Here is a 143,793-nt window from a genome sequence, read left to right as displayed (position 1 = left end):
CCCAGCCAGCATGACTGGAGTCCAGTAGCATCTGGATGGCAACAACTTCTCTATGCCAACCTTAGAAGCATCTTCGGTTCATGTGTTCATCTTTCAAAAGCTTATGGAAGATGGTGCTACAGAGGAAAGAAATGAGCAAAGTGGGTGGTTGAAAAGAAATGTGAAGAGTTTGTGTCTCTTATTCACAATCATAAACACACTTACTTGAAAGTCAAGCCCCTCCCCAGAACCTCCTCCTGCACTTTGGGCTCCCACCTGCAGCCAAGACAGGAGACTGTATATCATGCAGGGCAACCAAGATGATCAAGGATCTGGAAACCAAGCCTTATGAGGAATGATTGAAGGAGCTGGGTATGTTTAGCTTGGAAAAGAGGAGACTGAGGGGAGATGTGATAGCCATCTTCAAATATCTCAAGGACTGTCATACGGAAGATGGAGCAAGCTTGTTTTCTTCTGCTCAAATCCAAACCAATGGATTCAAGTTACAAGGAGGGAGATTTCAACTAAACATCAGGAGAACTTCCTGACAGTAAGAACTCTTCAACAGCGGAACAGACTCCCTTGGGGGGTTGTGGACTCTTCTTCCTTGAATGTTTTTAAGCAGAGGTTAGATGACTGTATGTCATGGATGCTTTAGCTGAGATCCCTGCATTGCAGCAGTTTGGACTAGATGATGTTTGGGGTCCCTTCCATCTCTATGATTCTATGACCCCACAAGTCTATATAAGAAAGTGCTTAGATAAAATATAGGACCTTTGGTGTCTAGATGAAAATGGTTAACATCATTTTCCACAGAATGGTGGGTCCCTGAGATACAGATTACCCTGTCCTGATTTCAAGAGGGAGCCCACAGCACAAGAGGTTTTGGGGAGTGCACTGACTCAGCTGGAGCCGGTGCATCAGGGTACCAGGAGTGGTCAGGCTACAGGACCTTGGATAGGTCCTACAAAGACATCCTCCCCTTGGCTCTGACTTGGAACTTTGAGACTAATTTCTACTTGCCTGCCTCTGACTTATCTCACTTCCTAACCTGTTCTCCTAGGACCTCATCTCCTAGTATAACCAACTCCTTGATTCTACCTGGAAATGCCACCCACAGAAAACAGATCTTTCCAAGCTCAACGAAGATTGTGGTGTTTCAGAGTGTTCAAAGCCCCTGGAAGCTCCACCATCTAAGAGTTGCTCATGTCATATTTGACTATGCGACCATTATCAATACTGTCTGATTATCAAAACTTTTCTTGGCAATGCTGTTTGCCTTCTAGATGCCCCATCAGACGTTTCTAATTTTCTTTTTCTTAAAGAACTGTGCGTAAAAGTGGTCAGTGTGCCATGCTTTTCCTTAGAATAGCTTCCCAACAATTAGGCACTGTTTTATTGGCTAGTTTGCTGACCATGTCAACAGAGCTTGCCAATGACTTAGTTTTTAATTTAGGAAACATATGCTTAATGGTTGTAGTGTTCAAAGTTTCATCGTAATCAAATTTTGTAGAACTGCTTTAATTTCATTTCATTTAGAATTTGGCAGGGAAAATGTCTGGAAGGTGGAAAACAAACATTCTTGTTTATGTACTTTCTCCTGCCCACAGTGGAGACAGAGCATGAATTAATTACGATCCTGTGTGAAGGCAACACCTGGATGACTAGGTTTTGATATATTTTATTACAGCTTTTTCTGATTACATCTTTGCCTGTCGTTTTTCTCTATTCACAGTTCCAAAGATGATTTCTTTTATTGGTAAACATTATTGCTTTGGGAAAAAACAGGAGCATTTTCTGAAAGTAGGCTGGGGTTTATTTATTTATTTTTGTTGTTGCTTAAGTTTTTATTTGAGTCTATGTTTTCAGAGTGCTTACAAAAAACGAGAGTTAAAAATGGCTGTCTATACAGTATTGTTCTTTGTTTTAAATGCTGGTCTTAAATGTACTCCCAGTTAAGTATTGTCCTAAGTCTCATTACACAAACATTATGATTGATAAACGAATATGGTATTGATAGCTGATACAATCAATTGAGATATGATGGATGGGGCTGAGTTATACTATATATTTTTATTTAAAATGTATTCTGTTGTCCTCTAAAATGACAAGCCTAACTTCAAATGATGGAGAAGCTGCTATGGTCTTGAGAATATTAGCCATAAATATAAACTAACAAGATAAAATATTGCTGTGTTCTTTCTTGCCTATGAGAACTGTATTGCCCCATTTTCAGATTCATCAGTGTATTTGTTCTTACACTGTCAGTACAAACAAACAAAAATGACTGCATTCAGGGTACGAAAAACAGTAAATTCCCTACTCTACCTTTCTCTGCAACAAACACAACTTATCCCCAAATAACATGCAAAACAAGATAATGGACCCCCAAGGACTACAAAGATCCTGTGAAATGGGTCGGTAAATTGACCAAAGACCCATCTAAGTCTCAACACCTGGACCCAGGAATGTTTTGATTAGGATTCATTGCCATATTCTTTTCCTGCCTTGTTAAAATAACATATGCGACTTCTTTCTTTCCCCAGCAGTTTAAATTAAGATGTCTTTTATCCTGCCGGATCCTGAAAGCGTGCCCTATATAATTCTGTTTAAAATAGTGTGTTCTGACCTGCTGCACCTCTGGGAGGGATGATTGTGTGGCAAGGCGGTCCCCTAGTGGATAAATAAAGCACACAAACAAGCGGATTTTGGTTTATGGGTTCAAATAGGCCACAGATTTATTGGTTACAGAGGTGAGCGTTTTGGCTTAGGCATTCAGTGAAGCCAGACTATATCTCAACTCCTGCCCATTTGCTGGGAGTCCAACTAAGGATAAACCACCAATAAGGCAAGTCCTATGACCAATAAGGCAAGCCCTATTACATAAAAAGGGGCACCCCAAGGGGTCCCCGTTGGAGTAGTGGTATGACCCTAGCCCATGTCTGGGCATCAGACAGAATCCACACACCCGGACCTTTTAACAGGATACCCTTATTGAGGAGGGGCAGGCAGAGGCTACAACCTCCCCTCCATCCCAACAAAGGCTTACCCAGGGCCTAACCTCACATAGTTGTGACAATTGCTACGAGGCAGGCGAAAACCAAATGGTGGAGCTGATTTCCCAAGTGGAAAAATTCCTGCCTGGTTCCAACAACATGACAACCATCCTTAGTCCACAGCAAAGCCATATACATCAAAGCAGAAAAAAGAGAGTGAGGTGGGTAGGAGATCCAGCAAAGGGTGCAATAGGACGGCCTCCTCACCGCGCTGGAGTTTAAATTCCCTGCGGACACATCTGTCAGCACTGATTGGACAGCGAGGCCTGCCCTTTGGGCGGGGCCCTGCCCAGCACCAATGGCATGGGGAAGTGGAGGTGGGGAGAGCGCCAGTCTCTGACCCTTGGCCTGGTCATGCGAAGCCCAGGGCCCAGCCGCAACACCACCTATGAAATAAGGTAAGTATTGCAAGGCTGTTGACAAAGTCAAAGACTCAAGGGGCCATTTTGTGGCTTGAATAGCCACCCTGCTACCTTCCCACCTGCCTTCAATGCACTATGAATCTGACACCAATTTCACAAAATTCTCAATGGGATTCTTTCCTTTTCTCAAGCTTATAACATGGGCCAAACTAGATCTTTGTCACATTGGTCAACCTTTCGAAGTTGGGTTGTGATTTGTTTTTTTAGCAAATAGCCAGTATGGATGAACCCAAACTGTGAATAGCCAACCTGCACCAGTTATTTTTTAAAGAAAAATCAGATATGAAAGACCAAAGTATGTGATAAAACACAGAGACCTCTAGTCTGAGTAGTCCAATGTTCCTCCAGTATCTGGGTTACTGCTGGATCACCCATTGGTGAGACAATAGTTTCTAAAGCATTTGAACAAACAAGGCATAGAAAATAGGGTCTAAATTAAAATTCAAAGCACTCCCAACATAAAAGTCACTGAGGCCTAATGCAGTATAATAATAAGTTAAAAGAAATATTTTTTATTTGCAGCAGGAAAATATTAAAAATGTATTTGAGACTGTTGGGGCTGACTCATTGGGGGAATCAATAATTAATTGGCAGGAAAGTTGTGGCTCACTTATAAATATCAAAGACTTTTAATAATTACTTTACAAATCCAAATTAGCACACACCACACAGGCTTCAAACTGCGTGGGGCACAGAAGCACGTTAAGAAGCTGCGTGATTCAAAATTCATCCAAGTTCTTTCTTTGAATTATTGCTGGCACGCCATGCAAATTCCCATCTGAACATGAAAGAGAAGTTGCTATAGATCACAAATGGCTTTCCAGACATTGCTGGACTGCTGACCAGGACTGGTGAGAGCCTCAACAACAGCTGGAGGAGCACAGCTTCCCCATCTTTGTTAGATCTGGTATATAGGTCACACCTGCACCATATATTTAAAGCACTAATATGGTTTTAAATATATATGTAAAGCACTATCATGGTTTCCCCAAGGAATCCTGGAACTGTCATTTGTTCAGGAGCCCCCTATTCCCTTCACAGAGCTACAGTTCCCAAAGTGGTTTAACAATGAATCCCTCTATTCAGGGAACCTTGGAGATTGTAGTTCTGCAAGAGAATAATTGGTTTCACATCAACTATCCTTTGCAAACTACAGTTCCACAGATACTTTGAAGGAAGCAATGGCTGTTTAAAGTGATATAACAGTGCCTTACACGTTTGTTGCAAATGTGGCCATAGTTTAAGTTCTTGTAATAGTCCAAGTTGAACATAACGGTGGGTGCAAAGTAGGGAAGAAATTTAGTTTGGTTCACCTTTTGATGTAAGCCTACTTAATTTACCCTGTCAACAAAAGAGGTTTAAAGACTCTCTCAAGGCAAATCTTTAAAAAATGTAGTACAGTGCTACCTTGGTTTACGAACTTAATCTGTTCCAGAAGTCCATTCTTAAACCAAGGTGTGCTTTCCCAAAGCAGTGAGGGACTCAGTTTACAAATGGAACACATTCAACAGGAAGCGAAACATGTTCTTATTCCAAGGAAAAGTTCACAAACCAAAACACCTACTTCCGAGTTTGCAGCATTCTTAATCCAAGTTGTTCATAAACCAATGTACCACTGTATTAACAGCGACAATTGGGAAACGCTGCCCTGTGAGCGCTCCAATTGGAGAACAGCCTTTACCAAAGGTGTCATGGACTTTTAAAATGCTGGAACTCAGAACGAAAGGGAGAAACATGATAAGAGAATGGCATGTTTGGCATACCCTCACTGTGATCAACTCATGCCTAGAAACCTATGTCCCCACTGTGGAACGATGTGTGGATCCAGAATTGGCCTCCACACTCACTGTTAAGACCGTGTTCATGGAAGACAATCTTACCTGGCTATGAGTGATCGCCAAAGAAAAAGACTTAATTTACACTTCCCAAATAATATGCTAAGCAAAACACAGCTCTCCTTCAAAAGCCTCACTTCTCCAGATTTCACACAGCAAAAGAGTGCATACATAAATGCATATATTAAGGGAAAGTGTGGATAAAAATGCTTATATTTGCTTATATGCAAAAATGCATTGTATTTGTTAAAATGATGTTTGATATAAAGATAATTTGGCATCAGTGACATAGTAAAAAGAAATATGCAAAAATGTTTTAAGAAAAAAGGGTGAAAAGACCAGAGTAAAATTATGTCGAAACTAAACAAATGATACAAGGGTTTAAGTTATAAAGAACATGTGAAAAATGGATTTAAAAGGAAAGGGAAATCAAAGACATAATAGGTTGAAATGTATAACATTGAATAAGATTGGAAAGAGGGTAAGGAATTGCTGAAATTGATTGTGTAAAGGGGAACACAGAAAAGGGAGATGTGAGGAAGTCAGGAAAGAGGGTTATAAAGACAGTAAGCTAAAACTAGATTTTTATATTTTTTTCTGTTTTTTGCTTTCTCTTATTATTTTTTCCCTTTTTTTGCTTGTGTTTTTTATTGTGCTTTATTGTTCTTGTTGGATTGTGTTGTTTATGATTATTTTTTGATTGTGATTTGTTTTATTATGCAAAATCTTAATAAATATTTTATTTTAAAAAAATGCATTGTATTACGGAAAGTTGTTTGCAAAGAATTTGCACATTAAGAAAAATGCCAAAATGCTGTCAAAATTTCCATGAGGACTTTTAAACCAACCAACCAACCAACCAACCAACCAACCTGTAAACTGATACAGAAAAGTGGCAAAGTAAACTTAAGAGTAGAGACATCACCTTGCCTACAATGGTCCGTATAGTAAAAGCTATGGTTTTCCCAGTAGTGATGTATGGAAGTGAGAGCTGGACCATAAAAAAGGCTGATCGCCAAAGAATTGATGCTTTTGAATTATGGTGCTGGAGGAGACTCTTGAGAGTCCCATGGACTGCAAGAAGATCAAACCTCTCCATTCTGAAGGAAATCAGCCCTGAGTGCTCACTGGAAGGACAGATCCTGAAGCTGAGGCTCCAATACTTTGGCCACCTCATGAGAAGAGAAGACTCCCTGGAAAAGACCCTGATGTTGGGAAAGATGGAGGGCACAAGGAGAAGGGGACGACAGAGGATGAGATGGTTGGATGGTGTTCTTGAAGCTACCAGCATGAGTTTGATCAAACTGCGGGAGGCAGTGGAGGACAGAAGTGCCTGGCGTGCTCTGGTCCATGGGGTCACGAAGAGTCAGACACGACTAAACGACTAAAAAACAACAAACTTAAGAGTGGGTAAAAAGGAGAAAATGAAAGAAATCCAAATAGATAGATTTGTGCATCCATGTCAGCATCACACAAGCTGGTTCCGACATGGAATAAACCCTACTGAAATCACTTCTGGGTAAGCATTTTAAATTGTTCTGGGGGGGTGTAATTATTTATTTTAAGAAATTATTTTTAAATGTATCATTTCAACATTATTACGTTTGCTGTAGGGTTGAAATGCTGGTTGCTGTACAAGTGTAATAAATAAATATTAAACATGAATAGGGTTTTTCTTTAAGCCCCATTTTGACAGGCCCAGGGCTTCGTTCATCTGTGTTTGTCCTTTGCTATCTGTAGGTACAAGTTCATATGAATGAATGATCACCCATGCAGTAACATATACAAATATAGGGGCCTGGGAGACATTCTGGTGGCATTTGTGTGCAACTATTCTCTATTTTCGAAGGGATGTGGGTGGCGCTGTGGGTTAAACCACAGAGCCTAGGACTTGCCGATCAGAAGGTCGGCGGTTCAAATCCCTCCAAGGGGGTGAGCTCCCGTTGCTCGGTCCCTGCTCCTGCCAACCGAGCAGTTCAAAAGCATGTCAAAGTGCAAGTAGATAAATAGGTACCACTCCGGCGGGAAGGTAAACGGCGTTTCCGTGCGCTGCTCTGGTTCGCCAGAAGCGGCTTAGTCATGCTGGCCACATGACCCGGAAGCTGTACGCCGGCTCCCTCGGCCAATAAAGCGAGATGAGCGCTGCAACCCCAGAGTCGGTCACGACTGGACCTAATGGTCAGGGGTCCCTTTTATTCTCTATTTTGCACATGCATGTTGGCTAAAATATATCCCGTATTTCCATAAATCAGCAATAAAGTAGAAACTTGAAGCTGCTGAATATGTAACAGGAATTATTAGGGAAGATTTCTTGTGTTTGTGGATCAAAACACTGCTCTGGACTAATTTTCCAGTACATTTTCAAATTAAAGTTAATGAAACATGCATTTTTCATATCGTTAGGCAGGCAAAGTAGTTCAGCTACATGCCCAGTAGGGGGGGAAAGATGCTTTGCTTTTCCTAATTGCGAGCCACACATTTCTTCTGCAACAAGAAGCTGAGAGATGAAGAGTATTTCAGACAGCTCCTTCCTCTGAGTTCCTTCCTACTTCATCTTGCACTCTACTTTTGTGCAACTTTCTGTGCTCCAATTCCCATGTGCTCTGTGTTGTTTACCCTTTTCTCTCTGCTTTTCATCTCTCTGCAGTGCAGCTCAGAGGGAATTAGTGTCACTAATATGGCAGCGGGGAGTTCTCCCTGCAAGATGTTGTTGAAAAGATGCTTAGAACTTTTGGACTTCAAAGTGCACACACTTCCCTCCGCCCTCCTCAAAGGCACGTTTAAGATAGACCAGGGGAGAAAAATATTTCTTTACCCCTGTGAGCAATTTCACAATTATGTAAGGCAATCAAGAGGCAGCTCTTAATTAAAGGCATACCGCTAAGCAAGATTAATGTTCATTTATTGATCCTTTTTTAAAAAAAATCTCTTGAAGAAATCTTTAGAGGGACTTCTTTTGCTATTGTCATAACTATCCGCCCCCTTGATTATCTCTCTGTGTTCCTTGATTAAAGTTTATGGTTCGATCTTGTCTCTATCCAGCTTTCTGCTCTTTAATCAGAATGTTGCCTGGCTGCTTACTTTGATTTTACAGAAAATTCCAGGTGAGCTTTCATCTGCTGTTTGAACCTAGACAGTTCCTTTTAAAAATATTTAAATAGTTTTTTTTTTCTTTATTGTCCTGGCTTGTGTTGAAATTGCATGCCTTTTTAAGTGCTGCAAAGAGGCAAACAATATAGCTTAAAATTACAGGGCCACAGTTGCCATTATGGTGAGAAATTGGAGGGGCAGGATAATTAAAAATTACTCAATGGACTAGTTTGAAACTTGGCAATATAGGAGAAGTAAACCTAAGCATGGCCCATGCCAGATTTGGCATAAAAAACAATTATTTTAAATTAATTAAATATGTGTTAAGTAACTCAGAGCGGTTGACCTGTGATATGTGCTTTTCTGCCATAGCTTTTGCAGGAGAGGTTTGGAGGGAAATATTTATCCATTTGTATTATGCCTTATGTTTGTTAGTTTAAAAGGGGGGAAATAAGAAGAGTGTCTAGTATGTATCACTTCTTATGAGCTGTTCAACATATTTGTACTGTAGGCATTTTTGTGACTATGATTTCTCCCACCAAAGCCTCTGAACCTGTTACACCTGTCCCCATCATGTAGCCTTCCCTCCCCACTGCCAATGCCTTCCCATATTACTCCCTTGTAGAAATGTGGCTGTGTTGGGTTGTATGGATGTACCCATGTGTGCACAACTGGGTATATAATGTGGGAGGGCAATGTCATCCTATTTGCTTGCATCATTTAGTTGGGATGAAGCAACAGTGGTGAGAGAAAAATGCACTGGTTTGGAGAATGCTGCCTAGGCTACTCCCAGCTATTGCTGGGCAGGTGAATGGGCCTCCTAGATCTTTCTTCAGGCAGGTAGGCAAACTGACAGAGGCAGTCCAGCAACACTGGGAATCCCTGATAGACAAGCTCAAGGAAACAGACAGTCTGCCGGTTCTTTGGGAATGAAGGCATGGGTAGGCTAAAGGGAGCTCTTAGACAGGATTCCTCTTACTCATGGGTAGGCAACCTAAGGCCCTGGGGCCGCATCCAGTCCAATCACCTTCTAAATCCAGCCTGTGGATGGTCCAGGAATCAGCATGTTTTTACATGAGTAGAATGTGTGCTTTTATTTAAAATGCATTTCTGAGTTATTTGTGGGGCATATATATTTGCCGACAAAGGTCCATATAGTTAAAGCTATGGTTTTCCCAGTAGTGATGTATGGAAGTGAAAGCTGGACCATAAAGAAGGCTGATCACCAAAGAATTGATGCTTTTGAATTATGGTGCTGGAGGAGACTCTTGAGAGTCCAAGGCGCAAGGAGAAGGGGACAACAGAGGACGAGATGGTTGGACAGTGTTCTCGAAGCCACCAGCATGAGTCTAACCAAACTGCGGGAGGCAGTGGAAGACAGGAGTGCCTGGCATGCTCTGGTCCACGGGGTTACGAAGAGTCAGACTTGACTAAACAACTAAACAACAACAAGAAATTCATTCATTTCCCCCCCCCAAAATATAGTCCGGGCCCCCACAAGGTCTGAGAGACCTTTTTCTGCTGAAAAAGTTTGCTGACCCCTGCTCTTACTGCTTGTGTAGCCTTCCAGTTTGCATCAGGATCACAGAGCAATTAAAGAACCATCAGCATGTGTCCCTGAGGCAATTACCTATGCCCCTGATAGGTCAACCTGAAAATAGTTGCTTTTGGGTGCAAAAAAAAAGAAGAAAGAAAACGTGGCAAGAAGTTTTCCTTTTTGTAAAAAGGATAAAATGAGCCTGAAAGGAAAATGTCCATGAGGGAAAAGTTACAGATAGGTAGCCGTGTTGGTCTGCCATAGTCAAAACAAAATAAAAAAATTCCTTCCAGTAGCACCTTAAAGACCAACTAAGTTAGTTCTTGGTATGAGCTTTCGTGTGCATACACACTTCTTAGTGTGCATGCACACGAAAGTTCATACCAAGAACTAACTTAGTTGGTCTTTAAGGTGCTACTGGAAGGATTTTTTTTATTTTGTTTTGACATGAGGGAAAAACTACTCTCCCTCTTTCTTATATTATAATGCAAATTCAAAGACTTGCAATACCCCACATTTCACAAATAAGTAAAACTCTCTCCATTTTTTAAACCCCCTTCGAGAACAAAGGATGATGCAGAATATACTAAAAACAATTGCCACAATGTCAGATGGAAAGTGCAATGAGCAAAGGAAAAAAAAAAGGAAAAGAAATGTGGGAGAAATGCTTAGCATTAATCCTCAGGAGCATCTTCTGAATATATTATTAAGTAATAATTCACCTCCAACTGAAAGTAGAAGTGTGTACAACAACCAGGTTCTCCAGGAGTCTTACTGATATTGAAAAATGTAATTTTTATTCTTTTTTGGTGACGATATGCATTATACATAAAAGCAAGAACCATGCATAATGGAAATTAATGTCATCCCTATATGTCCCATATGTATCCCTTTCTATTAATCTCTGGAAAACAAGTAACACATCAGGTGAGAGGCTTTGAAGGTACCTTTTGATCATTCTGAAGTGTCACAGCGTTCCTTCTGCAAGCAGGGTCGGTAACACATATCTATTAGAGGCACACAGGGAGAGCTATTTGAGAATCCTGTTTTATTTACTAGTTCAAAGAATGGGGTACAAGGGATTCCTGCAGAAAACTGTCTAATAAATGGACCAACAACAGCATTTCCTCCAACATCTCATGAGGGTAAATCGGGACACACACACACACACACACATACACCTGCACCACCTCTCTGCCCGGCCACCCATTCACCACCGCCTACACTTCCACCACGTCCTCTGATGTACTTCTAGAAGTGCCGAAATCACAGCACCAGCTTCTGGAAGTACAGAGGAGGAAGAGGAAGCGCCAAATCAGGACATCCAAGATTTGAGAAAGAAGCCAGGTCAGCATCTGATAATTTGGTATGCCTCGCTCAAAACGGGACAGTTGTGTGATATTAAACAGTAGAATGGGATATCAGCATTTTTAGGCTGCTGTTTTGGGCCTGGCTCTGCCTCACCCCAATACAGTATAACATACATAAAAATCACCGAACCAATATTCAAACAGCTCCGAAAATACTGACTTTCAAAACATAGCCAGAAACGTTTTGACAGGTTAGTATAAAATAACTTTAATCAGATTATTATTATTTTTTAAAGCAGCAATTTAACAACAATTTTAAGAAGGGGTAATTCAGAACAGATGAATTTTAAGACATGTTTAAAGGCTTCCATAATGATGGCAGGAACCACTGAGAAATGAGTCTTAATAATATAACAGGGTGGGTAACCTGTGGTCCACCAGATGTTGATGGACCTCAGCTCCAGCAGCCCTGACAATTGGCTATGCTGGCTAGGGCTGAGAGAAACAGGAATACAACATCTGGAGGGTCACAAGTTCCTGATACCTGGAATACAAAAAATTCAACAGTCAGTACAGCTGCACCAAGGATTCCCTGCCCGAGCTGCTTCAGGTCGTGGCGGATATGCTCCTGGAGACACCTAGCTTGGTTGTCCTGGGGGATTTTAACATCCATGCCGACACGACCTTACAAGGGGCCGCTCGGGACTTCGTGGAAAGCATGGCCTCCATGGGGCTGTCCCTGAATAAGTCTGGCCCAACTCATAGCCACGGACATGCCTTAGACTTGGTGTTTACCTCTACGGATGCTGGTGATCTGACATTAACTAAAAGCGAAACAAAAGAAGTGCCATGGGCAGATCACTTCCTGGTGCAACTGGACTTCTCCGCAACCCTTCCCCTCCGCAGGGAGGTGGGACCGATTCGGATGGTCCGCCCCCGCCACTTCATGGATCCAATTGGCTTCCAGAGAGTGGTAGGGGATGCTTTATCCCAAGTTGATGGCCTTTCAGCTGATTCCCTGGTGGCCCGCTGGAATGCGGAGTTAACCAGGGCTATTGACTGTCTGGCTCTGAAGCGCCCTCTCCGATTGCATGGAGCCCGGACAGCCCCGTGGTTTTCCCCGGAGCTGAGGGTGATGAAACAATCGTTGAGACGGCTAGAGCGCCGGTGGCGGAAAACTCATTCTGAATCAGACCGGACACGGGTTAGAGCTCAACGTCGAGCCTACCAAGTGGTAATGGTGACGGCGAAGAGGGCCTTCTTCACCGCCTCCATTGCATCTGCAGAAAACAGCAGCAGGAGACTTCTTCAGGTGGTTCGCAATCTATCAGAACCACCTGTACCACCGGGGCCTGGTAGGGACCCCAAGATCTCCTGCAATGCTTTTGCAAAGTTTTTTGCAGATAAAATCGCTCAGATTCAGAAGGAGGTAGACTCCACCGTGGGAGCAGGGCCAGGGCGGGAGAGTGCTAGAGTTCTGTCTGGTCCTGTTACATGGGATCAATTCCAATCTGTTACCTCCGAGGATGTGGACAGGCTGCTTGGACGAGTGAAACCGACCACCTGTCTCTTTGATCCTTGCCCATCCTGGCTGATAAAAGCGAGCCGGGAAGGGCTGGGCGATGGGATCTGCGGGGTGGTGAATGCTTCCCTCTGTGAGGGAGCCTTCCCAGACCCGCTGAAAGAGGCGGTCATTAAACCGCTTCTTAAAAAAACATCTTTAGACCCGGCCAATTTGGCCAACTATCGCCCAGTCTCAAATCTGCCATTCTTGGGCAAGGTGATTGAGCGGGTGGTTGCTGAACAACTCCAAGCACGCCTGGAGGAAACGGACCATTTGGATCCCTTCCAATCAGGATTCAGGCCTCACCATGGGACTGAAACTGCCTTGGTCGCGCTGGTTGATGATCTCCGGCGGGCTAGGGACAAAGGTGAGAGCTGTTTCCTAGTTCTGCTGGATCTCTCAGCGGCCTTTGACACCATCGACCATAACATCCTTCTGGACCGTCTAGAGGGGCTGGGAGCTGGGGGCACTGTTATACAGTGGTTCCGCTCCTTCCTCCTGGGCCGTGTCCAGAAGGTGGTGGGGGGGTGAGTGTTCAGACCCCTGGGCTCTCACTTGTGGGGTGCCTCAGGGTTCTGTCCTCTCCCCCATGCTTTTTAATATCTATATGAAGCCGCTGGGAGAGATCATCAGGGGGTTTGGACTGGGTGTTCATCAGTATGCAGATGACACCCAGCTCTACCTCTCCTTTAAATCAGAACCAGTGAAGGCGGTGAAGGTCCTGTGTGAGTGCCTGGAGGCGGTTGGAGGTTGGATGGCGGCTAACAGATTGAGGTTGAATCCTGACAAGACAGAAGTACTGTTTTTGGGGGACAGGAGGCGGGCAGGTGTGGAGGATTCCCTGGTCCTGAATGGGGTAACTGTGCCCCTGAAGGACCAGGTGCGCAGCCTGGGAGTCATTTTGGACTCACAGCTGTCCATGGAGGCGCAGATTAACTCTGTGTCCAGGGCAGCTGTCTACCAGCTCCACCTGGTACGCAGGCTAAGACCCTACCTCCCCGCGGACTGTCTCGCCAGAGTGGTGCATGCTCTAGTTATCTCACGCTTGGACTACTGCAATGAGCTCTACGTGGGGCTACCTTTGAAGATGACCCGGAAACTGCAATTAATCCAGAATGCGGCAGCTAGACTGGTGACTGGGAGTGGCCGCCGGGACCACATAACACCGGTTCTGAGAGATCTGCATTGGCCCCCAGTACGTTTCCGAGCACGATTCAAAGTGTTGGTGCTGACCTTTAAAGCCCTAAACGGCCTCGGTCCTGTATACCTGAAGGAGCGTCTCCACCCCCATCGTTCAGCCCAGACACTGAGATCCAGCACCGAGGGCCTTCTGGCAGTTCCCTCATTGCGAGAAGTGAGGCTACAGGGAACCAGACAGAGGGCCTTCTCGGTAGTGGCGCCCGCCCTGTGGAACGCCCTCCCATCAGATGTCAAAGAGATAAAGAATTACCTGACGTTCAGAAGACATCTTAAGGCAGCCCTGTTCAGGGATGTTTTTAATATGTAATGCTGTATTGTTTTTAATACTGATTGGGAACCGCCCAGAGTGGCTGGGGAAACTCAGCCAGATGGGCGGGGTATAAATAATAAATTATTATTATTATTATTTCATCTCACAATCTAGTCTTCTTGGCCTCTGGAACCAGGCCTCGATCTTATGACACTTGTAATCTCAAATGTATAGCTTTCTAGATAATGGTTTCTGGAATCTGGGTAAAAGCTGCAGATTTATCCTAATGCTATAGTCATTGCAAAGGTTAAGAACAATATTGTGTATAACATATCTCACAGCATGACCATTCTCTGAAAGAGAAGTCAGGAGGCCTAAATTCTATAGCAGTGTCTTTTACATCATTTGATCCTGCTTTTGTTGTTCTCCATGAGAAAAAAATGTTCACTGGAAATTGCATTACTTTATCATAACAAGTTTCCCCAGCTCCTGTTCAGGGCTTTAGCCATTGTGGAACTAGGTGTCACAGAGCAGTAATTTGTCATATTAACTGCATCCTACCATCATGACTCCATAAACGTCCACATTGCCTGTAGGTGGTATATCGTAGTAGAGATTTGAGATGATTTGGATGAAGTTGTCATCCAAGTTGTATTTCTATTCAGGTTGATCAGAGGGATTCTCGTGGGTTGTGTGTATCGGCAATGAGATCTCTAGAACATGCAAACGCTTTTTTTATTTCTTTCCCACCCCTAACCCAATAAGGTCATCCCAGGCATAGCCTGTCTGGACCTCCAAAGAGCCCTGATGGAGTGAACTCCATGTCTCAGGCATGAAAACCACCAGCAGACACATTAGCTCCAAAGAGCATGCCTTAAAGTTGGAGCAGCAGATATACACACCCAACAATCTTTTTTGCAAACAGCATGCCTGAACATTCATCACCTGAATTAAATCTGGATAATTTAAATTGCCAGGAAAAAAAAGGCTGTCTTCTATTTTTTTTAAAAAAAATTCTTAAGTTCTATAAGGACACAATCCTAAGGTCTTGTTTTCCAGACCAACACCCCAAAAGCCACAGGATGTTGTGGATCTCCCTCTGGGCAGACAGGGAGGTCAGTGGTGGAGCAGCTCTTGGTGCTCTGACAGTGGAGAAAGCAAAAAAGAAGCATTATGGGGGTGCATTGTGGTGGATCGGTGAAATGTTTGGCTCTGCTAAATCCAAAGCCCTCCTATTCCTCCAATGTGCCCCCATAAAAGTATGCCAGCCTAGGAGTAGAGCACTCATTTTTTTCCCCTCTTGGGACCAATGTGAGGCAAAGTCTTGAACAGAAGATACTAGCTGACAAGCCTGGCAGGGCTTTGGCTATGGGAGTTGTCCACCTGTGATTCTCCCTCTCCTGCCCTCTTTGAATGGCTCTGCCTAGGCTGCAGCCTACAACACACTTGCTTGGATTGAGCCTCATAAAAAGCAAAGAGATTTACTTCCAAATATACATGGATAGCACTGCACTTTAAATGAAACCATACTGCTTTAGCGGCAGCGTGGAGGACAGCAAAATGGGATATATTTTATATACAGTACTTCATATAACTTCTCTAAAATGAAAAAATATATATCTATTTAAATGCACAGAAGTCAAAATTTTAAAAGAAACAAGTCTCATAAGTTTCTGCAATCACCTTTTTTTAAAAAAGCATTGAGTAGCTAACTTTTCAGAATGCAACACAAACTCTGTCTAGCCTTGAGTATTCAGAAGCTGCCACTGTTGAATAATGAGGTCATTTCTGAGGATTTAAATCATAATTTCAATAGCCATTAGACATCAAAAAATTGCATGCATTTAGGGAAATAGTTATTCTGTATTAACATCAGGTCTAAAGTGGATGTACATCAAAATAAAAAGTGATAGTGCCATTAATACAGAATAATGTAGACAGGTTTTTTCCCCCCAAAGTTGATGTCAAAAATTTGAAACCGGCTTATAGAAAGGAAACAGGCTTCCAACAGTCATACATAAAGAGGGCCCTATCAATGGGTGTATATGCTGTCTTAAAGACCAGTTTTAAGGAGTTATTGCAACAGCAAAATTACAACATGGTGGTGTTGCACTGACTATATCAGGTGTAGCCTAGGGAACCTCTTTTAGCCCACAGTCACGTTTCATCTTAGTGTCTTACACCTTATTATATGAATTGTTTCCATTCATCCATTCTGGCTGGGGCTGAGGAGAGTTGTAGTTCAATGTACCTGGAAGGGAATAGGTTGGGGAAAGCTGTTTTAGGGTTTGAAACCCCCAAACAGAATTGCTACATCCCCAAACCCATTTCACATTGTGGTACCTGCTTTTGCCCACCCACTCTCCCCTAAGGTGTTAGCTCTCCATTTTTACAGTTAAGGGTTTCATGTGCAGAAAATGTCAAATCTGTGTATTTGCATTTCAACACTAGCTGTCTCTGAAGTCAGTGATAACGCTGCAGTCGAAATTTGACCTGCAGAGCCTTGTGGTGTTGCCTGATGCTGTGTTTGCTGAAATAGTTGGTGTGGCAGACAGAGGGCACTTTACCTTGTGGGGCAATGCTAGCGTGTGCTAATTCCAGCCAGAAAGCTGTATGCCATTGTTTAAATCTCATAAGGGTCCTGGGATGTCTCCCCTTTTGCTACACTTGGACATGCTTTCATCTAGTGGTAGTTCAGGGAAGGAGATGCCATGCAGCTACAGTGGTACCTCAGGTTAAAAACTTAATTTGTTCTGGAGGTCCGTTCTTAACCTGAAACTGTTCTTAACCTGAGGTAACACTTTAGCTAATGGGGTCTCCTGCTATCACCATGTCGCCGCGGCACGATTTCTGTTCTCATCCTGAAGCAAAGTTCTTAACCCGAGGTACTATTTCTGGGTTAGCAGAGTCTGTAACCTGAAGCGTCTGCAACCCAAGGTACCACTGTATTTCGTTCTAAGCGTGAACACTTAAGTCCAAACATTCCCCTTGTGTAGCAGAGTTGGAAAACATTGGCTTGATTACTCTAAATGCAAGTCAGTCAGTTCTGGTTGTACTGAGCTATATGGATCGCTGGCCTGACTCATTGCCTTAATTAAGGTTACAAACTAGATAATATTGATACAGTATCTTAAATAAGACCAGCTACTGTTAGTTTTTTTGGAGCATTCAGGTTTCCAAGAGATACAGAATTCTCTCTCAGACAGGATGTGGTAACCCTAGCTGGTTACACATTTCCATTTACTCTGCATCTAGTGCTCTCTCACTAGTGGTGTGGGTGACCATATATTCGCAATGTTAACTACACAGTTCCTTGAGAAATACTGTGTTTTGATGCATTTCCCGGACTCCAAATCAGCTTCTATCTAACTTGAAAATGTTAGCGATATGAAGACATCTGTGACCCCCTCTGTGCCCACAGACCACAACTTTGAAACACATACAAATCTCATTTATCTTTGGGTTTTTTTTTTCTCTATAAGAGTTGCAATCTTGGTGGATCAAGGGAATGCTGGGGATGTAGTGTATCTTGAGTTCAGTAAGGTTTTGACAAAGACCCCCAAGATATTGCTGCAGTGAAACATATAAAGTGTGGGCTGGGCAAGGTAACTGTTAGGTGGATTTGTAGCTGGTTGCCTGGTCAAATCCTGGAAAAAAGTAAAAAAAGTGTGGTGTCACAGGGTCCATTGTTGTTCAATGTCTTTATAAACAACTTGGCTGGAGGAACTGTGGGAATGCTCATCAAATTTGCAAATGACACCAAACTAGGCAGGTAGCTAATGTGACAGAAGACAGAATGGATTCAAGATGACCTTAACAGATTGGAGAACATGGCCCAAACTACCAGAATGAAACTCAATAGAGACAAAAGTTAAGTTTTACACTTAGGCAGGACGAACAAGCTGCACAAATGTAAGATAGGGGACACCTGGATTGCCAGTAGTACATGTGAAAAGGATCCTGGGGTCTTAGCAGACCACAAGCCAACATTGTCAATGGTGAGTCAACAGTGTGATGCAGCAGCAAAAAAGCTAATGCTATTCTAGGCTGCATCAACAGAAGTGCCCCAATCAAGGGAAGTCACAGTACCTCTCTATTCTGCCTTGGCCAGACCACACCTGGAATATTGTATACAGTTCTGGGCACCACAATTTAAAATGGATATTGACAAGCTGCAATGTGTGCAAAGGAAGGCAACCACAATGATCAAGGGTCTGGAAACCAAGGGTCTGGAAACCAAGCCTTATGTGGAACAGTTGAGGTAGTTGGTATGTTTAGACTGGAAAAGAGGAGACTGAGAGGAGATGTAATAGCCATCTTCAAATATCTAAAGGGCTGTCACATGGAAGATGGAGCAAGATTGCTTCTGGAGGGTAGGACCCAAACTCCAAGTTACAAGAAAGGAGATTCCAGCTAAAAATCAGGAAGAACTTTGACAGCAAAAGTGGAATGGACTCCCTCAGAAGATGGTGGACTCTCCTTCACTGGAGGTTTTAAGCAAAAGTTGGATGGCCATCTGTCATGGATGCTTTAGTTGAGATTCCTGCATTGATCATCTTCTTCATCATAATCAATTAATTAAATTTCTATACCCAGAGATCCCAAGGCAGTTCACAACAGCATTGGAGGGGGTTGACTAGATGACCCTCATGGTCCCTTCAAAGTCTGTGATTCTATGATGCATACAACAACATGCAAATGGAACTTGAAATGCAGGCTAGCAGGGTTTATCTTGCTGAATTTTAAGCCAATAATGTCTACAGTCTAGTCTAAATTCTAAGTAAGGCACAAACTAGAGGAAATATGAAAAATGTATGTATTTTACATCTCTCTGTATGTGGTTTAACAGCACCTACACAGGGTAGAGCAGAATTGAGACTATAGCATGTACACAGAAGGGGTTTAACCTTTTCCTTCCATGACACAGTCCTAATAAAAAACCACCCACTCTCCAAGCTTTTATTCATCCCAGGAGAGAAGTTGCCATTCGGCTAATGACAATGAGCATGTTTCAGGTTAAAGTTTGTTGTTGGTAAATTAAAAGGGATTTTCCTAGCCTCGCCCCCTCCCCCCAACAATACTGGAAGAAGCCTAGGGAAAGCCTTTGAGATTCATTGAGGAGCAGTGCTTCAAAACCGTGCACTGCGACCAAGGGCAAAGGAGACAAGAGAACAAAGATGAGTTGAACTTTTGAAGATGTATATTCTGCCACAGTTTCAGCTTGGGCCATGCTGAGAGCTTTTCTAACATGCTAAATCAAAACAGCAGGGTAGCTGTGGCCTCGAGGAAAGAAATATTAAACATCTGCTAGCTTTTAGACTTGAAACATTGCCATAACCTTATCGGAGGGGGATTTCTTGCCGTTACTCCTCTGTGGAACACGCTCTTGCTGCAACGTGGAGATAAAGGTGTCAGCACCTTGACACAAACTGCCACTTCCCAATAGTTATTGATCACACCTAGCGCTGAGTTCCATAATTAGCTACCATCACAGCTTTTCCAATACAGATTTGTTGTTTTTAACACTGGTGACAAGTCTTTTGTGAAGGAAGAGTCCTGAATGCATTGCCATTCTCCAGGCAATATGAGATGTAGTAGATGCTATGGGTGCACACCAGCCCCAAAGTTCCTTTTTGTTGTTGTTTAGTCGTTTAGTCGTGTCCGACTCTTCATGACCCCATGGACCAGAGCAGGCACTCCTGTCTTCCACTGCCTCCCGCAGTTTGGTCAAACTCATGCTGGTAGCTTCGAGAACACTATCCAACTATCTCATCCTCTGTCGTCCCCTTCTCCTTGTGCCCTCCATCTTTCCCAACATCAGGGTCTTTCCCAGGGAGTCTTCTCTTCTCATGAGGTGGCCAAAGTACTGGAGCCTCAGCTTCACGATCTGTCCTTCCAGTGAGCACTCAGGGCTGATTTCCTTAAGAATGGAGAGGTTTGATCTTCTTGCAGTCCATGGGACTCTCAAGAGTCTCCTCCAGCACCATAATTCAAAAGCATCAATTCTTCGGCAATCAGCCTTTTTTATGGTCCAGCTCTCACCTCCATACATCACTACTGGGAAAACCATGGCTTTAACTATACGCAGTGGCGTAGCGTGGGTTATCAGCACCCGGGGCAAGGCAAGTAATTTGCGCCCCCTAACCCATGGATTTGCGCCCCCTAACCCGTGGATTTGCGCCCCCTAACCCCCAGATGTTGCGCCCGGTGCGGCCGGCCCCCCCTGCACCCCCCACGCTACGCCACTGTGGCAGACCAAGGTGACTGAATTTATGGGACTGGCAGAGATGACCGGCAGAATTCGTGACCAGAGGAGAGAGACAGTGGAAGAGGACTGGAAAAAATTTAAAATTTATCTTAAGAACTGTTGTAAAATTTCGGAATGCTAAGATGTCAAGGGGTATGATGCAGAGAATTACAGCTGTTAAAATTTAAGTTTAAGAAAATTTTAAAGAAAATTAAACATAAAAATGGATGAAGGATTGCTAAAAAAATTTAAAACAAGGATGCAGTGAAGGGGAGGTATGGGGAAGTCATGCTATGTTTGTTTGTGTTGTGTTTTGTTTATTCTTTTTTCATGTTGTAAAACCAATAAAAATTATTATAAAAAACAACAACAGAGTGCTTAAATGACTCAGGACTGTAATACCTCAGAGTCCATCTTTCCCTTAACCTGGACCTTGCAAGCATCATTTGAGGCCTTCAAGTTCCCCCCTCCACGAGAGGTCCATAGGATGGCAACATGAGAATGGGCCTTTTCCGTGGTGGCTCCCTTTGTGGAATGCTCTTAGGGATTCTCACCTGGCACTTTCGTTACATATCTTTAAAATGTTGCTCTACAGCCAGGCCTTTGGCTGACTGAACCATCCATAGCCTTTTAAATGAGTTTGGGGGTATTGTTTATTAATATCATGTTGGGCAATTTGTGTTTTTATGGGCTTGTTGGGTGAAAGGCAGTATATAAATGTAATTTTTAAAAAGAAATGGGAGTGCAGCTGCATTCAGGACAGTCAACTGTCCAATTCTCAAGCACCAGAACCAGCAACCCCTAGTAGCTCCATCCTGCCAAGATTCAAACTCAGTTTATTTCCCCTCAGCCATCTCACCAGATGGTGAAATAAAGCTGGGTGTCATCAGCCTTCTCATGGCACCTTGTGGCCCCACCACTTTCCTGAGGGCTGCCCCACACCTGGTGTTGGCTCTCTTTAAAGTTGTGCACTCACTTTGGGACCAAACCCCACTGAGGACAGGGGGACCTCCGTTCCAAGCTGTACATCCACAAGGTCAAGCTGTAACCTAAAGAAGTTTCAGACTGATGTGCAAATATTCCTTAAGCCAGTGGTTCTCAACCTGTGGGTCCCCACCCAGATGTTGTTGGACTACAACTCCCACCACCCCTGAGGTCTGGCCTTGCTAGCTAGGGGTGATGGGAGTTGTAGTCTAACAACATCTGGGGACCCACAGGTTGAGAAAGGCTACCTTAAGCTGTTTTAAAACCTAGTAAACGAAACGAAAAATAAAAATTCTAACCCTCCAGCTCCAGATCAATGTAATTCATGGGAAAACATAAATTTAGGCAGTTGGCTATATTATATTCCCGAAGCAATGGTCTCACAGGGACCCATCGTTAATTTATTACAGCTAATCCTTCATTTGCTTCGGCGTGGAGCAAAGCAGAGCACGTTCGCCTGCGCCTGGGGATCCTTCTGCGGCTTATTTGGCAGAGTGGCGTCCTGGACCTCCAAGGCTCCAGAGTCTTGCCCTGTGCCGCTCCATAGCCTCAATTCTGAGGCCGCAGCGCTCTCCGATCTCCGCGAGGTCAGTTCTCCGGCTGCTTTGCAGCCTCGCCGTGCCCGCTCGGAGCCGCGTTCCAAGAGCCTCATCCAGAAAAGTTGAGACTCACCCTCCACTGCTATGCTCATGCGGTGCTTTTTCCTTCTCCGGGAGAACCGCCAAACAAGCCCCTTCGGGCGCGCGGGAGGAGCGAGCCGCCCGCTTTCCCGCCCTCGCCGGCCTCCTGGGGCGCACGCAGCGCTCGCGCCCTCCGCAGCCCGCCCAAACGCGTGCCAATGCCGGGCGACGCGCAGGGCTTCTAGCGGCAAGCGAGTGTGCGCGCAGAAGGCGGCGCCTGAGGCGAGGTGGCGCGGGGCGGCGTCCTGCTCTCCCGCCCCGTTTCTGGGCTGCCTCCTCCGAGCCGGCAGGGCGACTTCCTGCTCTTAGTGCTCGGACAGGATTGGGGAAGCACCTGCAGCGCGCCGCCGAGAGGGTGCAGCTTGCCGGGCTTGAAGCGTCGCAAGGAGCCTGGGCTGGGGAGCGCGCAGCCTCGTCCCTTCCTTCGCAGCCTGGTAGGGGCAGAGAGCTCCGAGTGCGCCCCCAAAAATGTTGCGCCCGGTGCGGCTGGCACCCCTTGCACCCCCCACGCTACGCCACTGACTATATGGCCTTTGTCTCAAATTCAAGGTTATCACATTAGTGTTTCAAGCCCTAAACAATTCAGGTCCCAAATACCTGAAAGACCACCTCCTTTCCTACAGATTCTCTTGGGTGCCAAGATTGGCCCCTAGGTAGTACCTCCACGCTTAGAAGCTTGGAGTGGGGGGCAGAGTAGTGGTCCTGGAGAGGGCCCAGTGGTGGTGGCCCCCAAGTTGTGGAATTCCCCACAGAGGTGTGTCTGGCACCTTCATTATACAGCTTCTCACAATTGCTGATGACACATCTCTTTGCCATGGCTTTTGACACTTGAAGTGGATATTTTTGGGACCCACCTCATTTCTGCAATTTTAAGTTGTTTTAAAACAACTTGTAGTTGTGTCTGTAGCTTTGGAAAGTAGCCTGAGCTGTTTGGGAGCCACTCCCATTTACTATAATGGGCAATCTAAAATGGCTATAATTTCCTCTCCCTTTTCACCAAAATGGATAAAATCTGCATGTATGGCAACCTTTCAAGAGTAGATTAACCTTGCCAAATTGTAGCAGGGCATGATTATGCAGGGCATCTTTAAATTTTGATTTAAAAGAAAGAAACAAAGGGGGAAAGCCTGTAGGTATTCATTTTCTGCCAGCATTGTGCCAATTTGCAGGCCTGGTCAACCTGCTGAGGGAATGGCGCCTGCCATGGTTCTCACCTTGGTTCACATCATAATTCAGGGTACACAAGGCATACTCAGAGCCTGATGCACACCCCTAGCAAATACCATGGACTACTGACACATACAAATGCCTCAGTCTACTGGCATTTTCATGTGCAGTGATACCGGCAATGATTTGTGTGACACGTTTTCTCTCATTGATTTCAGAACTGCCCCATCTATTGAAGTGAAGTGGGGAGCCAGCTTGTGCAAGAATCCCTATGAACGCATCAGGGTCATGGAACTCTAGGCAGGGAGGAAACATTTCACAATTTCAGGTGGAAATGTCTATGGTGTTAATGATTTAAAACCTTAAATGGTATATAGGATTCCTGGCTTATCATGAGCTGTATTATAATTGGTAAGGCTGTTTTGCCTTCTCTGGCTAATAGCAGCTCTTTCACATGCCCCGTTTCCAGGTCCCTTTTAAGAGAATATTAATAAACCTGAGAACTTCCACATACAAGGCATGTACTCCCATCCCATATTAGATTTGTTTTTGTAGGTTCAGGAGGCAAATGCCTCACAATCTTTCTCAATGTGAAACACAGGACAAGTCTAATCAGGTGTTTACCAGTTGCCTTATCCCAATTTAACTGCTTCCTCTTGTCTTCCAGTTTCTCTCTTCTATTCCCCTCTCTGCTAGAATAAAGTCTTTTGAAACATACTTTTAAAAAGGCACCCCAATATAGCAAATGAGATCTCTGTACAAACTTCTTTGTAAATGATAATCGGGTCTACAACTCTTTATTGCCTAAATACCGTGATGGGATAGTTTGATGACAAAGTTCCATGCATGTGCTAATATTGCCCTCTAGTGGTTACTGTTCCATAACCATTTGCATTCCCCCCCCCCACTGTTTTTGAGAACCAAATTCATTCATGTTCCTTTTGTTTTTAATGCACCATTCTTGTAAAATTAAAACTTCCTCTTCACCATCACTATCATTGGGTTTGAGGGGATAATACACTAATATCCACTGTGCTGACTCTCACCAGTGAAACATTGGCATTTACTCTCTCTCTTTTTAAAGTTTTAAGAGTTTTGAAATTTCCTCAGGTTCCTTCATCCATGACAAAATCCCCAAACAGAAATTGTCACATTCTATTCCTGCTATGTAGAAATGTTACCATGTGTGAAGCAGCCGTGAGTCTCAGGGGAAGGCAATTTCACATTTGTGTAGGAGCTTCTTAGAATAGCTCTGGGCACTACAGGAACCATCACCAGTCACTCTCACAAACAGCTGGCACTGTTTCCTCTTAACAGGCAAAAGAAAATTCAAACTGGGGCTGTGCGCACATTTCAGAAGCAGACACAGATTGCACATGTCATCTGAACAGTTTTCCCTATGGACTTGTGAAAAGGCTTATGTATGATGAAAACGAACCCCAAAGAGAGTGCATTCATGCCTAAACTGTGTATGTGCTGATGTATATTCTTGTACACAACCCCAGTCACCGAGTAGTGCGAGATTCCAGGAGTATCAGGTGCTTCCTCAAGGTCCGTGTTTCCTTTTGGAAATGAGGGGTTCACAGACTTAACACCCCAAACGGGTCTTGTTTCTCCAATAGCTGCACAGCCTTGGGTTCAAACAGAACTCAGACATTGCTCTCAAATGTTGCTCTGACTCTGTCTCCAGCTTACTGCTTCGCTTCCGGGTCACATCAATGCCACTTTAACTCTAAACTCAGACTTGTCCTTCTAACTATCTCTGAGTTGAGAGGGGGACAGCTCATTGGCCATCTCACACAGAGCCCCCTTTCCTCTTTTCTCCTAATGGTCCATCACCCAAGTGATCACCTGGGTCACACAGGAAGCTGGCCAGATTTATATTTTAACACTTGCTGGATTCAGGGGTTGGGGGACGCGGGTGGCGCTGTGGGTAAAACCGCAGTGCCTAGGACTTGCTGATCACAAGGTTGGCTGTTCGAATCCCTGCGGCGGGGTGAGCTCCCGTCGTTCGGTCCCAGCTCCTGCCCACCTAGCAGTTCGAAAGCACCCCTAAGTGCAAGTAGATAAATAGGTATCACTTTATAGCGGGAAGGTAAATGGTGTTTCCGTGTGCGGCGCTGGTGCTGGCTCGCCAGATGCCACTTAGTCACGCTGGCCACATGACCTGGAAGTGTCTCCAGGCAGCGCTGGCTCCTGGCCTCTTGAGCGAGATGAGCGCGCAACCCTAGAGTCAGAGACGACTGGCCCGTATGGGCAGGGGTACCTTTACCTTTACCTGGATTCGGGGGTTAGAGAAGGATCTCACATACAGCCTACTTCTTCCTTCCCAAACTCATAACAATAAGCATAAATGATGGCGATGATGATGATGATGATGATGATGACTACCCACCATTCACCAGCAAGTCTCAGGACAGCTTGCAACAATTTAAAACTCAGGATTTAAAGCAGGTTACAGTCTTCTTCTTCCTTCAAAGAAGGATAGAACATTTTTTATGTATGCAACAACAGCAGCAAGAATACACATCGCGAAGTATTGGAAGACACAAGATTTACCCACCCAGGAAGAATGGCAGATGAAGTTGATGGACTATATGGAACTGGCGGAAATGACTGGCAGAATCCGAGACCAGGGAGAAGTCGGTGGAAGAAGACTGGAAAAAGTTTAAAGATTATTTATGGAAATACTGTAAAATTAATGAATGCTAGAAAAATGTTGGAATGAAGTTATATGGCTTTAGTAGAAATGTTATAAGGAATTAAGTATAAATAGATTAATAGAGTATTAAAGGAAAAAATAAGGTTAGAATGTGCTAAGATAATTATAGGATAGAAAACAGAGGAAGATGGAAAGGAATTGCTGAAACAATTAACAGAAGTGGAATACAAAAAGGGAGGTGTGAGGAGGTCGCGGAAATAAGTGAATGAAAGATAAGATACTGAAATTATTTGATGTGTTTTAAACTGTTTTTGTTTTGTTTTCTTAGTTTAATGTGTTAGTGTTATGTAGTGTTTTTGTATTGTATTGTATTGTTCTTCTTTTTTGTAGTGTTTAAATTGTTGAAAAAGTAATAAATATTATTTTAAAAAAAATAAAGCAGGTTACAGTCTCTGGAATAGGGTGGGACCTGAACACACACACACCTCAGGTGTCAACGACCAAGGTAAAGAGGTACCTCTATTTAGAAATAACTACCAAGAGGGCTCCCCCTGCAGATCTTAACACCCAAGAGGGTCTGTGGAGAAGGAAGGGGTCTTGAACCAGTCACTGCAGGTCCGTGTTCAAGCAAAACTTTACCTGCAGATTTCAGCAGGTGACAATGTTGTTTCCATGCTATGAAAGAGTTTTCACCTACTGATTTACCCAGACTGCTGTTGAACATAAAAGCAGGCCGGGCTCTTTCTCAGGGTTATTTTACTATGCTATGCACATACACTTCATAACTCGTTTGTCCTTTGTTTACCAAGGGTCAAAATGTTTGCTTTATTTCCATCAAAAAAAATCCCTAGCTTGAGAACCTCCTGGTTGGTGCTGAATAGTCCTATAGAAAAATAGCCAAGCTGTGAGCAGGCCGGGGTAATACCCTCCCTCTCGCTTTTCATTCCGCAAACTAAACTTCTTTGGCAATGGGAAGGGAACTCATTCTGCTCTTAAGGGTGCTTAACCTTTAGAGTGAATAATATGTCCCAGCTAGCACGCCAACATTTGCAGACATGAAACCTTAATATTGCACATTATCACAACGCAATATTTCTCGCACTGAATTACAAAATTGCTGAGCAGGTAGTAATTGCAAAAATGAACACTTCTGCCTGAAAAAACCCTGTGAGTATCTGCCCCCGTCCAAGCCAGTTAACAAGAATTACGCATGAGGCCTTTTGGAATTAAAAATTTAAATTGCTTTGGGCTGTCAAGATGTGAAACATAGCTATAGGGTTATGTGGCCTAGAAATTCAAATGTACAGCATCCAATTAGGAAGGGGGGGGGAACAGTTTCAACAACATACTGCATCTTTAGAATGTTAAAATATGATCCTTCTCCCCCCCAAAAATAAAAAAAAATTACATTTTTCTATTGGCCTCAAAGCTGACATATATTCTGTGCCTCTTCTGTGCTTGTCTTGCTTCTCTTTCTGATTGGAAGTACAAGGTAAGTTAGAATAGAATTGGAAGTACAAGGTAAGTCTCCTAGAATACAGAAAAACAACAGCTTGTGCATTCATTGATGAATCACAACATTGTTATTTCAGCATTATAGAAAAGGGGAAATCAGATTTGTCTGTCAAATCTACCATATGATCCGTACTACCATCTCTAAAATCCTGCTGGCACTGTATTCTGGAGGGGGAGGGACATGGAAACTTCTATTCTTTAAAGCTGTAAAACTGTCAAACAATATTTAAACTTCAGTTGCAAAATAACTCATTCAGAAAGATGTGCCTTGTTTACATATTTTTAATACGTATGTTTTAGCCTCTCTGTACTTCCTGCTTTTTGAGTGTTAAATTTTGTCACCTTTGCATCTGCAGTTTAATTCCTTGATAACCGTATCATTTGAATTTTCACTTTTGTTTCCCTTATGATGGTAGTAAGAACAGAATTTCACTTCTTTTTTGCCCTTCCCTCTCCTTCAAATCTGCTTCCACTTTATCTGCTTCCATTTCTTCTGGGCTCTGAAATGAAGATGCACACACAATTTGAAAACACAGACACCCAAAATGTGAAGTTTACAGAAGCAAAGTGTTCCACAACAGAGATGCTGTAAACCACTGACTACAATAATATATGGAACTGGGACTATAACTGACATGAGACAGAGCCTCAATAAATTAAAAAATGGAAATAATCTAACTATAGTTGCCAGAGTTTAAAAGTCCATCTATCAGCACCCTGGACAACAGTCTTGGATACACTTCCTCTGCACAATACAAACTGTTGTCCTAGGGCATGCTTTGAAGGCACTTGAGGTTATTACTTTACAAAAGCTAAACATCATCTGGGTCTGGTTGGTGCCTTGATGGGTCAATTACTGGGAACCATGTGTACATCTCCTTGGATTCCTTGACGGAAGGAAGATGGGATATAAATGTAAGAAAATAAGATAAAAACAGATAATACTTGGGAGCAGGCCTATTGAAAAAGAACTTCAGGAACAAGTTCCTCCAAGCAGAATTCATATTTTACTGTGTATGGCTATTTCACATGAAAGTATAATCCATATTAATAAAATTCCTATCTTGCCCTCCCTCCCTCAGGAGCCCAGAGCAGCAACCAACAAAACAATGCAATTAAAAACAAAATAAAACAGTCACATATCCTTACAGCTAATAATTTCAACACTGCCAGGAACAGCATCTTACAGCTGTCAAATGCTTGGGTGAACAGGAATGTTTCTCAGTTCCTTCTGAAAGTTACTAAGAACCCAAAAATTTAGTATAATACAGTAACAGATAATACATTATTATAACAAATAAAAACACACTAAAATCAGGCAGAGACGACTGGAAACTAAACTTCAAACCAAACAAACAAAAAGAAAGCTGGACAAATAAATGGCCTGGCACTGAAATGGCTGTAACATGATTGTAACATTGGCACCAGTCATATTCCTTTCAGAAAGGAATTCCACAGATGGAGACGCCACAAAGAAGGTTTTATTCCTCACTGACACATAGCAAAGTTTACCCAACAAACACAAATGAAGAAGAGCCTCATCTCGAGATGTTAATACATGGGCAGGACTGTTCCATTTTCAGCCCACCTTCTAGATAGATAGGGGATAGCCAGCCTGGTACCATCCAGCTGTTGTTGATTCCAACTCCCATCCACTCCGGTCAGCATGGCCATTGGGGTAAGGGAAGATGAGAGATGTAGTCCACAACATCTGGCACCACATTGGCAACCCTGGGCTGGTTTTGGGCAAAAGTACAGATTGACGCAAGTTATCATTTTGCATATCTGATTGCCACATGTCATCTGTACCCTCTCTTACTCAGGACATTATCACACTTCCCCCTCCCTTTGTGGTTCTGGTATGTTGGGTTCAGCTTATCAGATCCCCTCCCAGCCCAACTTCAATCCCATATATCTCATTATAGTTTCCTAGCAGACTATATGCTAGACTGGGAGCAATGACGATGGCAGTGTCAGTGGAAATGTGTGCAAATGTGAAAGGACAGCAAGGAAACTCAGGATACCATTCTAGAAGGCACAGGTGAAGTTTCCCAGAAGCCCAAAACAGGTGAAGGGGACTATGCTGGGAATGGAGGTCAGTGGGATAAAAAAAAGGGGGGTGGCTGCATAACTACAGTACCAGGAGCTCTGAGGGATCTTTCACATAAAAAACACCATATAATCTTGATATTTCTGAGATCAGTATTATCTAGTAAAGGACAGAAATGGGTGGGATAACCTCCCATGTAGCCAAAACTCAACTGGCATCTGCATCAAATCCCAGTTACTATGTGAGAGTAACAACTGAGAAAACAGTAAGGGGTGTCCTGAGTCAGTTTGTCTAAATAACACAAGTTTAAAGAACAAATCTCAGATGTCAACACTTTTCCTTCTTATCCCAAGTGTCTCTGGGGCACAAGTGCATAGGCTCCAACACTAAACAGGTTTCGTGAGTTCTCCCCTCCTATCCACTAGCAATATACAAAGATAAAGTAATCTACATAATAAGATACCCACTCTTTAGAAATGTTCCCCATTTTCTTTTTCTTTTTTTTCATTTTTAGCAAATACGTTCATATTGGCATTGTAAATACCTGAATGCATTTTTTCTACTTTAGTATATACTTTAGTATGTGGGCTTCTTTTTCGCCAAGCTGGTATATTATATGCTGAAGTGCACCTCTCTGTAAAGAAAAATACAGTTGGATTTACATTTTCAGTGATAATTATAATCATATTCTGCCAATCTAGTTACAGAGAGAGAGTGTTTTAGCCATGATGTTACCTGACATCACATAAATCATAGATCACTTCGAAAAACATATTAACCCCAAGGGAGAATGCATTCCATTTTCAATCTGGGAACATGAACTAGATTTTGGGAGAGGGAAAGCTTAACACATATGGGTGGCAGGACCAGTAAATACTTCCTTAAAAGAAGGTGTGATTCCATTGGCTGTTTGGGACTTTTCAAATCTTTAATTAACCCAACAACTCCTCTGCCAAATTCACTAATCTTACAGAAGTGCTACTGGGACTCCAAGTATTCTTGGATGAAACCAATTATTTAGATCTAATATTCATTTTGGACTGGAACTGCTTTAATTGTCCTGGTGGTTGACTTCCATTAGGAAACAGACAGGAGAAAGATGGCTGTTGATTGTCCAGGTCCTAGCAATAGTGCTTAATAACAATGACCATGATATCTGGATTATCTGCCTGGAAAAGAACTGATAGGACATTGGACTCCAAAGATACTACAAAGTTCCATCTTATTTCCCTCGCTATTTAACATCCATGTGAAAGTTTTGGGTGAGGTAATTCAGATGATACCCAAACCTCTCACTCATCTCTTTTTTATTTATTTCTTACTGAGGTTTAATATAACAAAACAAGAAGAACTACTGCAAAATGACAAAATGTGAAACCACACAGAGAATTAACCAAACATGTTTCTGAGCATAACGTAAGGGTTAGAGCTCGCAATACTTCAAGACAAAATTTAAACTAGAGGAACTCATTGTCTGATTTTTATGACATTGTCATTACAAAATTGGCAGAGTTGGGACAGATTTATAAGGAAAAAAAACAAGCAAACAAACAAAATAAACATTAAGGAGGATAAAGACAAAAGAAGAAGAATTAGACCATCCAAACCATTCTTGCCACATCTGACAACAAATCATCTCTATTTGTATCTGAACTGAATAAAACCCCACCAAATTGCAGCAAAATCTTGTGGCTGTGCTTTTACCTTGTAATAAACATAAATTATAAGTTGTTGTTTTTTCTTCAGAAATAGCTATTGACCAGACAGAGACATTACAAACAGACAGTTTAGAAGGTTAAAAAAATCAAGTTCTTATATAAGGTAAAGGTAAAGGTACCCCTGCCTGTACGGGCCAGTTGTGTCCAACTCTAGGGTTGCACGCCCATCTCGCTTAAGAGGCCGGGGGGCAGCGCTGTCCAGAGACACTTCTGGGTCACGTGGCCAGCGTGACAAAGCTGCTCTGGTGAGCTGGCACCAGTGCAGCACACGGAAACGCCGTTTACCTTCCCGCTATAAAGCGGTAACTATTTATCTACTTGCACTTAAGAGTGCTTTCAAACTGCTAGGTGGGGAGGAGCTGGGACCGAACGACGGGAGTTCACCCCGCCGCGGGGATTCGAACCGCTGACCATACGATCGGCAAGTCCTAGGCGCTGAGGTTTTACCCACAGCGCCACCCGCGTCCCTAGTTCTTATATATAACCTTACAAATAGATGAGACTGATAGGTAAAAGAACAGTCAACAGTAAACAGTATGGTAAGCCCTGAATTTATGTGGGGGTTATGTTCCGGAGATCATGCCTATAACTAGTCAAAACACAACTGGGTGCAAGGGCAGGTGGGACTGCCAAACTCTTATCCCCTGGATGCTGACCCACATTCTGCCTCCTATTTATGCTGAATGCACACAAGTTAAATGTGCTCAAGCTGCGGGCTTATTGTACATAAAGCTACCTTAAAATCTTGAGAAAATGGGAAGGGAAACTTTTCCTTTTTCTAAAAGAAAGCAATGTTGGCCAAGAGGCGAACCTGCTGAGGGAAAGCATTCCATATTCAGGGTGCCACAACGGTAAAAGCTCTCTCTGTAAGACAGTCTTATGTTTAACTCAAATTTGGTATAACAGAACACAAACTCAATAACGCAGGCAAACTTCCATGCCAGAAGGAGGGGTCTAACAGACTATGTGCTCACCTGCAGCCAAATTCATCTTGGATTCTTTGGTTGCACCAACTTTACCATAGGTCAGATTGGGTGACCTTGCAGCTGCTGGAGAACTCAAGGAAATACTTCTCCCGCTGGCTCTCTGAGAAGGAACATAAGAAGCATTCTCAGCATTCTTGCTTTGATCATTTTGTTGGCAATACCCTTTACCTTTAGGGTTTGAAGTATGCATTGCTGCAAGAAATAATACGATAATCAATATTTTCCCCAGACTGAGTGCTGCTCAACATATAGGGCAATGGATGGGGACATGCAATACAAATACAGAGCTTGCCCCTTTTAAGAGATTGCCTCTGATGTTGAACCAGGACCAAATGAGTCAATTGGCCCCATGTGACTTTTTCAACCTACTAAAAATGGTTTCTCAAAATACCTTTTGCTGTCAACGGGAGAGGAAGGTTTTTGGGTTCCTCGGAAATCCATTTCTTTTTCTTCACTCCTTTAAAATGATGCTTCTTTATACTTTCGGAGTGACTTGTAGCTAAAGAGAAGAAAAAAACGACAACAGGATTTTGCCTCTCAGTTCTAGGGCGTTGAGAAAGGAGGAAGATTCCCAGGTTTGTTTCATGCATTCACTGAGGATTCAGTGGGGGCGGGGGGGGGGCGATCATGGTAAAGGCCAGCCTTGCTGTATTCATGACCTGGAATGTGATCCAAAAATGACTGGCAGATAGCCTTACATGCATAAGTATGGTTTTAACAATCCTCCCTTTCTCCTCCCATTTTTTGTGCAGTATAAATTGGCCATGTGTGTGTAGCACACCTAACATCTGAGCTGTTCCCTCATTTACCTGCTACTGAATCTATGTGAGGACGCAGGTGGCGCTGTGGTCTAAACCACAGAGCCTAGGGCTTGCGGATCAGAAGGTTGGTGGTTTGAATCCCTGTGACAGGGTGAGCTCCCGTTGCTTGGTCCCACTCCTGCCAACCTAGCAGTTTGAAAGCACGTCAAGTGCAAGTAGATAAATAGGTACCGCTCCAGCAGGAAGGTAAACGGTGTTTCAGTGCACTGCTCTGGTTCGCTAGAAGCGGCTTAGTCATGCTGGCCACATGACCCGGAAGCTGTATGCCGGCTCCCTCAGCCAGTAAAGCGAGATGAGCGCCGCAACCCCAGAGTCGTTCGCGACTGGACCTAGTGGTCAGGGGTCCCTTTACCTTTATCAATCTATGTGAACCAGTGCACAGATGCAACACAATATAGATTTTCTCCGTCGCCATCCCAGTCCATTTTTACGGGAGGCAGCTGGACTGAAGCAGCTGAAAAGAGCTGTCCACCCATACAGAGAGGGGACACAAAAAATAATTGCATGTATTAAAATGAGGTGGCTGACATTTTACGCAACTATATCCCTGTTGTGGAGGTCAATAATGGATCGTTTATGGTGCTTTTTCAATGGCAGCCAGGGGCACCACGGGGTATCTGTTGAAGCTCCTGCCCTACCAGGTAATGCATCACTGTGCCCTGATTCTGCTGCTGCAACCATTTGGTATTGTTGCCTGTTTTTACCTGTTGCATCCAAGTGAGTGAGAAGTGACTGGCATAATAAGAAGGGACAGCAGTCTCGGCTTACCTAGTGCGCGCGTGCACGCGCACACGCGCGCACACACACACACACACACACACACACTGGGCATTGGTGAACATTGGGCAGGGAGGGACAGGGCAAGTGAATGGACAACACCAATGAAAATGTGAGACTGTTCAATAAAGGGGACCCCCTGATTTTGCCTAGCCACCTCCCTCCCCTCCATAGAAGAACCCCCCAGTGCTTCCCCCACCTACAGAATGTCTGAATTTGAGGAAGTATCATGCTGTCAAACAAGGCTATATCCAGGTTAACACAGAAGCATCTTTGGTGGCTGTGATAATTGGCGTTATGTGAAAAGTCCAGCTGATCATTTCACACATTTAAATGTGTCATGAAACTGAGCCCGCTATCTAATACTTCTCAGCACGGTCCCCTTTTAGACTCTTGGGAAGTTTGCAATGGTTCACTGCATCATAGAACAGTAAAAATGATCACAGTAATTAATTGGATGATCCTGCCAAAGCTAAACTCTGTAACAAGCTTGTGTTGGCACCAAAGAGAATAGACAGAATAAGCTGTAGCTGGGGGTGGGGTGGGGAATGAGCCGAGTGTTAACTCTGATAAGAAAATGAAATTAACCACCAGTACAGTTGAATTCCCTGGCACAAATTATAGAAAAATCACACAGGCAGCTTGTGCAGATGCATTTTCAAACTGCAGAAAGGAAGAATCATATATCTTCCCAATTCCCCCCCTCCCCCAAAAGACGATACATGAGCTCTGAATACCTTTAATGTTCGAACACTTCAGCATGGCAAATTCTTTTTCTCCACTGAATGCTTTACTTTGTATCCCTGCAACAAATATATTTCTTTGTGGCAAATAGCAATCACCTCCTACAAAGAGAGACAAATAAATAAATAAATCACAGAACTTGCATTTGCATTTTAGTTTACACTGTCATTTGATTGTCATGTAAATCATAAGAATTTTAATAGTCAATGTACGTTTGAAGTAATTACCTCCATTTTCAAAGGCACTAAGATCAGATCGAGAGCTATAATCTAATGATGCCGTTATCTCCGTTTGCCTTTCTGCAATATTGAACTTTGATGGAACTGCAACGCCATCACCTAAAAGAGCAAGAGACAGAATCATTGAACTTACTAAACTTATTTTAATAGTGGGAAATGTCCATGGCAGAGGTATTACCATAGCATTAGTCAAACTGCTCTTTTGTTAACTTCAGCTTTCCCATCTGTAAAATGGGGATCATAATATTATAAGAATCTGATAAGGATTGCTGAGATGGCATTAGTAAAGTGTTTTGAGCACTTGGAAGATAAATAAGCCTGGTAAATAAGACACCAAAGTTATCAGCCTGCACATTTAAAACAACAAGCTATTTTATTTTAAAGATCTTCTAGCATATGGGCTGGTGGAAGATGAGCAGGGCAATCCATCTCGCCTTCCAGCAACCCATTCAATTGCCTACACGGAATTCCTAGTCAACTATGGTGACCAAGGTGTTCCAATTCATCTTTTCTGAATAGATGTGTGTGAAAAGACCATTTCTCCTTTTCTGCAGATTCATCCCTTCTCTTCTCATCGTCCTTAGAAGCACATCTTCCACTGCACATCTGTGGACATGTTTAGAGACACGCATGGTAACAAATCTCTCTCTCTCTTCCAGTTCCTTAGAAGCCACAGTTTACTGTGCCACTATACTTAGATCCCTCCTTCTTGGTCTCCCTGCCCTCCCTGTGTGAAGTCACTGAATCGCTACAGTGGTACCTCTGGTTACGAACTTAATTTGTTCTGGAGGTCTGTTCTTAAGCTGTAACCGCTCTTATCTTGAGGTGTGCTTTCGCTAATGGGGTCTGCCTCTGGTGCGCAATTTCTGTTTGCATCCTGGGGAAAAGTTCGCAACAAGGAGCAGCTACTTCCGGGTTAGCGGAGCTCATAACCTGAAGTGTTCGTAACCAGAGGTACCACTGTATTTTGTTATTCCCCAAGTAGTCTGCAGATTAAACACATCTATCCCAAGGAAATATGGCAACAGATAAGGCACAGCAGTTGACAGAAAAACACAGTTTTACAAATCAAAACGGATTATTCCTCAAGCAGCATTTTTGAGAGGGTCACTGTTAAACACCCCTCCAGAGAAAGGATAGTGACTGAAGCAGGCTTTTTAGGTTTACAGTGATTAAAGGCTTGTTCAAAATATAAAGTCACAGTGTGGTACCTCTTTAGATTCAGTGGGGTCCACTCTGATGAATCAGCAAAATAAATCAGTGAAACTAAATTTTGCCTTCCACTAAATATTTTCTGTTTAAATTGACTGGTTTAATTATTTCTTCTTTTTTGTCCAAATTACTGTTTCTCATCAGCACTTCCTAAATATTATTATTCCTGAGTTCTCATATTTTAAACATGGATTACGTGAGATATTACAGGTTCTTTTTTCCTGGCTGCTCCTTTAAAAAACCTACTGGGGTCACTAATGGCAGAATAATTTGCCCATTTACAGTGAGCAATGACTTCCATCTCTATCTAATAAAAAGAAATCATATAAAAATATACATTTTTCTCACTTTGTTAATTTCCTTTACGTGACCAGTATTGTTTGTTTTTATTTATTTTGTTGAAAACATTCCAGGGTGGTTTACAACTCAGTAAAAACAGTCCATTAAATCTGAATAAGTACAGTAAAAATAGTAACAACGAAAGTAGATGGACAGCTCTTGGGGGCATTTGTATCAATGTTCAGAGTTTGTTTGTTTGCTTGCTTTACTTAATTCAGTTGATTTTGAAATTATAGTAGCAGATTCTGATAGTTTACCCTCACATTAATCAAACAGCTTCAAATATTTAAGACAACATCAATGAGCCACTTATATTAGCACCTTACTTTTTAAAAAACAAGAACAAGACTTCAGCACATATATCACCACACCTCCTGGACCTGAAAACTCAGGACAGATAGTACCTCTGTCTTATCTGGATTCAACTCAGTTTACTGGCTCACTTCCAGCTGGCTCCAAGCACCACTTCAGCACCTGAATTGCCTCTTGATGGTATAGGGTGAAAAAGCTGAGTGCCACCCACAGGACTTCTTGGGGCACACACCACTTCCGACAGTCCTTCTTTGGGAGAACTGTCTATTTATTCCTTACTGTCTGCTTCCTGCTACTAAACTAATTTCCGATCCACAAGAGGACCTCTCCTCTTATTCCATGACTGCCAAGCTTCCTCAGGAGGCTTTAGTGAGGTACCTTATCAAAACCTTTTGAAAGTCCAAATATACTATATGTCAACCAGATCAGCACTAGCTATATTTTTGTTGACACTCTCAGAGAACTCATTAGAGTTAGTAAGTTAGTAAGACAGGACTTGTGGGACGTGGGTGGCACTGTGAATTAAACCACAGAGCCTAGGACTTGCCAATCAGAAGGTCGGCGGTTCGAATCCCCGTGACGGGGTGAGCTCCCATTGCTTGGTCCCTGCTCCTGCCAAAGTGCATGTAGATAAATAGGGACTGCTCTGGCGGGAAGGTAAACGGCGTTTCCGTGCGCTGCTCTGGTTTGCCAGAAGTGGCTTAGTCATGCTGGCCACATGACCCGGAAGCTGTACACCTGCTCCCTCGGCCTATAGAGCGAGATGAGCACGCAACCCCAGAGTCGGTCACAACTGGACCTAATGGTCAGGGGTCCCTTTACCTTTACTAAGACAGGACTTGCCCTTGCAGAACCCATGCTGGCTCTGCTTCAGCAAGGCTTGTTCTCCTATATGAAAAATAAAATAGAAGTTATATTGCTCAGGTCCTTGCCTTCTTGTAAATCTCTGCCAGTTTCCATGGTTTTCAAGAGCTCGTTCTCCAGCACCAAAGGTATGTTTTTTGTTAAGTGGTTTTCCTGAGAAGTCTGAATTCTGTAGTATTCTCCTGTTTCACCCCAAGGAAGAGAAAATGGGGGCAGTTACCAGAGTGATATCAGCTGAAAAGTGAGATAAGAGAATCAGAAACAACATTCTTACCAGATTTATAACACATTTCCTTTATTGCCTTTTCTTCTTCTATGTCTTCTGGTGTCTTAGACAGTAAATAAGAGGCATCTGTAGGGACCGAATTTCACAGAGCTTACTAAGCAAAGACCTTGCCAGATATCTTCTTGTACCGTGTAAAGCAAAACTTAACTGCAATTGCATTCACAGTACAAATTGCAATATAATTTTTTACTGGTGGGGTTCTTCAACTGGGCTGTATTCTGGAGAGTTTTTCAATATTCCGGATAAAATAATATTATTGCTTAACATTCTATTTTTTATTAATAAAAGTTTGAATCCTCAATTCAGCTGTAATTTATTTTAGGAATAATATTAAACGCAATAGGCCAACTTCTATTATCAAACAGGGTTGGTCATTTATTAAATATATTAACACTACTTTGGGATAAATATGGGTAAAAGGTAAAGTCTAAAACGTTTTTTCTTTGTATTTGTTAAAAGATTGAAGTCACATTGCTTGGGATGGGAGCTTTTAAACACTATTACAGTTATCACAAAAACGCTAAAAAAAACCCTCTAATATAATGTTATATGAGATCCTATTTTGTAAACTTTTTCTAGGTAGATTCAAATTGCTAGAAACATTGAACAAGCACACAAAAATGTCTGGCAAAGTATTTACATTTCTCCTCCTGTTCTTCTTCGTCATCGTCCTCAAGATTGATGGTAATAATCAGTGGAGGATGGATAGGTCTTAATGTGTTTTCTTGACCTTTTGTGGAATCTTGATTTTGGGCAGGAGGTAAAATCCCTTCCTGAACTTCCCTTTGCAATGTAGAATCTATAGGAAGGAACTTAAATTTCAGTATAAAACTTTGAGTAAAACTTTGAAGTCCTCATCATACTTAACTCACTCATAAAAGCCAAGACAGTGGTTTGGTTTTGGTCTTAGACACATATGCAGTGGATACATATTACAACTTGGGCCATCAACTAACTAAGTCATAGTTGATTAATTGTATGAATCCTACACAGAGCATTGCTTCATATGCCCACTATTCTGTTCTGTTGAGTTCACTCCTATGCAAGTGTGCAGAGGATTGCAGCCTATTAATTGATTAATTAAGGTTGCAACCCTATGCACACTTACTTGGGAACAAGCCCAATCAAATTCAGTGGGGCTCCCTACTTCTGATTAGGTTTTTTATTTATTATTTCAAGACCACCCTTCACCATTCATGTTCCCAGAGCAGGGTGCAACATAAGACCCCAGTACCATCAAAACATCATTGAAAGCATGTATCACAATTGAAACCTCAAATACAAATATGCAACCTTTGCAACACAGTGGGCACAAACCCATAATCTCACAGCTGGCCATATCAATTTACCTCTGTTGACATGAGGTGGGCCTGGGCTTAAGAGTGTGCCTTCAAATGAATACAACAATGGCGCCATCACACTCATGTTAATCACTTCCTTTGCTACCTCTGTAAATCTAGAGCAGGGTTTTCGAAACTTGTGTCTCCAGCTGTTTTTGGACTACAATTCCCATCATCCCTGACCACTGGTCCTGATAGCTAGGGATGATGGGAGTCGTAGTCCAAAAAAGCAGCTGGAGACCCAAGGTTGGGAAACCCTGGTACTGTATAGACAATTCTATGCCCTCTGCCATTATCATAGCTTGGCGGGGGGGGGGGGCATTTATTCCACCCATTTCATCTCCAACCACAGTTAGTTCAGAGAACTTATATTTCTTCTGAGCAGGAAATGCACGTGGAATCCATCAAGAATGGAATGGAAATGCACATGCATTTTTCAAGAAAGATACACAACAGAATTCAATCTGTGGATCTTTCCTGCAATATCCAAGCTGATTCTCCCCACCCCACCCCTGCTCATTATAATACAATACTTTCCACATGTATTCTTCCATATACAAGCATATTAAATTGGAACCATATTCTTGTGTTTGAATGTAAAATGTAACATTCATTCTTCGATGGAACATGTACACTTACACTTTAAAAAAATAAACAAACAGAAGATCCTGAAGTTATGCAGCATGTAAAATATTGCGCTTGAATTCCTCAGTAGCCCAGATACAGACACTGGCAGCACTGCAACTGCCAGCCACCTCTCCCCCTCCTCCCAGGATTATCCGTGCCGCTGCTGTAATGGGCTGGCTGGAAGCAGAGGGGTTGCTTGGCTCCAGTTGGCCCCTGGTGGTCACCATGGTCTCTCCCACTTAATGAAGTGTCTGGTTGTCAGGTCCAGCACCTGTATTACTGTGGGGATGGCAAGGCAGGGCAGTAATGACAGAGGGATGGCATGGGGGGGGGCAGCAGCTCAAGTCCATGTTTGGTGGCGGTATTGGTGACATTATGCTGAGGGTCCACTCAGCCTGGTGCCTGCCCTGTTCTTATCCATATGGATGGGCCATTAATATGTTGTCCCATTTGCCTTGAATTCTAGACATTCTACTAGTGATCTACTAGTGATGCCACCCATCTCTAGTTCAGACAGCTGCTCCAGAAGGATACATGGTCAATGGTATCAAAAGCCACTGAGAGGTTGAGAAGAATTAACAGGGACATGTTTCCCCTTTCTCTCTCTCGACAGAGGTCATCATATAGGGCGACCAAAGCAGTTTCTGTACCAAAACCAGACCTAAACCCCGATTGAAATGGATCTAGAAAATTAGTTTTTTCCAAAAGTGCCTGGATCTGGTCTGCCACCACTCACTCCAGAACCTTGCTCAGGAAAGGGAGATTAGCAACTGGCCAGTAGTTAGTTAGGTATTCCAAATCCAGGGAAGGATTTACCACTGATCAGTTAGGCAACAGCCCAGAGTATTTCAGTGTGTAAAAGACAGTGTCCTTCTACAGTGATGTCCTTAATATTTTAAGACTAGACTCTACTCTATAACATTTATATTTCAGTTTTCAGAATATGGGGAAAAAAACATTTGTACTCACCATTACTAGGTGGCAAAAAAAGTCCATTTATGTTACGAGGTTTCCGGTGATGGAAGACACAACTGATTCTCACACAGCCCAATGGCTGTGTCTCCCAGAAACATGAAATGCTGTTGTATTTTTGCTACGGAAAAAAAGAGAAAAAAAGGTGGTTCCATATTTAATGATTACAAAACTGTAAAGCGGGTCATGACTGGAACACTGGAATCCATAAAACTAGACGGTGAATAGCAATGGCTGAGAAATTGCTGAGAAGTCAAAGAAGGCTCTGTCCCTTATATTTTGCAACGGAAACGTGCAGAGATCTCAATAAAAGATGTGTGAGAATGTGATCTTATTGAAAATGATTTGGCTGATTTCCCTACCCAACCAGCTATCAAAAGAGAATCAGGCTTCTGGTTCTTTATACATTACACATTTTCTTTTTAATCTAAAGGTACCCTTCCAATCACAGGAGTTGTGTGAGGAAAGTAAAACTCAATCCAGACTTATTGTTCTACTTGTGTAGAGTACAAGCACTTGAACATTTGCATTATAACATAGTATTAGTGAGCTCTTCCACTTTTGCAGAGCACTGCTAGTGGCTTTATCTTGTGAACCACCTTGAGATCTTTTGGTGAACATATACATCTAATAAATAAACAATAAAGTGAAATAAATATTTCCCTTCTGCCCATTTCCTTGGGTTCCAACCCATATGTGGTATCTGAGAGAGGAGGAGCTTCCTTTTAATTGACTTGAAGCGCAAAAACATGTTGCCACTAAATTTAAGAAGACTCAAAATTTGACTAAAGGGAGCTCATTTTTCTCCTCTATACTCACTGCAGTATAAAAACATTCTATTCTCACAGTGCAAAGAAGAGCGTTATGGGAACATAAAGCTGTAATAAAGTACAGATGAAGGGATCCTTAAAATTCAGTGAATTCGTTCAGCTTTTCAAGTGGGGTAGAAGGTGTGAACCAGTTCTATCTTTAGGTGATAAAATGATGTTTGACTATTTCCAAAGCTGATATCTGGGCGTCACAGGAACATCATGCATCTTAACTGTGAAACTTAAGATGTCACATCTGCAGCAGCAGAGGCGAGAGACAGCCAATAAATGCTTATAATAGATCTCTTCACAAGAGAACACTTCAAAGCGCTTGCTGTTTCTACCTGTATTTCCATATGTCTAAATTTGCAAAGTTGATGGGAACATCTCCCCTCTCTCCATAATGAGCACACGGTGTCACTGCCAATGGCTTTTTCACAGTGACGGAATCGGCACTTTGATCCCTGAATAGAGAAGAGAGAGAGGTTGGAAAATTCGGCCAGGCAGCATTTCTTTAAGTGTTCTTTAGGCTGCCCTTCAGTTTCCAAAAACTCTAGCGTGGCTCACAAACAAATAATTAAAAATACAATAAAATTCCAGTCAGAGAACCAGCAGAAAGGCAGCAGTGCAATAAAAACCAAGCTGAACTAATAAAATAACAAATAAGATTGGATTATATCAGATTATGTGACATGCTAGAAGGCCTGAACAAATGAAAAGCACTTTTTGCCTGGCACTAGAGATACATCAGATGTGGTGTCAAGCAAGCCTCCCATGGGAGGCCACTAAACAAACAAGGCCGCTGGGGTGTGTGGGTGTGAAGGAGACAATGAATCCAGACCACCAGAAAGATCCAGTTCCACTCCTGCCTTAGGACAAAGACTTGCTGCAAGTTACAGATCAATAGTTTGAACCTAGACATTATGCATGGACAGTATGGGCCGGAAACCAATGTGGAAGCACATTTAACATACTGAAAGGGCTTTGTAGGTGTAGCATATTGAGATGACCATGCCAGTGGAGCGCACTGATATTTGAAAACTGGTGAGGTGTAGGGACTGTCTGTAACTGAAGGAATTTCTCGCTAGTGTTTGCAAGTGATGTGGAAGTAGAATGGTGGGAGCCTGAAAGGATGATTAGCTAACTGTAAATATTGTTTTGCTTTGAGGGACAATGATGGTCCAGCTTGGGAACATGTATATCTATATATACTTAGTCACACAACTCATTCATTGCTAGTGGGAAAAGATCTTTATAACAGATAAACAGCTAACTGCACATAGCCTTGTATGTTCTGGATTTTTTGTTAATCTGTTCAGTTATCTCCTACTGGAGAAGCCTTGTGATCACCACCACTCTTTTAAGCCATATTTGTAAGGGAAGAAAAGTCACTAGGGGAAGGCTGAAGGCCCTCTTTAGTCTTCTAAATGGGACGCCCATTTGAACTTGGAGAAGGTGAACACTCCTGCTGAATGGGGAGAGCAGTGGAACAGCAAAAAGTGGTTTGCACTTTCCATTAATATTGTGGGTTTCAATAGAAAAGACAAATGAACATTCCTTCTGTGGGGGACAAGGGGAGAGAAACAGAAACACAAAGAGGTAGATCAACTGAGACCTGAGAATTTCAAGGTGGAATTAAACAAAATGAAGTATTTGTGCTCTCTAGGGCCTCTCTTGCCCATTGTGGGAATGCATGTTTGCTTTTGCTGTGCAATCATCATCATCCTATTACAAAGACAACTGAAGTCTCCAGTGCTCTTTCTTATTCAAAGGGAACAAGACTCCAGTTTTCTACACGTACCTGGATTAGACTCTGCTGAATGGAGCTTACTGCCACACAAAAACTCACAGAATTGCTCTATGAACCCTTCAGCACCATCCCTGAAACATCTCACTACTTTGGAAAGTGGAGGGCACATAACAACATGATAGATGCAAGCCATTATAAATTGTGCAGTATTTACCTTTATACAGGTTGAATGAAAATAGAAATAGCAGTCATCCCCAACTTCTGCCATTGCCACCTCTTGTGCTTCTACTCCACTGCCTTTAGAAAGGTCTCAATGCAAATGTAAGAACTATCAACGTGTAAGGAAAGAACATTCCCTTTTGTTCTGAATACAGCTGTATTTGGGATCTAAATTCTATTTCCTCTTAAAGGGAGACCTCCAGTTGAGAGCTTTATTCAAAGGGTTACTTATACTAATTGTAAAACAGACGGTACCTTCTCCAGGTTTGTTGAAGTGCTCACAGATTGAGAGTGGTTGCTAGACAGTGCGCAAATTCAAACTTCCAGAATTTCTCTCATTGTTACCTTGGTTCTTATGACATCATCACAAAGGCCACCATACGACCCCTCAAACTGGGAGTCCTCGCTTATTTTCATCGCTCCTATGTTTAAAAAAGAAAGAAAACAGTGGTTTTTGTGTAGCCTTTTCATCTCGTTGTACCTTACTAAGTCAGTAGAATTCAATTAAGAGAAGAACATCTGTAACTTATATAATTAAGAGAAGCACAAGGATGGGAGTGAAAGCAAGTGAAAGCAAGTGAAAACATCAGCTCCTGCCCTCTTCAATAATTGCCTGCCTGCCAAAGCCTTGGTTTTTAAATATATTTTGATCATTGATCGCTGCTGACTGGCATATCTACCCTACAAACTGAAGTTACCTGGGAGTGATTCTGGACATTTCTGGAGGGAGGGATTACTGTTTTGCCTCCTTTAAATTATCCTCTCCAGTCCCACAGAGTTCTGTTTGTCATTAAATGACAAGATTATTGGAGGATTTGGAGTTCAGTGCCATTAGTATTGCAGTTAATACTCAGTTACATCTCTGCTTTTCCTCAAATATTAGTGAAGCAGTGGAATCCCTGAATCATGACACAAAATCAGTAACATGCTGGATGAAGGCCAGTTATCTAGAAAAGATATGGATTAAGGTAGTTAGCAGGACTCTGGATTGTGGAATGAATGAATGAATGAATGAATGGTCTACTCAATATAGAGTCTCACCCCTCCTGAAAGAACAAATTTGCATTCTATGACTTCTGCATCTGGCCTTATTCCTAGACTATCAGGTGGTGGTTCTGATCAGAAGTAACTCCTTCTAGCTTCACCCGGTACACCAGCTGCAATCTCCTTTGATGATGCAGCCTTTGTGAACTATACTTTGCAATATCTAGATTGGATTAATGTCCTGGAAGACCTGGCTGGCCTTTTCCCACCTGGCCTGTGAAGGCGGTGTATTTTTATTTTTATATTTTATTATTATTTTATATGCAAACTGTTCAATTTGGCTGTGCACTTTTTAATGCATTTTGGTTATTGCTTATTACTGCTATTGTTATGTTTGTAATTATGTAAATCTTTTCAAGTTGTAAGCTGCCTTGAGCCTGGCTTTATCTATGGAAAGGCTTTTAGGTTTTTAGGCTTTTTAACTTTTAAAGGGAGTTGCTTTCAAATTGGAGAATGGTTGTTTTAATCCTTGTAAAAAAATATTGTTACTATACATTTAGTTATATTTACAATTAATATTTTTGTGTGGTTTCTTTGATAACTGTTGTTGGAAACCAGTGTACATAAACACAATTTACATTTTATACAGGACTTGTTTTCTGCCTTAAAAACTGAGCTAGTCACACCAAAGAACACACAATGAGTTTAGAAATAAGTTTTAAATAAACAGAACATTAGAAGAAGAAAAAACAATGAGAAAAGGTTAATGTAAAAGACTGGTCCTGAACTTCTTGCTATTAAAGCTTGGGAAAACATAGAACAGTACCAGCTACAGCTATTCAGACTGTGTATGCAACCTTATAAAGCATGTTTACCCTAATGGCTCTTGTAGTTCAGTGGCAACTAGTGTTCCTTCCATAAATGAAACCATGAATAATTCATCTGAATGAAAAAAACAAGCTGATTTGGTATTATTTTAAAATATATTAATATATGTGGCTAGTATCAGTTCTCCATGTGTTTAATAACACCAAAACCCTAGAATTCCACAGTCAGAAGGAAGTTCCATTGTTTGCAGTGGGGCTACCTCCCACTTAATCTGTATGTAATTGAAGCCAAAAGTAACATTGATCTAATTCAGTCTATTGCTTGACATGGAGAAAGGGCACGCTTGTTTTTATGACAGCTCATAGTATAATAATAGAGAAGCAAAACACTTCTGCTGAACAGGCTACATATCTAATAGAATATTTGTAATAGTAACTTGTGAACATACATTTCTCTACAACCCTTACATTTGATTTTAAAGACTAGCCATCATTTCCCCACACAAAGGGAAATCACCTGAAGACTTGTCTATGAAACACAGAAACTTTTTCAGAGTTACGGAAGCTAACCACTGGACACATGCTATAGAAAATGAACTAAATTGCCCATTTAGATGTAACTACATTACCAAACAGCAGCTGCAGGGATAAACATCCAGCGAGTGCACAGATTTAGCCTGTAAAGTGGTATAAACTCTGGAGATGTATATTTTAAACGGTATTTCCTTCCTGAATAACCACACACCACTTTAATAATTAAGCAATATATAAATATCTAAAACGTGTGTGTTCCCAGTGCCCTCAAAAGACTGCGCTCCCTTTGAAACATTGTTCAAGGACAGTCCTCTATCTGAACGCATTGCTGGAGTTGTCCAAATCCATTTTTAAAGTATATATGTGTACAGCTTTAATTCTATCAACTTGGCTTCTTTCTTTCTTTTGAGCGGTTCCTCTTTTTCACTGCCAGCCGCCTTGAGTCCCGTCGGGGGTGAAAGGCGGAGTATAAATACTAACAAACCAAGTGGAAAAAGCTGGCCATCAACAGGGAGCACCTGGGTGCTTGTTGCTTATACTTTTCCCCGCTAGGGGGAGACGTACTGTCTTATTTCCAAGCACAATCATTTCTAACTCTTCAAGTCTGGCATATGCTGCAAAAGCTGTGCTCTCTTTATTGGGGACGAGCGAGCGGCCCGACCAGCCCCTCTGCGCTGACGTCACGCGAGAACGAGTCCCTCAGCTTCCCTCCCGGACTACATTTCCCGGCACCCCTTTCAGCCGGGCCTAGCTACGCCTGCTGCCCCGGTCGCCGCCGGGGGAGGCAGCCTCTAGTCTAGGCCTGCTGCTGCTGCTAATCACCGGCGTCGCGCGCGCGCGGGCCGGCCGGCCGGCCGCTGCTGCTGCTGCCTGCTCCGAGGCCGGAGGGACCAGCATGAGCCGCCTGGGCTCGGTGCAGCAGAAGGTGGCCTGCCTGTTCGTGACGCAGGTGAAGGAGGAGCCCTCGGCCAAGAGGGAGCGCCAGGTATGCGGCGGGGAAGGCAGAGCGAGCCCCGCGCCCGCCGGGGGAAAGCCGGGGGCGGGGAAGAAGAAGCAGCCCGCGCGGGGGCGGCAGGGGGAGGAGGGTCGGCAGCTGGGAAAGGAAGGCGCTGCTTCTTCCCCGACTGCCTCCTTGATCGCCTCGCCTCGTGTTTTCATCCCACGTGAGGCGGCTGCTATTATTATTATTATTATTATTATTATTATTATTATTATTATTATAGCAGCCTGTGCTTCGCATGCAAGGGCACTTTACCTGCGTGCACCTTTCCTTGTAGGAATGTCTGCAGGAACGAAATGGCCCTGAATGTTTTGAGGACGTTTGGGGGCACCCTTCTCTGTTTCCTGGCCCTTGCTAGGGTGGGTCGTTAGTTAGTTGGGCATCATATTTGAGCCAAGACTTAGCTCGGCTTAGCCTCCCCCCCTCCAAAAAAATCCACCCATCCACCTTGCATCTCCCCTTTCAGACATCCCATACAGTATTTCTAGGCCTGCGCACAACATCAGCACCACCACCCCTCCCTTGGAATATGTGAGTCGCATTTAACGCAACAGGTGTCTCTTACTTTATTTTTGCACCCGCTGCTCAAGTAAGCACTCTGTTTGTCATTTACATTGATCTACCTAAGTGCCATCAGTAGCTGGAGTGGGCTGAATACTTGTGAAGGTGAAGATCCCTCCCTGCTTTCCCCTCTTGGGTATATTTTCGCATTCAGTCTGAACCATTATAATGCACTGGGCGAGTTCCTTAATAACTTTTCTGTATTCAGATGCTAAGAAACAGCAGTAACCGCAAGCCATCTGAATACATCTCACTCTTTCTCTGCTTAAGTTTGATGGAAGAAAAGGTTACATTACAAGTTGGATTTTCATAGTGTAGCCATCTTTTAATGAGATTATCCCTGTGATTTCAAAGTAATAAACATAGCTACGTACCATTATTTTGTTGGTGATGCGGCTTCTAATTTCAAACTGAAGCCTTGAGAGCAACTGTTGTTCCCATGATAAATGATGCATGGAATCTTTGTTGCCATGGATATAGTAGCTTTTAAGATTCTATAACCCTAGGCTTGATTCCTTCAAAATGGAGAACCCTCTCAAAATGACTTTGAAATTCAGTAGGAAACAGAGTCTACGTTTCATCCTGTGAATTGATATTGTTATCATTACTTATGAAATTTATATAACGCTCTTCATCTAAATATCATAGGGCGGTTTACAACATAGAAATGATGGCTGTACAGTGTCATGGAATCAATGTTATTAAGAATGAAAGTTGTTGGGTTTGAGGGCAGGAGTGGGGTTGGGGATGGAGAGCCTGCCTTGAAAAAAGTTATACTTCCAAAATACTTTTACACCTATTTTCTCCTTAGCCTTTTAAAGTGCTGGCCACCGAAACTATTAATCCAAAGGCATTAGATGCAGATATATACAGTGCGATCCCAACTGAAAAGGTGGATGGAACTTGCTGCTACATAACTACGCACAAAGGTAATGTGAAAGAGCTCTGTTAAGTAGTCCTTTTTATAGTGAAAATATGCTGTACATAATTCAAAATATGGGCTTTATCCATCCTGAATTCATGGCTAAGGGAAGTGTTGGGCTCCTGTCGATGGTCAGAGGCTGAAAGGTAGGTAGGACAGCCTCCTTCATTTGCCCAGGCTGATGGAGATGAATACATCAGCCCACACTATCTTCACTGATAAGAACAGTGATAGCCTGATGTCACTGTAGCCACCTTGGGCAAGCCAGACCTTGGGCAGTTGGCTTAGTCGCCTCCTTCCATTTCTCTGTAGTATTTCATCCCCCCCCCCTAATTGAGTGAGCAAGGTCTTCCTCACCACATATTGATTGGCAAAAGGGACTGGCTGTTCTCTTCTCCCCCCCTACACATGACTCTCACTTGCAGGCATCTGGGCCCCATGCTTTCTTTTGATGCTTTTGTAAGTTTCCTTCCTCTAGGCCAGTGTGGAAGCACAGGGCTACTATCCCTCTAACAGACCAGCAGAAATTTGTGTAGATCCGTAACTCTTGTGGGTTTACTTCAAAGACTGTTGTAAGAGCTTATACGAGTAGCTGCTCCATGCCAGAGTTAAAAGCAATATTCAGTATTCGTTGAAAGGAGTTGGCTAGATTTTTGTTTGTTTGTTGTAAGGAACTCCATGATAAATTTTGATGCCATTTTGTTCACTATAGGGCAGCCATACCTTTGGGCCCGGTTGGATAGAAAACCAAACAAGCAAGCTGAGAAAAGGTTTAAACGTTTTGTGCACTCAGCAGGCGACTCAAAAGGTTGGTGGCTATTTTTTGGGTAACCAAGAGCTTATTTATTTTAAAGATTTTATTGGTTTACAAAAGTACATGTCCTATCTCTTTTGGTTGTACAGTCTGACAAATCAGTTAATTTGTTGTGAGACATTAGTGTTGAGTACAGTATAATGTTGGGGAAGAAGAGGGGGAAGAGGAGGAGTGGGGTGGTGAGGCTTATATTCTTTTGTATAGTGTACATGTGGAGTTTTGTGTCAGCATCAACTGGGTAGGTTTTCTTTTGTTTATTACATTTCCTTGGTAGCGAGATGTATTGGGGTGGCAGGGTGTGGCTGGTTGACTGTGGTTGGCTGCAGTGGGGTTTGTTTGCATTTGGGGGGGGGGGCTTGTTGGGTTAGGTAAACCAGATTGATGCATATGCTGTCAGTAGATTATTGCCATTGTCTTTTTGGGCCGATAAAGGAGAGCCATACTGGGGTGAAGTCATCCTCTTCTATTTGTCCCTGTGTCAATTTCAATTTATTGGTTAGCTTTTCTAGCAAGGTCGTTTCCCATACAATTTGATACCATTGGTTCATCTTTACTCCTGAAAATTCCCTTCAGTGTCTAACTATGAGGCCTCTGGCTGCTGAGAGTAGGTGGGTTATAAACTATATAATGTGAGTGGTCATTATGATCTTGGAAGATGTTCAGTAGGGCCAATTCTGGGGTGAGTTCTAATACCTGTTCAGCTATTTTGCATATCTCTTGTAGGACTGCTGTCCAGAAGGGTTGGATTTTAGGGCATTCCCACTACATCTGGAGGTATGTGCCTGTGAAGGTGCAGCCTCTCCAACATCTTGGTGAGATTTCTGGGCATATCCGTGCCAGTTTCTGTGGTGTTAAGTACCACCTGTAGATGAGTTTCAGAGTGAGTTCCCTTCTTTTGGCTGATATGGACTTAAAGGGAGGTTAAGACCACATTCTCGACCATTGTGCGGGGTTTATTTCATAGCCTATGTCATGCTCCCATTTTCTTTGATTGCATCAAGGGGGGTTGTGGGATTTTGGAGCAGTATTTTATATATTGTGGATACCATCCCTTTACTGTGTCCCTCTGCTGTCAGGAGGTTTTTGAAGGTGGTCAAGGGCCTAGTGGCTGCTGATTCTACTGTTGGATTGTTTAAGAAGGCATGTAGTTGATGATGTGTTAGCCAAGTTATTTGGGTGTCCTCTAGTTTGTCCTGTATTTCTTGTGTTGGTATGGGTTTGCTGTTGTAGAAGTCTTTTAGACAGTGTTGGCCTTTGGCTAGCCTGGTTTTTATCTGGAGGTTTTGTGCTGCATGTTGGAATAGTGGGTGATAGGCCAGGGGGGCTAGTGGGGATGGGGATAGTTTGCCTACTTTTCCATTCCATGCTTTAAGCATGGACTGTTCAGTGTTGTGGAGATTTTCTTTAGTTTGTTTTGGAGAAATGGGGATGCTGTTGTGGGGATGCTTTTGATGGTTTCTCTCTTCAAGTGGACCCATTGTTTTGTCTCATCTTGTAGAATATACTGGATTATGTGGTGTACTTGGTTGGTGATGTAATATGATTCTATTTTGGGGATTCCCCATCCTCCTTCTGAGGTGGGGAGGCACAGGTATTTGGGGCTTATTTTTGGCTTTTTGTATGAGAAAATAAACGAGTGTAGTTTTTTCTGCCACTTCTGGAGTTGGGCTGGGGGAATCCAGATTTGGAGGGTTTGGAATAAATAGATTAATTTTGGGAGGGTGATCATTTTGATCATGGCTATTTTGTTTGAGAGGGTGAAGTTGGTATTGTTCCATTTCCTCAAGTCTCTTTTGATTTGCCACCATGTGCACGTGCTCCTTGCTTCTTGTTGACTGGAATATCAACATTTTTAGGAGGAATGTAGGAAGGTTCAAAAAGCAAATGCTTCTAAATAGGTGGGGCTGCCTTTAAAAGGTGACTTGGAAGCTGCAATTAATCCAGAATGCAGCAGCTAGACTGGTGACTGGGAGCGGCCACCGGGACCACATAACACTGGTCCTAAATGATCTACATTAGCTCCCAGTACATTTCCAAGCACAATTCAGAGTGTTGGTGTTGACATTTAAAGCCCTACAAGACTTCAGCTCTCTATACCTGAAGGAGCATCTCCATGCTCATCGTTCAGCCCAGACATGGAGGTCAGTTCTGAGGGCCTTCAACAAGGAACCACACAGGTGGTCTTTTTGGTAGTTACACCTGCCATGTACATTGCATGTACCTCCTGCCAGATGTCAAAGAGTTAAACAACTGTATAATTTTTCGTAGACATCTGAAGGCAGCCCCGTTTGGGGAAGCCTTTAATGTTTGATGTTGCTGCTGCTGCTGCTTTTCCTGCATTTTTGCTGGAAGTCATCCAGAGTGATTGGGGTAAGCCAGTCGGATGGGTGGGGTATAAGAAAAATAATTATACAAATGCAGAATCAGCATTTTAATATCCTTGATAATACTCTTAACAGAGCAGTCCATATAACTTAAATTTATAAAATCCATGTAATCAATTGCTATTGCCAGTTTTGTTGGTCTTAGGATGAATTGTGTTAATATTTCTTCAGAAGATAGATAACAAGTGTATTTCATATTCTTGCTTCCAGGATTTACTTGGAATATTGAAGACGACTTCAAGCCTGTTCCTGAATGCTGGATTCCAACAAAGGAAATAGAGTACTGCAATGGAAAACCTTTTCCTGATGAAAATGGACATATTCCAGGTAGAAAAACATAGCTTAACACCAGAAAAATCTGTTCCAAACTTCAGTCATTTAGAGCAGTGTTTCCCAACCTTAGTTCTCCAGCTGTTTTTGGACTACAACTCCCATCATCCCTAGCTAGCAAGACCAGTGGTCAGGGATGATGGGAATTGTAGTCTGAAAACAGCTGGAGACCCAGGGTTGGGAAACACTGATTTAGAGATCGTAAATACTTTATGTAATATTTTATTAATTTACTCATTCAACTGAAAAACAAGCCACCCAGATAAATTTGTTCTAGGGTGGCCTATAAATATTGTAAACAAGTACCGTATTTTTCGTCCTATAGGGCGCACCGGCCCATAGGACGCACCTCGTTTTTTGGGGTGGGGAATGAATAAAAAAAAATTATTCCCCCCCCCCAGCCGCAGCTGCCGCCCTAAGCCTTGCACACGCCTGCCCGAAGCACGGGGCACCCTCCGGAGGGCTCCACGTGCTTCGGGCTGCAGGCTGCCGCCCCAAGCCTCGCACGCCCGGCGGGAGCTCCTGCCGGGCGCGCAAGGCTTGCAGACGCTTGCCGGGGCTGCAGGCTGCTGCCAGCAAGCCTTGTGAGCCCGCAGGAACTCCCGCCGGGCTTACAAGGCTTGCGGATAGCTTCCTGAAGCCTGGAGACCGAGAGGGGTTGGTGCGCACCGATGCCTCTCGCTCTCCAGGCTTCAGCGAAAGCCTGCATTCGCCCCATAGGACGCACACACTTTTCCCCTTCATTTTTGGAGGGGAAAAAGTGTGTCCTATGGGGCGAAAAATACGGTAAGTTGGGAATTACCATGTCAAAAGTCATACTTGCATGGTGAATTAGTCCTTGTATAGCCTATTTCTTGTTAAGGTAGCTTTATATATCTTGTTTACCTTCACTATATTATTGAGGGACTAAGGTTGAAATATCATGACAGGGCTGATCTGAATAACATGGATTCTCCAGATCACACTGAAGTGCAATATTGAGACAGAATTGTTGGAGGCGTTCCCTAGTGAACAATATAAATTTGGATATATGCAAGAACTCAGTGTCGGATTAGAGATTATTTTTTAACCATTGGTTTTTCATATTTGAGCAATATTAATGTTCATATCACCTGTAATATTTTTATAAACAATGGAGCCAACCTAAATGGGGGGAAATATTGTTTTTTTTTTTACAGGCTGGGTGCCAGTGGAACAAAACAGCAAACAATATTGTTGGCATACCTCTGTTGTTGACTATGAATTTGAGCTAGCGCTCATTCTGAAGAATCACACTGAGGAACCTGGTCTTCTGGAAATTAGTCTAGTGCCCTTATCAGATCTCTCAGAACAAACTCTGGAGCTTATTGGAACGAGCATTAATGCAAATCCATATGGTAAGCATATCTTATATTCATCAACAAGATATTTTTCTGAGAGCTTTATATCAGGCACTGGTAATAAACACTGTGTACGATTATTGCAAACACAATCTTTTAAGAATTACAATACACAGCAAAACCTTTGTCAAACAAACATATTAATATGCAGCTTGCTTGAAGTGTTTACAACTAAACAAATAACAAATAAAAGCATCATGTTAATAAAGCCTTGAGCAGTGGTCGGCTGAGCTGCAGCAAACAGAAGGGTTCCTGTCTGTCTTTAGCTGAATTGCTCAGACTCTAGAAACAAAATATTTGGAAAACGTCTACAAGTAGCATGGAGCTATAAAAGCAAAAGCCCAAGAGAGTTGGCTAAGGGAGCATCATTGACGATTAGGAAATAAAGGTGGGACTTGGGAACTTCTGTAACACAATAAAATAGTTGATTGCATTTGTTTAATAATCTTTTAAATAGGCTTAGGAGACAAGAAACATCCTATCCACTTTCTCATACCACATGGAACATTTCAAATAAAAAATGCCCCTCCACTGAATCATGATGACATATTGTCTTGGTTTGATGAAAGCAAAGAAGGGAAAATTGAAGGAATTGTATGGCATTGTGCTGATGGAAACTTAATTAAGGTAATTCTGAAAGATTTATTGAATAACCAACATCTTGATTTTATCTACGAATGAAAGGCCTTTAGTTCAGTAGCTTCAACATGCTGCCAAGTTTATTTTTTAAAAATTGAGCAAAGAAGAAAATGGATTTTCAGCTGCAATTAAAAGCTTAGTAAAAAAACAAACCACCAAATTATGTTATCATTTAATTCCCTAGAAGCACTTTCACATTATACATGAATGCATTTCAACATACCAGTGCTTACAGAAAAAGTTGCATAGAACATGCAAATATACGCATGTGAATCCATATAACATCTTGGTGTTTGCTCATCATTCAATCAATTTGGCTGTTTATTTTAGAAGAAAGCCATGGGAATGAAAAATTAAGCCTCCAGAGTCATTTCCAGATGTCAGTTTTGATTTGGTGCAATTTGCATCTTCTATTTTATGCTTGTAATGTAATTTTGGAGAGAAGAATGGAGTAGCTGTTTCAAACACAAGTAGGAAAGGATGAAGCCTTCAATCATCAAGAATTTAAAAACCTGCCTCAGTGATTGAGTATTAAAATGTGTCCGTGCAATTGTTTCAGACTCTGATCTGGTACTTAGTGCAGTTAGTAATGTAATTGTTTTTCTTTTCTTCATAGCTCCATCGGCATCATCTTGGCTTGTGCTGGCCAATTGCGGACCCTCAATTGATTTCTCAGCCAGTTGTTATCACCTTTAGTGGTGCCAAATACAACTATAATTTTAAGCCAAAGACACTTTTCCATTATTTTTCAAAATTGGAGGGACAAAGATTCAATAGTCTCAGAGATATAGTAAGTAATCTGTGACCAAATAGTCTCAGAGATATAGTAAGTAATCTGTGACCAAATAATTTTTTTTAATAAAAAAGTAGCCATCTGTGTGGTTGTTCATTCCTTAGATAGGGGATGTCAAAAGGTTTCCATTGTTGAAATGCAATGTAAATAGTATTTAGGCAACACATGGCTCAATGTGTACATGTATATATAACAAATACTGCTGCTTATTATGTAGCAGACAAGCCACAAATAAAAATCTATAAACTTTGGAGCGGTTGTTTTTTTAATTGTGTGGGAAACATACCTCTTGAAGTGATGGTTACGTACCTGAAATCTGCTTTTTGTGTTAAATTATTGTATAGTTTGTACATTCAGTTGTGGTAATGACTAGTTTGTATGGATAAATTTCTTCTAGCAATGTATAACTGAAAAGTATATTTAAATTTTGCAACAGATCAAACTATAAAGTGAAAGAAAAATTTCCAAAAGGCTTTTTTTTAACAGAATGCTTTACTGTCAAACTTCTGAGGAGTAGAACATTATTCTTCACTAACAGGGTCAACTGAGTAGCCTCAGGGTAGCTTTCTGTTTATATTTTATACTCTGTTACAAATATTGTAGCAAAAAATACTTGTGTGCATTAAATCAATTCTGAAGAGTTACTGTGTGCAAATTCATTGCTGTTTCCTCAAAAATACATACATGTAGTGATTTTGTTGCTTCCATATATTTTCAAAGGAGCAACATATATTTTATGAGTAATAAAAGTAAGATACATGTGTATATGTCATAGAATACAATGTTTGAGAAGCCACTGGCATTTGTTTTGAAATGTTTAAATTATTAAGATACAACATTTCTTTTGAAATGCATATGTTACAATACTACATTGTTTGCTTAAATAATGTCAGGGCAGCTTTACGTAAAGTCGTTTCTGATAACGAAACTAAAATTCAGTCATACTAATGGAACGCAAAAAATGAGAAGTAAACTTGTTTAGAAAGTTTGTATATACTTTATTAGATAAAACCCATATTTCTGGACTGCCAGTTTTAGGGTAAATAAGCATTAAACTGTTTGAATAATACACTAATGGATAAATGTAGAAAAATAAATAATTTCTAAACTGCATTGTTTTATACCTTCACTGCAAGCACATCAATGTAAGATCTATAAAAAATATAATACTGACTATATAATAAATTAGCACAAAAAACAACAGTATAATAGTACTATACCTTTTTTCCTTACTTTTGCTTCTGTTTGCAGAAGTGAAAACAAGCAGTAGCTCATGGAGATGCTTGCTTTGGCAAGAGCTGAAACACATTTCTGAGAAAGTATAAAAAAAGCTTGTTTGACCCCTGACATAAGAATGTTCTTGTTTCTTTTCTGTGCCAAGTCTCAGGTCTTCTTTAAAAACATTCTGTACTTTTTCATTTAATCAATAGAAACTCTGGCTGGAATATCTACCTGAACACCAAATTGTTCAGAAAGTGTTTTCAATTTCTCTTCCAAGAGAATATTTTTTTTAACTTCTTCATTATAGTTGTATTTTAGATCCTCAATTTCTTCAAAAAAGGATGGATCAAAGTGGTCCAGTTCATTTTTCAGCTTTCTGACTTCTTCCTAATGAGGAACAGCAAAAATTTCACACAATAAATCCTTACACATTAAATCCTAACAATTTCATCTCAGATACATGTGCATTGTTTCATCTTTTACTTGGGGCTTTGATGTAAAATGTAGGCCATAAACATAATGGGCACAATCCAGCCAAAGTTAAGTACTTTTAAATCCCAGAGATTCTAGTGGGGATGTAAGAATGTAGCTCTTTGCTCACTAAAATCAATGGAACCCAGAAGTCTGGCTAGCTCATGCTCCGAGTTTAAGAACATGGATGCAACTTTTCATTGTAGTAGAGGAGTGAATCTTCAGGTGGGTCTTTTTTTCTTCACTTTGCTAGGTAGGACTGTAGAAATACAGAAAGGTATCTGTGGGAGAGAGCCTTGCCTTAGCTCCTATAGACAAGCTCTGAGTTTGCTCTGCCATTTTCTCTGCTTGCTGGAACTTGATAGTTTTTCTTCTTGCTAGATCTACTCTCAAAACCCCAAAGCTTTGCACTTGGGACAGTTTCACTTTTTTCCACAGAATTAGGTTTAAAATCTCTGGCGCTGCTGGTTTGTGCCTATACTGTTTAGTATCTTACCTTTGGGAATCTACAATCCAATATGGGGAAATTTCACCTGTCTTGAAAAGCTTGATAGGAGAGAGGTAACCTGTGAGTGGCAGGTGAAATATCTAGCAAGGAATGACTGTTAATAGCTTGCCTCAAATTGTGGGTAATGATAGCTAAAATGCATTCTGAAAATCTTCTCAATAAACAGATACTTATCTGGAAGAAATTGGAATATTGACAACACTTACATGAAGTCGCTGCTGTTCTAAATCGGAGGTTTTCAACTGTGTCTTGAGGCTTGTTACCTCTGCCAGTAGTTTATAGTTTCCATCTTTCCCTAGGGGTTCAAATGGAAGATTTTCCATATGTATGTGTGTGATGAAGATTCCTCAAAAGTTACAAATGAGCTAGAAGGTCTGTTCTCTACTGCTACAAAGTTAATAATTTACTGCAAACCTTTACAGGCAGCTCCCCATTTACGCACCTTTGATTTGCATGCGGTGCAAGGCACCTGGAAGTGGTACCCAGAAATGGGGAGCATCTGGTTAGCCAAGCTCTGCTGTCCTATACATGTCAGCTGTGCCTGCTATGCCACCCCTGTGACTCCTGTGAGCGTAAGGGACAGCAGGCCTTGGTTGAGGACTCCTCTCCAGGGTGCTTCCATTTTACACGATTTTGTGTGTGCATGCAGGGCCCAGGAGCGGAACCCCCACGTAAATAGGGAGTCACCTTTACATTATTTACATAAGCATATTGTTCAGGCATCTTCAGACAAATAGTCTAACTGCTCATGTGTTTACTAGGCTTGTACCACAGGCAGTTTGGTCTACTTTTTTTCATACATGTAGATAATACTCATAGGTTTTAGATGCCAGTTAACAGCCTTATGTGCAACAGCTGTATAACCTCAGAGTACAGTAAAAACTACCACTACTTTCCAGTGTTCTGTTCTCATTTTCCTGAAACGTAATATTCTAAAGCTAATGTGATTTCCCTCAATAAATGTAAAGTTTCCAATACACGTGGACTAAATGAAGCCGTTTCATTGGTCCTGCCAGGTGAGTAAATAAAGTCCTTACATGACAATTCAAGATGAGTTTTATCATTAAATAAAACCGGGGGGTCCCAGGTTTTGTAGAGCTTCACCTGAGTTGCTTTGTGACAAAAAGTGGATATTCTGGGAGAATGGTTCTACAAAAACTTAGATACTGCTTACTGTAATTTACTTCACATTCAAAAACCTATTAGTCAAAAGTCCTAAACCTTCCCTTGCTTGAGTGGAAGGCACTTTTGCTCACATACGTCTACCATTTCCTCCCTCTTTTAGCCTTCCACACTTCATTCAGCATTGTTCAGATATGTCCCTGATTCAAGGAAGTAGCTTTTCAGAAGGCTAGACAGCCCTGTTGTGTGAGTGAAGCTTCTTTATATTTAAGTCTTTGGTAGGTTTGATCTGTAGTATTTTAAACGTTACCAGCTGCAAAGCCACCATCTTCCTTAACTTCAGTCTGTTTTCGAGAACTCTCCACCTGGTAAGCTAACTCTGCCTTTTCCTTTTCCAAACGATCATTGGTTAATCTGCAACCGCATAAAACAGGACAAAGATCTAAATAGTCCTCAATATTTTCCCATGTAGATCTGTAGAAGAAACAAGCTTTTCATCGCTTTACCTGAGAAGCTGAAGTTCTTTGGCAAGCCCTTGCTCTGTTTTGGCACCCTCAGGAAAGTATTTGAGAAGTTCAACCTTTACATAGAAGAAAAAAAATACTTTTATTTTAACATTAGAAATTTCTAGGTCCTTGCCAGATTGCCTGTAGCAGAGCAAAGAACCCAGAAGACAAAGTGCAGCTCCTGTGCTGTCTGGGGTTGGGGTGGGAGTGTGGTGTGTGGACAAGAACAGGTAGTGCATGCCTGACTCCAAAGGAAAGAAAAAGGTAAAAAGTAATGAATTAAAAAGCCTGCTGAAAATAAAACCATAAGGGACCCTTAAAAAACAACCCTGTTCTTTGTAATGCCAGAAGACGTGACACAAACAGAAGATGGTGCTATTCCAAATGCAAGGCCTTTCCTCTAGATGAGAGGAAAGTACAGCATCCTAAACAAAAGGTAGCTTGTGCATTAAAATTTTGCAAATAAAATATAAATTAAAGATGATTGGCAAATTACACCCAGAATCATGTTTACTTACCTGTTCTTTTAAGATTTCAATATATTTTTCATTTTTTTCTTCACTCTCTGTGAATTTTCGTAATGCCTGTTTAAGATCACTAATGGCTTGAGTTTTTTTGGCAATATCAGCTTCCATTTCTTTCATCTTATTTTCATACATTCTGAAAGAGAAAATTAAGATCTGTTCAAAATATTGTTTCTAGACATTAGAATAAAACCTTAAGCTGCTATATCAAGGGAGTGCAGCAAAGAGTGCATTTTACAAAACAGTATGGGAAAGATGTTTTATATGTCAAGACTTGCTGATCTACAAATTATATTAAGACACCACACTTTGCACAGCATGCATTTATTTTTCCATTAATATACAAAGCAGAAACATCCAACTGATGAAATTCACAAGTGGGAGAAGATATAAATAAGGAGGGTGGGCAATTTTTTAGCCATTTCTCTTCAGTAAATATGAAACCAGTATGATGCTTTAAGATTTGGTGGTGTGGCTTTTTTTTTTAAAAAAAGGATACTTTCCCTCTTTCCAACAATGTTGCTCAAAGTTCAAAGAAAATACCTACAATATGAGAAGAAATCTATGATGGTGAGTATTCATGAGCACACCATTTTCTATGGACCACTTGATGCCTGTTAGTTGCTGGGAATCTTGCAAAGTATCCTGGACTAGGCAGAGCCTGGTTTGATATAGCCAAGGCGTTTATTATATTCCTTAACTGGAGTACAAATTAAGGATAATTTAACTATCAAAAAGTCCCAAAGTATGTCCTCTTTTAACAAATGTGTAACATGTGAATGGACCAGAGACTCTTAATAAAAATAAAACCAGCTTGAAATCAACTCACACCTATTGCACACTATATTATCCACAGTAGTCTAACAACAGTCAGCAACTGTCCCAAACAGCATTTTATATACTTTCCTAACTCAATTATGTATGACTGACTAAATAGGTATACTGTATACATGACTCAGCATCATATACTGGATATGTTCAATTTTTTTTTATTACTTCTGAAAATAAGTCTCGTTTATTGGCAATAATGAGGAAAATAGACAAGCAAAGCTATCCAATTAATCTTCAAGTTCTTACCTTGTTATCACAATGGATTTCCCACCCTTGCCATCAGCTCCCTCAAGCTGCAGGTTTCTGCTTTCTGCGAAGCTTAACTTCCTTATGGTCTCTTCCAGTTCTGCAGTCAATTTCTCATTTATTATCTCAAGATTATTCTTTGCAATTCGCAGCTTCTCTGAATTCTCTGCTTCCTATTGACCAACAAAAATCCCCCCAAGAATATTGCATGCATTGAACTGGTTCAGATGGAATTTTTCAAGACGGGTACGCCTACACCTTATGTCAGCTTAAGCACCGTTCAGTTCAAACGAGTTGTTCATTATATCTGAAATGAGAAGCTATTTTAATACATGCTTACAAACCTAGATCTCAGAAACCATCTTTCATTCCTGATTAGTAAATAAAAAAACATATTAGCTTGTTTCAGATGTAATGAAGAACCCTGCTCTGAATAAAACAGAAGTGTGGAAGCTGTTGTGCAAGGGAAGGGCAAAAGGAGAGTGTTAATTCCTACTTGCTATATACTATGCTTTAACATGCCAGGGTTTTTATGCCCCAAAGGATCCATTGTAACAAGGAATTTTAAAAAAGCTATATTGGATATTCTAAGCTAGAAGGCCTTTGTGTTTTGAGAGAAGAACTGAATGATAATAAGAATACTTCATGATATCAACATTTTCACAAATGTACCTTTTTCAGCTCCTTCCGGATTCTCTCATTTTCAGCAATTATCTTTTCTGTGCCTTTAGTTTTCAGTTCATAGCGCATACTCAATTCCCCTCCAAGGTGAACTTTTAGTTTTTCCATTTCAGACTTAATAAATAAAAAAGAATATTGGTTACCTGTCATGTTGATATTGCTACAAACTGAAAAAAGCACCATGCCCATTTAAGTATAGGGAAAAAACACCAATTTAGACAGCTGTGTGTAATTCTTTGAAAATCACCATTAAATTTAAAATAGAATCCTACACTGAGCTATCTATGTATACATTGAAAGTACTGACATGGATCTTATATACATTTAATTTTTGTATTAATGAAGAAAATCATACAGCTTTCAAAAGGGAATATGTTACCTTTAAACATTCATTTTCTTGTTCAAGGCTGGCCAGTTTTTCATTGGAGACTACTCCAGGTGCTTTCTTAAGCTCTTCATTTTCTCTCTGAACTCTCTCCACAACCTTTTTCATCAAACCTATTGTTTTCTCTAATTCTGGAATAGTTTTCCCACTTCTTCCAGACTATACAACAAAGAAATATTTGTCATTTTCGTGTCAAAGAACTCCAGAGTTACCAGACAGCACCAGTTCATTTTCATTTAGTTCTCACAGAATCTTTAGCTTTTTCTGAAACATGAGTTATCAAGGGTTGGCAAGCCGGAATGGTGTTTTTGCAAGACCACCTCTATCTATCTATCTATCTATCTATCTATCTATCTATCTATGGATGATAAACTTGGTCATGCAAAAGCCAAACATTCCCTATAATCTTAATGCAGTCAAGACAACTCAACACTTGGCTCAAAAGTTCTAGCCCTGAAACTCATCCATCCAGTCACATGCCCAGAAAAGTCACATGCAGATAATTGCATTCCCTTTTTACTTACTTGGAAATTTCCCTTTCAGTTGCCACAGTGGCATTTTGTTCTCTAAGATAGCTCACTTTAATCCTGGGACTCAACATTCTTTGAAGCATAGGCGTATGTAACTCCCAAAGTTAAACATTTCATATTGTTTTTTGTGTAAATAGTTAATAGCTATAAAATAAGTATGATTTAGGAAAAAGGAAACAAAATATTTGGTTTACACTTGTTCTTAAAATTCAAGCTCCACAATGTTTAATACATACCCCTCTGACATTGCCTAGCTTCCGCTCAGCTTCTGCCTTCTCTCGTTTCAGGAGCTCACACATTTCCTTTAAATCAGCTACTTGGTTCTAAAGAGAATAAAATAGTTTTACCCAGCTGAAAACTATACTCTAAAAATTATGCAGTTTACACTGAAAATAATTGATCAGAACCATTATTATCTAATGAATTTTTCTGTTTGGGGTAAATGAAGGTTATATATGTGACTTATCATATAAATGATTCATAATGAAAAGACTCATGAACCCCAAAGTATACATTGGCATTCCAGGGCACCAGTCAACACACTGCATGTAAAAAATATACCTTTAATCTTGGCAAGTCTTTGTTAGCCTGTTCCAGCTGGAATCGTAATTCCATATTTTCAGATGATAGCATTAGGTTCTCCTTTTGAAGCTCTTGCTCTTTTTGATACTGATCATCTGATCCTAATCCTGATGTCTTAGCAAGCAGAAAAGGAGAAAGATTAGTGTCAAAATGCTGAATATTTGCATTGTTTCGCTTGACAAATAGCAATGCAATTGTAACATTCTGGTAAATGCCTGATCAGTTTACCCATAACATTTTTGTCTTTGGGTTGGTCACTGATATATGGTGTCTGATACAACACTTGTCAAAAAGAAATGTTGCTCACTGCTAAGGCTTTAAAGGGACTAGCAGTTTGAATTATGTTTTGAAATGGACTAGAAGCCATTTCCAAGAACATTTGCAGCGAGCAGAACTAACAGCAGCTGTCACATACACATGATGCATTAGTGAATCCTGGGTTCTATTCACTCGATAATTCTGTGAGTACTGTTCCACTGAATTCAACCAGAATTTAACAGTAATATTTGATTTGAGCTCAACTCACTGCAACACCTGCCATGGTTCTGTTATGAAAATATTATCTACTTTGTACAACTAGCCACTATGCACAGAACTGTATGTTAATATGCGGCTCAGGGTGGCAAATAACTACTTGTAGCAAATAGCAAATAAATTCAAGCCCTATTTGGGTGCACATGCAACACATGGAAGGTGGTAAGGCAGGTGGCAGGGATGCAGCAGAGATATCAAGGCTAGATGTTTGGGCCCCTTTCGACTCCCCCCCCCCCCCCCCAGTGACTAATCACATGAGGGGCCCCTTTTCCAACTCTACAATTCTATGACTGAACATATAGGGCTTGAACAAGCAACAGCAACAAGACACATTCACAATGAACCATAAACAATGCTCAGGATATATGCTGGAATGTTTTTGTTGTGGAACTACAAGCTCATATTTTAGTACAATTTTTTACATTTCATTCACCGTCCTGGATGTTGTGGTAGCCTATTTCATCCTATGCACTTGTATTCTAGAGCAAAAAGCCTCAGGTGTGGATAGTTACTATGATGGTGCTGTAGGTTAAACTAGGAAATGGGGTTTCTGGTCACACTACATGACATACTTCAAGCAGGATCAGCTACACAAAGGGGGAAAGCAGGGAGTTCTTGTTTTTGGCAAACCTGAGGAACTTCACAAAACTCTGGAATCAGGTCAGCCCTCTCTTGCTCAGTTTGATGGCTCTCACAGGCATCTTCTACTATGATCTCATCATTATTTTTTTCAACTTCTGTATCAGAATCACTGGGCTGATTAGCAGCTTCCTCCGAGTTAGGCTGAATGGAGCTCTTTCTGTCAGGACAAGATTCATGCCCTGTTGCTTTTTCTTGTTCATCTTCACCACCTTCATCTCCATCACCACCACCACTGCCACTAGAATGCTTGCAAGTTTCTTCTGTTTCTCCTTTGGTTATTTCACATTCTTCGTCAATTTTCTCTTCTTCAGCAGAAGCATTTTTCTGTTCTGCATTCTCTTCAATGGAACTCGTTTTTGGAGAGCTGCTCTTTTTACCTTCTGATGCTGCCTCTAAATCCACTCGATTTTCCCCATTTTCAAAGTGCTGTTCTGGAATTCCATTGACAGCAACACCTTTGGCAGCCTGATGGGATTCGTCTGTAATATGTGTCCCCTCATTGTCCCCATCGTCATCTGTGTTAGTCATATCATCAAAAGCTTGGTGTCTTGACTTGGTGTTGCCTAACAGAGTTCTCTTAGGCAGGTATTTCAGATGTTTGTGCTTGGTGAATTTGTTAGTAGTAAGAGAGGTATTAGCCAATGCAGCTGTCTCACATGGAGAACTCTGATACAGAAGAAAGAGGTAATGTTGCATAGAAAGAAAAGTAGTAGATAGTAAAGGAAGGATGACACCTATTCACATTAATGTAACTTAATTGGAATATAGCTTAACTGCAACAAGAAACAAGATGCAAATCAGGATGATGTGGACTCGTTCAGTACATCAATTTTATCTGGTTTCAGTTCTCTAAAGCTTAATTCATCCTCTGCTTCCACTTGTCTCTAAACTAAGCTGCCATATTAAAATAAAAAAGGGAATTTCTTTTCCTGTCCTTAAATCTAACAGAACTTTCTGGCCCATCTAGTTCAACATTCTGTTTTTAACCAGTCAGATGCTCCTGGTAGGTACTTCACTGTTTGTCCCTGCATCTAATACTCTGAGGCGGACTGCCTCTGGAGACTGAAGGTTCCATTTGGTCGTAACAAAAGAGCCACTAAACAGACCTTTGAGTTTGTCTAATTATTTTCCAAGTTATCCAAGCTAGCAATTATCACTGTATTGCAGTAATGACTACTATAAGCAGACCACAAGTTGTTTGAAGAAGTATTTTCTTTTGTCTTTCTTGAATACACTGCCCACATCAGCAATTTAACTGTACAACCCTGAATTATAACATTATGAAGGAAGATAAAATGTTCATAATTTATTTTTTTCCATAACGTTAACAAGTTTTAAAAATCAGTATCATTCTTTAGCCTTCTTTTTGAACTTAAAAGCCTGAAACATTTTAACCTTTCTTAAGATGAGAGTTGGGTCCAACCCTTGATCGTTTAGTGCCCTTTTCTAGTTCTTGAAATAGCAAGGTTAAAACTGCACAATATGTTCTTGCATCATAACATAAGGATACACTGACACTGATTTTATATCCTTTTTCTAAAAAGTGCCTTACTCTGAATTTGCATTTTTCATTTCCACTTAGTTTTTACCTTTAAGTGGGCGTATTCAGATGTTACTAAGTTCAGTGTATCTCTCTAGTGGAGATGGAATTGAAATTCCCTTTTTATCTAAGCCTGCTCAGGCAGTAATTCTTTCCCCATTACAGGACCTTATATGCTTTCTCATCGCCCCTCAAGACAGGCATTGATGCTTCAATCTTCTCACTTCAGTCCTTCCAATATAAAATATGAAGGTTCTCCTAATGTTAGTACAGTGCTATCATTACAAAACAACCAGGTAGAAACGCATTGGTGTTCAGAATTACAAAGCTTTAAGTACCCGGTTTCTGCAGCACTTGCACAGGCATTAAAATTCTCATCAGCTGAGATAAAGAACAGAAACAAGACAGCTTACACAATGAAGGCTACAAGTTGAATGTAAAAACACACACACACACACACACACACACACACACACACGGTTGCATAATTCAAGTAATAAGAATAGATTAACCTACCGAAGGTCTTGAAAAAGTGTCTCTGGAAAGCTGTTTCTCCAATACAAGAAGCTTTTCTTGTAGGTATCTGTTTTTTAAGTGTAAATCTTCTACAACAGAATCTCGAGGGACAGCATACTGTGTCCTACATAAAAAGCATGTGAGATTGCAGAACCAGTGCATGACTTGACATACGATTTACATTTTTATAATTATTCTACTTAAACATGGGTAAGGATGAGTAGCATTAGATATGCACCAGCTTTTCTATAATGCACATGCTATCCTACAGCATTACATAAAATATACAGTGGTGCCCCGCAAGACGAACGCCTCGCAAGACGGAAAACCCGCTAGACGAAAGGGTTTTCCGTTTTGGAGGCGCTTCACAAAACGAATTTCCCTATGGGCTTGCTTCGCAAGACGAAAATGTCTTGCGAGTTCCTGCGGGTCCCCCCCCCCCCTTTTCCTAAGCCCTAAGCCGCTTATCAGCTGATCCGCTGATAAGCCGCTTATCAGCGGATCCACTAAAAGCCGCTAAACCACTAATAGCGCTAATCCGCTAAGCTGTCAATGGGCTTGCTTTGCAAGACGAAAAAACCGCTATACGAAGAGCCTCACGGAACGGATTAATTTCGTCTTGCGAGGCACCACTGTATTTATCCACACACATATTGATCTGATTCAGATGCAATGCTAAACTATGCTTTAGTTTTACATGCATACCTCTCGGACTAGTACACTACCCATTCCCCTCTCCTCCTCCAACATGACCATGAACAATTGATCAGAAGGTTTCACTTCCATTTTCAATTAACCACGATTAATCATTTTGTCAGAACTCCTAAAAATACGTATTTCTGCACTGAACTTGTTAATAAGATGGTGCCACAGAAAACTTTAATCCTCTTTTAAGAAATACCTGTTTGTGAAAAAGCAGCATTCCTCTCTAAAATATCAAGAGTAGCCTAATTTGAACATAAAGCTAACCCATAGCTGTTTAGCTAAAGTATGGTTTTTCTGAAAATCTGAACCCAGCTTGCTACTTTACCCATATTTGTATCTGCCAACAAACCATATTGTGAAGCCACAATTGGTTATTGGGTTACAATGATTTGGAGTAACGCCCAAACCCCAAAGCTGTGCTTGACCATGGTTTGTTGAGCCAACTCACCCCAACCACTCATCAAGCTACAGTCATGAGGCAAGAGCAACTGCAAAGCAAACTAAGCTTTAGAAAAACAAGCTGTGGCTTGTTTGCCTGTCTGCTTCTTGAACAAAACCATGGTTAAAACAAACAAGTATCCAGCATTGTGTGTACATTAAAACTAACTAATGTAATTTTTTAATGCCATGCTTGTATTAATTCCTCAAAATGGTTAAAATGTTCAGCTTCCAGGAAATGTACTTAATATAATAAATCAAAAGTGCCTATTTAGAAAAGACCACAAAAAACAGAGCACTCTTAATTTCACTTTTTTTTGGGTAGTATTTCTTACTTTAGGTGAACAATCTCATTCTCCAAATCTATATTTCGTTTTCGTAGCTCTTCCAGCTCTCTCTCTGATTCAGAGGCTCGCACTCCTACAACCTGATCAACAGTAACACCACAGCTCTTGAGTTTCTTCTGCAAAGTAATTTTTTCTTTATCCGCCCTGTAGTATTTAATGGATTTTCATTAATATAATGGTACATTTTCTTCCATACAAAGTAACATTTGAAGATTTATTGGTCTGCTTAATCTGATGCATGCCTACTCGGAAATCATTCCTACTCAGTTGAACGAGTTTCCCTCTCAGGAAATGTGTACAGGATTGCAGCCCTATTTGAAGAAGTTTTTTCCAGGAGTACCTACAATTGGGAGATCTAGAAAACTGTGCCAATGGACTACATTTGAGAAAGCGCTGTCTGCAGCCTTATAGACATACAATACACTACTATAGCACAATGTCCTTGATCAATGAATAGTGGTATGTCATATTGCTGTGAGTTTTGTTAATTAAAGAAATCTTACTTTGAAAAAAGTTCCTTTACTGTGTTTAACTGTTTGGCTAAGGACTCTACTTCCTTCTCCTTTTCTTTCAGTTTGTTCCTCATTCCTTCCATTTTCATCTGCCATTTCTTACTTTCTTCCCATCTAATTAATTCTTCCTTAGAGCTCTGCAAAATGATCAAAAACAAAAATGTAAAGTTCTCCAATTTTATTTCTAAAGAGTGAAAACATCCATATTTAAGTCTGCTTATTTTTCTTTAATAAATGCACACATAAATGTTTGATGTGCTTTTTCTATCCTCTTCACTGTGGAATCGAGAACCCTTTTTGGACAGACAGGAACAATCATGCTATCTGACCATTCATTCATTTGCATTCTGCCTTTGGGGGCACAGCTTACCCAAGAAGCCTTGCAATATCAAAACAGTATAAAACACATCACACATACAACCTAGCATTAACAATCTAAAACAGGGGTGGGCAACCTAAGGCCCGTGGGCCGGAAGTGGCCCAATTGCCTTCTCAATCTGGCCCACAGACGGTCTGGGGATCAGCATGTTTTTACATGAGTAGAATGTGTGCTTTTATTTAAAATGCATCTCTGGGTTATTTGTGGGGCATAGGAATTCATTATTAATCCCCCCCCCCCAAATAAAATATAGTCTGGCCCACCACATGGTCTGAGGGATGGTGGACCGGCCCATGGCTGAAAAAGGTTGCTGACCCCTGATCTAAAACAAAACTTTAACCACCACTACCCCAACCCTGCCCACAAACTATTGCATTCATAACAAAGCAAAGGAGTCATTATAATGCAACTCCCCCCCCCCAAAAAAAAAACCCCCAACATGACAGTGAGAAATGATGTAAGCTAAATTTATTTTAGTTGTGCATCTCTCATACCTTGTCCTCTCTTGGGGTTTTCATTTCTGACTCATCACTCTTCTTTCCTAGTTCACTTTCCAACTTCTTAATTTTTCTTTGAAGTTCCTCTATCAGGCTTTGGTCATCAGCTTTTCCCTGAAAAATTGGGAAAAGTTTAAACTAACTTTAAATTCCCAAGCATCATGACTATGGACATTGGGAGCATTTTAGCAGGTATCACCAATGTATAACCAGATGGGATATGCAAACTCCATTGAAATGAATGAAAATTACACAGTGGCTGTCTTTTCTGGATTATGCTCTTAGAGAAGCACTGGCTCTAAGAAATGATTATATATATTATACACACACACACACACACAACACACACATATATACACAGGCACACACACATTAAGCGAAAATGCAAGCGTTCTACACATGCAAATATTCTTCATTCAAATAACCAAGTTTAATGCTTCAAGTATATAAATAAGATTATAATTAAGATTTAAAGAAGACACAAGCACAGATACATAGATAAGCTGGCTGATTTGCACTTAATCATAGTTGCCAGGTTTTTATTTATTCGATTCAATTATATATTACAAACTCAGATAAATATATATGCAGTGTACAAAATTCTCAATTAGAACTGAAACGTTAAGATGATTTGCTGCAGTGCAAAACCAGCCAATCAGTGACTCAAGAAATATGCAATTTATTTGTATACTACCAAAACAATGTTCTTTGTTTTATAATTCAAAATATATTTACCTGAATTGCATTGGTTAACCTTTTAATCCGCTTTTTCAGTTCTTCATTTTCTTTTTCCATCTCTTCTTTCTCCCTCAGAAATTTAGTGTGGGCTTTAACTTTTTTCTGAAGCTCATGATTTAAATCATCCACCTCATCTAGTAATGAATTCTCTTTATTTTTGCTTAGCTTGAGAGCATCTTTAAGTTTTGAAAGTTGGTCATTTAAATCTTCTAACTGAATCTAAGAAAAGAATTTTTTATGATATATTATTTCAGGACTGCCAACAAAATGAACAAAGAAACGAATGACAATGCATGCCATGTCAGAAAATAAAAATCTTTGCTAATATTGGGTGATATCATGGTCAATTAAACCCAGAATGGATCCACTGAAAACAACATACAAGTCAAATAATCTCTATTTGTCTACTCTGAATGTGACTAATCTTAGAAATCACCTACTAAAAACAAAGTTCTAAAAACCCTGACCATGTATATTTGTGACCAAAAAAAAAGCTAAAAGGAGAGACCCTTAACCACACCAAATACTCAGTTGCATTAAGACTCTATACTGCTGGATTCAACATCAAAAGCTAGGGCCATTGGTGCATCAAGCCCAGTATGATCAATTCTTCTAGGCAGCACCTGTCTTTTGGAAAGTTACAAACTGAAATAATTTTAATGGAAATGCTAGAGATACAATCCAGAAATATATGTACGCAAAAGGACTTGGTTCACCACATAGCAGCCCTATTACCACATAGTAATTGCTGAACTGCAAGCCTAAATTCAGCCATTTTTTTCTAAACACCACTAAAGTATTATGATGTATCCATTTACTGTTCTTCTAGGGAAGAAACCATGTAAAACCATGGGTAGTATCCCATACATCTTGCAATCCATGTGCCAGGTTTCAAGGAAGCACAAGTCTGGTTTTTTTGTGGAATAGACTATGATTACAGACACATTAGCAGTGTACATTGATCACAGTAATATGGAACACCGTTTCATTCAATTTTGTGCAGGAGGCCCACACACAATGTGGTAAAATTAAGTAGCAGTGTCTGGGAAAGTGCATCATAGGGCTTTTAACAATCAAAAGTACTATTTGAGGACTGGAAGATAGAGCAGCATATTGGTGTCTGTAATGCTCACGGTGACATCTATCCCCGCTGGTGTTCTGCTTTCACATTAAGCCAATATAGGTAAGACTTCACTTCTTGCTCACCCTCAGTTCCTTTGTTTGCTTGTCAACGATCTGTTGAACGTTCATGTGTGCCTCTTTTTGTGATGCTACAGAAATAATCTGTTGTTCTGCAGCAGCTGTCATTTCTGCTCGGAGCTCCAGAAGTGCTTTACTCAAAGCCTGAAAAATATTTTTCAATCTTAAAAATGATAAGTTTGATGAAAAACAATAAACACAAATACTTATAACATCTAGGTCAAAATTTTGCAGTTATATGCCTATGTGCTTTGCTGGACAGCTGAAAAAAGCAAGCAATTATTTAAAAAAAAACCCAACAGGGATAAAAGGCAGGAGTAAGATATATGTCTATGAAACAAAGTGGGAAAAGGTTAACAGTACATAGAGTTAATATTAGGTTTAAATAATAAAGTAGCCTAATATTCAACAAGCTCTTTGCTTAATATATTGCCATTATTTCTGGTGGGAGTTAACATAAGGCAGTAAGAAGAGCCATGCTGGTTCAGACCAGTGGCTCATCCAGTTGGGGTAACCCAGTCAGATTGGGGGGGGGGGTTACAAATAATAATAATTGTTCAGCATCCTGTTCTCACAGTGGGAAACCCACAGGCAGGATTTGAGCACAAGAGTATTCTCCCCTCCTGTGCTATCCAGCAACTGGTTAAGTGTTTGGCGTGAAGTTGAGACCACGCCATTCAAAAAGTTATAGAATTCAAGCCAATGTTCCCTCAATTAATTTTTTATTGTTCTTATTTCACAAAAGTGTCTAAAATATACTAGACACTGTAAGAAAAATGAGTAGGTCCCTGCAGAGAGACTCACAATAAAAAAGGTGAAATAATTCTGGTTTGTTAGAGAAAATGAGCTGGTTTTCACCCAATTACTACTTTCCATGCTTACCTTCTGCTGTTTTTCTTTTAAGGCTAGCTGATTCTTCAGCCGTTCCACTAGATTTTTCATTGTAGTTGTTGGAGCTCTATTATTTGCTTCTCTTTGGGCCTCCAGCTCCAGTTTTGCATTCAGTAATTCTTTCTCCATCTGTGACAACAAACTTCTTAGCTCATCCACTTCATCTTTCAATTTTTTCACTTCAGCTGCATGCTTCTCTTCAAGCCTAGCAGAGCAAAATAATAAATAATAATGACATCCATTGGCAAAATTGAGCGAGTTCCAGATGGACTAACTAGGCTGAAGTATTGCATCGTTTTGATTATAATTATACATTATTACCAACAGCAGCCTAGAGGAGCAACACACTGTCAAACTGTCTTTGTGATAAGCAAAGTCAGCTGTGTTCTCTCATTTATTTTCTTCATAGCTCATTAACAAACAAATGTCCTCACTTTATTTCACCTTGTGGCTCAGAAATCTACTGTTCAAAACATATGCTTGGGAGGAAAATCATCAGGATAGTCCATGCCACCACCCACCACATAAAAATCCTGAGAGGTCTGCCAGATGTCTGCTTGTTAAGTTTCATGTTTGAATGGGGGTTTATCAAAGCTGAATCTAATGCATGTGACCCAGAAATGAGGAAACTGTGGCCATTCAGATCTTGTGGGACTCCGTTTCCATCAGCCCCATACAGCAAAGCCAATGGCCAAGGAGAATGAGAACTGTTGTCCAGCAATATCTAGAAGGTAATGGGTTTTCCACCCAACTGTACATTGATTCTGTGAAGACTGCAGAGACCAATGAATGGATTCCAACTGACCAAACCTTCCAGTAATTTGAAGGCAAGTAGTTACAATCCAGTCATGTATACCTAAATCTAATTTGGGGGGAAAGACACTATATAACAACCGCAGTGACAAGAGGTTAATTATGGAGGGAAGAATACCGTCTACATAATGCTTATTCCAGAGCAATGAAGCTGAACTAAATAGGACTACAGGCTATGGACTACAACCAATTTTATTCTTTCAACGAAATCCTATAAAAACCAAAGGGTGGTATACAACGAAGCAGTTCCACTAGGCCAAGCAATGAAACTTATTCTCCCTCTCCTCTCCCCATGCGGTCCATAAATATGTTCTGGGGTTCCCCCAGAGCAGGTTGGGGGGGCCTGGTGGGAAAGGAAGCTCCATAGTTTAGCCAAAAGGGCTTGTGCAAGAAGAACTGTTAGTTGGACACTGCCCAATGAACTGATCTTTTCAACATACCTTTAAAAGATAGTATTATTATTATTATTATTATTATTATTATTATTATTATTATTATTATTTGAATATATATACCGCCGTATACCTGGAGGTCTCAGGGAGGTTCACATAAAAAGATCACAGTATATAAAATAAAAATAAAAGCAATAACCCAATAATACGCCCCGCCCCCCACCAAAGAGCCACATTTTAAAAGGGTATGGGATGTTGATCAGGTCAACCAAAGGCCTGGTTAAAAGGGAACCTTTTTGCCTGGCGCCTAAAGGTGTATAATGAAGTACTCCTGAAAACAAAAATAACCCATTATTTTTATATAATGATAATGAGCTCTATGTTTAAGCTGAATGCTTACCTCTACGATTATTTATATATTTTAGCCAAGATTTTCTAAAGATTCCTGAAACATGACGACTCTCAAGATCTCAGCAGATCATTTACAGAATAAAGTATAATTCTAATCTACACTTACTGGACCCTGATGTTATCAAATTCCTTGATTTTTGCCAAAGTAATCTGCTTTTGCTTTTGCAATTCGGACGATGTTTTCTTTAATTTGTTCAGAAGGGATGCAAGGGAACTGTCCTGTTCTGCTACAGTTTGCTCCATCTCTGCCAGACGAATTAAATGTTTATTTGCTGGGACAGCTAAAGATGGCTTTTTCACCAACTCCTGTGGAACAAAACAGGTTATCTAATGAATAAATATTCCATTCTTTGTTTGATATTACTGTTTAACTCATATCCTGGATGTAATGTATAAGCTAAGATGCATGATATATTTGCATCTTAAGTAAGTTGAGGTACTGTATGGCTCATTTGCCCTTATTTACCTGGTTAATTCTTGAAATATAACCATGTTTTTCATTCGCATGCTGTGAAGCCCTAACAATAGCTTGTCTAAAAATAGCGTTTTACAAAAATTCCTAAAAATGGTTTCCAGAAATCCTTTTTATTACCAGTGTGTGTTTTATTACTTTTCTATCATCAGGAATGCAGTACACTATGGCACTGATGATATCATCAGAAAGGCACCTTTGTTGGTTTAAGCATTGGGCCACGGTCACAGGATATGAAGTCATCACTGCAAATTTGGGGCCCAGTTCCTTAAGAGCTTTATATGTCAACTCGTCACTAATGGTGCCCCAAAGGCTGCAGAAAGTCAGTGGAAGCCTGATGGAACTCAATGGCTGGATCCCAAGTGCTCCTGGTGTGAGCAGACATTGATTCAGCTCACTCAACGGGTGGGACAAAAAAACAATTCCCAAGGTTGTCTGCAACCCATGGGACCACCGTTTTGACAGTGGGGTGGGCAGCTGTAGAGACAGCTTCCACAAATTACTTTACATCAGAACTTTGCTGGATCCAAGCCAAAAAGGATAAGAAATCACCATATTTCAATTCTGTCCCCATGTTATCTTTATTCCCCAAATCCTCAAATGCAGAAATCATGAACAAAACTTATACTTACTAATGCAGTTTGCTTGAATTTGTTAAAAGAACTGTCAGCATGTATATCTAACTTTTGATGTAGCACTCTGAGGTCGTCTTCATGTTTCTTTGCAATTTCCTCTTGTTCCTAAATAGTGCAAATATATATATATTTGTTTCTGTGTCCATTCTATTCTACAAAAATTTCAAATAGTTACTAATCTTATCACACTAAATGCAAAAGAAACTGAAAAGGATGTCCACAACAAAAGGCAATACTCTTCAAGTTTTCCAAACACAGAAGTCATTTTTAACTTCCTTTACTTCCTTATGCTACATATTCAGGACTTTTCCCCATGAATGGCACTCAGAATAATGCAGTCCCAAGTCATGTTGGAAACACCAATTCACACAAATGGCACCTCTGTGCCACCACTGCCCAGTTCAAATGGCCCTGTGTAACCCAGCATTTTCCATTCATTCATTCATTAAAAAAATTCTACAATGCCCTTCAATTCAAAATTTCCAGGGCTGTTTACAATAACAGCTCATGCATTTTGTATTGTAAATACCTCTCTTGCTTTGGCCAAAAGGTGTTGGTACTTTTTCAACACTTCCTCTTTTTGATTTAATCTTGCTTGCATATTTGCAATTGTCTGGTGCGCAATTTTCAGAGCACGAGGAGAGGCAGCAGAGTCCTCTTCTTTTGGTCCAAGCTCTGCTATTATTTTCTCTCTCTCTGATGATGCTGGCAACCGAAGTCTCAGTTCATTTATGATCCTGTCTCTGGATAAGATACTTTGCTCCGCTTTCCACAAAGCAGCTTCTTTTTCTTTCAGTTTCTGTAATAAAATAAATCTCTGTTACCAAAAATGACAAATATAATTGAGAGGATTTCTTCTTCCTTTTTCAACATGGAGAAAAGAGTGGGGAAATAAAGGCAAGTGGGGAGCTGTGAAAAACAAGAGGCGGGGGCAGGACCAGAATAGGTAGCTAGGTAGATGGTAGATGATAGATAGATAGATAGATAGATAGATAGATATATTATTCATTTTTAGGTCAAGAGAACTAGACAACCAACAAAGAACATCACAGAATAGCTGTTTTAATCAAAGGCAGGACCAACTGAAGTGCATTCTGGGAGCTACCTGCTTCCCAAGACATTGTTCCTGCCTTTGACCACCAGGTGGAGTCAAAGCCCAACCTGATAGCCTGGCGTCTTCATTACATATCTTTAAGTGCCAGGCCAAACTGTTTCTCTATAACCAAGCCTTTGGCTGAGTAACATTCTGCGGTCTTTTAAATGGGTTTGTAGAAGAAATTATTCAGATTTTTTTTTCTTTTTGTTCCATTATGAATTTTATGTTCTCATCTTATATTTTTACGTTATGAATCACTGTGTGACCCTTGAGTGAAAGGTGGCAGACAAATTTAATAAATAAAAGGTAAAAAAAAGATTTTAAAAATTGAACAGCTGTGCCGCCTTCTGGAGTGAGAGGAAGGAGCAATGCAACTAAAGATACCTTCCTCTGCCGGAGGCAAAATCTCCACTCTATAAATCACTAAAAGCATATGATTCAGTTAGCTGAACAATCCAATCACCTCTTCTAAGGATTTGCAGGTGGCTTGCACTTCCAGGATAGTTCGGATGTGTTCTCGTATTTTCCTTAGAGCTTGCTCAAGCTGATGTGCAAGGGGCAAGCTGGGGTCTGGAACTGATCCTGTAGCTTCATCAAACTGCAGAGAAGGAAACAGAAAGGGTTGTTTTGCGCAGGCAGGCGGAGACCCCCACCCCCAACGACAGCCGGGTGGAATAATGACACTTGACGTGTTATGGGACTTATCAGTACGAAATCAGGTACCTTCTGAGCGGTTCTAATTATGTCCTTCTGCTGACGGTCATAAGTGTCGAGCTGACGTTCTAATTCTACTTCTCTTTGTTCCCAGGCCAACTGCCGCTCCTCATGGAACTACAAGATTTAAGGGGTTTAACAAGGACTGTACACAGCCTCTGAGAGCAGCACAAATATATGCTAGATATAGGAACATTTTTTACGTTACATGCAGCAAAACTTTTGTAGGAGTTTTCTCTGCAGAATTTCTAAAGTTACATTAATTTTTTAAAAAACCAATACTGCAACACCACTTGCTTTTCTGTACCTTGCTCTGCTGTACAATTTCTTCTTCCAGGTTATTAATGGTACGTTCGTATTCAGAAAGGATATTGTTCAAATATTTAATCTCTTCCTTTTTCTTGGCTAATTCGCGGTTCAGTTTAAGGTCCTGAAGACGAAGCTCTTCAATTTTCATATGCCATTCAATTACCTGACAATACACAAATGACCAAATCTGACAACAATTTAAGGACCAAACTGATTCCAAATAATGCCAAACTACTGCAGAAAAAAAGATGAACTAGCTCATTGTGGTGTTTCTCTCAAAAATCAGGAGAATTTGGTTGAAAGGAGTGGTGGTTGGGAAAAAATACATAACCACGTAGAATCCTTGGTGCATGGGTAGAGGCACAAGCAAGCATCTCATGAATTCTTTGCATTTTGGCCCAGCTTAACAAAATGAAGAATGTGTGCATGTGATTAAATATGAATACGAAAGAATCTGAGTGATGAAGCACTAATGGAATACAACACACATTCAAATGGGGGTGACTGACATTTTTACAGTGGAAATTGACATTCTGTCAATTGACATAGATAAGCAGATGCTGCTTTTCCCTCTTGGCTAATCAAGGCAATAAAAATGAAAAATCAAATCAAACAAACCCCAAAACTTTATCTGAACTGAGAGTCAATTCTCAAATATATAGTTAAAGTTGTAATATTGCAAACCTTCTGTGCTCCTCTTGTATCTTTCAATGTGGCTATTAGTTCTTCTAATCCTTTTAACTTTGTCTCCAGCTCCAGTGCTCTGTTCTCTGCGTTTCGGCGCTCCTGCTGAGCAAGCTGGACCTCATCCATAGTCTTAAGTTTGTCATTCTGAAGCTGAATCATAGTTTTGGAGAACTTCTCCTGCTGAGCCAGGGGCAAAGCACCACTGAATTGTCGTCGCAATGACTGTACAGTCTGGCGGAGATGCTTAGCTCTATTCCTCCCCTCGAGTCGTGTATAGTACAATGCTTGCTCTTTATCATCCAGTTTCTGCTCTAGGCGCATATTAGCCACCTCCATCTTCTGAAGTTTTGATATGGCAGCCTCTAACTTGGCCACAGCAGTGGCTTCACTAACCTGAAGGGCCACGATATGCTGATGTAATTTTGCAACAAGTGTTTTTTCATCTGATTGTGCCTGAATAGCAAGTAAGATAAAATATATATATATATATATAATCAAATGCATTCGCTAAGCATTTACACGGTATTGGGCTTATTATCTGTGTCACAGGGATGAATGGTTATGCTTCTAAGCAGAGATAGCCCATACCTGAAAATCCAAAATCTGCATTCTGAGCGATTCCACTTCTTTCTCTCTGGATTGCTGGCGATTCTCCAAAGCATCAACTTGCATCTTGGCAATATCAGACAGCTCTTTTAGCCTAGCAAGACAAGTGAAACATATTTACCAAAAAATACTGCAAGGGTAACAGTATTCCCTTTTTCTTTTTCCCCCAATATGCAAATAATAAAAAACAGTACTAAAAGGATATATATTGAATGGAACTGCTGCACATTTAAGGCTAGCAGATGAAAATGTCTAGCAGATGAAAAAGCTGTTTGAGCCTCGATGCCTGAAGACCGTTTACAGGTTGAGAATGTGGTTAAAACCTGAAACATTGTCGCAACAGCACTATCACTAGGTCCATATGCAGTGCCACATGGAACAGTTGTGTCACACAACACTACTGAGTTTTGATGCTATAAATGAGCTGTTTACATTAAGTTGTAGCCCACCACATACTGGCTGCATTCATATGCAACACGGTTTAAAGCTATGTGGACAAGCTACAGCAAGCCTGAGCAAAATATCTGGCTCCCAACACTGCCCCTTTCGCATTCTTCTGCAGGTCTGGTGAAAGGACATCTTCATAGTTTCCCTTTTAAAGACTCTTGATTTAGGATTACATTTCAACCAGGTACATTTCATAAGAAGCCATTTTCAAACCCTAGGTTCTGCTGGCTTGTGAAACCATTGTTTGATCCTTCGTTTGTGCATAACGCCAAGCCAAGATTCTGTAAAAGTGATACTATAACTTAGCAGAGGTCTTCTGAATACAATGGCAAAGCAGGGCTCATTTAAGCCAGGTACTTCATTTGGGCTCATTGAGCCTCATCCATACAGCACTAAACCATGATTTCACATTAAAGTCATACCTCGGGTTACAGCCACTTCAGGTTGCGTCTTTTCGGGTTGCTGACCGCCAAAACCCAGAAGTACCGAAATGGGTTACTTCTGGGTTTCGGCAGTCGCACATGCGCAGAAGCGCCAAATCTCAACCCATGCGTGTGCAGACACAGGTTGTGAACGTACATCCCGCATGGATCACGTTCGCAACCCGAGCATCCACTGTACAATGCAATCCAGACCACTATGTTAAACACGTGTAGGTTTTTTTTATAGCTGCTTCCAAACATAGATTCTACCCTGTGGAATTGCATAGGTTTCAGTTGCTGATGCTGTATAATTTTTTGTAATGTTTTTATATATTTATTATGTATTTTATACCTGCACACTCTGCCTTACAGACCTTTTCCCACCTCGCCTGGGAAGGCTGGGCCCTGGCTGACTTCAGCTACAAAAGTTGAGGCTGTTGAACAGACTCTTAGGTTGTGATATTGTTTTTGTATCTTTATTTTTGTAATTTATGATTTATGTGGGTATTTTCAATTTGATTGTGTACTTTCTGATGTGATTTATTTGTTGTTTATTTCTACCTTTGTTAATTTGTAATTATGTAAATATTTTCATGTCGTAAGCCACTGTGAGCATGGTTTTAACTATGGAAAGGCAGAATACAAATACAATAATGCGTGTATGTTTACTCTTTTATGATTATTTTATCATAAAGCTGCCTGAAAAAATGACCGATAAAATTTTAACTAAGCAAAACTAGACTCCAAAAAGCAGCATGCATACACAATTTCAACATTTCCTTTGCAAATCTTCCCCAAAGACCTTCCAATTACTCTTTAAACTTCCCCCAGGTCATAAAGCAGCTCCAGGATGAGGAATGGTTGGGTTTTAAAGTGAAAAACCAGTGTAATTCCCCACAATTTTTCCTTTAAACTGCTGCCATGACATGTGTGCGTGCATATAAGGGCAGAGGGGGGCAGTTCTAGAGGGAAATTCAAATAAATTTGGAAGTATTCCCCCACCACCACCACCTCTTCTACGCAGGGCTGAGTAATGCAAGAACCTTTAAACTTACTTTGATATTTCAATCTTGAGCTCAGTTTCACTTTTCTCCAGGTCCATAATTCGACGTCTATCTGCCTCGCTGACTGCTTTACTCACACTGCTTGATAGTTCATCTCGCAAAGACTGTTCCACTTTCTGTGCTTCAAGGTTGATCTTTGTAAGCTAAGACATGGCAAGTTTGGTAAAGATATTCAGAATCAGAACACTACATTCAGTCCTAAACAACAACCTGTTAGTACATGGGTAGACAACATGCATTATCAGGTGTTTGTGGCACTCTTTGATAGGATTATGAGGACTCACGGCATACACTGTAATGTAGAACACCAGCATGTCTTTCCTGGGCTGAATTTCCACCTGCTCTGACTACTTCAAGATACAGGAGCCTTACACACACTAACTACAAACAATCTTGGATTCAGCTTGTGATAAACTTGCCCCAAAACGCCACTCTCTTAGTTAATGTGCCTCAAGAATTAACTGGGCGAGAGAAATGGAATGAGAGCCTTTCAGCAGAATGAACCAACATCCTGCGTATTCACATTAATCCACAGCTTATTTCTAACTACAGTTTAATGTGATGTTTGGCTTGGTCATAAAGCTGTTTCTTCTAGGTGTTAGGAATTTGTCAACCTTATATGCCTACTTTTCCACCTTACTCAATAGTGTCTCTCAAACAGCGCAATATCTCTAAATGCATCTAGCTCCAAGAAACTATTGGGGGGGGGCGCGGAGGAATGATAGGAGTAATTAAAGAGAACAGTATGCTAATGCATTTTCCAACACCTTAAGCAAACTATGTAATCACAGCTCAGCAGCCAACCTCAGCAAACTTTGTTTCCAGTTCAAAATTGCGTTCTTCCACTTGTTTTAATGTGTTCCGTAAGTGTTCATACATTCGCTGAGAGTGCTCTGCCCTTTGCCTTTCATTTAGTTCTTTCATTTCCAGCATAGTAATTTTCTTAGAAATAGAAACAATCTCACTGTTTGTTATGGCTTTTGTGGCCTTATCTGTAGCACTGTCTCCTCCTACAAATTGACAATAATATAAATGGAAAAATTTAGTGACAGACACATTTTAAAAACAAAACAATATAAAATCTGCAGTATGGAACAGAGGCAGAAATCTTCAACTTTTCAAAATATTTAAAACACCTTCTTTTGCATAGTTCAGAACTGGAATATCATTTATAATTGCCCTTTACCTTGTTTAGTTATTATTACTTCCCTTTTTTATCAAAGGGACTGGGTTGATCTTTTCAGACTTTGGCAGAATCTTGACAGGATATCTCACTTCTAATACACTATAGGGGTTGTCTTCGCAAATAAAACACTCTAATAACAGGTAAGTTGTACTAATGATCACAGATGCCTTTGGGGATATATTGAGCTCAACATCATTTTCCCTTTTATTTTTCCTTTTAAAAAAAGTTCTAGGCTTGTGTGAATACCATTTAAGAATACTAACAAGCTTTCAAGTGAATGTTTGGATTCTTGTTAATTTAAGAATAAGAAGGCTTGTGTTTCAAAATGTTGCTCAACTCTACATTTTAAGGTACCAGGTTTACAGAGAAAACATGTATCATCTCATTGCAATAAAACGATCATAATACAATGCACTCACCCAATTTTGCTGTTTGCTCCCAAGCTTGTTCAAGTGTATGAAGTTTCTCTTTTGTAATTTCCAGCTCCTTGTTTAAAGACTCAATCTGTTCTTTCAGGGATGCATTTTCACGCTATATGGCATGGCAAGATGTAGCACACCAAAAACAATTTAAAGACAAATTAAAATATAATAACAGTTTAAAAACAAAACAAAAATATTGCTTTGTGCAAGCAGTGAGAGAATGTTAGACACCAATTAAAAAAAAAAAATCCAACCGTACAGTGCTTTCCCCTAAGTTAAAGTGTAAGCAGCTTTCAAAAGAGATCACTATGAAAAGCACACCTAAGTATATCCTTCCCTCTCTGTTTTTATAGTTAAAGCACTAGTGGTCTGTAATAGTATTTGGGAAGGACAATAAAAAGTTTGTTTTCCTTTCAAATCCTGCCTACAATATTAGGCAGCTGAATCTTCTGCTGGGCCTGCACTACCAGCATAAAAATGAGATGGAGAAATGTAGATGCTCAATCTAAAGTTATCTCAAAGTTATCTCAAAGTAGCATGGTAGTATTACCTCTAAGTGCTCCAAATTAGTTGTTCTTTGAACAAGCAAGTTATCTTTTTGTAGCATATCCCTGTATTTAGCCGTTAATTCATTATACTGCTTATTAGCCATTTCCAGATCATTCAGAGGTACACAATCATCCAACGCTTTCTGCAATGCTGCCATCTTGAAAGTTGCCATTTCCTGAACAAAGAAGGAAGAAACAGTCTATATGGCATTCGAAAAAGGAGGAATGCTGAAAGTGCATTCAAACATACTGCGGCAGGTCACTAGGAATATAGAAGCCAAACTGTACTGTCAGAATAGCTGTGGCATTTTTGAAAAGTGCAAAAACAGCTTGGATTTTGCAGAGACACTTGGAAAGAATACATGATAAATCCTATTGAAAAAGAGAAGTATCGAGGCTCCACACAATCAGGACATCTGAATTGAGTAGGAATATGACCCATATGGTGCTCCTATGAGCAACTTGTGTGCAACACTTGGGATTCCTTTTCAAATGTTGGGTGGCACACAGTCGGTGCTGCCTGAGGATGTGATGCTGGAAATGGTTCAGGAAGCACAACCTCACTGCTGCTTTGCATACAAAAGCCACACAATCGTCATCTGAGTAGAGCTGGCATGATATATAAAACATACCTTGAACCTTTGCAAACGGCCAATCTTTTCTCCAACTGCAGCCTCCACAGCTATTAACTCGGCCTTCATCTTCTCATTCTCTTTCCGGAGATGCTTCTCCATTTCAAGTACGGTCGTGTACTGCCTTGCCAGTGACCTTTCATTTACCCTCAGAACAGTTATTTTTCTACTGTAGTCCGCAAATAGCCGTTTAAAGTCATCGCTATTCTTTTCAAGTGCATCTAATAAATTCTGTGGGAAGATTAAAAACGTCACTGGCACTGTGATGTGAGTATTAACATGTATTTTAAGCAGTCTGTGGCATTGATCTAGCTAAACAGAAGCAGATACATTGGTGCATAACAGGCCTCTTCTCCTCTCCTCCCAGTCCTATGCACTCCTGGAAAAGCCACTCCTGAGAACTGCATGAGATGAGACATGGGCATGAGAGAAATCACTGCAAATCTCCCCTCAAAAACCTTGCCAGACCCCACATTATTTTTTATAAAATAATCCAACCTTTAGAAATAGCGTATCAGGAGATGAAAGGGCTCATAGCAGGAAGGAGGTGGGAAAGCCTTGTTGTCTCATGTGGAACTTGTCATTCCTGGCACCCAAGCCCATGAATATAGGATCACTACTTACATAATATTCTTTTATTTTTACATCATCTTGCTCCTTTTGATGTTCCAATCTTTTCTTTTCTTCTTGTATTTTTTCACCAGCAGTATGCCAGTGTTCCCTTTCACTAAAATAAGTAAAGGGATGTTTTGTAAAACACATTATTGCAACTATTGTGTCATATTGTGCTAGTAAAATCTGAAGTCTGAAAGTTCAGAACAAAAGATTTATAAGCTGCCAATAGAGGGGAAACAGATTTTGGAAATAGCAAGTTAACTCTTCCATCTTTGCAAAGCATGGCTGAATATAAGCATTATGTACTAGAGCTGAACAATCTTTGGCACCAGAATTATTAAGGGTATCTGAAACCCTTTTAATTAATTTATATTTATTTAATATGAATAAAAAACTGTATTAATAAACTTTTTTATTAAGTACTAATTTATTAATTTTTATTAACAACATTATGCTGCCCCATAACTGTTTTCCCCATTAACAGTTTCCCCCATTAACAGTTATGCTGCCCCATAACTGTTTTCTAGGGAGGGGAAATACAATTTTTGTTCCAAAAAACTGTAGTGTTTGATTTTATGGTTGCATTGTAATTCACCTAGACACACCTTATTTATTGTAATTCACTTTCTTTGGCTACTATACCAAGATATCATCCTCAGAATTATACCTTTGATATTCTTTATACAGCAAGCCTTGCTGGTGGCGGGCAACTGCAACTTTCCTTTTGTAGTCTTCTAGCGCTTCTTCTAATTTCTTCAGCAGCTTCTCTTTATTTTCCAGTTCCTAACGATACATGTCAAATTAACTGTATGACATATCTCAGCTTCAATTCTAATGGATATAAAATATATAAAATGGAGTACCTTCCTATAGCTATATGCTTTTTACAAAGAATGACCTCATCACATATATTTGTCTGTGGGAAAAGTTGCAGTTCAAGATGTAATATCAGTTTTCACCTTAAATAATAATATCAAGGTTATATAAAAGATATGTGAACAGGATTTTGTTCCTTTCACTATTACTTTAAAAACCATTGATGAGATACTGAACTGCCATGAATAAGAAACTTTGAATATAAAATGCTCTGTTTTTCATTAAAATACTGCATGGCTTTGAAACCACCATGGTATATACATACATATGCACATATGTGTGTGTGTGTGTGTGTGTGTGTGAGAGAGAGAGAGAGAGAGAGAGAGAGAGAGAGAGAGAGAGAGAATGGGCAGAGGTAAACATGTTAAGATACACCCACTAGTCAGTTTTAAAGTCTTTACCTGCAAAAGGTATATTAAATATTCATTCTGTGAATTTATTATGTTTACACTAGATGGAGCCATTCCTTCCGGAAGATTTACTGCTTTGAACACCATACCAGCATCTTCTGATTGCCGCAGCAAATGGATCTCATTTTCTAAAGAGGCAACCTGAAACATATAAGCAACAATAGGGCGCAAAGAATCACTGAAAAGCTTTAAATATGTTAAGTATATCATTTACATGTATTGCAAAATATTGTCATTACTAGCCAGAAAGCTTACACCAAATAAAAATGTTTCTGAAGCGCCACAATTTTTTAAAAGCTGCTTCCAGTGATGGTCAGATGAGCAGCTGTTTGGGTGTGCAGAAGTTACAGCATCACTATCAGGGGCCCAGTATGCACCCATAATCCCCCACACTAAAGCAGCACTCTTTCAGTGGGTCCTCCTTTGTTTATCAATCAAATCTTGCATGACACATATGAGGAGCTGTGGAAAGAAACCCATGTGTACTTCACTTTGTATTGCTACCTAGGCTACTTTTGAAGGCTAAGATAGGCTGCATACCTTGGCATTTGCTTTTGAAAGCTGATTGGAAAAATTCACTGCTTCTTTTTGTGCGTCCCTCAGTTCCTTCCTTAATTCTTCATTTCGTCCTGTTAGTTGGTCAACTTGAGTCTTTAAGTGTATGCTAGCATCGAAGGTTCCTTCTGTATTCTTTAATTCAATTGCCTGCCAACAATTGATTCACCATAAAAGAAAGTAAGTGCTTTCCATGAAGTTAAACTCTCTTCTCCTAGCCCTACATGGAGATACAAGTCTGGTAATTCTTCCCATGCACAGAATGCACTCTACCAAACACCTAGATTCCTCCGTTAACAAACACACGCCAAGTTCAATTAAAACTATATAAAGCCAAACAGTAAATCTGGCCATTTAAAGAGTAAAACATGCTATCTGCATGAGGAAAAAACTGCAATGGAAAGGAATATTGCAAAAGTGTGATTCTACATATGGCGAATGTATTGGGGGGGTGTGGACCTTTTCTGAAGCAATTAATTCCATTACCACATGATTTGTATAGCATTTTAGCACACAGGACAGACAAGAATCAAACTGGGAAGTGCAGCTCAGTTGCTTAGCCGCTGCACTACAGCAGCTTGACTACTATGCAAAGCAGATTCCCTGAGGGCAGACTACAGCAACAGTCCAAGCCAAAAATCCCAACGCCCAAGTCTTTCCTTTCTTCCACTTTGCCTGTCAAAGGGAGGAAGCCAACGCAGATTGGCTCTTTACACTAGGTCATGGCCCTGTGACCATTTGCTGAAGAGGGATAAGAAAGGCTCAAAAGAGATACCCTATGCCTTCCAGTGCAGACCATATCATAGTTGGAGAGAACAGCCTCCCCAGATAACAATTATGTAGGAAGGAAGCAAAATCCTTAAATTTCAACACAAGTTTGTAAGCACCTGAACTATATTTTTGCTGCCCTTTTTGTTTAAAAAAAGCATTATACAACCTGTTCAAAGCATTTGGTAAGGATACACTTTCCCCTCCAAAACCCAATTTCCTTTATCGTCTCATACCTGTGTCATGATGTACATAAAGCAAGCAATCATGAAATCTTTTTAACGTTTTCAGCTAAACAGATTCAGCTAAGCTAAGTAAGTAATGAAATACAGACTTACATTTACTAATCGTTCCAAACTAGGAATGATTACAGCAGTTTCTCCACCTTTCACACCTGGATCTTTCTGCATGTCCTTTATAGCTTGTAGGATTTCTTTCATGCCTTCTTCAAGGTGCTTATTTTCTTGCACCAATTCTTTTACTGCAATTACATTACATATAGTTCACTTCCGCACGCTTTGCAATGGACAATTGCAAGTTCATATGTATTTCAGCGGGACGCGGGTGGTGCTGTGGGTAAAACCTCAGCACCTAGGGCTTGCCGATCGCATGGTCGGCGGTTCGAATCCCCGCTGCGGGGTGAGCTCCCGTCTTTCGGTCCCAGCTCCTGCCCACCTAGCAGTTCGAAAGCACCCCTAAGTGCAAGTAGATAAATAGGTACCGCTTTATAGCGGGAAGGTAAACGGCGTTTTCGTGTGCTGCGCTGGTGCTGGCTCGCCAGAGCAGGTTCGTCACGCTGGCCACATGACCCAGAAGTGTCTCTGGACAGTGCTGGCCCCCGGCTTCTTAAGTGAGATGGGCGCACAACCCTAGAGTCGGACACGACTGGCCCATACGGGCAGGGGTACCTTTACCTTTACCTTTATGTATTTCAGCTGGGTTTCTAGTTATGGTATCCACACTTCCAAGAGGAGATATTAATGAATTTTAGCAAGAGTTGTTACTCAAAACGATTCATTCAGAAAATATTTTCAAACTTGGAGTCTTTAAAGTCAATGTAGATATTACAAGGTTTGCAAGATTTATAAAACAAAACAACAAGATGATGTATTTTTGCCTGACTCATTAACCATTGCTTTAGCACTTTTATTGTATAGGTAAATTAAAATTTATGCTTACATTTCAATTGAAACTTGGCTATTACGGCCCTGTTTTGTTCCAAGTCCCTGTTACGTTCATTCAATTCTTTGGTAAGGTAGTTATTCTGCCAATAAAAACAGACTAACCATTAAAAAGGGTTTCTAGAACTTTAAAAAAGGTCATTTTTTAAACTGAGTTGTTGAAAAAATGTTAAATGAGACAAAACATCATATCGAACCTGCATTTTGAACAATGTATGACAGCATATTGCATTTCATGTATTTCAAACAAAACAGCAATAATAAGAATAGTAATGTTTTTGTAATAAAAGAACACTACAATTTGCATGACAGTATATTCAGTCAAATGGGACGCGGGTGGCGCTGTGGGTAAAACCTCAGCGCCTAGGACTTGCCAATCGTCAGGTCGGCGGTTCGAATCCCCGCGGCGGGGTGCGCTCCCGTTGCTCGGTCCCAGCGCCTGCCAACCTAGCAATTCGAAAGCACCCCCGGGTGCAAGTAGATAAATAGGGAACGCTTACTAGCGGGAAGGTAAACGGCATTTCCGTGTGCTGCGCTGGCTCGCCAGATGCAGCTTGTCATGCTGACCACGTGACCCGGAAGTGTCTTCGGACAGCGCTGGCCCCCGGCCTCTTAAGCGAGATGGGCGCGCAATCCCCAGAGTCGGACACGACTGGCCCGTACGGGCAGGGGTACCTTTACCTTTATATTCAGTCAAAGAATACTAAGTTATTAGAAAAATACTTCTTAGTCTCTTAATATGGACTATCATGACTTTATCTCTCAGGTGGAAACCCTGAACTACCTCAAACTCCTGGCTCCTGTGTCTGTCAAGCTCTAGCTCTGCATCTTTATTCAGGGTATTCTTGGCGAACAAGTCTTTCAATATCTGCTCGTTCTAGAGAACAAGTAATAATTAATGCATTTGAATTTCAACTCCTAAAGACTTTTATATTCTATATGCCTCACAATTCAGTTTTAACTATTTATAGTTGCCTTTCATAATGAGTCACAACAAGGTATCTATCAATAACACAGTCACTGCTGTTTTACTGGGATGATCTTTTTTGTAATGATGCAGTGATACCACCATTCTCAAACACTTTTATGGCCGAGTACAGCCAATCTTAACACTAGACAGTGACAAATAATTGGTTTGGGTTTCTGAAGTCCCAGTCTTTGTGCCTTTACTGTGGAAAGCATATATATATATTTACTACATGTTTGCAAATCTGGCACATTAATCTGCATCTGTATTGCAGTGGATTAGTTTTAAACATGAAATTGTTTTACTTGGTCATCGCTTCAAGATGTTTCAAATGAAGTGATTCATAAACAAAACAAAACAAAAATCAATTATAGAAGGCACAAATTTAAGCACATATGAAGATGTCTCACCTCTGACCTAAGAAACATTAATTCACTCCTCAACTGCCTTATAAGACTCTCAACTCGATCTATCTGATATGTATTCATTCGCAGGCCACAATCAAGTCCTTCATCCATGTGTTCTACTGGCCATGATTCTGGAAAATAGATCTGGTCTTTCCCCATCTCTCTCATATCAGTTCTTAAATCCAACAATTTTATTTCAGAATTGTCCTTCTCATCTCGCAAAAGGACCTCCTGCACTACGTAGGAGGACACTGGCTTTCCAAGCAGAGAAAGAGGCAGCCCTTCCTGGAAATCCAGTGACAGGGTCTGAACCCGAGATGCTTCAGTTCTCTTCATCTGCCTTTCCTGTCTTTGTCGGCTTTTACTAGCCCTTTGTTTCCCTTGCATAGCAGAAAATGATAGTGGACAGTCTGCTCTCAGTTCTTTCGATTCACTGTAGCTGACCGGACATAAAGCTTTCCCTAGCATTTCTTTAGATTGCTGCGTCACTGAACTGTAAAGTTCCTCTACTGTAAAAGACTCGGAGCCATCACAGTTATCATTCACTTGTATCTCTGAATCAAGCTGAAAACTCAACTGAAAAGAAAAGATATGCTTTCACTTTTTCAAAGAAATAAACTTTTAACATGTTCCAGATCTTCTCAATCCATTCCTCAAAGTTTTACATTTTTCCTCTGTTGCCTCCCACAACTCTGAGGGAAAAGAGTATTGTTTTAGGAGAAGCTATGCTTTTCTTTCTGTACTACACTACTTGCTATTTACAGAATAAAGATCAGCATTCATTATACGTGAAAGCAATTAACAAGATTGCCACACATTAAACAATTTCAATATAGATTTTTTTTGGGTATACAATGCTTTATTTTATTTTTATTTTTAAAAAAGATACTTCAATATACGGCAATCTAAGAAATCAGTCAAAATGGAATTTACAATGAATAAAACTTAGGCCATTACCTTTTCTTTAACCTCGTCAACGTTAACTGTACTCATAAACTCATATTTACTTCTTCTCATCTTCAGATCTTCAGTAAAGGTATCAATCAGCTGTAGGTCATCTGTATCCAATCCTAATCAGAACAAAGTTTACATAAGAAGTACTTAAAAATTTAAAACAATGCAAGGCTGACCTCAGTAGTGATAAAAAGTCTCAAAAGCAAGTCATGTGAAAAAACTCTGTATGCAACTTAAAAGAAAGATCTCTCATTATCTCTGAGGAGCCTGCTCCACAAAAACATTGGTCCTCAGACATCCAACCTGATTTAGGAAGAGATTAAGGGGGCTAGATAGAACACAGATAGGAACTGGCCAGCCCGGATGCCGAGATCTCACAGGAGGTAGATATTGCTTAAATGAAACAACAATTTAGCAGATCAGATTACCTAGGGAGGTTTAGCATCTCCCTCTAGATATATATTCAAAGGCAAATGCTATAATCATCTGTTTAGGACTGTCATAGAAACCAAAGACCACACTAGATTCCCAACAAGAGTTAAATGAATTTGAGAAGGATTGTTTAATTCGTTTCCTCAGCGGTACCAAAAATTCATTATTCAGACTGCTCCAAGAGATAAACAAAGATGTTCTTCTGGAATCATCTATTGTTTGCTGCATGGCGCAAAGTAACTTCAGAGACAGCCTACCTAATGTTGCAGCTCTTCTTCCTTTCTCCTGAGCCAGTTTACGAATATGTTGTTTCAGGGCAACTCTTTCTTCTTCTAGTCTTTCAATCTGTAACGTATTCCAATGCCTAGTGTTATTATTAGTATTTCAATCTTTTTGGAATGGTATGCAGATGAATCAACTGAGATGCTTAGAAAGAAAATCACGTCTATGTCCATTTATCACTTGCCTCTTTCAGCAGGATTTGGTTTTCAGCCTTGTACTGCTGCTGTTTCAGGGCTTTGCTGTTTCTAAATTCCGTTAAATCAATCATTGTCTTGGGATCAAGACCTGAAATGTAATACATTGCAGAAATTTGTATATTCAATTAGAATAATTCCAGTCAAGGATGATGGCCTGAGGGATCTAGGGTAGGGAGGGAATTGTAGACCTAGATATCACTCAGTTGGATATTTTTGCTAAGATCCTCATTTAGCCAGCCACACTAGAAGCAGTCCTCAGCCGTTGCTTTCAGCTTGTTCATTAAAGGCAGAAATATGCTCTAGAATTCTCTAACTGCACTCTCATATACACTTATGAACATGCACTAGGTGGTAGTTCTAGACGCTTTCTAATAATGGCAAATAAACCAACTCTCAGATCCTAGTGAAACGTTTCTCACACTGTCCCTGGTGCGGCAGTGAGGGACTACTTCTTCTGTAATTATTTGCACTTTCCACTTTTGGCACAGGAGTCATAATAAGCCCTGGATCTCTTGCTCTGAGGGAAGGTGGGGGGAAAGAGGACCCAAACTCATGATTACATGATGTCAGATGGTCCTTCCCCACTGCCACAAAAAATTCTGCTGTCCTTGTCCTAACACTGGAGCTTCAGTGTCATGGGTTTGCTGGGGCATACCAGGGGAACAACTGGTTCCTAAAGATCCAACACCTTTCCAGTGTCCCAACATGTTCCTAAACCAGAATGATAAGCCCTGAAACAGGGGTAGTTCAGTCCCATTTATTTCACTTCCATTGTTTCCAGTGAGAATAAAAAAATTAAGGGGAAAAGGATGGAACAGCACAATAGGATCAATTGCCTTCAGTTCACAGTCCCCCTGGTCATAGGAAGGTTAGCTAAGGGCCACTGTACAATTAAATATTTCCAAGAGTTAACATGATACATACCCAGTTGTCCACGGAGGTCTTCATTTTCATCAAGAAAATCATTGATTTTAAGTTCAAGTTTGTTAACTTCTTTAATTAATGTTTCAATTTCATGATCCCTTATTTTAATTTGCTTTTTTAAATCTTTTATTTCAGCAACAGCATCTTCCAGGCCATAAATTCCCTTAGAAAAGGAAAAGCAGATAAACTAAGAAGTGCATTAACCAAATGGATTAACCAAGAAATATAGTAACACAAATTCACGGAAGATAAGGCTATCAAAGACTACTAACCCTGATAGATATGTTCTACCTCTACTGTTGGAGACTTTTGAATACCAGCTGCTGGAAACCACAAGAGGGAAGAGGGCTGCAGCTTACAAGCTTCCCACAGGCATCTGGTTGGCTCCATGAGAACAGGAGGCTGGACTAGATGGGCCACTGGCTTGATATATATATATGCATAATTCAGCTTAATGAATTTTCATCTTTTCTGTGGTTCTGCTATCATGATCACAAGACATCGACCTATTAATGGTCTAACAACTTTGGCTAATTTAATATATTCAAGGGAAGGGGCAGATCTGGCATGGACAGAAATTATAAATAAAGAAAAGGACTCCAGGACAGATTCTTTCATCACCTCAGGGACATATTATTTAAAATTATGTGTGACCCATTTAACAAATTTGCTATTTGTCTTCCCCATACCCTTTTAGAGTATTGTGTCAAATCAAACTACATACCGATTCATAATCTCTCATTCGTTTCAGAGTGTCAATAAGTTCTTTGTCTTTCTCCCTTGCATCAGCTTCTGCAAGTTCTGCTACCATTTCAGCTTCTTTGGTTTTCTGTTCCAACATATGTAATTTCTCTTGGATGACCCCAATATGGCCCTGTTGAGCAGAAGATGACAGACCTAAAAAGATACAACAGGTGTCCATAGAAAGTTGGTGAGAAACTAACTGGAAGACATACTGACAGTGAATGAAAATTAAGAGAGAAACTCATAGTGAATAACAATTAATCAAACCTCCTTCCCATCATATATATCTAATTCAGGAAGGGAAGAGCATTAAATATTCAGTCTTGCATACAAAAAGCAGGAGCTCTGTAAGAACTTGCTTCCATGCAATAAGCAGGACCAGAACTGGGTGAGGTTTTCTCCAAAGGAAGGTCAAACCTCTACAGTTATAAGGACAAACCTGCATGTGGAATGTGTGAGACCTCAGGAAGAATGGTTTATATTCATAAATGCCCCATAAGACATACAACAGGAAATGAAATATCCATAAAAGGTTCAGGCCATTGGTGGGGAACCTCTGGGCTTAATTAGATCCAGCAGGACATTTGGAATACCTCTCCCATACCTAACGTCTTCTGATGCAGACATGGGGAAAGCTTCAGCTACTAGGAAAGGAAGAATCCTCCTTCACAGCCATGGCTTGAAGTTTCAATCACCTGACGTCATATTAACTCAGGTGATTGACTGGTGGGTAGTTTGGCCCACTTGTGGAAGAGGCCTGCAGAGGATTGGCCTCTGCATGTGGCCCTCCAACTGGTTGAAACGTATCATTATGAGGCCATGCAGACATAATGCTCCCACTCAGTAGTGGTCCACAAGAATATGTACTTTCTTGTCTCATGCGCAAAATCCACAGTATTAGTCACGATAAATGGTTCAGTACAGACAAGAATCATGGTTAACACTAACCAAACTTTAGTCTTAACCAGGTTATAAAATCAGTTTCAAATCCAATCAAAACACATATGGCTAAAGTTACACAAAACACATAAACAAGTTACTTTTTTCTTTTTGAAGTTCTCTTTTCATGTCCTCAATAAGCACTGTATTCTTTTCCATCTCTTTCGTATACTGTTCAACCTGTTCCGTGAGCAGTTTGATCTGACTGTCTCTTTCTTGAACACCCTGAAGAAATATAATTTGGTACCTAATTACTAGCACTGATAGTAGGCCATTAACAAACAAAAGATCAATGTTAAAAGAAAAACAGAAGTACTTACAACATAGAGTTCTGATATTATCTAGAAGAACGACAAGGAAAAGCAAAAGCAGCAAAAATAAAAGCAGAGAGGTAAAAATAAAATGCACATCCTGCATCATCATAAAAACGAGGAACTTTTTAAAAGCTAATCTCAATTTAATTTGTACTTTGGTCCAGACAGATATTACTTACCTTATACTGTTATATGAAAACAGAACTAACATTTTAACTGCATACAACAGTTTTTTTCATAATTTACACTAGGGTAACATATGCCAAAGAGCCACACGTTAGTTACTATGGGTACACAGTACATGCATGTGAAGTTTCCAAATTAAAATTATAGCATAAGAATTTTCCAGGGGTCCACAGATTTTTGGGGGAGAAGTGCTACCACCCTCCTCACTCTGTGCTTTTGGAGAAAGTACAAGCAAAAGGTAAAACAGAGGTTGCTGTTCATTGTTGAAGGCCCCACAGGCAGGAACAGGCAAAGAAGTTGGCATGCTTTCAAATAGGGCCACAGCCCCACTGATGAATAGTGACCCTCAACTTCAGAGCTAAATGTTTAGTGTCTGAAGACCATAAGTTATACTCGGAGTGGATCCATTGAAATCAATAATCTCAGGTTAGTTTAAATTCCTTGATTTCAGTGTGTGACATAGTTGGGTATAATATAAGATTATAACATAATAAAATGTAAGCATGTGAAAGAAGGTATAGTTCATGCTGGAAAGGATATATAGATGTTTCAGCTGAGTTTATAGTAAGTTTTAATACATGCAGCTCATTAGAAAATGAAGCACTGTTTCAACAGATACACATTCTTGGTCTACAACACCTATTAAAATCCTAACACATGGAGAAGTCATCAGATTTCCCCTCCAAATGAAACTTAGGTTTCATATTTCATAAGTAGGAACCAGTGACGGTGAACCAGTGAACCTACTCTATAAGTAGGAACCAATCTGAACCAGTGAAGGCGGTGAAGGTCTAGTGTGAGTGTCTAGTGGTGGTTGGAGGATGGATGGTGGCTAACAGATTGAGGTTGAATCCTGACAAGACAGAAGTACTGTTTCGGAAGGACAGGCAGGTGTAGAGGACTCCCTGGCCCTGAATGGGGTAACTGTGCCCCTGAAGGACCTGGTACACAGCCTGGGAGTCATTTTGGACTCACAGCTGTCCATGGAGGCACAGGTCAATTCTGTGTCCAGGGCAGCTGTCTACCAGCTCCACCTGGTATGCAGGCTGAGACCCTACCTGCCTGCAGACTATCTCCCACTTGGACTACTGCAATGCGTTCTATGAGGGACTACTTTTTAAGGTGACCCAGAAACTACAACTAATCCAGAATGCGGCCGCTATACTGGTGACTGGGAGTGGCCACTGGGATCATATAACACTGGTCCTGAAAGGCCTACATTGGCTCCCAGTACATTTCTGAGCACAATTCAAAGTGTTGGTGCTGACCTTTAAAGCCCTGAACGGCCTCGGCCCAGTATACTTGAAGGAGCGTCTCCCCCCCCCCCCCATTGTTGAGCCCAGACACTGAGGTCTTCCTCTGAGGGTCTTCTGCTGGCTCCCTCACTGCAAGAAGCGAGGTTACAGGGAACCAGAGAGAGAGCCTTTTTGTTAGTGGCACCCTCCCTGTGGAACACCCTCTCTTCATATGGCAAGAAAATGAAAGCACATATATTGATGGTAAAATCTGTAATATCGCCACTCTAAAACAGGGACATAAAGTAAACTTCTGTTCATTGTGCAGTACTCTATACTCATGCATAGATTTCTAATGTTTGTTTAACACAAATATTTGTTTGGTTTCTTCTTATTGGACAGAAAACTACCTGCTGGAGGGCCATAACGCTGCTCTTGTCAGCATCAAGGTGGGCCATTTTCAGTTTCTCTCTCAGAGTTAACAACATTTGCTGATACTCAATGATTTCTTCATCTTTAGAAGCCAAGATTCCCTGCAAAGCAGAATATGGTAAGGTGGAAAATCTTCAACAAAACATAAATCTTAAAAGGTAGCTGAAATAAAATATGCAATACCTTCCATTCTTCCACTTTTTCATTCACAGCTGCCATGAGAGGGTCATCTTCTTCATTCTTTGCTTTAAGTTGCTCCATTAACTCATGCACCTGTAAGATACCATCAATATATGATGCATGAAATATGACGTATGAAAATACAAGCTATGAGTGTATTACTCCAGATGCATTAACAAAGGGAATCAATGGTAATCCAGTTTTTACTCTATTTGCTTACTGGATCAAATACTTATTTAATGATCAATTTGTCATCACTCAGTGGTCACGCAGGATGTGTCATCTTTCTGATTTGATCTTTCTGTTTTGGTCCATTGCATTCCAATTTTAAGGTCTTTTATAGTTGTACAGTATCTTTACTAATCTGCTTCTGGAAAGAAGGTAGGTTAGATTTTACCTGAAACTTATACTGTTCCTTTTCCTTTTTTAGTTGGTCCACAACAATGTCAGATTGCTGCACGATAAGCTTCATTTTATTGTACTCATCAGTCATCTTTTCCATTTCTTGCACAGATTCTTCTAGATTCTTCCTCATTTCCTGATTCTGAGCCTCTAATTTTTCATTAGCTTCAGTCAAACTCTACGAATTTAAAAGTAAAATATTTATAATGAGAAACCCATTTCAAAATTGAAAAAAGCCAGCTCTGGCAAACTCCAAAATGGACTGATAGAGCCAACCCTGGATCCAAGTAAAGTAGGATTAATTTTTACCACAAGACCACCACAACTGACAACCACTGCTGAATCCACTGAAATATATTACTCACTTACTTCTTAGCCCCAAAGTCTAAAACAAAGCCATCTGCAACATTAATAATCAAGAGATCTTAAGACCCATATCCTAAGTGTCATATTAACGTCCATCTAGAAAAATTGGAGGTATGCCATCTTCATATCAGCAGAAGATTCAAAATTCACTGAATGCTGATGTTTTAAATTCTTCTGCTATTTTCGTGCTGCTGATTGTATCAATATACAGCAAAAAACAATTTTAATAATTTTAATACGCTGATACTTATATGCTGTTTTGGCCATTATTGTAGAAAAGCAGGATAAAAATAAATTAAAACACCACTGTAACAAATTTCTCTAGTTATTGAAAGGTGAAGTACTCATCACAATAACCCAAATTCCTAACTAAGTATTCTTGGCACAAGAAAGACTCCGAAAGTCCACTAGATAGAATGATACAGTCCGAAGATTTATATTAGATTCAAAATTCTGAAAATAAAGACAAGACAAGGGCAACCCCTTTAAGTTTACCTGAATTTCATCTAGATACTGGACAAGCTCAAAGTTCTTTTTTGATAACTGTGACCTGTAATCTGATTCTTCTCCTCTTCGTGAAAGAAGGGTTTCTTTTTGTGTATCTATCTGTCTCTGATAGTCAATTACATCCTGACGAAGTTGTTCATTCTGCATAAGACAAACAGGAGGAATTGGGAAAATTATACAAATCAAGCATTTGAAGTGTGCCAACAAATGCCACAAGTCAATGTGTGATCTACAGTATCTGAAACAAACTACAATATCACACACAAATATATCCAATAATCCTACAAACTATTAAGCTGAATACTCACCCTCTTTTTTCTTCGCTTTTTCTTCAAAGGAAATAGAGTAGAATAAGAAAGAAAATCAAGGCTAATTAACATATAACTTAGGAAAGCTTAAAAGTAAAAAGAAGAGAGCTGTTCATAATTGGCCAGGAAACATCAAAAAAGCACATTAACAGCGTAATGCTATGAAATTTATGTTGGCAGTGGCTAATAAGTTAAAGTGAGAGGTCTTTGTGCAAGAAGGTGAGGACTTCCTTTCTCCTTGCATCAGAATTCACCCATCACAGTGATTTAAATCATTCCAAATTAATGGGCCTAAATTTTAAAAATATATTTAGGACTTGGATACAAGCCAGAGGTAAGAAATGATAGACAGCAAGTTAGAAGTACAGTGCCTGATAAAACAGTTGTGACAGTAAGACAAAGAAAACAAGCAGGTTATAAAGAACACCTATGAAACAGAAAATACTCCTTAGTAACACAAGTCCTTGCCACCCTACAACAGAGTCTCACTCTAAATTATTTAAAATACTATTTTAAACCAGAGGAGGGAGGGAGAGCTGCATGCATGGGAGGAAAGGTCAATCAAACATTGATTCCAAAGTTCTTCACTAACCTCCCTTCTCAACTTGCTGTTTTCATTTTCTGCATCCTCATTCCGAAGAGCAAGCTAAAACAACAAAATTAGTTAGCTAGGAAAATGTATCAAGTACAAAACGAAGGCATATTTTCCAGAAGTATCAACACTCCTGGAGTACATGAATAGTAAATATTGTATTATATATGCATAGATAGGTAGGTAGGTAAATAGATACACACAAACACACACAGGAGGAGGGCAGCTCCTGCTCACATTTCTCATCAACCCTTCCTACCAACTACCCCAACAAACCCTTCAATGCTATTGCCAGTCCACTTCCTTTACAACTCACCCAAAGCCCACATCCCCTCACAGCTCCTTAAATGAATTCAACTGATCTCAGCCTACCTGCCAACCCACCCCCACTATATTGCCAATCCCTCTCCCCTCACAGCTTGCTCCAATCCCAAGATCCCTCTGTACTGCTGCCACTGGGGAGGGGCAGGGGATTGAAGAGAACAAAATATTTCATCCCTTTGCTCCTCTTAAAACTGTACAAGACTGCACTGCATTACAGTGGTACCTCGGGTTACATACGCTTCAGGTTGCAGACTCCGCTAACCCAGAAATAGTACCTCGGGTTAAGAACTTTGAATGAGAACAGAAACCGTGCTCCGGTGGCACGGCAGCAGGAGGCCCCATTAGCTAAAGTGGTGCTTCAGTTTAAGAACAGTTTGGCGTTAAGAACGGACCTCCGGAACGAATTAAGTACTTAACCTGAGGTACCACTGTATATTTCTTATTTCCCGGTCTCATAGTGTATACACAACCTCTGTTTCGTGCAAATGCATACATCATTAACTTTTTTTCCATTTCTATTGCTATTATTCAATACAAGTCTTCAATTTTATATTATTTTCCACAGTTTTACAGATGTCTACTTAAAATACTGCATACCTGTTCATTGACTTTCTTTTCTTTCTCCAGCTCCTTCTCCATATCTGCCAACTCTCTGTCTTTTTGTTCCATCTGCCTTTCCAGCTGACGGATCTCATCACGCAAAAAGCGAGTATCACGACCACCAGTAGATCGATGTGCTGCCTTAAAACACCATTAAAATATAACAAGCTATGAATGTGTTTCCAGTTAAGGTAAGCAGGACAGTACAGAACTGTTTTAATCAAAATTTCAACACACACACAAACATTTTGCATTCATTCATTCTGCACAAGTTGGGAAAAGTCAGGTTATACTTGACTTTAATCTAGTATTTGTACTGCAGGGTATTTCAGCTTCAAAAATTCAAATGGTTTAAAATAAAGGTATGTTTTAAAGGACTAACTATGCACAATTATATATTTTTAGCTGTTTTACATTCCCATTATATAAAGGAAAATCTAAAAGTGATTTTGTTATAGTGTGCAGTAGGAACTTGCCTTTGCTACATTCTAAAGGCACTATGCTACAGATGAAACCTGTGATCAATATAGCTGTGATTTTGACCAATAAGGGTCTGACCTTCCTACAGTTAAGCAAATTCAAGTCCTGCTTATTTCATTTGCCTTTGAAATTGCAGGACAGCGTTTAAAAGTATCTAACTTTAAAAGGTTGAATTACACACTTACAATTTATAGTTATGTCCCCAAATGTTCTGTTTATGTTTAATCAAATAAAATAAAATGTTAAAAATAAAGACTAGAAACACAATCCTATTCTCCTCTCCAATGTTTACAATTGGAAGGGATTAGGATTATATGTAGTTTCCATCCTCCAGGGGGAGAAAGAAAGCTAAACTTTCCTCAGGCACATGGAAAGCTATCACCAGAAGTTCTCGCCAGTATGAAGCTGGGATGTTCCACAGTGGGGTTTGGGTCTCGTAAAGGTGTCAATTATTGAACCCATCAAGAGTGCCAGACTCAAGCTGGCACAGCAGAAAATATGTTCTTTCCCACTTCTTCTGCCTTGGCCAGAACGAGCCAGCAGGACTTGGAATGTATTGCTGGACTTGCTGTTCCACTCCACCACTGCCCTGCCTCTCGTTAGGATTGTTTGCCAATGCCCATAAAAAAGAATAACTTAAAAATGCAATACATCAACTAGTACCACCAAGAACAAAATAAATAGTATTAAATGCAACTTTACATTTTGACATACCTCTAACTCCTTTTCCAATTTCATCACTTTAGTTTTTAACTGATTTTCTGTTAGAATAAAGACACACAAAATTACCAAAATATATTTCCATAAGCCTCCAAATGAAATCTACAATAAGCTTGGTGGCAACCTCTGCTAACATTACAATGAGTGACTTATTTGAATCAAATTTTAGTAACAACAAAATTGAAGCTATATTACGATACTTTTTGTAAAAAAAAAAAATACTCTTTACATAGTTTTGAAAACAATAAAACAAGCAATAGAGGAGAAATTGCGAATCACATGTTGATGGACTGTCAATATAAATCATATAAATGACTAGTGTATCTTATACTTCACAGAAAGAATACAAAAATAGGAAATGAGCTGAAAAGAAAAAATGGGGACAGGATGAATCAGAGGAGCCAGGCGTAATGAAGTTCAAGACACTGAACTCAGGAACTTAAATATGCTTTAACTTCTAATGGAAGTTTCCATCATCATCTACTAACCCTGCTGAAAATTGGAAATATACAAGTATACATTTAAGTGTGTGTTACTTATCCACAAAAACTGATGCTACCAAATTTGGCTTGCTCCTCCCCAGCTTTCTCAACTTCTTCCAATGCCAGTTCTACTTCTTGATTTTTCATCTACAACAAATATAGGAGTAAGACAAGTGCCCAGAACAAATAATTACATATGAAGCTACAAGATTATGTAGACTAAAATAAGATGCATGTTACTACACACAGATAAACACAATATAAGCAAGCAGAGGTTTTAGTCTGGAGGAATGCACCCGTTATAAATTTCAGCAGATCCTATAAAGCAAGCAACAGGGAGCGATTCATCCAGCTTTTTCCAAATGTGCCCTTTTGAAAAATGACCATGCCTACTTTTCAACTCCTGGGGGGTTGGGAATGGATCCATGCAGCCCTTAGCTCAAAAAAAAAAAAAAAAAAAAAAGCAACCTCTATACTATGCATCAGAAACCAAGAAACTTTCTCATTTTCACACTTGCAATAGGAATTGGGTACAAAACTTTATGACCCAAAAGAAGAACTCCAGGGAAATTAGACTGTTTCCTAACAGGGTTATTCAGACTAAGGACTGGGAATCTTTCAACGGGTGTACACCTTCCTATAGACCAGGAGGACAAAACTCAAATTACTCAGGGCACTGTCACTAGCATTCAAGAGGGTTGCACTACTGCATTAACTATGAAAAAGCATTTCTGTCACATTTTTCCTAACTGCATTTATCAACCAAAGGAACTGTAGATGGGCAGGCCAAAATGACATGCTTCACTTCAAAATTCTAATTTATCCCTGTCTAAAAACAGTAATTACCCTGTGACACAAACATCAGAACTTCCATCATAGATTAAGTGAAAAAGACTGACTTTCCACAACAAGATGGACTTTTGCCATGCTCCTGACAGGAACAACTGCACTTACTACTGTTGGGGCACCTGCTGACTTGGCTGGAGGGGAAAGGCTGCAAGCAGAGAGTTTGCCCTAGGATGGAGGAAACAGACTCTGCATTGCTGCCTAGCCTGGAATGGAAAGCTCATGCTCATGCACAATTTGCTTCTTATAAGTAATTAGGACGCACCAGTACTGACCCTCATTAGTGACTGAGAAATTTTAAAAAGCTGAATTAAACGTTCAGGGTTCTCATCCTTCAGATCACTTCCATCAACCTAAAGATAAAAGCAAAATACTTTATTACTACAGTATTAAGCAGTTTAATATTAAGCATTATATCCATTTAGTTTCTTCGCATAAAATGCTCAATTCTCTGTTCAAAATACCTTTGCCAACATCTCCAGCAAAGTATCTGCTAGCTCCTCCTGACGAGGTAAAGAATCAGGATCTACTCTCATAACCTTCTTCCATTCTAAAATGGGTGCCATCTTGAATGTTCATTTATCTCTGAACAAAAAGAAACGGAAAGGTATTTTGAGAAGACATGAAAATATCCACAAAGGTAGTCATTCCCTTTACAAATATATTTATAAAGGAAGCAAAAGACATTTACAAAGATATTTACAAAGGAAGCAAAAGTTTACTAGACATTATGTTCATGATGTAAACAGAAACACAAAACAGGTCATTATTAGAATCAAAACATTCTTGCTTGTGCGCTCAAGTGCTTCAGCATCACTTCCATTTTTAACATCTCTAACTGTACCAGGAGTAGTTCAGGAGGGGCCATCACTTATAGGAGGGGCCCTCCTGAGCTACTCGTGTCATACAAGAGAGGGAAAGGACAACTCTAATGGTATATGTGCATGGCTTTGTTGATCTGACATGGGATTGAATCCCACAACTTTATAGTCGCTGCTAAGAAAACCCTAAAGTACAGACGGTGCCTTTTGTTTTTCATACAGTAGTTGTGAGGTTTCCACACGCCACTTCTATCCCTCATCCAACGTAGCATATACCTCAAGTGAGGATAACATTGTAAACCATCAAACTTGCTCCCACAGGAGACTGATGATGGCTAACAGCTTGGATGGCTTTAAAAGAACACTGGACAAATTCATGGAGAAAACCATTCATGGTTACCAGTCAGGATATGTTCCTCTGCTGCTACAGTTGGAGGCATTAGAACCAATTGCTAGGTACCACAGGAGGGCAGAGGACTATCTTGCGCCAAGGATCCTGCTTACTAGATTCCCACAAACACCTGTTTATCCCCTGTGAGAACAGGATGTAGGGCCAGGTGAGCATGGCTCTTTTTTTATGTCCTTACCTGATGCAGTGGGCTCAAGGCCACAACCCCTATGGTCATGAAGCGCACACACTTTCAAGCGAGTACACCTTAAACCTATAGAGGTATATAGCTGTACCTCTAGTTCACGGGAGGGGGGTATATAGCTGAGGTATATAGTTATAGGTATATAGCTTATAGAGGTATATAGTTGAACCTATAGTTCACGGGGAGAGAAAAGATTAACAGATTGGCTGGTCTTTCAATGTCTACTACAAGACTCTCTAAAAGGAGTTTAAGTTACAGATAGGTAGCCGTGTTGGTCTGCCATAGTCAAAACAAAACAAATTCCTTCCAGTAGCACCTTAAAGACCAACTAAGTCAGTTCTTGGTATGAGCTTTCGTGTGCATGCACACTTCTTCAGATACATGCACATGAAATTCGTGCATGCACACGAAAGCTCATACCAAGAACTGACTTAGTTGGTCTTTAAGGTGCTACTGGAAGGAATCTGTTTTGTTTTAAAAGGAGTTTAAACACACACACACACACACAGGCCTTCGCCATAAACCTCTCGAAAGCGCCTCTAGACCCTCCGAAGTGGGTCAGCTGGGAAAAGAAGCGAAGCTATGAGCCTTTTTACCCCGGATACCTAGGATGCGGAGGCTCCACGCAACCTCTCCTGCGCGCTTCGCAGTGAGCCAGTGGGTTTACTCCAGAGGAAGCGGGTCGAAGATTGCAGCCATTTGTTTCCCCAGGCAAGGAAACGCCTCTCCGCTCTCGGAGCCAAACGGCTTGCGAGGAGGGCAGCCTAGTGGCCGCTAGTCCCCCCCCCCTTCCGGAGCCCCGCCTCGCCCGCCAGCTGCAGGCGACGTTAATCCGCGTTTATTTGTTCACGAAAACCTCCCTCCCTCCTTCTGGCTCGCTGGTTTCCTCAAGTCGTTCACCGAGGAGGCGGAGCAGGCCGCTGCTGCTAGGCGACGCCCTCAAACACTGCTCGCCCTCAGCCGGAAGAACCCGGATCTTCTTAACTGGAGCGAGAGCCGAGTCAAAACTCCCGCGGGACTACAACCCCCATCATGCCCCAGCCGAAGACCACAAGTCCCGGCATGCCTTGAGGTGAACAGACCGAAAGGGAACAGCCGCGGTGTGGCGCGCGCTGAGGCTGACTCCCCACTGAACAAGGGGCAAGCGCGCTTTCCCGAATGAGCGTGCCTGCGTGCTTGTTCACGGCATGCCGCGGCCTTCAGCAGGGAAAAGATACCGCCGAAGGAATCTTAGGCTAAAGGGCGGGAGCCACGGAGAGGACTACATATCCCAGGCTGCTCCGCGCCGTCCAAGAGGCAGAAGTCGGCGGAGTATCCGCCGCTTGGAATGCCGGGGGAGGGAGTCGGGCTTCCCAGCATCCTTTGCCGAGCTCCGTGGGTGACAGGGGGAAGTGTCCGCGCGTGCGCACTTTCGGGAGGGAGGCTCCGATCGCTCGCCCCGGGTTCGGTTTTCCCAGGGAGGTGCGGCTGAAGCACCAGCGGAGCGAGACATGGCGGAGAGCGTGTGCATCGCAGGCGGACCCAGGTACAGGATCGCGCGCAGCTAAGAGCTGCGGGGAGAGTCTCGGGCCGGGGTTCTGAGAGAAGAGAGCGGCTGGCTCTCTGGCCCCCACGCGACGGGGACGGGAGAGGGACGGAGGGGAAGAGGCGGGGGTGCCTGGCTCTGCCCGGTGCGGTTTCTTGCGCGACTCTCGAGGAGAGCGCTGCAGCTTCCATGCCAGGTACAGGATGCAACCCGATGTAGGAATGAATCGCCTTTGCTTTTGGAATTGCGCGCTGGACCTCGCGTGCAATTCAGCAGCTCGCGGTCTCCCTTAAGGTGGGAGATGTGCTGCTTAGATATGGTCGTCCGAAGGAAAGGCTTGCAGTGTATAGCGTGCGTGTTCACACGTGACGCTTGTAAAGACCCCCGAGTTAAGTCGTGGATTTCTTCGTGCATATGGGGGGCGGGGCAGAGAGGAAAGTGCTGTCTGTGTAGAAAATAGTGGCTGCAACGAAATAGTTGCACATGCCCCATGGGAAAACCTAAGTGTTTCCCAACTTCTTAGTGCACCGTAGGCCCAGCACAATCCCGTGCATCTTTACTCGGAAGCAAGTGTTTGTGCATTTCATAGGATCTACTCCGGAAGTAAGCGAGTTTAGGATTGCACCCTGAAGCCGCAGCGAAGTTAAATGGCCGCAGATTAGTTCCAACTGAGTGATACGATTGGTTACACTGTGCTTAAGCGCTACTTTCTCTTACTTTCTCTGTACGTATTTATACTGTGGAGATTCCAGTTACTATATAACAAGTTATGAGCAAACCTTCCAAATAACGTGTGGCGTTTTTCATTATGATGTTGATTTCATCAGGTAGATAGTAGCAATGCAGAGTAAAGTGACTGCTGTTACGTTTTGTTGATATTCTACATGCTATAACATTTTTAAGGAATGCTTTGGAGATCAGGCTGCAACAAAATTCATTTTGGAACAGGAAGAGGGTAGAGGAAATATATACCCGAGCACACACACAGAAATTATATATAAACTTGGGTATCACTTTCGTTCTGCATAGATAATTTATTAGCAAGGTTTAATGTTTGTTGGTGACTGTATCTATACTGTATCTATTCACAATTTACAGACTATGAGCTGGGCGGGGGGGGGCGGAGCTTGAAACTTTAAGGCAAAATGTGGTTCTGACTGCTTATCCCCATCTGCAATGTTGCTTTATTTTATTTGACCTCTTATCATAAGCAGCCTTGAGCAGCTTGAGTAAAGAACAGTCCAGTAATTGGGATGCTCAACAATACTGAACCAAAGGCATTCTAATTGTCTTCTTTCATTATTCATGTCTCCTTTTTTTGTTAGCATAAGCCTGACAAAGAATAATCTGTTACATGTGAATATTCTTGATATTATCAGCTTGTCACTTCCCAGACTCTCTTTAAGAACCAATAAAAAGATCATAGCTCTCTTGTAAGTGCATTATTGCTCTTTTTATGCTCGGAGACAAGCTTGCATACTTTACAAACAAACATTTTAAAGCAATTAGTGCAATGCAGAATGCCAAATGGTTGTTGCAAAAGTAATAATTGACTCTACTCCAGTTCGACAAAGATGTTTTTAATATACCATATAACTGGATGTGGTGGTTCAAGCCCCAGTCCAATAGCTATTCTATCTACTCTGTGTGAGCCCAAAGACTTCTAATTGTCCTGTGGGACTTCTAAATTTTTCTCTTCCAAACAACGGATTTCCACACCATGTCACAAACTCCTTTTGAAGATTTTGGGAAGGGTTGTAGTGCAGTGCTTTGCATGCAGAAGGTTTGATTGGGAATGCCCCATGCCTGAAATCCTTGAGAAGAGTTGTCAGTAGTGCACTGTAGACAGTACTGAGCAAGATGGACCCAATGGACTGACTCAGTATGAGGTCACTTCCTGTGTTGCTTGTTTGAATTTTAAAAATGAAAGCACCATAGAATTGTACAGTTGGAAGGGAACCTGAGGGTCATCTAGTCCAACCCCCTGCAACGCAGGAATCTCAACTAAAGCATCCATGGCAAATGGCCATCCAGTCTCTTCTTAAAAACCTCCAAGGAAGGAGAGATCCCAAGGGAGCCTGTTCCACTGTTGAACAGCTGTAACTGTCAGAAAGTTCTTCCTGATATTTAGTTGGAATCTTCTTTCTTGTAACTTGAAGCCATTGGTTCAGTTCCTATCCTCTGGAGCAGGAGAAAACAAGTTTGCCAGCAGTTCAAACTCATACTGTAAATGTTTCTAGGTGTGTGATCCTCTGGATTTGGGTAACTATGTGCAACCAGGTGTGGAGAATGGATTCATATTACAATTCCGCACTTCATCTTCCTATATTTGTCAGATTACCATCAGAAAGGTCAGCATTCTAGATCTTCCAGTTTTTTGCCTTTATGCAAAGTATAAACTTAAAGCAATCCTGTCAAAAAGCAACAATCAAAAATAAGAACCAGCAGCAGAAATTATACAGTTGAAACCTTCTAATATAAAACATGTTTTGTTTCCATATAAAAAGATACCAGGAAGGTACTCCATAGTCCAAGCACTACGGCCAAGAAGGCTTTGTCTCTCATGCTTGTTCACATAACCACCCAAGATGTTGGCATAAAGAACAGCAGCTCTGGGACAGACCCTTCTTGAGGTAGCAAGGTTCAAGATTGTTTAGCAGTGATGGCCAAACTTGGCCCTCCAGCTGTTTTGGGACTACAATTCCCATCATCCCTGACCACTGGTCCTGTTAGCTCAGGATGATGGGAGTTGTAGTCCCAAAACTACTGAAGGGCGGAGTTGTTGCTTTGAAAGGAGCCTAGAAACCAAGTAATTAGTGAAACTGAAACAAGGTTGGAGTTCTGTGCTTCAGTTGTTGGGCTGCAGGCAAAAGTCTGACTACCACATTTTGAAGAAATCAACTTTTCACCATTCACATTTTAACAAGGCAAGTGCACAATAGGCTTCTTCCTCAAAACAGTTTGTAGCACACATCTTTCTGTTCACAGTGAGTGAATTCAGGAAGATTTACATCACTGAGTTGCCCTATATGATCTATTCAATGTCTTAGTTATACTATCTAGTTTTGTGCAACAATATGTCCAGACACTTCTGTTCTCCCATAGGCATTGGTGCTCAGCATTGTCATTTGAAATGTAATCCATGGTTCATGAGCTGTCCGAGTGAATCTACAGAGGGATGAGCCAGACCCATGACTCATTTTTCCGAACACATTTTATTTCTAATAGCCAAGATCCCTTCCATTTGGGGAGATCCTTACCTTGGATGTTAGAAAGAATTGAAGCATGGCCGTCTCTGTAATTTCCAAAGGGCCAGTCCAGGCCTGGCAACTCTCTTTCTAATCTTCTCAACATGCTATGTTTGAAACACCTGTTGGGCTACATGCAAGATCTGCAGACACTACAAAGAAAAATTCCAGCTGATGTTTTAACAAGCAACTCTTTAAGTGATCATACGTCTTCAATTAGTTTTGTGCACTGGTGGTCAAACCCTTTACTGAAGGGGAGACTCCCAAAAATTCCTTCACCTTTGCAGGCAAACAATATTTTCAGTAGCAAACATTCTCCTTGAGGCCTAAAAAAAGGGCAAGACTAGTGGTATAATTCCACTTGCCTGCTCTTACATAATCCCTCTTCATTTGAGACGAATTGTGAAATCATTTGTAGCTGAGTTAGCAAGATGGGAAGATGCTGAAGATGTAAACAAAAGATTCCCTTGCTCCCTTGACTCATGGGAAGTCCTTGTCTGTTCCAGGTTCTCTACAGTAGGCTAAAGGTAAATTCACTGGGAAATACGACATTCTGTGTCTCTAGAGATCTTTCCTGTGGACGTGCACCAATACACAAGTAGTCCATGTACATGCCTAGGGATGAAGTATTACCTTGTCAGCTACTTATTTATTTCATATAAGTTATATACCGCTTAATCGTAGAAAAGAACTCAAAGTGCTTTCCAAAAAAGGTGCAACAATGATATTATCACTAAAAAAAATACAGTCATACCTCGGGATAAATACGCTTCAGGTTGAGCGCATTCGGGTTGCGCTCCGCGGCGACCTGGAAGTAACGGAGCGCGTTACTTCCAGGCTTCACTGCTCGCGCATGCGCAGACGGTCAAAATGACTTCACGTGCATGTGCGGAAGCGGCTAAACGCAGCATGCGCAGACGTACTGTCACGTCTTATATTATGTTCAGGATGTGAACCGGGCTCCAGAACGGATCCCGTTTGTATCCCAAGGTACCACTGTATACAGCAATAGTTTTAAACATGCAAAAAGTGAAAACAAAAACAGGCTGAAACAAATTAAAACTTGCACCAGCTTTCTAAACATCTGGGTAGGCTTGTCTGAACAAGAATGTTTCTAGCAGGTGCCAATAAGAATTCAGTGAAGGTACTTGATTGATATTAATAGTCATATGGGTCATATGAAGGCTCAGTTGCCTGCCCAGTCTTTTGGGCAGCAATGGGGAACCTGTGGCCTTCCCAATGTTGTTGGACTCTGAACTCGCACCATTCTATCCAGCATGTCCAACGATCTGGGGTTATAGGAGCTATAGGCCATCAACATTAGGAGGCCTACAGGTTCCCCATCCCTGCTGTAGTGAGAACTTGGTCCATGATGGCAGATCAAAAGGTAGTCTTCTCAAGAGCAGTCTGTGTAGCTTCTCTAGTTGAGGATGCCAAATGGTTTTCTCTCGTGGTTAAAGTGTGGAACTAAGACCTTGTGGGACCTGGGTTCAAATGCCCACTCAGCCATGAAGCTCATCTTGGGACAATCATTGCTTCTCAGTCTAACCTACCTCACAGGGTTGTTGCTGGGATTAAATCAGGAGAACCACGTATACCAACTCTAAGAAGATTTTTTGTTTTGTTTCAAAAAAGCTAACAATGGGGAGAATCTAGCTGCATCTAGCTGTTTAGAAATGATCCATTTTCAATGTAGATTTTGACTCCTATATATGCCTGTTAGTTTGTATTAGAAACCTGCCCATTTCCCATTGGGTGCCTATATCCTAGCGACATCTTCCCTGACATAAAAATTGCATCCCTTCTTTGTGCATTATGGCAGGCAGGTCTCCATTTAACTGCTCTTTAATTAGCACTAGGAAGAAAAGAAGACAGAGTTCTCTTTGTTGGTTTTTATCTTTTCTTTTTCTCCTCTGTAGTGTTTTTCTGGAGATCTTAAATGACAGCTTGTGAACTTTCTGATGTTTGGTTGTTTTTATTTTCTAATTCCCAGAGTGTGAGATACATTCACTGTCTTCTGATTTCTCACCTATGCATCACACCAAATGTGTGTGTGTGTGTGTGTGTGTGTGAGAGAGAGAGAGAGAGAGAGAGAGAGAGAACCTACTAAGCATGTTTTAATTCTCTGCTGTAGAATGTTAGGGATGTGTGTTTTCTGAAAAATGTTGGCATAGAAAACATTCCTACGTAAATTGAAGCAATTTTCACAGAAAAATTTATAATGCCTTAGAGAACAATCTAGTATAACATGTTAGTTTTACTTATACTGAGTCAATTAAGTTAAAAATGGTTGCTGCCAAGCTTGCCGAATACTGTACATGCAATTGGCATGATTAGTAATGAACTCAAAAAATGGACAGATTTCCATGGGAAAGCAAAGCACTAGAAAATTCCCACCTCACATCCCAATTTTTTATTCCATGGCATAAATGTGTACTGTACTGGAAATGAATACTTCACCTGAAGTTCTGAAGGACACAAATATGCAAGATTCAAGTAGGTAGCCATGTTGGTCTGACGCAGTCAAAAGAAATAATAATAATAAAAAATTGTCCAGTAGCACCTTAGAGACCAACTATGTTAATTAGTCTCTAAGGTGCTACTGGACAATTTTTAAAATATCTTTACAAATATGCAAGCAGAACATTGCACAAATGGAGAGACACTCATATTCATATTGGTGCTTTAGATTGCTCTGTGCAAATATATGCATCTGGCTGTGATCAGTGAGGTGAATGGCAAAGAGCTCTTGCACAGAGATGTTTATGAATGCTGTGTATTTTTGACTCTGCGCCCCCCCCCCCAAAAAAAAGATGCACAAAGAAAATGTGAACTTTATGCAAAATTAAAGCAGTATAGGTATATTGCTCACTTTTGTAAAACTTGACCTGTTTCTCCTAGTCAGACATAAATTGAATTTTCTCTGGGTGAAGCATGGGCTAAACCTCTGAGTTTATGATCCCTCTTCTGAGCATTCTTCACACACTTTCAAGACTGACTTTAAAGCTTCTGTGAGCAGAAGAGGAAGGCAAGCAATGTTTAGCAACTTCCGCTGCCCCTTGCAGCCCCTTGGAGACTCCCCCAATCCTCTGGAGCAGATTTAGGGGATGTAGGGAGGGGGAATTGCCAAAAACGTCCTCCCCACTCCACCTAAATGTTTAACTGTATATCTGGGACGTGTACATTGTAACATGCTACAATAATATACCAGTTCTGATATATTAGAGGCCAAGTTTGTTAAACAGGTATCTTCAAATTGTTACTAGTTACTGTTTATTAATGTATAAATTGCTTATATGCCAAGTTAGATTCTAAGCTATTTACATCTATAAAATCAATTATAAAATAGATATAAACTAATGGGGTTCCCTTTGCCAGTTGGAAAGCCCTATTTATGCATTGAAACAGAAGATGCTTTTGGAAGTAATTTAAAGAGTGGTTTCCTAAATTATTTCCTGTATGTATGATTATTTGTATACTATCCTGTTTATTACACCTTGCAGTATTTTAAAATATATATTTTGTCAGCTTTCAGCTATCAGGGTGTGAGGGCTTTGTAATTGTATGGAGAAATCACAGTTCTTTTAGCAAAATGTCAACTATCTTGCTAATAATAATTATTATTATTCTCTGTTTTTCTAGTAAAGATCCATAAAAATCCAGTGCTGATCACAGTGACTTCAAAACAGATTTTAAAAGAAGAGAATGCTTAAATGAAGAGATACTGTGCTTGAAACGTGAGTCAAAGATTTTATTAAAGATGTTCAGCAGACGCTGGTCATCAGGTTCATACTGCTTTAAATTATTACACGCACACCCCAAATAAGATCTAGGTAGTTGTTTCCTTCTAATATAAAGAGCAAAGCTGAATATATATTTTTAGCAGCAAGCATTCTTTGTGATATTTTGGGGCATGTCTCTGTGTTCCTGAGATCAGAATGTGAACCCCAGGTTGTTAATAGAAGCCAGTATCTGCAACTAATTCCTGTATTTTTTTTTATATAATGTGGCTGATCTCACTGATGGGGTGGGAAATGACCTGAAACCCTGACAAGGAACAACTAGTGAAAGAATAGTTTGAATTTTCCATCATTTTGCTTTTGGAGACCAGCACTGTATGGTGGTTAAGAGACAGAGCTGTGAAACTATAGTGCTGTGAGCTAGGAGTAATTATTTACTGCTGGGATACTTCAGTTGGTGGAGCATGAGACTCTTAATCCCAGGATTGTGGGTTCAAGTCCCGTGTTGGTGAAAAGATCCCTGCATTGCAGGGCATTGGACTAGATGACCCTCAGGGTCCCTTCCAGCTCTACAATTCTCTACTTCTATGATTCCTATAAACTCAATCTAGCAGCTCAATCTTAAGTATGTATTCTCATAAGGAATCATCATTTGTGTTCAGTAGGGCTGACTCCCAGGTATGGGATTGCAGACTAAAATCTTATCCCCTCGCCATCTAAAACAGGGATGAACGCTACTACCCTGACTCCTCTTGTTATCTCAGGATTCAGGTTTGTAGGTTTCTCCTTTGCACCATTCATATGACCGCACTGGCAAAATACCAGTAGGTGAGAACACTGAAATATATGGCTTGGATTTAAACACTCTGGGGGGCACCAGGTTGGCAAATGCTGTGCTAGTTAAATCAGCCATTTTGATTTGCAAATGCCGATTTTTACGGAAAAAAAGATTGTTAAGACATGTTTGAATCTGTTCCACAGCTATAATTTTTGAGAGCTCCGGAGAAGATGGCTTATGTTAACCTAAAGGAAATTGCACTAATAGTTGGAGTGGTGGCAGCTTGCTATTGGAACAGCCTGTTTTGTGGCTTTGTTTTTGACGACGTTTCAGCCATTTTGGACAACAAAGATTTGCATCCTTCTACTCCTTTAAAAAATCTCTTCCTGAATGACTTCTGGGGGACTCCTATGTCTGAGGTAACTGGTATTCATCCTGTAGAAATATTGACAGCATTTTTGAAATGTCTTGCTGAGCCGAAACATTGGCCACATTAGGACAATCATATATTGGCTTAAACTGGTTTTTGATTGAGGTGGGGGTTTTTTGCCTGTGTCTGCATCCCCTTCCCTCCCATTTTGCAAGCTTCAATTAGGTCAGGAAATCTCTAACCATGATTTCCCATTCCACCCATACTGGGAAAGTAGGGTTACCAGACTTGAAACGAACCAGAATGTTTCACAGTTTGAACTAGTTTGAGATCTTGGCTTGTTCAGAAACCAGTAACTCAACCTTCCCAGATTGGGAAATGGTGATTTGTTAGAAATTTCTTGGTTTAGATGTTACTCCTGCAAAAGGAGGAGTGAAGGGGCTTTCTTCAAAAGCTGTATGCAGACAAATGCCGGCTCCCTCGGCCTATAGAGTGAGATGAGCGCACAACCCCAGAGTCGTCCGCGACAGGACCTAACGGTCAGGGGTAGCTTTACCTTTATTAAGCTGATGTATAATTATCTGAAGTAGGCCAGTGGCTCGCAACACCCAAACTTTAAAGTTTTTAATGAGATTTTTTTAAAAGCTGAAAAATTAGTATTATACCTTCCATAAACTTTATTTTGTAATGTATATGTTCATAGTCTTGATCATGGGTAGACAAACTAAGGCTTGGGGGCTGGATCTGATCCAATCGCCTTCTAAATCTGGCCCGAGGATGGTACAGGAATCAGCATGTTTTTACATGAGTAGAATGTGTCCTTTTATTTAAAATGCATCTCTGGGTTATTTGTGGAGCATAGGAATTCGTTCATCATTTTTTCCCCAAACTATAGTCCGCCCCCCCCCCCAAGGTCTGAGGGACAGTGGACCAGCCCACGGCTGGAAAAGGTTGCTGATCCCTGGACACAAAGGAATACAGGGACATTGAACATAATTCAAGCTGTAGTACCAAGAGAAGAGCAATATTTCTTTCTCTATGTCCAATTCATGACTTCATGAGCTGGTACAAATGTTGCCAAAATAACAGCACCCTTAAAAAAAAGATGAGAGGTATTGGCAGAGCCAGGTAACCATGAGGTTTGCAGGAGCACCAAAAATGTCTGTTAAAAAAAACAAGTAAGGACTCAATGGCTATGGATTGCTGTCTGATTGGGTTGAGTACAGGATTGTAGAGCAAGTGGGAAGTGGAATGGGGCCACTAAGAGGAAGAGGAACAAAGATATAACAAGGTACAGACAGAGAAGGGAAAGAGTGGCTAGAACCCCGAACAGAAGCCCTCCAATCTGCAGCAGTTTGTTCTAGGGTTCTGCTTGTATGATCTAGACACCGAGCCCCATCTGCAAAACTGCAAGGTTTGCAGTAAACAAATAATCAAAGGACATAAGCTCACAGGGGAGTTGGGACAGGTTCTTTTTATATGCTACTGGGGTGAACAGGCAGAATTGGGGTGAATGCATCCAAAGCTCAGAAAGACATCAGGGAACCTCCCAAGCTTCCATCAAGTCTTCTCCACAAGCCAGCAAACTTGGGAGAGCAGTGGGAAGTTCTCACATTGTGCTGAGCTTTATTAATGTAGAGTATGAGGCTTTCTTATGAATTCTGTACAATGCCCAGCAATCTCAGGGGCAAGGATTTGTGTGTGCAGTTAAACAGAATCCGTTCTGGAAGTCCGTTTGTCTTCTGAAAACCAAAGCGCAGCTTCTGATTGGCTGCAGGAAGCTTCTGCAGCCAATTGGAAGCAGCGGAAGCCCCATCGGACGTTCGGCTTTCCAAAAGAACGTTCGGAAACCAGAACTTCTGGGTTTGTGGTGTTTGGGAACCAGAATGTTCATCTCCCAAAGGATTCAGGAGCCGAGGTACGACTGTATTGCTCAAGGTAGGGTTTTTTTGCTGCTAGTGACCATATTTGTGAAGCCTGCATCTGAGCAATATCTTTCTGAATGTTGGGAGGTTTTCTTTTATGGTGTCTGCCTTCTTGGGAAGACTCAACTATTTGCAATATGTCTTGCTTTTAGGCTTCTGATTTTATGCTCTAGTTGAGCTATTTTACCACAAAGATGGATATATCCCCCCCCCCCCAGTTCGATCTACATGTGGGTCTGTGTGTTTTTGTTTTTTAGGAGCGAAGTCACAAGTCATACAGGCCGCTCACTGTGCTCACGTTTCGTTTGAACTACCTGTTCAGCGAGTTAAATGCTGTCTCTTACCACTTCCTGAACGTCATCTTCCATGCAGCTGTTTGTATCGTCTTCCTCAAGGTCTGTAAGCTTTTCTTGGACAACAAGAGCAGTTTGGTTGCTTCCTTACTCTTTGCAGTGCATCCAGTACACACTGAAGCGGTAAGTAAGCCTGAAAAGGCTCTGTTGAGTTCTTGTTAAAGAATAGTTCTCTTAACAACAAATGACAAACCATCAGCAATGACAGTCTTCTATCTATCTTGGGAAGGAGAATAGGAACATAGAAAGCGGCCTTGTATTGAGTCAGACCTAAATCAGACCGTGGTGTGTTGAATTTGTCAACTTTCAAATTCCAACAATCTCAAGAAGTTGGTTTGGCACTGTAAAAAAAAATTCCAAGAGTACAACAGGAGCAATTTTTTGTCATCTTCTCTGTGGTAGGTTTCAATGACAGGCATTGAAGTAAGCTGTCACTTGTCTTTAAAATGAGCTTACCTTGTTGGCTGTGGGAATTGTATCAGGGTTAACTACAAAGAGAATTCTGCTAGCTACATAGTTCATTTGCATTTGCATGAACAAATCCTTTGGATGATGGCCTAGATTAATATGTTAATTTTCTCTCTCTGTTTCTTTCCATCCCTGTTAGGGCATGGGCTGAAGCTCAGTGGTATAGCTCATCCTTTGCATTCAAAACACCCCTCTCTGTAATCCTGGGGAATCATGGCCAATGATGACTTTACAGTGGTACCTCTGGTTGTGTATACTTAGAAGTATTTTTCCGGGTTTTGCTGCATGCGCAGAAGCACTCTACCGTGCGCATGGACAGAACAGGCACCTCCAGTTGCGAATTCCTCGGGATCCGACCGGAGCTCCGGAATGGATTCCGTGCACAACTGGAGGTACCACTGTACTGAGCTATAGGGTCTGACTTCATATTAGGCAGTTTCCTTTCTTCCTGTTGCAATGTTCAGTTTGGGCAGTTTCATAAGCCTGACTGCTCCTTGAGCCCCTTTTCAAAAGATACACTTTGTCTGTGAGTGCCATCAATATCTTAGCTTTTGCATCATGCCCTCCAGATGTTGTGAACTCCAGCTCCCATCATCCCCAACCAGCAAGTCCAGTGCTCAGGAATGCTGGGTGTTGAATTCTGGTCGGCTTTTCATTGTCTGGTTTAGTGCTTCAAAGGCAGCAAACGGCACTTTGAACTAGACCAGGAAACAAACCAATGCAAAGGGTATTACGTGCTCCCATCACTTGGTTCCGGCAGGCAGCTGCCTTCTGCACCAATTGAAGCTTCTGAATTTAGCCAGATAAATCAGTGTAGAGCAGTGCTTCTCAAGCTATCTGATCTGGGGGACTGGCAATCCCCACCCCACCCGCCATATGCCAGGGGCCTGTACCATACAGTGGTACCTCGGGTTAAGAACTTAATTCATTCCGGAGGTCCATTCTTAACCTGAAACTGTTCTTAACTTGAAGCACCACTTTAGCTAATGGGGCCTTCCACTGCCGCCGCTCTGCCAGAGCACGATTTCTGTTCTCATCCTGAAGCAAAGTTCTTAACCCGAGGTACTATTTCTGGGTTAGCGGAGTCTGTAACCTGAAGCATATGTAACCCGAGGTACCACTGTATTTGGTCCATGAAGCATCCTGCCCAAGCTGGGCTGTGATGTTGTTGTTGTTGTTATTTATTGAATTTATATACTGCCCTATACCTGGGAGTCTCAGGGCAGTTCACAGATGGGGTAATAGAGTCGCTGAGGATGAGCAGCCAATGACTTGCAGACCAGCACCAGCCTGTGTACCATCAGTTTGAGTGGGACTCAAGTAGAAGTTTAACCGTGGATTTGAAATGCAAGTTCTAAACATGGCTGATCAGTTGTAGAAATAAACAACATTGAAGGTTTATAACAGTCAAACTCCAAGCACTCAACTCCTGGGAGATGGTTCTGCTAACTGAATATGCTCTATATTCTTCTGTGGTGCTTTTATAAGCTACTAAAAGCCTCAAAAAATGAACAGTACATTTATTATGGCAAAGGCTAGTCTTCCCAACCTGGTGCCCACCAGATATTTTGGGCAACAACTTTATTCTGCACCAACCAGCGTGACCAGTGTTTGGGAATGGTGGTGGTCTTGTAACCCTTGGAGGGCGCCCTGGGAAAGGCTGAGCCCTCTGGAAATTGGTGCATGCATGTCTTTTTGAGCAAGCACTTGTGCATGTTGCACATGGTGAGACTATAAATGCATCCGCCGAAAATGTCATTGGTTCGGCATGCTTTCTCACAACGTTTTGTACATAAATAACAGAGCAATCCTAATTAGGATTTGAGTACTTCCATTTATCAGCCACATGAGGGCACAATAATGCTATACTTGACATCGTCCGTCACCAAAGTAGTGGAAGCTCATTCCACTTGTCTTTGCTTTTTTATTTAGTTTACTTTTAGTACAGGTGCCCCTAAGGATTGCATTTATCCTGTAGTCTTTGTTCATCACTTGCATAGCTGCTTTTATCTTCTGTCTTTACATCCTAATTTTGTTTACTTAATGATCACTCTCTCCTCTTCTGTTTAGGTAACTGGTGTAGTGGGCAGAGCAGAGCTCCTCTCCTCCATCTTTTTCCTAGCTGCTTTTTTGTCATATACCAGGTCCAGAGGTCCAGAAAACACGATTGGTAAATACCTGCTTTGGGTCATGTAGTTTTATCCACAGACACAATGACCTTTAAGGGTGTAGCCCGCAAAAGAAAGCTATCAAAACTGCCCTTTGTGTTGGTCTCTGGTGCTCCTTTTTCTTCTGGAAAAGGTGGAGTACTAATAGTGCAATCCTAGTCGTAGTAGTTCTTACTACGAGTGGTATACCAGTAGTAGTACACTACCGGTAAGAATTGGTGAGTGTGAGTAAGAGGCACTCTTCTTAAATCAATGCATTCTGATTGTTTTTACTCCTCATTCAAACCCTGTTTGACCTCAAGCATCATTAGGAACATAGGAAGCTTCCATTGGTTATCCATTGGAACATAGGAGTCAGACCATTGGTCCAACCAGTTCAGCATTGCCTATGCTGCCTGGAAGTGGCTTTTCAGGGTTTTAGATGGGAGTCTCTCTCAACTCTGCCTGGAGATGCTGCAGGTGGGAAAGGAGCTGCTAGGATGGATTCTTTTCATCTGAATGTGCTTGTTAAAATGCCAGTTTTTAGGTTCATTTTTAAAGGAACATATAGCCCTACTTGCCACCTCTAAAAACTTCAAAAACAGGCAGCGTATACAAGGATTGCTTTCTAAGTCTGTGTCAATAGGTGAGAATGCTACATTATTGTTAGCTTTTGGTACAGGTAATACCTTGGTTCTCAAATGCCTTGGTACTCAAACAACTTGGAACCCAAACACTGCAAACCCAGAAGTAAGTGTTCCGGTTTGCGAACCTTTTTCGGGAGCTGAGCGTGCTCCCTTTGGAGTGTTACGCTGAGGTCTGTCTGTTTTTGCTATTTATTTAGCATTTTTGCTTTTGCGGCTCTTTTTGTTTTCTTTTTGTAACTGTGTGGAACCCAGTTCAGCTATTGATTGATTGATTGTGTGACTGCAGTACATTGTTTATTGTTTTTATTTTATGGATCAATGGTCTCGTCAGAAAGTAAAATTCATGTTAAATTGCCCATTTAGGGGTTGTTTTTAAAAGTCTGAAACAGATTAATCCATTTTGCATTACTTTCTATGGGAAAGCACGCCTTGGTTTTGGAACGCTTTGGTTTTGGAACAGATTTCCAGAACAGATTAAGTTTGAGAACCAAGGTACCACTGTACTAGCAGTAGGAATGCGCTTTGCTTAACCCAGTATGATTGGCTTGTCCACCTCATTTAGTCTACAAAAGGATAAGGAAATTGATGATAGCTCCCAATTCATAAAGTATTGCTAGTCATGCTCTCAGCAATTACAAATGACCTTTTTCTTTCCCTAGATTTTTTGCCAGCTAACCGTTTGTCTCTTTTGCATTGCAGTGTGGACTCCTATTGCAGTGACTGTGTTTCTGGTGGCTGTGGCAACATTATGTAAGGAACAAGGAATAACAGTGGTGGGAATCTGTTGTGTCTATGAAGTATTTATAGCTCAAGGGGTAAGGAACTCGTGCAATCTCATTCTAAGCCTGTGGTTAACCCAAGAATTGTGCACATTTCTAATTTTGTGATAATACGCTGTGCTCATGTGACCACTTATTTCATTTTGTCATGCTTGGGTGGGTGGCTTGCACCCCTCAAAAGGTTTGTGGCAGCATAGAACTAAAAATCACCTCAAGATAATCTAGTCAGTCTTGATGTGCCAGAACAGATGGACTGAAAACATTCCAGGCTGGTTGACTCACAAGGTACAGTGCCACTGTTGGAAAAATTTAAAAGGGGTTCCTAGACTGCAGGTTACCCTCCCAGAAACCAAAAATAAAAAGGATGCAGGCTTCAAGTGAAAAAATTGGCCTTTATTGAAATACAAATGTGCATAGGGACAGCCTCAAAAATGAGGAGGCTGTAAAAGAACCACATCCAAAGAAATGGGCTTTTATACATTTCCAGTTTACACACATGATTTCTATTCACAAATCAAACCAAGCAAGCTTAATAAATGCAACCCATCATCCTGAACCAATAAAAATATTTTGGCTCCTCAGATCAGCCCTCATCATAATATCATGTGATTACATATAACCGCTTTTCAGTGTCTGTCTTTATTAAGATTTTGATTAATTTTCCTAGTCATTAAATGTCTCTCAGGATCCTCTTTCACCTGTCTTCAAAGCAATTCAAGATTAATCACCATCTAGAGATGTTTGGAAAGCATCCCTCCCATTTAGCCAGTTGAACAGAACTTCCTTAGCATCATTCCACCCTATTACAAAATCCTGGCTTTTCTGAGAAGGGCGGAGCAACTGGGCAGGAAAGCGCAGACTCTTTCATATTTCTAGAGATCCACTTCTGAGCTAATAGGGGAACAAGTAATCAAATAATCGCCCTTCGTAAATGTATGCTGCTTACAGTATAAAAGCTGGGGGGGGGGGGGAGCATGCAAGCACCCAACAAAATATCAATAGAAATGTTTTCAATTTAAAACAGGCCGACTTTTTAATTTGGTGAACTTTAAGACTTTTTAATTAAGGTTTAGAAGTTATAATTGTGGTGGTTAAGAATTAGACAGATAAGTTTCCTCCCCACACAAACACCCAGTCCTTAAAATTAACTTGGAAAATATGCTATCCTCATGTTCCTTGAGTCCTCCTTGTTCTCTTCTTTACTGAAAAGGTTCTCTGAAGTTGTGTGTGTATATATAATATCTGCATTCTTAGATATTTTGCAAGTTTTGGTAATAAACATTGTGGGGCAGGGGACTGTCAGAAATTGGATTTTGGGTTTGATACATAGAGATAGATAGATAGATAGATAGATAGATAGATAGATAGATAGATAGATAGATGATAGCTAGGCAGATGGATGGGTTAGTGGGTAGGCATCTTTCTCCCTTAAAGCAAAATAGTTAGGCCTTTATTTTCAGAAAGATCTTTTGTCTGAGATCCAACAAATGGGGAGGGGGAATCCTTAATGATTTGGTGATGACTAGGCGGTGCAGTCCACACCGCCAGGGCCAGATTGCTCATGAGGCACACTGAAGCAGCCGCTTTGGGTGGCAAAATATTGTGGCGCAGCACTCCCATGGGTGCCCTGCCACCATTGGGGTTGTATGGTGGCGGGTTCCCTGGAGATCTCACCAGAAGCTGCCACAGCTGCACAACCTCAGTAAGTGAGGCGGGGGCTGCGAAATGGGATGGCTCATTCCTGTGTGCTGCACTGCCATGCCATGACTCCCCAGAGAAAGCAACCCAGCCTGGCAAACCTCCGAAGTACATGAAATCAGGGGCACTGCATGGCCCAGCAGCTATGGAGTCTTTGCAGAGGCTGCTTTGGCTGAATAGAGCCACCACAAAAGCTTCCAGCAGCTGGGATCCATAAAAAATACAGCAGCATCAAACCATTAATGGCATCCATAGAAGCACTTTACTCTTGCAAGGCTCGTGGACAGTACTTATGGCTGTGCTTACTTTATGCTGCCTCTTGTTGCCTTTATGTGACTTTATTGCTTGCGCTTTTATTGTACGCTGTTTGGGGAACTTCAGAACTGAAAAGTGGTCTATCAATTTAACTAACCATAACTGTATTCATTGCTGGTGTTGGTTCATGGCAGTGAATGGCACTGAAAGGGTTACTTTGCTTGAAAACTAAGCTTTTTCTCTCCCCCCTTTTTTTTCAGTATACCTTGCCTATTCTTTGGGTTACAGTGCTACAGATTCTCCGAGGCAAAGGCAGCATTCCTTACTGTATGCTCCAAATGCTGTTGAAGCTGATAGTTCTGATGTTCAGTACTCTGCTTCTTGTTGTGATCAGAGTCCAGGTCATTCAGTCGCAGTTGCCAGTGTTTACAAGGTAAAGAAAAAAGAAAAAACACCCAGTATATCATTAAAAATAAAAGAAAAAGCACCCAGTATATCATTAAGGGATGGGGTGGCGCTGTGGGTTGAACCACAGAGCCTAGGACTTGCTGATCAGCAGGTCAGTGGTTCGAATCCCCACGACGGGGTGAGCTCCCGTTGCTCAGTCCCTGCTCCTGCCAACCTAGCAGTTCGAAAGCACATCAAAGTGCAAGTAGATAAATAGGTACTGCTCCGGTGGGAAGGTAAATGGCATTTCCGTGTGCTGCTCTGTTCACCAGAAGTGGCTTAGTCATGCTGGCCACATGACCCGGAAGCTGCACACCGGACCCCTCAGCCAATAAAGCGAGATGAGCGCCGCAACCCCAGAGTTGGTCACAACTAGACCTAATGGTCAGGGGTCCCTTTACCTTTATATCATTATGAAATATTACAACTTGGTGATGAGTAAGTTTCCACCAGATGTCCACTTGAATTTATTGCAGAGCTGATATTCTTTTATATCGTTAGATTTCTCTGAAAACTAAGATATGTCCCTAATTCATGTCCTTAAGAAGAAGATATGCAAAGCCTGCTGGTTCAGTCCAGCGGCCCATCTTGTCTGTCATCTTGTTCTCACCAAATGCCCACTAAATCACAATTTAGGGTTACACAATGAGCCTCGGCAAGTCTTGGGCTTGAACGGCCCCCCTCCTCTGGCAAAGCCACAAGGAAGGATATGAAAGGTTTTGTGTACATTTTAGATTAACCACAGCTTTCCACGCTGGCTAATCTTTACTTGTTCTTGCTAAGTATAGTTATGATATGAAGAGATCTTATTTTCACTGACGGTAATGGAGATTAATAACCACAGTTTTGGGTTCAGGCAGCATGCCTGTTAACTGTGGTTAATCTAAAACTGAAGTGGGAGCTTCCAGTCTCATTTCAAATACACTAGGAGAGAGGGAAGGGAAGAAGTCTCTTGTGGCTCATCTATCTAACTCGAAGCCATGGCCAGTTCTGTCATTGCAGATGGAATAAAACAACTTTTTTAATTAAAGGGAGCGTTTTCAGAATGCTAGCTATTCTTTTGGAAGTGACCTCATGGTAATACTTCAACCTTGATCTTGATGACTGGCTGCATGGCTGATGTGTGCTTCTGACAGAAGCACAGTTCTACACCGGTAGCTCATGCTATTGAGACAGAATGTATGAGGCAGATTGATTCTATTTTATAGTAGTTCAGGTGGATAAGAATGCAGCCGGACAACGACTAGGCTATCTCTTTTCTTCAGTGGTTTTTGTTCTAAGGTAAGGCTCCTGAAGGAGTTGCTGGGGGAACAGACAGGCCTCAACTTGACCTCTGCTTGTGACTCATGATTAAGTCATTGCAAAGACTTGAAGGCAAAGGGACTTACGCACAGGGTGTTAGAAAGCAGAAGGCACATGTAGCCTCCCCCTTGCAGGCCAGATGTACTCTTGCATGATTCACTTGTGGACTTCAGTACACTCTGAGGTTCTCCTTAATCCATTCTGGTCGCTGAGCAGCAGTTTGAAAGAGTATACACTGTCAGATTGACTTAACTGGTACGGCCCATGGCTTATATTTGTTAATCTTGGCAAAGCTTGAACAATTATGGAGTTGGAGATTTCAAGATTTTTCTCCTCACTCCAACTTTTCTTACGGCAAATTACTAAGATTTAAGTTCAGAATCTGCTGTTCTTTGCAGTGTCTTGGGATCTCCTCTTACTCAGAACGGTTTAAAACGGAACCTTTGTTGTTGCTTTGAACTAGGTTTGATAACCCAGCTGCCGTCAGTCCATCTCCTGCAAGGCAGCTGACTTTCAACTACCTCCTTCCTGTGAATGCCTGGCTGCTTCTTAATCCCTCGGAATTGTGTTGTGATTGGACGATGGGCACCATACCTTTGGTAGAATCTCTTCTAGACATCAGAAATGTTGCCACCATAGCCTTCTTCTGCTTTTTGGGAACATTGCTCATCTTCAGTCTCCGCTATGCTGGAGATTCTTCCAAGACTGTGTTGATGGTAAGTGATGTCTCACTGTGACTTAGAATTGAAATAGAAGAATGGTCCATGACCAGAATTCACAGGAGAAAATCATCTTGGCTATTCTTTCAGACAACCCTTCCCCTGCTCCAGTCTCCTGGTGCCTGTCTCCATCCTGCCACTGTACCTGAAAATATCCATATTCAGATTATAATGGAAACTTTTTTGCAGGTTTCTTCATGAATCTGATTCTGAGAAGCTCTTTAAGTCTAACACTAGATGCATCAAAGGGCCCTGAGTGCCAGAAAATGAAGATGCATTAGTGTTGATAGAATGATTCCTTAAAGTGCTGCTTAAACTGGTTAACAGGGAAATCCATTTCCTTCCTTTTAGAGCCTTTGGGTATGCGCTGTGTTCATACACCTTTTAGGGGCCATGCACCAGGGACTTGCACTGCCAGATTCCATTGCTTCATATTAATTGATCCTTGCTACATATGTGCTCATTCACCTTCACTACTTTGCTTCCTTCGTTAGACCATTTTGCGTTCATTCGCTGACATGTGGGTCCTTTTGGACCTGGAAAAGGGTAGAATGGACTTAACATGTGGTCCGCTGATGAACGCGAGGGCCAGGAACGTAACCACTAAATTAACTCTCTTTTATATATTTGTTACCACTACCTAGTAGGTCCTAACATGGCTTTCTATTATTTAGCATGACAACATATCAAGCTGAGTTAGATCAGTGCTCCTAAGAATGTTTTAAAGGTAAAGGGACCCCTGACCATTAGGTCCAATCGTGACCAACTCTGGGGCTGTGGCGCTCATCTCGCTTTATTGGCCGAGGGAGCTGGCGTACAGCTTCCAGGTCATGTAGCCAGCATGACTAAGCCGCTTCTGGCGAACCAGAGCAGCGCACGGAAACACTGTTTACCTTCCAGCCGGAGCCATACCTATTTATCTACTTGCACTTTGACATGCTTTTGAACCATCAAATTGGTACATTGTATAGCTATAGTTTAAGGTTGCATGGTATGTAGTGTTTGTCAATAGTTTGCCCCATTTTTCAGTGTATCTCTAACTTTGCACTGTCTGCTTTGCAGTGTACTTTCGTGACTGCCGATTTCCCCCTCTACTCTTATCGCCCCTTGTAATGTATCCCTCCCCTCCCCCTCGGTAATGTGTTCACGCAATGTGGGCCGTGTTGGCAGCAAAGTTTTTTTGTCAGTTTACGACGACATTATGCCTGTAGCACCAGGAACAGTGTGAACATTAGGACCGGATGATTTTTTTCTCTCTCTCCCCCACACGCTCATTCTAGGGATGAATCAAAATTTGTGAACAGCAAGGATGCTGGCAGCTGCTCTATTACTTGTTAACAGCCATCCCTGCTACAGAAATGGTGTGAGAATTCAAACAAAATTCAATATAGGAGCAGTCCCCAGGGCGATTCAGGACTCTTGAGTAGGCATGTCTTGCAATCTGGATCAGCTGAAGCCATAACAAGATTTTTCTTCCGTTCATTTTACAGCTCACTTGTTCTACAGATTTGATAAAGTGTACTGTTGGTCATGGTTTCGGTAGAACTGAAGGCATGCCGTTTGCACTTCAAAATTATTGTTATTTTATTATGAATGTCAGAGTGCCAAAGAAGAAAGGTGGTGGTAAAGAAATGTAGTGAATAATACATTATATGAATATATGCACAATTTGCAATTCTAGCTAGTGTTTGTGTGTCTTTTTTTCTTTTGCTTTTTTTAGGCACTTTGTTTAATAGTGTTGCCATTCATCCCAGCCTCCAACCTTTTTTTTCCTGTTGGCTTCGTAGTAGCAGAGCGAGTGTTGTATGTTCCCAGCATGGGATTCTGCATGCTAGTAGCCCATGGGTGGAAAAAGCTCTCAAGCAACAGGTAGGTTAAAAGTTACGGCTTGCGGGTGAGAATGGGGTTCACGGGGCAATTTAATGTTGTGGCGTTGCATGCATGGCAGCTGTCTCTGTGGCTCAAGCTCTTAACTCACTTTACCATCTTTTTCCATTAACATGATTAGCAAAGTCATGGGTTAATGTGCCCTTATGTGTCATTCCATTTGGCCAGGAGGCCATTTTTGTGGCTATCCCGTGACAAATGTGACAACTGCGACTCTGTCCTTCAATATGAGGATAAAGCTCCAACAATAATTATTATCAATATTTAAGAATTTATAACCCGCTCTTTCTAAAAATGCGGCTTGAACAAAATCAACACAGTACAAAATAATACCATTTTTAAACGTCTGATGAAAATCTCTCAGTTGTATGCAGTGTGCATAGCATGAAATTGCCTTGTTTAAAATGTAAAAATATTTTGAAAGTAGCTATTTAGTAATTTGCAATGGACACCTATGTTTGCCTACCCACCATTGCGTTCAGTGAGGCTTACTCACTGGAAAGTGTGCACAAGATTGCAACCTTAAGACACTCCTTTAGGCAGCAATCTTATACACACTTACCTGGAAGCATGTCCACGTGAACTCAGTGGTGCTGAGGATTGCCCTGTTAAATCAGTCTTATAAACAATTCTACAGAAGTTACTAGCCTGCAGAAAATGTTCACTAGCCTTGGGATTGATGGAGGAAAGACAGGCAGCTCCATCTCTTTTGCAGCAGCCCACTACATTTTTTAAAATGGTTGGCATGGAATGCTTCCCTGGCCATTCACTCTATTCCTCCTGTAATATGTTTGCCTACATGCAGTCACTTTGACTACCAGGCAAGTGCTTAAATGCAAGGCTGTATAAAATGGTAAATACCCTTCTGAAATGAAAAGTTACTCTGGAACTTACGCTGGAATGTACTGCAAAATATTTCAAAACGTTTAACCTCTTTTATGCCCACCACAGCAGTTCTTCCATAGTCCAGTAGTGAAGTTAACCCCATTATGTTATCTAATAAGTATTTGTTAAAAACAATCTTGAGTACATCCTACACACTGAGTAAATTTTTCCCCCTTTTCTCTTTCCCTTGGTTCCCATAGCTATTATGTATTTGTGTTTGCTTCATATAATTTTCCACTAAATATGATAAAGGGATCTTTTTAAATATTTGATTGAGCACTTCTTATAATTGAAACATCATGTGGCTATTATAAAATGGTTGTGTTTTCAATTTGAAAACAGAACTCCTGCTTTTCCATAAGTTGGAACAAGGAAGGAAAAGCAGATTGGGGAGTCGTCTCCATTGTAGTTTAACTGTACAGCTTCGTGAGGCATGATTTAAAATCCATACTTGTCATCGCTTCTCGGCCTTTTGCTAAGATCAAGTGTAGTATCTGTTCTTATCAGTTTAATATCTGATATGTCCTCTATTTGAGGACTATATATTAAATGGATTTTTGGAGTTGGGAAATGGAATAGGGGCTTGCTCCATCCACTCCATGCATCGACCTGGTATTGCAGTACCTCCAGGAACGGTGGAAAAAAAATAAAAAATAAAAAAATATCCATACTTGTCTAAAAGAGTAATTTCCTAAAATACATCTCAATAGCTGACATTATAGTTTAGGGATCACTAACCCATTGCCCACAGGCCCCAGGTTGGTGGCCCTTGTGTATTAATGGCTGGCACTTCCTTTGCCCATAGAAGAGTTTTTCTAAATGGGGAAGAGGAGAGGTTTGAATATTGTGGGTGGGATGAGATTGAGAGAGGTTCCCTGTGGTAGAGAGGGAAAGAGAGAAGTGTGTGTGTGGTCTTTGTGGGAAGGAGGTGTGGTGTGTGAGAGAGGAAAAGGCGTAAATGGTAAGTGAGAAATGGTGCCTATGAGTGTGGTCTGTGAGAGACAGAGAGACATGTACGGGCAAGAGCAAGTGAGTGTGGTATGGTCACCTCGTATCAATCTCTATTATGATTGATCAACCCCAAGCCTGTGCATCTTTTGTATATTTTTCCTGGTACTGAGGTATGCTTCTTCCTGATAGATGGCAATAGCATTGTTGTGGGGAGGGGGACCATATTGTATGACCCCCCCCCACACACACAAAGTCAGGACCAGCTGGACATAGGTGACTTCCTATGGAAGCTTGAGGTTGTCGTAGGGGCAGTGAGGATCAGCAAGGACTGTATTTACCCTAATTTGTGTTGGGCAACTGTTGCATTATAGATTATGGTAGTCCCATCCATGGTAGAGAAACGGGGTCCACCAGTTTGCGCATTGCCACCTGTGTCCTTTCTGTGTGCTGAAGAGCACAAGGGCACTTTCCCTGCAAACAGGGACCCTTCTTGCTTTGAACCTTATTCCAAGGATTCCAGTAGGCAAGGAACCCTTCTTGAATCCTTGCAATATCCCTATCCTCTCAATATCCCTGCCCTGAACTGAGCCACATGGTCATCCTGCCTGCCTATTTTCCTATATAGGACAAAGAAGGGGCCTTAGCCTTCATACGCCACAATAATGTGTGTGCATGCACAATACCTCCATTGACACAAATGGGAAAGCATGAGTAGGAGATCTATATCTACACCTCAGATGCGCACACACAGAGAGAGATCTCTAGATCAGGCTTTGTGTTCTCAAACCAAGAGTCAGATATGTTTTCAACATCTCTTTGAAAGAGCCATAATTGCTTTCCAACATTGTACTTGGTGTGAAGGTATTTGTTACAGCTTACTAATTACACTTCTAGCCACGCTAATCCTAATAATTAGTCTCAGATCTTTTTATATCAAAGAAACAAATGATTAATTTTGTTTCTCTCTTACATTGCTCTCTCTTTTTAAGAATGAGAACAAAGAAAATGTAAATTAGGTATATCTAAGGAGAATCTGTTCCAGCTTGACTTTACTGGAGGGGGAGATACTATCAGTTGCTGATTCCCCCCCGCCCAACAGATTTTTAATCATTATTATGAAATGAGTTGCAGTTTATTAGGTAATTAAAATTCCTTTTCAAAAGTACATTTTCATAATATCAGGGGCTATATATAGACGCAGAGTAATATCTATGAATACCAAACATGCTCTCTAGCCTTAATCATTTGAATCCGTCTTAAGAGCTTAGCAAGATGTAAAATAGCACATCATTTTGGTAATTTATTTCATTTTCCCCCATGAGTGCGGAAGATGCCATAAATCCATCAGCAGCCTTGACATGTATATGAACAGAGGCATGTAAATTGCAATACATGCTTCTGATGGGATCACAACCACAGTGAATCAATACATGGCAAGAATTCTGAATCTGTGGCACAGTAATGCGGTTTTCACCAAGTGTTGTTCTGATTCCAGCCCCGTGTGAATTGTACCAGCAGCTGTTGCTTAACCGGTTATTGTCTCAGCACACAAACAACACGGTAGATGGTGGAATATGATAGTTGTGATCTACCTTTGAAAGCCACTCTCTACATGTTGTGCTTTTCCAACTTCTTAGTGCATTATTCAGTGCTGCCTAAACATTGCTCAAGCTCTCTGTCCTTTGATATTAAAAGTAAGGTGATTATTATCTAGCGACAAGGATCAGCCTGGAAGTTTCAGTACTTAGGGTGACATCTGTGTGTAGTTGCCCTTGTCCGCCTCCATGCCCTCTCTCAAATCTGTTGCAGACTCTCTGGAGAAGATGTTAAGGTTGCAGTGGGTGGGGAGTGGGCACCACCTTAAAATTAGGAGAGGCCCCCATTAATGTCACATTTAAATTTTCAGTGCTTTTTTATTACTCATTATTTAAATTATATATCAGCTGTTCTGATTCCCTCCATTCAGATGAAGGTTATATATGGTCTGTTTCCTTTTGCTTTGCCTTTTGCATCTTCACATTTAGTGCTGTTTCTCTAACTTCCTTTTGTGAACTAGCCTCACCCTCCCTGCTCTAATTGTTGTTTGCCCTCTCTTCTGCTGCTCATGGTCCCTTCTACTGCTTATCCCCTATTAATGTCTTGTCTGTGAATTATTTAGATTACCTCTTGGATGAGGACTATAAAACCACAGAATTTCTGGAATGACATGAACAGCAGAATTATTGGTATCGGTCCATGAAGCACAGTATTAGTGCTGGTATTTTTAAATCTGGAAAATACAGTGGTACCTCGGGTTACATACGCTTCAGGTTACATAAGTTTCAGCTGACCGACTCCGCCAACCCAGAAATAGTACCTTGAGTTAAGAACTTTGCTTCAGGATGAGAACAGAAATTGTGCTCCAGCGGCACCAGGAGGCCCCATTAGCTAAAGTGGTGCTTCAAGTTAAGAACAGTTTCAGGTTAAGAACGGACCTCCGGAATGAATTAAGTACTTAACCTGAGGTACCACTGTAGTATCAATAAGAAACCAGATAAGGAATAACTTTTACAAAAGCAGCAGAAATACCTTACAGGTATTAAATGTCCCAAACCATTAACATTACAGAAATCTGGTCAAATGTTTCAGATTGCTGTTTATTTGTCGTATAGGCAGACGTCTTCATTAATTTGGCCATTACAGCTAGATTCCAAATCTTTGAAAGCCGTTACCTAACAGTTGGAGGATTAAGAGTCCTGCCATTTATGGGGAGTTAAGATTATAGCCACAGTTCATAGACGTCAAGCCAGTTCACAATTCTCTCAACACAGAGAGCCTTCCAAGCATCCTAACAAAATCCTCGGAGAATTGAATGAAAGGATATAACCAATTATAGCATTAAGAGCAGAAATGACTTCTGAAAGGTCTTAATCCCCAGTTTGAAGGGTGGATAAAAATCAGCTGCAGGTTCAGAGCATTTCAGGCACCTTAACATCCATATTTTATTTTGCTTTGTTTCCAAGCTGTTTGAAACTATGTAGGCAACTCCATGTGGCAGGCTCTGTACTCTAGTGGGGAACTAAGTGTGAAAAGGTGGAGTAAATGCATGACTCTGATGGGGGTGGGTGGGGGTGGCCAAGAAAGTAAGATGGGTTCATATGGGGCAAGTATGGTATTTGCTTGCACGGTTGGGGTGTCTCTATCATCCAGTGATAGAAATGGAATTAAATGTATTTTTTTTAACTTGCTCCTCCCGCCTTTTTCTTCCCAGTGTCCTAAGAAAGCTATCCTGGGTTTGCCTCTCTCTGCTGCTGTTTATCCATGCCTTAAAAACCTTGCACAGGAACTGGGACTGGGAATCGGAATATACACTGTTCATGTCTGCCTTGAAGGTACAATATTGCGATTCCAACTTTCTCTTACTTCTCATCATAGAAAAGAACTTCAGATCTGTAAAAACCTTGTTGGGTGTGTTCTGTACAGTGGTGCCCAGGATGACCAAATTCTGTTGGTGTTTTTTTCTTCAAATGTGAAACTCTGAGCTTCATATCTAAAAGTCCACATCCAAAAATAAAATTGTATTATGGCTTCTTACAGATAGTTCATTTAAAACCCAGAAAAGGTTCCTCAATTTAGCCCCTTAATACAGTGTTGAATTGAAATCTGAACTTCTAAAGAGGGTTGTGTTGGATATATCTGTTGTTTGATAGGTAAAGCTATTGGGGAAAACACAAGATTCAGTTTAAATCTCAATGGAGTCTCTATAGGAAGAAAGTAGATAGAGGAGTCAGATTTCCCAAGTGCACACGAAATACATTTAGGGTGAAAGGATACCTGGATATTACAGGGAAACATTGTTGTGCCTGCCCCTGTTTTAGATTAAACGGACTGCTACAGGCATTTTCTGCACAAGCCACTAGGGAATACGTGTGTGCATTGCTGCAATCCACCATGAGTTAAAAAAATCATTTTTCTATTATGAGTTCTGTAGATTTTTTTCTCTGCATTGAGTAGCTCAGTTTCAAAAGTCCTTTGAAGTTACAGTGCACACATGGAACTCCCATGTATGAAAGACGGTCCTACACAGACAGGTACAGTGGTACCTCGGGTTACATACACTTCAGGTTACAGACTCCACTAACCCAGAAATATTACCTCGGGTTAAGAACCTTGCTTCAGGATGAGAACAGAAATTGTGCTCTGGTGGCAGCGGGAGGCCCCATTAGCTAAAGTGGTGCTTCAGGTTAAGAACAGTTTCAAGTTAAGAACGGCCCTCTGGAACGAATTAAGTTCTTAACCCGAGATACCACTGTACTTTATTGAGTACAACCCTACATCATAGTGTGCACCAAACGACTTCCACAAGTGCAGTAGAACTACCCCCCCTTCCTTCCTTCCTTCACTTCCTTGCACACCACCTGCCATGCCCCCCAAATCTACTCCAGAGTGTTGGAACTCCAGAGCAGATTAGGGGGACGATGACGTGGGGGGAGAGAGAGGGAAAGTGCCCTTGTGCTTGGAGAAGTTACTCCATGAGGAAAATTATTTGGTTGGATATGGGTGTTATCCAGTTCCCCTCCACCCAGTCCAAGGGATTTGGCAGATAGGCTAATGCTTTCACAAATCAAAAAAATTGCATTACTTAAATTTGTATGGCACGTGCCTCTGTTGGATGCACTTAAGTTTGTTTCTCTGTGGTCAGGTAAATAAGAACAATGCTAAACTCTGGAATAATGTGGGCCATGCTTTGGAAAATGAAAAGAATTTTGAAAGGGCATTGAGATTCTTCATACAAGCCACCCAAGTGCAACCTGGTGAGTTTGGAAACAATTTTCTGGAGGGACTGGCCAGGAAATAAAGATTGTACTCTGTCTTTGCATAATTACAGACTGCTTAATACTGTGAAGTCATAGGGGGTCTGTATTATTTACGAGGGTGTATGGCTGGCTAGCTTATTTTGTATCCTCAGTTCAACAATAGCAATATTTCAAAAAGGTATTGAAAGGGGTTTTCTCTGTTTCACCTAGCTATTGAGAAACTGTATTGTAAAACAGTATTAGCCACGTGTTCTCCCAGAGAAGACAATCACACCATGCCTTTATTTTGCAATGTTTGGTTTGTTTTCCAGCTTGTCTAGAGTGGAGATGATCAAACAAACTATGGTTAAGGAAAGATGACAGCATTGCACATTCCACCAAGCCATAGTTAAAATGAACTAAGGTTTGTGAGCCAATAGGAAACCATGTCTTCAGATTTTGGTTCTTTGGTCGCAAACATATTTAAGCCACTGGGCTGGGTTTGGACAATCGAACAAGCCTAGGGTTGTTGTTTTTTAGCAAACAATGGCTTTATGTTGTATGAGAACCAGGCAATTGTATTCAACCATACTTGGCATAGATGTATTCTGAAAAAAACTTGTGCCTGTTTATTCTATCTTCGGATGCCATTTAACATTATTCCCAAGGCAAATTTTTTTAGGGGAAAAGAAATATGAATATTTGTTTCTTTACATGTGAAGATGATATTGGTGCCCACATGAATGTAGGAAGGACTTATAAAAACTTAAACAGAACCAAAGAAGCTGAAGAATCTTACTTGATTGCAAAATCATTGATGCCACAAGTAAGTAGGACAACAGTTCTTCAAATGTACTTTCAGTAGATCCAGAATATCATTTTAAAAGCAACAGTTTCTTCTTCCTTTTCATTAATTATTTGTGTGGATTACAGCATCCTGACTTAACCTTTCCGTTATCTTGGAAAAATGTATAAAATTGTGGTCAAAAGAAGCTATGCATTTATTTGCACAATTCATCAAGATCCAGAATTTCATTCGCTTTTGTACAGTGTGGAGCAGCAAATCTTTGAAAGCCTGCCCGAGTGGTAGCAGTGGAACTTAACTCTGTTCTGCTTCCTAAAATTTCTGCAATCCTTTAAAAAAATTACAATGATGCAGTCTAGATATTGCCTGCAGGTCATTCACTGCATGGCTCTGCAATGACATGTTTACTTTTGGTGCAAATGGAAGTAGCTCTTTCTTTACAAATAATAATATTTTGAGATATATCTTCGTTTAAGCAGTTTTTAAAAGATATACATAAACCTGCTGTTTTTACTACATAGCCCTGGTTTGCAGGTCACTTTAAACCATAGTTAAGATTAACCGCAGCTGAAAGGTGAATGGGCAAGCATACTGGTACACAGGTTGAAAATCATAGTCCCTGCTGCTGGAAGCTAAGGTATTATTTTCCTTAGTGTTAGACACAAAGCCAGATTTGTAACCAAGGTTTGGTTTTGGACTCACTGCTCATGATTTGTCAAGGGAAACAAACTATGAGCTTCGGTTCAGATGCTAAGCCAAGCCATGTAGCAGAAGGGAAGAGCTGTGCACCAACATGTTGTGTCCTTCAACCCTTAAACTATAGCTAAACCTAACTATGGTTTAAAGATATGTGTGGACACTGTTGCTGATCTTATCAAAATAAATTTTAAAAATTAACAAATTGTCCAGTAGCACCTTAGAGACCAACTAAGATCTTGTCATTCAACTCAATTTAATGCCTTCAAGGCCTAAGAACAGTTTCTTCTGCTGTCAGATTATTCCAGGTAAAAAATACGCTGCCCGAGTCGCTCCTAACCACCTGAATGTTTATATCAATCTTGCAAACCTGATTCGAGCAAATGAGTCTCGCCTTGAAGAAGCAGACCAGTTATATCGCCAAGCCATTAGCATGAGGCCAGACTTCAAACAGGCGTACATAAGCAGGTATTTATTATGTTTTGAGATATTTCCAGACATTCATTAATGTAAGCAAAATAGTGTGCTGTGAATAAGGGGGCAAGGTATATTGCTTTAAGACATCTCTCAGCTGGGCAAGAGGGTTATCTCTTTATAACCTTGGGCCTTGATCAGAAGAGAGTGCCTCATAGCCTACTATAGTCTTTGCCAACCTGGTGCCCTCCAGCCATTTTGGACTACAGCTTCCATCATCCCCACCTAGCAATGGCTGCCCTACTGCATAATAATGTTGTCCTTCACACAGTTTTTTTGCTTCCCAGGAACCTGGTCCCCATTTCCATTGACTACCTCCTGTAACAATCAGCTTTGGCAAGATGCATAGGTGTGAAAGGTTCAGGTTCAAAGTTATTGGAGCAGGAAAACATTTCACATTTCCCTAAGTTTCAAAGGAAAGGAGTTAGATTACCATCATCTACACCGGTCACTTAAAACAAAAAGTTTTGACCTTATGATTCAGCATCAACAAAGATGCATAGTTAGAATTCCCTACAGATGTCTCTCCTTCTTTGCAGGGAATACCCTTGCACACAGCCAGAGCAGCACACCATTATCCGTCCATATTTAGCGTTAGATTCTGGACAGAGACATGTTTAAAGTTCTTGGTGTAGACTTGTCATAACACTACAACTTATTTTTTGAGATGATCTGGGAAAGAATACATGTCCAGTCTCAAGGGCTTTCCCCTGTACACTGGGTCTAACTCCAGCCCCGTGACTGCTTGGATAACACAAAGGAACTATTTAGAATGAGCAAGGAATGTACTGCTTTAGCCAGCCAAGCTGGATGGGTTCTCCTTTTGCATCTGGTTGTAGCTCTTCATCCTGTGTACACTTCAGATAATAATAAAACAAAGGAGTTCATGGGCTTGGAATGCACTCTTGAAAAGGCCAGGCTGGGCATTCCTTCTCCTTCCAGAATGCTATTAAGAAATGGGAACAGAACCTTTTGGCACTTAAGAAGCTGACTAAATGCATCATGAGCAAAATAGGACAGAGGTGGGGAACCTGTGCCCCTCCAGATGTGGTTGAACACCCATCAGCCCTTGCCAGTATGGCCAGTGGTCAGACATAGTGGAGTCCAGAGAACATCGGCAGGGATTCTCTGCCTCCAAAATTGACTCTTGAAGGGTGTAACTGCAAGAGTGGGCAAGCCCATAGATCAGCCATGTCCAACCTGGTACCCACCATGGTCGTTGTGGGACTGCAAAGCCCACCACTCCTGATCACTGGCCATGCTGCCTGGGGTTGATGGAAGTTGAGGTTCAAAACATCTAGTGGGCACCTGGTTGGGAAAGCCAGCCAATGCTCATGTTGTTCATTTCTTTTCGGGATGTGTAAATCTGTTCTATAAATTGGTCTATGTTGATCTCAAGTAACAAAGGCCCCCATTTCAACTTGAGATCTTGTTCTTCTAAAGAACCTGAAGATGTGGGGCCATCCAGCTAGTCTCTCACTCTGGAAACCCTGCGTCTTACTTTGTATTCAAAAGACGTCAGACTCATTGAGTTCGATTCCTCAACAGGGGCGAACTGCTTCTGAAAATGAACAAACCTCTGCAAGCCAAGGAAGCGTACCTTCGAGCCCTCGAACTGGATAGGAACAATGCAGACCTGTGGTATAACTTGGCAATTGTTTACATTGAACTGAAAGATCCGACGGAAGCTCTGAAGAACTTCAACAGGGCATTAGAACTGAATCCTAGTCATAAACTAGCACTATTTAATTCTGCACTACTAATGCAAGAATCCGGTATGTGTGTGTGTTCACTTAAAACTCACAAATGTATTACGTGCACACCAAGGGCTGTGTTATGTTTCTTAGTACTCAGCTATGCAGCTGCAAATATACAAATGTGACTCTAGATGGCGATGGTGAGCTGTGGCAAATTCAATATATTTTTCAAAACATTTTTTTAAAAAAAAATATTTCCACAGTGTTTTTTTATATGTGTGTAGATTCCACCTTAGCTTGACACAGAGCACATGAATACAAAACAGACACTGAACCCCTTTAAAAGCTGCATGAGCAGGACAGTGTTTTATCTAAGTACAGCAACCTCAAAGTACAGCAACAAATGGTGCAATTAGTACAGTTGGCAGTGTTCAATGATGTCTCCTCCGCTGATAGAGAACATCAGTTGGTGAAGGAGGGTGTAAAGATGATTTCCAGTGATTTCTCTTCGTCCCCACCCCATTCCCTCCCTAAACCTGCTCCAGAGGGTGCTGGGACCATCCAGAACAGATTGGGCTGGGCAGAAGCAGGAGTTGCAAAAAAAAAAATCCTTTCCATCCATGGAGGAGACAACAGTGAATTCTCATTCTTTTCAGCTTCAACACCCTTGCATGGTTAAGTAAATCCTGAGTACTATTCCAGTTTAGATTTAATACTAATGTGTTAAATGTACTCAATACTATAAATGTACTCATGGCCTTGCCTACAGCATAAGTTTTTTTTCCCCCTTTAGGCTCAGTATGCCCATAGCCCCCCTAATCCCTCTTATTATTCACTGGGGGTTCTGGTGAGTCTTTTATTCCTCCAGAACAAAATCTCAGACTCTTCTCATCATAGGGCACCCATGGACACTATGTGCTGTGTTTGACTGCCATTTTCTAGTTACTGAACCCCTCAGAATTCTGTATTCATGGCATTCACATCTCTCCTGTCATTAGTGACCTTGTAGAAATCACTTCCTCTTCGGGTCCAATTTTATGGGTCTGGTGTGCTGCAATGTCTTCCTGCAATGTCCTCCTTTTGCATTCAAAGTCAGTTGCTGTCAGTCATTCGCTGAGGCTCTGTCTCTCCTTCCTCCCATTTATTATTATTATTATTATTATTATTATTATTATTATCATTATTATTATTATTTTACTGGAAAACAGAGCATGCACAGCATGCAGCTAAAACTACATGGTGATCACTTTCGTTTAGAATATATTCATGTTCTGTATTGTCACAGCTGTGCAGCAAAAGGACAATTTCATAATACTTTTCTCCCTCTTTCCTTTAGGTGATGCTAGACTTAGGCCGGAAGCTAAGAAAAGACTTCTAAATTATGTGAAAGAAGAGCCTCATGATGCAAATGGCTATTTCAACTTGGGCATGCTTGCAATGGATGACAAAAAGGATGCTGAGGCAGAAACCTGGATGAAAAAAGCCATAAAGCTGCAGCCGGGCTTCCGAAGCGCTCTGTTCAATTTGGCCCTGCTTTACTCCCAGACTGCAAAGGAGTTGAAAGCTTTGCCAGTTCTGGAAGAGCTGCTAAGATACTACCCTGATCATACCAAAGGTTTGATCCTGAAGGGAGACATTTTGATGAACCAAAAGAAAGATATACGGGGAGCTAAGGAGTGTTTTGAGAAGATTCTGAAAATGGACCCTAACAACGTACAAGGGAAACACAACCTTTGTGTGGTTTATTTTGAGGAGCGGGACTTGATCAAAGCGGAGAAGTGTTTGGTAGAGACTCTGGCCTTAGCGCCGCATGAGGAATACATCCAGCGTCACTTGAGCATAGTCCGAAGTAAAATCGCTTTGCTTGGTACCGGAGAAGCAGCTACCATTCCCTCGGAAAAGACGACAGCTTCAGAGGGAGGGAAAACTCCTCCTGAAGACTTGAAAGGGGCAAAAAATGAAAACTTGAAAGTGGCCAAAAATGAAGAGAGGAGCTCTCGGACCACAAACAGTGACAGCAACAAAGGGCAGGCGAAGCCCAAGAAACAAGGGGAGAAGAACACCACAGACAAAGAGACGAAAAAGAAGTCTACAAAAGAAATCAAAGACATTGAGAAAAAAAGGGTTGCCGCTCTGAAAAGACTAGAAGAGATTGAGCGTATATTGAATGGCGAATAATTTCTTGGGAATACCTCCAGTGCCGGAGGTTTTTTGCACCTACTTCCGAGGTTCTGTGCGCCTGTGCGTCTTATGTTCAGTCGGTATTACTACTAGGCAGCTTTTGAATTTGGAAAGAATACTGAAACCATATCATCTTTAAAAAGAAATGCAGGAGAAGGCTGTTCCTACTACACAAAGAAATAATACGTCGTAAAAATAATGGATTTTAATCTAATGTTTTTGGTTTAGGGTTTTGAACATAACTGACAACATGGGGATTTTCCAGGTACAGCACCTGCTGCTGTTGAGAACTGCAGGCCGAGTCACAGGAAGCAAGCCCTGCTGAACTCCAGTGGTGCTTGCTTCAGAGTAAACCTGCTTAGGTCCAGGCTGCAAATTACTAGCAATCGGGTATCTTCAGTTCTTCGTGTCCTCTAAAGAACTGTCAAGTGCCAGAAGGCAATTTTTTAACAGGGGTACCTCAGGTATGATGGCTTCCAGGCTGACTGTAAGGGAAATTCACTGGTGCAAATGATTTAAGAACACAGCTTTCGTTTGGATAACTTTCTTTGCTTGGGTTTACTCATCAAGTCATTGGTGATTTTTATAGGTATTAAGTTATGCATCATACAGTCCATTTCTACCTACACCCTGGAATTACAGGCATTCTAGAATGTGTTGAAGGTTAACTAGGAAATATCACTCATGTTATGTATGTGCATGAATGCATTTTGTAGTTTTTTCAGTCCTGCGCAGATCATATTAAAGGTGCAGCGGTCAGCTATGCCGGGGGGGGGGGGGACACCCCTGCAAAAACCCCACAGAGGTTTGTATTCAACAGTGACACTCAGTTGACGCTAAGGGTTTCATCAGTGGAGCAGAGAGAGAAGCAATTTTCAACTGTTTCCCTTCCCCCTAAAGCCCCATCCTTGTGTCACTCACTGGGGTTTGCATTGGGAAGGGAGATTGCTGAAACTTGCCTGCCTTCCCATTCTGCCTTACTCCCAGCTGAGTGGCTCCACTGAATATTATTCAAGTTTATTGAAATTCCCTGCCCCTTATGCTATTTACTGCAATCCTATGGAGCTCTTACGTTTTAGAAACAAATGTGATTGTTTCTCAACAGCCCCCGGCCATGCTGTAGGGAATCACTTTGTGTGAATCCAGTGTGGAAAATTTTGTGGGTTTTCTTTTTCCCCTTTGCTTTTCAATTAAGCAATATTTGTGGGGCATCCTGTGCTTTTAAGTTTCTCACAAATTGACTCCCAAAATTTTATGGATTGCAAAACATCACTACTCATTATTTTATTTTTTGCAATCACTGTAAATGTGCTTTAACTTTTTGACATAAACCAGTGCTTGTCTGTCTAAGGTTGCAATCCTGCGCACACTTCCTTGAGAATAAACCCCACTGGACTTAATTGGGAAGATCCGTAGCTCAGTGGCAGAGCACATCATTTGCATGCAACAGGTCTCAATCAGCCCCTAACAGCTGTAGGGCAGGCTGGAGAAAACCACTTCCGCAGGACCCTGGAGGACCACCTGATCAGCCTTCCCCAACCTTATTCCCTACAGGTGGTTTTATACTACAGCTCCCATAGTCCCTGGCCATTGGTCATGCTGACAGAGGCAGATGGGAGCTGTAGTTGAAAACATTTGGAAGTACCAGGCTAGGGAAGGCTGTGCGGTAAAAGCACTTCCTGGTAGGAGAGAGCATGCAACGTGTGTGGATCATCATGTGTCCATAAAGCAAATTATGATGATCACACATACACCTAATGTATATTCCATTTGGAAATGATGTGTAATCTCCAAATTCTGCATTGCTTCCAACCTTGAAAGACTGACTTCTGGTTTGATTGCTAACACACTAAATGTTTCACTTTTCATGTCAAAAGTTCTAGGGCTTTTAATTAAATATTTATTCAGTCTGCTAAGTTTTCAAATGGTTTCCACTAATGATATTGTTTTTCTAAAATGAGTTAACCCAATTCCTTATATGAAACATGGATTGATAACTTCTGCATTTTATATTGGCGGCTATGCATTCCCCCCCCCCCATCTAAATATATTGCTGGATTGCCTAAAAAAATATGCTGCTTTTTGTTTTGTTTTACTGTGAACTCTTCAGTGTGTTCAACACTGGGAAGTCAAGAGTAATTGACGCAAGCAAACATTTTTCATCTTGTATTTAAATTGATCGCATGAAATACCTTGGAATTAATTTAGTGCTTAGTTTAAGCTCTGAACACTCAGGATTGTTTTGTTTGTTTGTTTGTTTTTTGGAAAAAGGGCAGCCACAAGACCAGACAGTTTGTGCACACCAAAAAAGGATTTCAACTTTTACCAAATCACAAACTGCATCTCAAGTTCCTGCAAGTGCAACAAAAAATCCTATGCTTTGGAAGGAATAAGAACAAAGGGCAAATGCTACCAGTCATTCACATCTAATGTATGACCGCAAAACACAACAATAATACATGTATTTCTTAATCCCTGGTTAAGAATACCAGGATTCTATGTGCCAGTGACTTTTTATTCAAAGTAAGCAAGAGATAGTTTAGGCATCTGGAGGCTGGGCTTCCATTTATTCAAAATATAGTTCAACTGATACATACAGTGGTGCCTCGCAAGACGCAAAGAATCCGTTCCGCGATTCTCTTTGTCTAGCGGTTTTTTCGTCTTGCGAAGCAAGCCCATTGACAGCTTAGCGGATTAGCGCTATTAGCGGTCTAGCGGCTTTTAGCGATCAGCTGAGAGGCGGCTTATCAGCGGAACAGCTGATAAGCGGCTTAGCGGCTTAGGAAAGGGGGGGGGAAGCAGGGAAAAACCGCGGGAACTCGCAAGATTTTTTCGTCTTGCAAAGCAAGCCCATAGGGAAATTCGTTTAGCGAAACGCCTCCAAAACGGAAAACCCTTTCGTCTAGCGGGTTTTCCGTCTTGCAAGGCATTCGTCTTGTGGGGCACCACTGTACTTTCAGAAAGCTGTGGTTGAAGCTGTGTATATACCATATAGACAGCTTCAACCACAGCTGTACTATAAACACTGACAACTGGGAAACACTGGCCTGCAAGCGCTCCAATTGGAGAACAGTTTTTACCAAAGGGGTTGTGGGCTTTGAAGATGCTCGAACTCAGGACGAAAGGTAGAAATGTGCTAAGAGGAAGGCACACCCTCACTGTGATCAACTCCCGGCCGGAAACCTATGTCCCCACTGTGGAAGGATGTGTGGATCCAGAATTGGCCTCCACAGTCACTTACAGACTCACTGTTAAAACTGTGTTTATGGAAGACAATCTTACTCGGCTACAAGTGATCGCCAAAGAAGAAGAAGATACCAACAGTTCAAACTTGGAAGCAGATTGTAGTGAAGTGAGGCCTTGTAGGGTCAAGTGACCTCTCCACATGGATTTAGTATTTGGAGCATCTCTATTTAGAAAACTTTGTCCACACAGCCAGAAAAGGTAAAAAAGACTATCTCAAAAGGACCTGGACAATGCATATGGATGTGGGGAGCCCGTTGTCCTCCATCATCCTTGGCAACACTGGCTGGGAGCTGGAATGCAACAACATGCCTGACTTAGGCAAATCTCATATGACTTATCACATGATAGTCCTTTGATGCACAGAGCTACCAATCCCTGAGTTTCTGGGGAGGAGGTATTGCTGCTAAACCACTCTGAGAATTGTAGTTCTGTGAGGAGAATAGGGGGCTCCTCACAGTTTTCAGCATCCTTAACAAATGACTTCTCCAAGATTCTTTGGGGAAAACCATGTCTGTTTAAAGTAATATGATACAGCTTTATATGTGTTGTGCAGATGGACCCCCAGCCAGGTTTCAACCCAATAATTGTATTCGATGCCCGTGTTATTTGGCCTTGCAAAAATATTGGGGAATGCAACAACCTCCAGCACCTCTCGGATTAGATAGGCAGTGAGTCTTCCAAACTCACCGTGTGTGTGTGTGTGTGTGTGTGTGTGTGTGTGTGTTAAAGAAAATTAGTTTCAACATCAGTCTTGATAGCCTTCATTTTGGCTTAAAAAAAATCAAACCCTGATCTGAATCACTGCACCTTCAAAGGGGCCTTTTTCAATGGATGGCTTAACCCCAAAGCTTCCTTTCCTTTATGAGCACATTTTCGTTCTCTTGCTTTTTACTCACCTGCCCAACATAGCAAATTTAAAGAGAAACTGTGCAATCGAAATTCTATAAATTTTATGAATGATCAGACCAAGGGTCAGTGAAAACCTCTGTAAATAGAACTCTTGTTTATCTGAATGTGTGGAATATTTTGGACATCTGGGACAATTTGGACTAGTTAAGAGTTCTTTCTTTCCTTTTTTGTAATGAGGACAACATTTTCAACTCAATAATAATATATTATTAATTATAATCCTAACTTCATGTTAATATCTTAACTATAGCTGTGTTCAGACCCACATTCTGAAGTTTTAGCTGCAGATGGAGAAAGGGCATGCATACAAACAAGTTCTAACCCCCAGAATCCCAGGGGTGCTCTTACAATCTTTGCATGGTTAGCACAAAAGTGTAGACTGGGTTTTAAACTGTGTTTAACATGCTTAAAAACCTGCCCACAAACAGAAAATCTGACTTATCAGAGTTTTGAATCATGGGAATTCCTAAACTGAGCACTCTTAAAAATCATGTCCAGACCTTTGTAGTAATTGTACAAAGATCTGAAGAGCAGCCTAGGCATCAGGATGCTAGGGGCATGGCTTTTATTTGCTGCTCTGCACCACCCCCAGAATAACCTTTTGTGTGTTCTGGCAAATATTTGAGCATTGCTTATGTCATCTTGGTTCTTACAGTGGTCAACAGCATGCCATCCATTATTGGTTTGACTAGGATGCTAGCTTCGAGGTCTTCCCCACCTACTCGATTCATCCTCACAGCAATCCTGTGAATTCTGTTAGGTTAAAAGACAGTGACTGGCCCAAGGCCAACCAGCAGGCTCCATGCCTGCATGAGAATTTGAGCCCGGTTCCCAGTCGAACATTAACCAAAATATCACACCACAGAAGACTCAAATAAATAGTTTGAATTGCACTGGTGAAATCTTATTTCAACACTGTACCTGAGTGCAGCAACAATCTGTCTTGCAGCAGCTTGTTTTCACTCTATGCCCTTCATGGCACATGCTAGAGGGTGGATCGCAAGACCTGCCATTTTCCTCCTATAGGCTTATATGTTTCCTTACTACAGTCTCTATTTTTGAATGTTCAACAAGGCTTTCCTTGGAACAAAAGGCTATATTTGAACAGGAAAAAGATCATGGCAAAGCATCCACAAAGCTCTTTAAACGACGCAGATTCATTTTAACTTATCAGTACACTGCTTTGTAGTTATAGTTGTCACAATCTCAGGGAAAATCTAATTCCAGCTAGCTTGCTCATGGAATCTTTTCAGTTTCGGTGGCCTTCCATTGTATGCTTTTATAAACCTATGTTTTTAAAAAGATATCAAACTGGCTACCTCGATATACCTGGAAGGTAGTCCAGCTGAACTCAGACAGGCTTATTTCTGACTAGATATGCATATGTTCCACTTGTGTTCTGAGAGGATAGATGGACAGTGAGCTAGAGAACATACTTCAGACATATGTAGGATTATGCCTCCACAGGTAGCTGTGAACCCAGGCATAGAGACTGTGTTGTTGGATGAGAGGGAACTGTGAACATTGAACCATAATAACAGACACAGTGCAGCTTGCATCTACGCAGCATGTCGCTTTTGTGCTCATCAACTTATAAAGAGCTGGTGTATTTTAAGCTGTGATGACCAGGGTACCTATATTTGTAGTTCATTCATGTGCACAATAGGGGAGATTTTGGGGAGGAAAGGATCACAATTCTAGGAAGTAGCATACTGTACGTGTGACTTTTGGTTTCTAAATATTTTAAGAGCATTCTCACCTTTCTTTGGGGTTTTTTTTTTTAAAAAAAAATATTGGTAACTGCTGTGTAGTTTTGATGCCATAGCTTTTCTTAACAATAGCCTTTGTCAAGGCAACAATGAAATGCTTAAATATAAAATGTACAGTGAGTGAAAGCAGAGTTTTTATCAGTATTATTTGTTGCTAGAAATTAATGCATTTCACCCTCAAAATAGACATGGGAGAGCAATGAAGCTGAGACACACACACACACACACACACACACACACACACAGATACTAATAATAATTGAAGTTGGTTCTTCTGTGTCAGCTTTCAGTGTAGCAGCTTCTGGTGTGTGGGTGTATCGCTGTGTATCAGCTCAGAAAACAGCAACCATTTCGTGCCAATTCTAGAAGCATTTAATGACTTCTCTACAATTGTTTAAAAGCGTGTACCCCCTCATTATCAGTCAGCAGAGGTCTGAATATAGTATGTGCAGAACTGCAGGGTTGTGAGTGATTGGAGGAAGCAGGAACTTATGAAGTAAGCTGCCAAGCGCTATTCTCTAAAAGGTACAAAATTAATGGAGATAGGGGAAAACTATGTATCGTTAAGAGAGTGGTGTGCCTCACTGTATATTACTGCAAGTCAAAGAACTGATAGATAAAAATCATTAAGCATTGTTTTGTTCATGACCTCACCAACAATGCAACATCGATGCAATGCAAATTGTATAATAATTCCTGGAAAGAAAGAAAGTGCATGTGTGTGTGTGTGTGTGTGAGAGAGAGAGAGAGAGAGAGAGAGAGCGCGCACACAGATGCTGTTTCTATGGCATGTGTAAAGGGTCATGTTTCTAGCACCCCCATCTATAAGCATTAACAGGAATATATTTTCCTGGAATACACGCAGGAGACTATAGCAGCTTTCATCACTCCATCCAGCCCAGCCAATGGTCTGGGACAATGAGAGTTGTCACCCAAAACTTATGATAGCTGGAGTGCCACCTGGCTGAAATCTTATACACACATTGAGCTGAGACTAAGTCCCATTGAATTTAATGGGATTTACTCCTGAGTAGATATGGATAGGGTTGGACAAGATTCCATTGGCAGCCCAAAGTCAGGCACCAGAGACCTGGAAATGTCCACTCGTCCCATTCTGCTCCATCTTTCCCCAAACAGAAATTTCAACAAGTCTGTCAGCTCCTAGGAAGCTGTCAACAGCCATCTCACCTAGGTATTGTGTGTCCCAGGGATCGTTTGATCTTCATTTTCCCATTCCATCTGCATGTTGCAGTTTCAAAATACCATACACATGGATGCTCATGGCACTGACAAAAGTGTCACTGAGGATGTGACAAACACTTTGGGTCTGTTATTACATTAACTGC

At 41.1% G+C, this 143,793-nt stretch overlaps 4 protein-coding genes and 1 long non-coding RNA gene across 13 annotated transcripts; 3 read left to right on the top strand and 2 right to left on the bottom strand.

The window, feature by feature from the left end:
- Positions 1-27,764: 27,764 nt before the first annotated feature.
- Positions 27,765-47,956, bottom strand: LOC309350976 (uncharacterized protein C12orf50 homolog). Of its 5 annotated transcripts, none has more exons than XM_081878299.1 (13): positions 47,844-47,955; positions 43,909-43,985; positions 41,939-42,058; positions 40,783-40,906; positions 38,487-38,645; positions 37,835-37,912; positions 37,629-37,742; positions 34,822-34,932; positions 34,588-34,695; positions 32,644-32,751; positions 32,241-32,444; positions 30,093-30,182; positions 27,765-27,998 (listed from the first exon to the last, which is right to left on the bottom strand). In XM_081878299.1, the coding sequence occupies exons 2-13, from the start codon at positions 43,978-43,980 to the stop codon at positions 27,973-27,975; spliced, it is 1,314 nt and encodes a 437-aa protein (XP_081734425.1). In that variant the 5' UTR covers positions 43,981-43,985; positions 47,844-47,955; the 3' UTR covers positions 27,765-27,972. The 5 variants fall into 5 exon arrangements, with proteins under 5 accessions (XP_081734425.1, XP_081734428.1, XP_081734427.1 ...); XM_081878302.1 differs by having other exon boundaries at positions 43,819-43,985; positions 47,844-47,934; XM_081878301.1 differs by lacking the exon at positions 37,629-37,742 and having other exon boundaries at positions 47,844-47,956.
- RLIG1 (RNA 5'-phosphate and 3'-OH ligase 1) lies at positions 46,749-54,980 on the top strand. Its single transcript, XM_081878321.1, has 8 exons — positions 46,749-46,893; positions 48,281-48,398; positions 49,104-49,199; positions 51,800-51,916; positions 53,098-53,295; positions 53,756-53,925; positions 54,554-54,767; positions 54,808-54,980. Exons 1-7 carry the CDS (start codon positions 46,804-46,806, stop codon positions 54,740-54,742), a joined length of 978 nt encoding a protein of 325 aa, XP_081734447.1. The 5' UTR covers positions 46,749-46,803; the 3' UTR covers positions 54,743-54,767; positions 54,808-54,980.
- CEP290 (centrosomal protein 290) lies at positions 54,810-102,802 on the bottom strand. 4 transcript variants are annotated; one of them, XM_081878178.1, is made up of 56 exons: positions 102,368-102,802; positions 100,822-100,942; positions 100,633-100,710; positions 99,589-99,658; positions 99,024-99,070; positions 97,827-97,970; positions 96,906-96,959; positions 95,994-96,146; positions 95,128-95,310; positions 94,734-94,823; positions 94,529-94,651; positions 92,704-92,724; positions 92,485-92,608; positions 91,425-91,597; positions 90,701-90,863; positions 89,764-89,864; positions 89,555-89,642; positions 88,869-88,981; positions 87,915-88,487; positions 87,322-87,414; positions 86,536-86,620; positions 85,695-85,837; positions 84,574-84,738; positions 84,025-84,174; positions 83,415-83,530; positions 82,757-82,859; positions 82,133-82,363; positions 81,503-81,676; positions 80,950-81,061; positions 80,149-80,354; positions 79,336-79,487; positions 77,394-77,505; positions 76,803-77,258; positions 76,117-76,281; positions 75,819-75,926; positions 75,559-75,693; positions 74,529-74,798; positions 73,997-74,104; positions 72,999-73,198; positions 71,268-71,481; positions 70,392-70,529; positions 69,183-69,404; positions 68,445-68,561; positions 67,563-67,708; positions 67,048-67,203; positions 65,570-65,693; positions 62,317-62,451; positions 61,992-62,078; positions 61,220-61,384; positions 60,832-60,954; positions 60,160-60,332; positions 59,077-59,218; positions 58,559-58,632; positions 58,363-58,466; positions 57,137-57,225; positions 54,810-56,338 (listed from the first exon to the last, which is right to left on the bottom strand). In XM_081878178.1, exons 2-56 carry the CDS (start codon positions 100,921-100,923, stop codon positions 56,150-56,152), a joined length of 8,082 nt encoding a protein of 2,693 aa, XP_081734304.1. In that variant the 5' UTR covers positions 100,924-100,942; positions 102,368-102,802; the 3' UTR covers positions 54,810-56,149. The 4 variants fall into 4 exon arrangements, with proteins under 4 accessions (XP_081734304.1, XP_081734303.1, XP_081734305.1 ...); XM_081878177.1 differs by having other exon boundaries at positions 102,377-102,802; XM_081878179.1 differs by lacking the exon at positions 92,704-92,724 and having other exon boundaries at positions 102,377-102,801.
- Positions 77,517-87,389, top strand: LOC309351033. Its single transcript, XR_014160669.1, has 3 exons — positions 77,517-78,733; positions 84,078-84,229; positions 87,304-87,389. It is a non-coding gene; the product is annotated as an uncharacterized lncRNA (long non-coding RNA).
- Positions 102,803-103,102: 300 nt separating the features above from the next.
- Positions 103,103-136,737, top strand: TMTC3 (transmembrane O-mannosyltransferase targeting cadherins 3). 2 transcript variants are annotated; one of them, XM_081878234.1, is made up of 16 exons: positions 103,103-103,296; positions 105,537-105,647; positions 110,187-110,281; positions 111,266-111,481; positions 113,615-113,833; positions 116,249-116,348; positions 117,672-117,787; positions 119,965-120,137; positions 121,917-122,169; positions 123,893-124,041; positions 129,146-129,266; positions 130,577-130,688; positions 131,393-131,496; positions 132,470-132,639; positions 134,194-134,420; positions 135,679-136,737. In XM_081878234.1, exons 4-16 carry the CDS (start codon positions 111,293-111,295, stop codon positions 136,518-136,520), a joined length of 2,775 nt encoding a protein of 924 aa, XP_081734360.1. In that variant the 5' UTR covers positions 103,103-103,296; positions 105,537-105,647; positions 110,187-110,281; positions 111,266-111,292; the 3' UTR covers positions 136,521-136,737. The 2 variants fall into 2 exon arrangements, with proteins under 2 accessions (XP_081734360.1, XP_081734359.1); XM_081878233.1 differs by lacking the exon at positions 105,537-105,647.
- Positions 136,738-143,793: the final 7,056 nt, after the last annotated feature.

This window comes from Podarcis erhardii (assembly GCF_964252035.2).
Source record: "Podarcis erhardii genome assembly, chromosome: 10".
Taxonomy (NCBI): Eukaryota; Metazoa; Chordata; class Lepidosauria; order Squamata; family Lacertidae; genus Podarcis; species Podarcis erhardii.
Note: the sequence above shows the minus strand (reverse complement) of the source record. Positions and strands in the feature narration are given on the sequence as shown.

What these genes read in the sequence shown, in the direction of transcription:
- LOC309350976 (XM_081878299.1), bottom strand. Translation starts at nt 43,980, where the DNA reads ATGAAAATAAGCGAGGACTCCCAGTTTGAGGGGTCGTATGGTGGCCTT. An exon ending in ATGATGTCATAAGAACCAAG is followed by an intron (nt 42,059 to 43,908) that starts GTAACAATGAGA and finishes TTCTCTATTCAG; the next exon opens with GGATCAAAGTGCCGATTCCG. An exon ending in GAAGTGTTCGAACATTAAAG is followed by an intron (nt 32,752 to 34,587) that starts GTATTCAGAGCT and finishes TCTTCTCTTTAG; the next exon opens with CTACAAGTCACTCCGAAAGT.
- RLIG1 (XM_081878321.1), top strand. Translation starts at nt 46,804, where the DNA reads ATGAGCCGCCTGGGCTCGGTGCAGCAGAAGGTGGCCTGCCTGTTCGTG. An exon ending in CTACATAACTACGCACAAAG is followed by an intron (nt 48,399 to 49,103) that starts GTAATGTGAAAG and finishes TGTTCACTATAG; the next exon opens with GGCAGCCATACCTTTGGGCC. An exon ending in CTCAGCAGGCGACTCAAAAG is followed by an intron (nt 49,200 to 51,799) that starts GTTGGTGGCTAT and finishes TCTTGCTTCCAG; the next exon opens with GATTTACTTGGAATATTGAA.
- CEP290 (XM_081878178.1), bottom strand. Translation starts at nt 100,923, where the DNA reads ATGGCACCCATTTTAGAATGGAAGAAGGTTATGAGAGTAGATCCTGAT. An exon ending in TGGAAACAAAGTTTGCTGAG is followed by an intron (nt 79,488 to 80,148) that starts GTTGGCTGCTGA and finishes GCCATGTCTTAG; the next exon opens with CTTACAAAGATCAACCTTGA. An exon ending in AATGAGATTGTTCACCTAAA is followed by an intron (nt 65,694 to 67,047) that starts GTAAGAAATACT and finishes CTTTTTATGTAG; the next exon opens with GACACAGTATGCTGTCCCTC.
- TMTC3 (XM_081878233.1), top strand. Translation starts at nt 111,293, where the DNA reads ATGGCTTATGTTAACCTAAAGGAAATTGCACTAATAGTTGGAGTGGTG. An exon ending in AGCCACCCAAGTGCAACCTG is followed by an intron (nt 130,689 to 131,392) that starts GTGAGTTTGGAA and finishes TTACATGTGAAG; the next exon opens with ATGATATTGGTGCCCACATG. An exon ending in CAAAATCATTGATGCCACAA is followed by an intron (nt 131,497 to 132,469) that starts GTAAGTAGGACA and finishes TTCTGCTGTCAG; the next exon opens with ATTATTCCAGGTAAAAAATA.